At 36.1% G+C, this 144,179-nt stretch overlaps 1 protein-coding gene and 3 long non-coding RNA genes across 4 annotated transcripts; 3 read left to right on the top strand and 1 right to left on the bottom strand.

Moving 5' to 3' along the window:
• Positions 1 to 23,017: 23,017 nt before the first annotated feature.
• On the bottom strand, positions 23,018 to 120,640 carry DKK2 (dickkopf WNT signaling pathway inhibitor 2; the record flags this gene model as incomplete). Its single annotated transcript, XM_081303402.1, has 4 exons — positions 23,018 to 25,669; positions 28,013 to 28,168; positions 29,672 to 29,822; positions 120,419 to 120,640. The coding sequence occupies 4 exons, from the start codon at positions 120,638 to 120,640 to the stop codon at positions 25,419 to 25,421; spliced, it is 780 nt and encodes a 259-aa protein (XP_081159528.1). The 3' UTR covers positions 23,018 to 25,418.
• LOC308654226 lies at positions 119,111 to 120,564 on the top strand. The gene is made up of 3 exons (XR_014023199.1): positions 119,111 to 119,441; positions 119,787 to 119,880; positions 120,428 to 120,564. It is a non-coding gene; the product is annotated as an uncharacterized lncRNA (long non-coding RNA).
• Positions 120,641 to 120,881: 241 nt separating the features above from the next.
• LOC308654227 lies at positions 120,882 to 121,529 on the top strand. Its single transcript, XR_014023200.1, has 2 exons — positions 120,882 to 121,019; positions 121,102 to 121,529. It is a non-coding gene; the product is annotated as an uncharacterized lncRNA (long non-coding RNA).
• Positions 121,530 to 122,372: 843 nt separating this feature from the next.
• On the top strand, positions 122,373 to 124,085 carry LOC308654225. The gene is made up of 3 exons (XR_014023198.1): positions 122,373 to 122,743; positions 123,728 to 123,794; positions 124,036 to 124,085. It is a non-coding gene; the product is annotated as an uncharacterized lncRNA (long non-coding RNA).
• Positions 124,086 to 144,179: the final 20,094 nt, after the last annotated feature.

Here is a 144,179-nt window from a genome sequence, read left to right as displayed (position 1 = left end):
TCTGATACCTTCTTATTGATGGTCAATTTGTATTCCCAAGTCTATAAGATAAACACAAAATGTCTAACTTACTGTGTGTGTGTGTGTGTGTGTGTGTGTGTGCGCGCGCGCGCGCTTCTAGAACTGTAATGGAAACCCAATTTAAGCATTTTTGGTTTTTATTTCTTAGCAGCAGCTATTTCTGAAACAGGATTATGACTAGATCTTATTCTTTCTTCCATATGCCATGACATGAATTTATTTGTTGTTCCATTCACACCCAGGCCTCCTGGCATTTCTACCTGCTCCTTTGCACTACAGTTGCTCAGGGTAAAGAGCTCTGAATGAGGGTCACCCTGCTCTACAGTAGCTGAGTGTCAAAACTTTCTATTATTTTTCCAGATTCACACCAAGTGGAAAGTTAAGTCACATGAGTCTCTAGCACCAATAGAAACCCTCTAGCATCCAGTCCCTGAATTGATACTGGTCAAACTTGTTAAATTGGGAATTGTATTTCCCAGAATCTCCTCCCTGTGTGGTGCAGATTAGAATTGTATAAAGGAAAAACTTTAGTAGTAAGACCTAGGAAGCAGAAATCAAGCATATCTCTTTGCAATCGGGTATAGTCAGGGTCAGATTTAAATATGCGTGGTGGATCCAATTTTCCTCTCTGTCCTCTCCTCTATGTTCAGATCTTCCCCATTCTGGGTCCCACTGAGCAGCAGTGGGTTCAGCCCATCAACAGATGCTTGATTGTAAACTGGGAATGCCTGGGATCTTGTGGCAAGCTTTCAGGGCATGAACTTTCTTTAGCTGCTCGTCCTTCCAGACCTTCATTTCCCAGTTCCTCCCACAATTAACTAAAATACAATCACTATAATAAATGTTCTGCAACACTCATTGCATCTTTGCTTTCCCCATAGGAACATTAACCAATAAAATGGGAATTTGCCCATCTTGATATTTTGAAAAACTGGCTCAACTATCTTTTCACATTTTTTCTTCCATTTCTTCAGAGTTTCAGATTAGTCTTTGTTTAAACTCCTACTCAATATTTCCCAAGAGTTAATTAACTCCCTAAGACTAAAATAAACAAACAAAGCAAAACAAATTGACTTTCCTAAAGTCTACACCTGTTTTGAGAAACTTTTTTACTACACAAAGGTTAAAAGTCAGAGTTTTTAGATTCATGGATCTATATTGATGTGTTGGTTGACTGACTAGGATGAACCAATTTTTGATTGAGAAGATAGCAATCAATGAAGACACAGCCATTACTCTCATGGAATTTAAGATCTAAGGATTGATTACTGACAAATAGATGAACATGTGCAGTTTGAGCACTGTTATGATGGGACAGGTACAGAGGAAGAATAGCATCCTGGACTAGCAGAGGAGAGGGTCCAAGGTATTTCCTAAAGGAAGTGGGACCTGCCCTGACATTTAAAAGATTTGTAGACATTAGCAAGATAAGGAAAAAAGAAATACATATTTTCCATGGAGAAGAAATAGAATATGTACTAGCCCACACTGAGAGGGAAATTATAAAGTTCTTTGAGAAATTGAATATATTTAGTATACCAAGAACATGGTCTGAGGGGTGACAAATAACAAAACATTTAACTGGAGAGGTTAGCAGGGACTTTTCAAATTGCATTATTTTAAATGTAAGAAAGAACGTTAGTCAAAGAAATTAAGCAATTGTATTTGGTTGTAGAAATATCGCTGTGATAAGAAAAATGAATTAGAAGAATGGATAACTGGGGGTGAGAATAAGAACAAAGAAAAAAGTCAGGGTACTACAAAAATAATCCCCCTGATAGTCATCCAAACTAATAGGTATTCAGGATCTGTGGGACTTAACAATTCATTTGATACAGGGGATAGTAGAAATGAATGCCTTCCCAGTTGTTTTACTTGGGCAAATGTAGATTTGGTAGTGCATTAAGAAATACAAGAGGATATCTAGTATTGGCCAGGAGAAAGAAAGGAGATGAGAGCAGTTTATGTGTTAGGCTGGGAGTGTCTATGAGATAACTAAGGAGTATTATTCTCAAGACACATGGCATACAGAGATCTTCATGGGAGATAGACTTCATATTTGTGGTGGATGCATCTTATTTTGGCTCATCTAACATCCATTCTTCCCACTCTTGTAACAGAATACCCATTTCTCTTTGAGGAACCACCACTGCTCCACTCCCAATTTAACATTACTCAAATTGACTGGCCAAATTCACAGGCTTTGAAGGTGAACAGCATCTAAAACTGGCTAATCAGAGCCATAATAACTGGTTCTAAAATAGGCAAAGAACTTAACTGAACTAATGAAAGTCATCCTAGAACTTCTAATAAAACTAAAGAAAAAAAGATTTTCATTTTCCATTTGTTTGTTAATCCAGAAAGATATATGTCCCTGAAGCTAAAGCTTCAGGTGACATTTTTGTTGCTGTTGTTTTTTGCACAATATGCAGAAAGCCTACCCATAAAGAAGTCAGAGCTTGGAGATCAAATCCTGCTGAATGACGGAGAGGACAAGTTATTTCTCCTCCTGCCACCTTCTCTTTCTAGGATATTAGCAACTTCATCTTTCTGGTTACTGGAGGCAGAAACATTTGTGTGAATTTCAATGCTTCTTTCTCTCACATGCTACCTTTCATACTTCAGTAAATTCTCTTGGCTCAACCTTCAAAATATAGAAATTTATTTATTTAAAGAAAATATTGTTGTTCATTGTCCTCCCTGCATAACTTTGCAATATGACTTTGTAGCTTTTCCCATAAATTGGTAGAATGATTCCCTGTTCTTTGTTGAATTGTTGGCCAACCTAGTTACTTACTTTGGCTACCAGAATGCGGAAGTGGTGACTGTTGCAGTTGTATGGCTGGATCACAGAGGCTTTGTGCACTCTCACTCTCTCTTGAAATTCGGCCACCACCCTGTGAACCAGCTGGGGCTAGCCTGCTGTGGATGAGGAAGCACGGAGAGGAGATCTCAGTCATCCTAGCTGATGACCTTCCAGTTGGGTTTACAGTCCGTCAATCTTCCAAAATGAGGGATGGCTAAGATGAACAGAGTTCATCCAACCACAAATACACCAAGGGGCTCAGCTGAGGCCAGGAAAAGGAGACATCCAGAGGACCTGAAGATGCCTGAGTGATTGTTAATGCTTCTAGTTTTTAAGTCCTGAGTTGTGTAGTGATACATCCATTAATTAGTCTTCCTGATTCCAACTTTCCTCCCCTTATTCTAACCTCCAGAATAATCTCATCAAAATATAAGTTATGTCATGATGCTCTTTTTTTTTTCCCTCAAAACAGCAATGGTTTCAATTTCATTCAGACTAAGAACCCAGGTTCTTACAAAGGCTCACAAGGCTCCCCTCAGGCTGCCCACTAGCAACCCCACTATTTCCATCTAACACTAACTACCCCAGTCACTCCTGCCATCACCTGAGGACTCCTTGCAATCCTCTCACTCTCTAGACTTATCTGATTCTAGGGATCTGCACTTGTGTCCTCTGCCTAGAACGCTCTGCCATTGTCCACGTGGCTCGCTCCTTCAGCACCTTATGATTTTGTCTCAAATATTACCTTCTCAGTGAGATATGTGCCTATTTACAATAGTAGCACCCATCTCTCCCGGGCCTCCCTACCTCCTCTCTATGCCTTATTTTTCTTCTTAGAACTTACCAGAATCCAACCTACAACATTATTTATTTATGTGCTCTTTAAAATGTGTTTATATTTGTTGATCAATCGTATTTCTTCCTCTGTGAAGTGTCCATTTATCCATTGGGTTATTTGTTTTTTGGGTGTTAAGTTTTTTTAGTTCTTTATATATCCTAGAAATTAATGCTTTATCAGAGGTGCATGTGGTGAAGATTTTTACCCAATCTGTAGGCTCTCTCCTCACTTTATTAATTGTTTCAATTGTTGAGAAAAACCTTTCTAATTTGAATCCATCCCATTATTAATTCTTGATTTTACTTCTTGTTAAGGAAGTCAGATCCTAGGCCGACATGATAAAGATGGGCCTATTTTTTCTTCTATTAGGCGCAGGGTCTCTGTTCTAGTGCCTAAGTCTTTGATCCACTTTGAGTTGATTTTGTGCAGGGTGAGAGATAGAGGTTTAATTTCATTTTGCTACATATGGATTTCCAGTTTTGCCAGCACCATTTGTTGAATAGGCCATCTTTTCTCCAGTGAATGTTTGGGGCACCTTTGTCTAGTATGGCATAACCATGTTTATGTGGGTGTGTCTTTGTGTCCTCTATACTATTGGTCTACAAGTCCATTTTGGTGCCAATACCATGCCGTTTTTATTACTATAACTCTGGAGTACAGTTTACATTTCACAGAAGAATAAATACAATTGATCAACAAATACATGAAAAAATGTTCAACATCTCTAGCAATTAAATAAATACAAATCAAAACTACTCCAAGATTTTATCTCACTCCTGTCAGAATGGCAATCATCAAGAATACAGGCAACAATAAATGATGGCGAGGATGTGGTGAAAAAGGTACATTCATACATTGCTGGTGGGACTGCAAATTGGTACAGCCCATATGGAAAGCAGTATGGAGATTCTTCAGAAATCTGGAAATGGAACTACCTTTTGACCTAACTATCCCACTCCTTGGGATTTTAAGTCCCAAAAGACTTAAAATCAGCATACTATAGTGATGCAGCCACATCAGTGTTGATAGCAGCTCAATTCACAATAGCTAGACTATGGAACCAACCTAGGGATCCCTCAATAGATGAATGGATGAAGAAAATGTGGTATATATACTCAATGGAATATTACTCAGCTTTAAAGAAGAGTAAAATTATGGCACTTGCCAGTAAATGGTTAGAGTTGGAGAATATCATGCTAAGTGAAATAAGCCAATCCTACAAAACCAAAGGCCAAGTGTTTTCTCTAATATGCACAGGGGCACTAGGGAAGAATAGAGTTACCTTAGATTAGGTAAAGGGAAGTGATGGGAGGGAAGGGGAGGTATGTGGGGATAGGAAAGAAAGTAGAATAAAACAGATATTATTACTGTATGTGTATATATATGACTGCATGACCAATATGATTCTGCAGCATGTACACTCAGAAAAATGAGTAACTATATTCCACCTATGTATGCTATATCAAAGTGCATAAATGCATTCTACTGTCATGTATAACCAATTAAAACAAATAAAAAAATTAAAAATGTACTTATATACTTATTTATTATAAATGACATGATGACAGAGATTATTGTCTAATTGGTCCACTTCCCTATCCCTAATCTTTAAATTAGTTCTTGGTGCATAGTAGGCCTCAATTTAAAACATTAAGTGAGTGCATACATTGAGCACCTTTGTATACTTATGCCTAGAGTTTTCTTTTGTGTGAACCAGTGAGAATACATTTTTTAAAAGATTAATTCATTTGCTTTAATTTGGGTTTCTGCCACTAGTCTTTGGCAGATTCTTGATAAAGTGAGAAATTATCCCCAAGTGGATGGAATCTAAAGCCAAAAGGAAGTGCCTGGGACACTAAGGGGAAGGAAAAAGGATCTAGGTCTTTGAAGCCCAGGAAATTTTCCAGGTACAGGGGTCTCAGTGTAAAAGCCTGGATAGGAGATTGTAGTATATATAAAAGGGGAAGAGAATATTCCAAGAGAAAAGTTTGATAAACCATGTCAGATTTTACCAAAGGGTAAAATAAGACAAGTTGGAGGAGAGGAGATGACTAAATTTCCATCTTGCACCTTTTTGCTCAGCATGTGACTTTTTCTTTTTGTGAAAATTGTCCAGGGGTTCTTTCTCCTCTCTATTATACAATTAAATTTGTGATTTGTTTTCTGATTGCCTGTATCTTTTTCACATTAGGATTGAATCCCTCCAAGAACTTCTGAGCTCTGCACCATTCTATTTTAGATAATCTATTTGGGTTGGAACACCAGTGGAATGGTGCAACTATAAAGACCAGAATCACTTCACCATAATCTAGCCTTGCAATTTTTCCATATATATTTTTGGAGCTTGATTCATGAACAAGAATCATTCACCCTAGCTGCTTACAATGACTTCAGGGAAGAGTTTCTTCCTTTAGTAATTTTAGAAGCCATGGGGACCACATAAGGACTTTATAGATGAATACCATGAATTAAAAGAAAGAGGAAAGCCAATGGGGGTGCAGGATGGGGGGGGACACTTTATAATGGAAAGTGTTAGCATTTTAAAGATGAGCAGCTGGGATTTCCATATCAGGCAATCAGAGCTAAACCCCTGTGTATTAATGCACTAATGCATTCTAAAGATTTTCTAAAAGTGTTTTAGAGTCAGGCTGTACATGCTCTCTCACTCTGTCTGGGAGCCTTCATGTGCATAATTTCTAATAAAGATGGCCGCGGCTCACTTTTCCCCATACCCAAGGGAATAGTTCTGCTGAATAAAATTTCTCAGTTTATTCATCACTCTACCTTGTGGACTCTGATATGAAGGCTGCACATGCAATCATTCTATCTCTCCAAGTGATAAATTTTATGTTTCTTTATGTTCCCCAAAGATAGCATTAGGCCTTTAGAAGGAATCCTTCAAAACTGAAGTCCTCTACAACCTAGGGTCAGAGTGAGAATAGGGTCCTGGCCACCACTTCTCCAGAGGTGACCACTAGAGTCCCATCCACTCATTCAGAGATGAAGCCTGTCAGTAGGAAGGAAAAAATGTGTCCCCACGGCCCATTTCCACTCTGAGTCTTTTTTGACAGAACAAGACTGCCATTTGGACCAAAGCTGAAGTCCTTTTGTTATGTGCTGGGAACTTGAGTTCTCTGGGAATAGTGCCAAGACCACCAGACATATTGAACTCACAACTTTTTACCATCACATCATCAGAATGAGTTCCAGTCCCTCTGGTCAATATTGGATTCTGACCAATGTGAGTCAGGTGAAAGGTTACTAACTTAAAAATTACTTTGATTTTTTTCCCCTCTCCCTCCAACCCTTTCTCATTGTCCTGGTAATTAAATTGTGTTTATCACTCCTTAATACAAGTTTATATGTCATTGTACGCTGCACTCCAGGCTACTGGTTGACAAATGTTTGCTTATCTCTGGATGACCATAATGGTTGACATGAACATTTTTAGCCTTATTTAAGAGGGTTTAGTTTATAGGAAACTGTACAGATAAAAATTTAAAAGTAACTTTAAAATATGCTTCTCATGTTGTATATGTGTGTGTGCATTACATACACATACTTCTACTCCTATTTTGGTCTTGCCTTTCTAAAAATAGAAATGGACATGCAAGTTTCATTGCTTTAGCTAATTAGGGTTATACCAACAGGGAATAATTACCTGGGGTAGGAAAGTAGAGTCAAATTCAATGACACATTAAATTCAATAGTGACACCCATATCTGCATGAGTGATGATATATTTCAAAATGCCTTCTGTAGCAGATGTTATCAAATATTTGCTCAGCATTTCATGAACTACTACCCTTCTCATAATAGTCCATTTTCCCCATAAAATGAGGATGGGAAATAGTCAACCTTTGTAGGCTTGTGTTTTGACAGAATCTGTTACTGTTATAGTCAAGAAGTATTTACTGAGAACCTATTTTGAGTCAAAAATACATATGGAAAGCCAGTTGTTTTTTCTCTTAATGGAATGTTCTCCCCCCAGCACCTACCGGTGAAAGATTAACAGGCAGAGTGCAGTTGTACTGAACCTTTCAGATTCTGTGACTTGAATAAGTTCAAAATAATCAAGTTTAATAGTTCCAACCACAGTAGTTGCCCAAAATTCCTAACACAAAGAATAGCACCAAAAACATATTAATCCCTCAAAGTAAAAGGTAAGTATATTTTCTCTTGATGTTCATAGAGGTACATTTGGGGTTTTGTTGGTTTGTTTGCTTGTTTTGATTTATTTTGTAAGTCTTGAGTATATTTATTATTTTCCATACAAAGCAATGCTTCTCTTTCAGTCTTTCATACTCTTTTTTAAATATCAATATCACCTCCATATTATTATCAAACATGGAATGGAATTGTCTTTACACCCATAGAAACAGTTACTCAGCAAAGGTCACAGCTGCCTAAGAACCAACACAAAGGGTTGTATCTTAAAAGGGGCTCTCTTAGAACTGAGGAAGCTCTGACTTGTGCTCTCCTCAGCCAAATCATTGGTCTCCAAGAAAGTGCTTTCTTCACTGAAGAAAACAGGCCAAGCATTTTCAAGTTGGGACACTGTAAAGAGTTGGGGGCTTTTGGCTTCTATTCCCAGTGACACCATCAGTTTGTAGAATGACCTTCCATAAGTCAGCTTCTCCATAGAGCTGAGTACCTGGTTAACTAAATTCAGGGAAGAGATAGATGCATGTGCAATATTGGCTCCAAGCATCTTGTCTGAAAGGTGTTGCATGTACTTTGAGAGAGGAAGGTTAGCTTGTGATGTCATTGCTTCCAACATATGTTTAAATGTCAAAGAAAAACACGGGGGAGGGAGGATAACTAAAGCAATACTATTTTCTTTGAGGGTGTTGTCAGGGATTGAATAAGGGGCGCATAGATAAGTAGGTGGCAGATTGTTTTCCTACCATAAAGCACAACTTTTGTATCATGTCATTCTGACAAGTGGAATTTAAAGACTATTTCCAGCAAGGTGTGATGTACACTGGAAATGCTTGATGAAAGAACATGGGGAAGTGATTGGGGACCTGGAAATATGGACTTGATTTGAACCCTTGGATGAAAAACCCCTTTTCTGGGTTGTTTCCATGACTTGTAATATTACAGTGATGACATTTGCATTCTCCAGCCCAGGATTAGCTGGAGGGGAAGGAAGGACTCAATCCAATTGCTTTAGTGAACACATAAACCATGACATCTCCCGAAAGATAATTCTAATTAAAGGATAGCAAACCCTAAGACTATTTGCCTCTCAACATGGGTAACGAAATTATACACAATTGTGACATTTGCCTGAATATGAAGAGGAAATTTTTCTTCATTGTCATCTGCATCCTGGTTTTCAGTTGAAAGAAGTCATAATTTTCAGATGGTGATGTCAGATCCATTCCCACAACAGAGATTAGACAATACCACAAACACAGATTTATGGTTTCATGGGAGAAATCTCCTGTTTTCAAACATTTTTATCTTTAACAATAGGCTACTGGCAGGGAGTGAAAGCTACCAGTCTCACTTGAGAGGTGGGGTATCTTGTCGTCAATGATAGACAAGACACAGATCACTGGTTCCTTTCGTTGCTCCCACTTTTGTCCAAGACCAACACTTCTCTTACGTTGGCCATTATACACCAAACTAGCATAAAATAAATGGCTCATTTGCATAGAAGAATTATCAAAATGTTTATCACAGTCAAAAAAGCATGTAAAGTTACCCTGTATTTCTACCAAGGTAATTTTTTTCTTGCCATTTTTTTTTTTCAGTACTGGGGATTGAAACCAGAGACACTTAACCACTGAGCCACATCCCCAGCCCTTTTTCATATTTAGAGACAGGGTCTTGCTGAGTTGGTTAGGGCCCTGGCTAAGTTGCTGAAGAGGGCTTTGAACTTGTGATTCTCCTGCCTCAGCCTCCAGAGCTGCTAGGATTACAGGAATGTGCCTGGTTCTACCAAGGAAATTTCTATATCAAGGCCTAAAAAAAACCTTTTTAAAATCCATATTTGATAGTTGAGGAAACTAAAGCAAACTCATTGTGACTTTACCTTCCTTCTCTATGATGGCAGGATTTGGCTAAAATACTAAAACTCCAGCTAGCTTTAGAATTATCATCTTACAAGTTATTAACTTGTTATAAGTTGTATTTTCTAATAGTATGATAACACTGCACTGAGTAATTTCACAATAAACAGCTATAAAAAGTCATGTTGCCATCTCAGCATTCTATGGTGATCTAGTGCTTTTCTGTTATTGTTTCTTAAAATACTAGATTATTTTTTATTCTCAAAAGGATTCAAAGGGATCAGTAAATAGGCACAAAATAGAGTAAGATGAAATAAACTTATAATGAAAGTAAAGGGAAAAGGAAATGAAGGATGGAATTAGAAAGAGGGTAGCGTGGCTGATTAAGACTTTCATAAAGTTGGCTGTTTCCCAGACATGAATCTCATAATTGGATCTCATCTTTCCAAATGCTAGAAATTTTGAATAACACTAATTGTAAGATTCTAGTTTCTCTAAAGCAACAGTTCTCAAAACGGGACCTGAGAATACATGAGAGACCCTCAGGTCCTTTGAGGGTCTATAAAATGGAAATCATTTTTATTCAAAGCCTTGATGGCCTTTACATTCCCACTCCTTCATCATGGTGTGGAAGAGCTTCCCAGAGGACAAGTGGCATGAAGTGGCACTGTCACCCTGAGGGTCAGTGGAATGTATGCTGTATCTGCTTACCTTAAAATTTTTCTGTTTCAAAAAAAATTGTCTCAAATCCTACCTCGGTAAATATTAGTAGAGCTAACATAAACAGAAGCACTTCAGGGGACCCCCATCATTGTTGATGATGTAAGGGTCCTGAGGACAGTTTTTAAATGTATGAACCATTTCTTTTTTGTTTCCACTTTCCTGAAACATTTCCTTTGCATAGTTTGATATTAGTGATTCTATCTGATGATGAATAAAACAAACAACTGGGGTAACTTATGATGAATTGTAATCATTGGAAGTGTAATAGATCCCATTGTCCTCTGGTTTTGAGGCTCTTTGTCAAAGCGCCTTTGAGGAACTGATGAAAACTATGAACCTTCTCACTTCCACATAATGGACACACAAAATCTTCACAATGTTTTTGAACACCCTAGAGTATGTTTGTTGACACCAGAGAGTTCTAAGACTCCTGCATAAGGACAAAGGAAGTAACAGATATCCTGGTTTCCTACGACTGACTTGTTTGAGTTGCCTTAAAACACACTTTTAGAAGTTTAAAGCACCAGTGAAACTTAAGCAATAAGAAAGACTCAGTAAATGGTGGTTACTTTTCTCTTCTCTGTCCTGGGATTCTTGTTTCTCTCTACAGTATCATTCAAAGTGAAGTACATCTTTGTTAAACTCTCACTCATTATATAGCAGAAAGAAATAGTGGTCTGGTCATGTTGGTGTAAGGAAGCTTTTGGAAGTTCAGCTTTGTTTTTTATTGGATTCTGAAAATAATTATCTCAATTAAATAGCATAATTAGATACCATTTACCTGAAATACTGCAATGACCTCCAAATATTAATGCATAACTTTCACAGATCATATAAACTTGTCCCTATTCAGTGAAGTATGCTACTGTAGGACTGTAGAGATGGTCATCTAGACTGCTAAATTCCAATTACAGTTTATGAATTCATTAAGATATGTGTACTGAGTGTCTACTAGAATATAGAACTGGGCACTGTAAGGGCTGAGTATAGTTTGACATTTGGCTAAGACTCAAATAATTTATAAAGATATAATTAATAAGTGAAAATAGACATGAATGCATACAGATGCTCTTTAATTTAGGATGGAGTTACATATACTGGTAAACCCATCATAATTTGAAAATATTATAAGTCAAAAATGTATTTAGGCTGGGTGTGGTGGCACATGCCTGTAATCCCAGCAGCTTGGGAGGCTGAGGCAAACTGAGGCGCTAAGCAACTCAGTGAGACCCTGTCTCTAAATAGACTACTGAGGATGTGGCTCAGTGGTTGAGTGCCTCTGTATCAGAAAATAAAATGCATTTAATACTCCTAGTCTACTGACCATCACAGTTTAGCAACACAGTACCCCATAGAGTGTTTGTCATTTACCCTCATGATGATGCAATCCACCAGGAGTTGCCTCTCGCTACCACTGCCCAGCATTGCAAGAAAGTGTCCTACTCCATATCACCAAAGATCAAATTTCAAAACTCAAAGTCTAATTTCTGTTGAATGCATGTTGCTTTTGCACCATAGTAAAATGGAAAAGTCTTATGTCAAACCATGGCAAGTCAAGGACCATCTGTAGATGGGAAATGGTGGAATGTGATCAAGCAAAATGGCTAAGGAAAAGGTCTCCAAATTCAGAAACTTGAGTGGATTCTAGCATTTGCTGACAATGACTTGAGAAAAATACTCAAATCTGGTGTATTGAACTGGCATAAAGGCTGTATCTGATGCACAGTTATGGTGAGCATTAAACTAAATAATATATATTAAATGCAGAGAAAAGCATGTGTCATATAACAAGTGCTCAGTCTATGTTATTACAGCAAAGGACTGTGGAGTGAAGTTCAGTGAAAAATGCAATATGAATTTCGAAGGAGGAAAAGCTCACCAGGGGTCAGAGGGTCTAGGGGAAAGTTTGAGGGGGAGGCAAGTCTTCAGCTGTGGGGCTACTAAGTGAAGCGGGGAGTTATAAAGTTCTTGGTGCACCATAAATTTAAAGTCTAATGGAGGAGAGGGGATCAGCCCCAATATGTATAAGCACAAGTGTCAGAAACATGGAAAGAATGCTCAGGTCTCTAGAGATATACATAGAAGTGCTAAAACACAGGCAAGTGAAAAGGATAAAGAGTGGGTGTGAGTTATTAAAATGATTGGAGTGGAGCTAAGTATATTGCACTACTTATGGGACCAGATTGTTCCATTCATCCTTCCCAAATTAAATTTCACTTTTCTCGTAGGAATCTTTTGAGGGTAATGGTTCCAAAGGGAGGATTTGTCTTTAATTTTATTTATTTTTGAGGAAAACACACCTTATGCAAATGGAATACACACACACACACACACACACAAATGAAGCATCAAACTCTATGCTCTATGTTTATGTGCTTTTAAAGTCATTTATATTTTTTGCTCTTCATTGAAAGAACTAAAAAAATTTAAAAAAATTTTGGAAGGAATTTTGGAAAAGGCTTACAAGTACATGTTAATGGAAACATTTCTACAGAAAAATTTCAAGGATATTCTAAAGTAATGGTTTTGTGATTCTTTGTCGATTTTTTTTTAATGGTCATGATGATATATCCTGGCTTTGTTAGTGCACCTTCCCTGATTGAGAACCCCCATTTTTCTAATTAAAATAACACCATCTGGTTTTCATACTGCACAATAAGTCTTATACCCCTTAATCCCAGGGCTGAAGCAGTATTCACAATCTGGACCATACTGAGGTCATACAGTGTTAGTTCACTTGCTGCTACAATTTATGAATTCACCAGTAGATGAGTCTGGGAAGTAGTGGAACTGGAAATTTTTAAAAATGTCAAGAAGCCAGAAGAAAGAAAGATCAGGACAAAATACTGGAGTCCTGTGAATAATACTAGATTCTTCTGTCAAAATGGAAACCTTTGGGCTTTAGACCCAGGACCTTTTACAAAGGTTAACACAGGATTATCCTCAGGAAGCCAGTCATGACATTTGAGTAGAGATGTGTTTGTGGAAACTATACCAGGTTGGAAGAGCAAAGAAGAGATGAGTTTGATGAAGCAAGCCTGGTGAGTTCAAGGAACAGAGGAAAGAAAATAAACTTGTTCGGAGTGGAGCAAGAGAAAATGGGAGAGATAGGAAACAGGTCAAAGTGATGAACCAGGTCATTCCAGACTTACAGGCTATCCTAGGAGAGTGGGAGGTTGTGGAGTACTTGTAAGTGAGGAATGTATGGCAATTAATTTTTCCCCTTAATATTTAAGCAGAAAAAGCTTACACTTGAAGGAAAAAAAAGGTGGTAAGGCAGGGGAATGAATATACAAGACATCAGGGAGTGGTGGAAACTAAAAAGTAAGAGAACTCTAGCTCTCTTAGCACCAGTGGATTACCCATAAACAGAACTTCAAACCAGAATCTTCCTAGAATTTGGAGTGTTTTGTTTTGTTTTGCTTTGCTTCACTTTTCAGGAGAATCTAAAAATCCACATCTTATACAATGAACTTTCCATTTTTTAAATGTTGGCAAATAATTAAATTTTTCCTAGAGTCAGTATACAAGCCAGTCCTCTGACAACAAAAGTGAGCGTGCTTGAAAGCCAGATGAAGCCCTGACTCTGATCACTTACCATTGTTACGCTGTTACATCCCAACTCTCACCGATTGCAAATAACAGTGAGAAGGAAAATCAGATTAACAGGTCAAGTATCAGTCCAGTCTTGGGAGGACACAGGTGACAGACAGTGGCAGGGTGACTGAGGGGAGATCGATGAAGGGACTCCTTATGACGGTGTCAGCAGGGTTAGGAAAAGGCAACAGGAATGTTGCAGCCCTGGACTAGGATCTATAGGCATTACCACCTGAAGGGGCTTCTCCTGAAACCCAGAACAGCTGCTCTCCCAATCCACAGCCTGGGTGCAGAAATACAGCCTCTGCCAAAAAGCACAGAGTCAGTGCAAGAGCCAAGAGGATACATCCACTGAGCTCTGTGTCCTCATTGTGAGAGCTTCCTCAGGTGTCTCCGTTTGGACAAACCCAGTGAGGAGCTAAAGGTATAGGGAGCCCGACCACTGAAGCAGTGTACAGCAGATAATCTCCAGGGACACAGGAGGACAAACAGAGAACATCCAGCCCAATCGGGTACCTTTTTAATTTTTTAATATATTATTTGTATTTCAAACATAAATGATTTCAGATATATTACAACATTAATAATTATATCAATCCAGTAAGCAATAAAGATCTCTCCAACTTGGGCCATTTATATGGAAACAATTACAAACTGCTTAAAATCAGTAAAAAGTTACAATCATTTTCTTTAAACTTGCTTATTGCTAGTAAATTATAATCATTATGCGTTTTTTTTTATTCAAGTTGTTGATTTGTTTAAAAGAAAAAAAAATTGTTCCAGAGAACATTTCATAATTTGGTAAAAATTACTCTTCATATCCATGTTGTTTTTTAATGAAAAAATAATCAGCATCACTTTCCTCTTTAAGGACCTGAACACAATGAGTTGATGACATTAGCAAAGCCTTTGTCATATAAGTAATCGATATCTTCCAGAAGCTTATAAACTTCATTATACCACACTACACAAAGAAATAAAAAAAATAGTAATATTTTTTAAAAGTACATAAGAAAACTTGGTCAACAAACAAGCACAGGTGTGAAGTGAAAGCTTACTGGTCATGGTTTGGGCAAACCTCCACCTCTATTTCTCCGACCCCCAGTGACCTTGGCCAGTCCTTTTGTTCAGTCTATATTTATATTTCCATCCCAGGTGATTGGACATTTAAAAATAGAGATTGATGAACATTTTCATCACGTTTAGTAATTATGTATATTATTATAACAGAAATAGTGTTTTGGTAAGGGGCAAAGAATAAAGTAAAAGGTCAGAATTTTAAACTGACTTTAAAAATTTTTTTTCAAAGAAATGGTGGTTCACTTTCTACTCTGACCTCTGTTTTCACAGCAGAAAGTGAGTTGGGGTAGATTGGCATTTTGATTGCTTTCAGTGTGTTAATTATACTAAGGCTAATTCCAAACACATACTCCCCATGTCTTTTTTTGAAAAAAACCATTCCTCCTCTTATTCACTTAGTAAAATGTTGAGCTTTTATCCTTTTATATATACATAAATATGTGTGTGTGTGTGTGTGTGTGTGTGTGTGTATGTAGTTGGACACAATACCTTTATTTTATTTATTTACTTTTATGTGGTACTGAGGATCAAACCCTGCGCCTTACATGTGCTAGGCAAGCACTCTACCACTGAGCCACAAACCCCAGCCCAATTTTGAGCTTTTGAATCACCTTCAAATTGCCCACATATCAAATAATTATAACCTGCAGAATGTTACATATCCATGAAACATTCTTATTAACATCATCCAACTAATAGGGGAATGTGTCCCCTAAAAAGAAACTAACAGGGAGAAATATCTGCTGGGGGAGAAAGTGATATATTAGGCCATGATTTCAGCACTAGCTATTGTGCTTTTGGAAAAAGTTAGGGAAGTGATTTAGGAAGGAATCCAAAAAGATTGTAGTGCCTAAGTGATTACCAAAGATAGCTGTTATTCTCTGTTCTAATTCTCATAAACTCTGTGTCAGAAAAAAGCTCTAGAGTACCCCACATTATAAAGGAACAGTTAATGAAAGCAGCATATATTAATGTTTAAGAGTGCAAACGAGGGCCCCAGGCTGTCACAGCCTCAAATCCTGACTCCTTTCCTCTTGGCTATAGAGTGGCTGCCGTAAATAGTGACCCACGATGATACAGAGGTACCAGTAAGCCAGCACCTGGCACACAGTATACATTTAAAAGAGACAGGAGTTACAAGTTTATTGTAAGAAATAAAGTGCAGAAACACATTTGGTGGCACTCTGAGGCAAAGCAAAAAATCTCAATAAATAAGATTATTATCATTACTATTATGTTTGTATCCTACAGGAGAATTCTTAGGAACAATATTTCTTGGCAACAGACAAAATAAGAGCTAGATTCTCAGTAAAATGATCCGAAGAGTCCCAAAAGAATATTGGACTAGCACAGTATTGTTTGGATAGTCCCTAAATCACTGGCTTTTCTGTAATGCCTTCACTCCTAAAAGTTAAGTTTTCATTGAATCGATTCTAGGAACTTCCTTTATTTGTCTTAATTCAAGGCTAATGAAACTGTTTTTCTAAGAGGAAATTCCATGTCTCCTGCTGTATGAACTTTTTTCCATATTTTTATTGGTGCATTGAATTGTACACAATGGTGGGATTCATTGTGGAATAATATAAATTGACCAATGTCATTTCCATGAACATTTTCTTGCCTTCACCTGCCCCTTTCTTCCAGTTGGTCAATCTTTTCAACCTATCCTAAACCTAACACTGAGTAGTGCTTTCCTGGGGTGCTTCCCCCCCCCCACATGAAATAACAGATATCTATTCTCTTCTAACTTGAAATAGTATTTTGAGCAACTTCATAATTTTTTAAAGAAATAGATCCTAAGCACTATAAGTTGTCTTTACCCCTTTTATTTTTTATTTCTTCTAATTAGTTATGCATGTCAACAGAATACATTTTGACACATTTTACATAAATGGAGTATAACTTCTCATTCTTCTGGTTGCACATGGTGTAGAGTTATACTGGTCATGTAATCACATATACACATAGGGTAATAATGTCCAATTCATTCTACTATCCTTCTTACCCCCATACCCCCTCCTCCTTCTTAACTTCACTCCTCTCTGTCTAATCCAAAGTACCTCCATTTTCCCCTAGCTTCCCCCCTTATCGTATCAGAAATATGTGGTTCTTTGGGATTGGCTCATTTAACTTAGCATGATGTTCTCTAATTATATCCATTCACCTGCAAATGCCATAATTTCATTCTTCTTTAAGTTTGAGAAACCAAGTTGGTTCCATAGTTTAGCTATTGTGAATTGAGCTGCTTAAACATTGATGTGGCTGTGTCACTGTAGTATTCTGATTTTAAGTCTTTTGGGTATAAACTGAGGAGGGGAATAACTGGGTCAAATTGTGGATCCATTCCGAGTTTTCTGAGGAATATCCATACTGTTTTCCATAGTGGTTCACCAATTTGCAGTCCCACTAGCAATATATGAGTGTACCTTTTCCCCCACATCCTCATAACATTTATTGTTGCTTGTATTCTTGATAATTGCCATTCTGACTGGACTGAGATGAAATCTCAGTGTAGTTTTGATTCACATTCCTCTAATTGCTAGAGATGTTGACATATCCCCCTTATTTTTAAAGAAATATTTTGTACAACATCTCCACATTCCTCCACAGCTAACATTGATTTTCATGGTTCCAAATTGAATCCTCTGGCGTACTTGGAAGTTTATTCCCAATAGAAAATTCAAGGTTCCTTGAAATATATGCAATGGAGTTTCTCTGTGTGTTCCTCTTAGGAATTATAAAAGCCACCATCACTTGGGAAGTTATAAGGCACGGACACATGTTAAACAGCTTGAACATTACCAGGGGAGCTCCATAGATGTTACTTGGTCTTCATGTTATCTAAAGCAGCTTTAAGTATGGCATACAACTGGGCACAGAATCAGTAACTATTGGAACAGATGAGAACACAGCTGTAATGAATGATAGACAAGGTAGAAAAAGAAATGGAAGACAAAAGCATCTCTATTTCAAGGTCTGTCTGAAAAGCTTAAGTATGACTGAGAATATCTTACATGTGCTAGCTGATCCGATGTTCTCCATCTGTTATGAGGCCCTGGAGGCTGACTGGCCATTAAACACAGAATGATGATACAAGCAGGTGCAGTGAAGTAGGGAGGTGTGGAGCAAATAAAACAAGTCCATGGCATCTATAAGAAATGTTGACCCCAGGAAATTTTAAAAGGTTGTGTGCTGTGGAATCCATGACGTATGTATGAGAAGTATGATGGCAAGTGCATTTCTCATGCAAGTGCTTCCATTACATGCATACTGTTATTCCTTTAGAATTCCCAGGCCCTACCCTATATGATTACTTAATACTCAAAGAGAACCATGACTGGCTTTGACAAATAGGCCTTTAATGCATCTCATTGGCCCAATGTCAATGGGAGCTTTGCCTGAGCTACACCCTTTGCTAAAGTAATTTTCTAAACCTACTGCTGTGAGTCAACTATTCTCTTCCTGTCAGTTTTCCTTGACACCCTTTGACATCTGTATCAAATTGAAGCCTCTTATTAGCACCTTTTATGACTTCCAGCATTCCACTGATGCATCTCTTTCTAGTACTCCCTCTTGAAACTTTGCTCAGTCTCTCTGCTCCCTCGGTTCTCTTCTGCACACCATCCTGCGGTCCTCTCATTCCTACACTTCAAAACCTCTTCTCCTAGTGCAGCCAACAAACTCTTTTTGCGGATGCAATCTCTTCTTCACAGAGTTCCTTCTTAAGATCTTAAGATGGCTGGTGAAACATTGAGGGCAAACTTGTAAAAAATGTTTGGTATTCTGCTGAGGACAATTCTTCCTTTAAAATAAAAGAACACTATGCAAAAAAGAGATTTCTTTTAAACTTTTCTTGTCAGAAATTTACCTTCCTGTGCTCCTGTTGTCATGCTATACTTAGACTCCCCCTCCCCTCTTTTTTTTTTTAAATTTCACAGCCTTACAGCAAATTAAGTTGGATCTATCGCCAACATACCCAAAGTCCAGACATGTCCCAGGGTCTCTACCATCCCTCCCTACTCCAAGTCACCAGAGGCTCCTGCCCAGATGCCCAAATATCTATCCTTCACACAGCAGCATGTGTGATCATTAGAAAACATAAGTCAGTTTATGCTGCTCCCCAGATCAAAAGGCTCTGCCTACTCTATACATCTTTCAAAATAAAACAGGATTGTCAATAAGGTTCTACACAATCTGACCCAGCTCCTTCTTCAGGCCTGTCCTGTGTCTCTCTTTCCTCATTCTTGCCATTCCATTCTGCACCATCAAATTGTACCCATTGTCAGGTTTTTGCCTTTATCTTCTTCTGCCTGGGTTGCTGATTCTCTAGACATTTGCATTGCTATCCCCTTAGTTTGCTCAAGTTTCAGCTCAAATCCTGCCTTCTTTAAGACTAGACTGACTAGAGTATCTAAAATAACACTAACCATTCCTTTATTCTCCTTTATCCTGCTTCAGTCTTCTTTACAGTGCTCAACTCTGTCAACTATATTATTGATTTGTTTGCTATTTAGCCTTCTCTTTTCCATCCACTGTGCTAAAAAATAACCGAAGTGTAAAAATGAGAGCATGAATTTCGATGGTTTAATTCTCTGCTTTTACCCACTGTGTCTACAAAGTTTCTTAGCATGTAATAGGTGCTTGGTGAACATGCTAAGTGAAGAAATGTAAGTTAGGAGTTGTATTAATTAATATATTTTGCATTATTACAACAAAATGCTTGAGGTATGAACTTCACAAAGATAAAAGATTTATTTAGCCCACAGTGTGGGAGCTTCAAGGCTATGGTGCTTGCATTAGCTCAGTTCTGATAAAGACTTAATGGCAAATGGGAACTCGTCAGGCAGGACCACCTGTCACAGTGAGCACATTTCAGACCAGGAAGCTGAGAAGATGACAGGTTTCATACAACCCCTTCTGAAGGCATGCCCCCAGTGAGCTAAGGACTTCCCACTAAACTCTACCTCTTAAAGGTCCTTGCCACAGCTTGAGGACCAAGTTCCCAACCCATTTGCAGGGGACATGGAACATATTTTAAACCAGAGCATGAGTAACTTCTGGGCTTTTAGAAGTGTATCCTTTGCTAATATCAGTCGCAATCTTGGCTCAGGAATCTGTTGATGTCCTTCTACAATGAGAACAAGTGCAGGGAAGAGGGAGTAAATAATTCCACACAGCATGAAGCAATAGAAATCACACTGTGACACAGACCTACAAAATGCTAGCTTCTAAGAGACTGTGGAAGCCACATCACTGGACAGAGCCTATTCTCAATTAAGCACTAGTGGCACTTGCATATGCTAGGTATGTAAAAGAAAAATGAGGCTAATGCCATGATGAATTTCTAAACTTGACCAGTTGTACATGAAAGGAGCAAAACCCCAAATACCACTCGTCCTGTAAAAAGAGACAGAATGCACAGGTGGAGTATTCACCCACACTACCATGTTGAAATAACAGTGCCATATTTAACTTCTTGATGGGACATTTTTCCCAAGTAAGCTCAAGTTCATAGGCCACAGATTCCACATATCTGGTTTAGATTTTTCTCCATCTGTCTTGCTTCACTTGGATTCTGTGCATTTCTGCTATGGTTTTGGTAATACTAAGTCTTATGTGTGTCAATAGCAATTTGCTTAACATATCTGCTCTAAGAACAAGAGATTAAATGTGGTAGCATCTTTTGCCTAATTTTTTGTGTCCTACACATCTACTGTACTTTGTTAAAGTGAGCGATATCAGATATTGTTGTCAAACTAACAAATCTTCTGAGGCCCTATGGAACCTGTACTCAGCCCAGTAAGAGACTGTCCAGGCATTGTTGCTGAAGGAGTTCCAGCTCACAGAAGTACCAGAACTCCTCTTGTTGAGACAGAGAAGACTATGGAATAATGAAAGAATATAGTAGCCCCCAAATGGAAGCTTTTGAATTTTGATTCCTTTGGATTCATTTAAAAGAGAAAGATAACAGACTTTAATTCCTTTGGACCTCAACTTATTTTGACTTTAATGTGCAAAAAGATTTCATTTTTGTAGCTCAGTTTCTCCTTACGTAATTGTCAATAGAGGAAGAGTTATATTCAAATGAGGGACATTTCTATATTATTGGGATTTTATTCTATAAATGAATTTTTATATTATATTATCAAATACTCAACGTGTCATTTATTTTCACTGAAGAATCTTTAGCAGGATAAATTAGATAATATGACAGACATAATTGAAATGGTAAAAAGAAAGAGGAATTATTTTCCAGACCTGGTTAAAAAGAAAAAGGTCTTGGCGGTGATTTAATTAATATGCTATTTGTTTTTACCCATTTTGCAAATCATTGGGGACAAAAATCTAAATTTTGTCCCGCTGGTCCTGAGAAGATACACAAGAAGGAGTGATTGGCTGTGAGAGGATGATCTTTTGAGAGACAATCTGTGTTAGTCAGCTTGCCATTACTATAAAGAAATACTTGACACAGGATATGCATGAAGAAAAGGGACTTATTAAATTCGTGGTTCTACAAGCTGAAAGTTCCAATGGTATAAGAAGGTTATATGGTAAGGGTATAACCTACCTATTGGGTATATTACCTCATGACATGGATAGCAATCATGGGAGCAAGCAAGTGATTAGATCTCCAACCAGGAGCAGCGAGAAAGACTGGGGTCCCCCATCCCTTCTGAGTACACACCTCCAATGATCTAAGGACCTCCTGCTAATCACCACCTCTTAAAAATCTAGACCATTTTCCAATACCACCATCAGGGGGATCACATTCCCTACAAACATTTCATGGGACACAAATATTATTCAAACCATAGACTGTTCCAGTAGATAGCTGATGATATCTCATCAGCTATCTACTCATTCTAACCCAATCTTCATCATAAACAAATGGTTATATATTGACTTAAAAATTGATTCAAAAAAAAGTGATTCAAACTCAACCTTCATCATAAACAAATGGTTATATATTGACTTAAAAATTATCTGGGGAATGATGTATTTGTGTGGGAAGGACCAGTCCTTCTTTTCTAATCCTTAATGTTAGTTAAATGTGGAGTGGGATAATAATCTTGGTTGACCTGCATCCCTTCCTTGTTTCTCTTATATAATAGAAATTGTCTAGTTTGGTAGAAATTTGAACAAGGTTCTTGAATGGAGAAATACACACTTCAGCCTCTTCCCTATGACTTCTTCTTTGGTGCTAACTGCCAGAATGAAGTGTATCATTCTGTCCTGCCCATCCATATTGTAAATTTTACAGGGAAACTACCGTAGTGTAGAGCTGATGTTTTTAATTTGATAAAATAAATAACTAGGAAAGTCCTAACTGACTGTTTAAAATGATGTGGAACTTACCTCAGCAATGCTTGAGGTATCTTCAACTCTTACCTGTAGCTATGGGACTGTTTTAGCTCCACGGCTACACTTAATTTACCCCACTGTGTTACAGAATGTTTAATCTCTACATCTCCAGATCATTGGCATTTCTAATAAATCATGGTTTTTACAACTATTCTTGGTCTCATATTTGATGAGTACTGTTGGTCAAACCCTCCTGATATCTCTAGGTTCAGAAAGCAGAGGCAAGAACTATTTCCCAGGAAGTGAATTTGAATTCATCAAGGCCCTTACTTAGTCTATCACCATCCACATATAGAGACATCTTGTAGCTTCTTTGTGCTGTGTGGAAATGAACCAATCCCTAAGCATGATGGCACCTCCACTTTGGAAAATTTTAGCCCAGAGAAGATTATGAGGAAGATGCTGTCTATCTTCAAGCATTTAGGAAAAGTTTGTAGATTCCTTGCTCCAAAAAGCTCCAAAAGAAGAATAAATGAGTGGCAATCACAAGCTGGAATACTTTTATTTAAGTAAAAATTAACTTTCCTACAATTACCACTGTCTTACCATGAAATGAACTACCTCAGTAATAGTAAACTGCCTTGGATCACCTCATGGTGATATCATCCAAAGAATTCCCACTCAGGCTACAGAGTCAGACCAAATACAGTTAAACTATGAAAATTATGGATCCATGAGAATTTTCCCCATAAGCAAAACACAAGGAAATTTGAATTCAATTTTTTTTGGAGAGAAAATTTTAATATATTTATCTTATTATACATTTCCCTAAATTACAAAGTCAACAGCTGCAAATATATTCTGCTACAAAGCTTTCTGTAAGAAATATCTCTATAAGAAAATACATCTCATTAACATTTCCTGTAAATAAATTACTTCAAATAATAATTTTGAAAGGGTGAACATAAGGGAAATAATGCAGAAACCAGATTGTAAATGTAATTACTATATAGGAAATGTTTGATTGAAATGTTCCATTTTCATGCCACTAAGCTTATATAACTTGTTGACACAAAATTTGGCTCTTGGATAAATTAGCTTATAATTTTAGTTTTTGCAGACATGTGCAGAAAATGTAAGTCTTCATCATCCTAGTAAATGTGTGTGGGAAGCTGAAATTCTTAGTAGATATCCATGCTCAGATTCAATTTCTACCAGGAGAACTTAAATTTGAGATTGCAGGTGGGGTTTAAGTAAAAGAAAATTAAGGTGTGACTTGCAGTCTATAATAGTTTAAAATAACAACTATAAGATAACTTTCTTCCTTTTATGCTGTAGACATAATATTTAGAACTGGTTAAAAATAAAAGTAGCAAAGTGGTTTCGAAGAATTTAGAACTGTGGTTTCTATAGGTTAGCAATATGTAGATTTTACAGGTTATTACTTTTTTTCAAACCTCAGTGGCTGCAAAACCATATACTATATCTTTGGCAATAAAAGGCTGTTGCAGAGAGAGGTTGGTGCAGAAAAATTAGGTAGCAAAATCAGATGGTTTATCGGTTGATTGGAAGCTTAAGAGGACAAGGAACCTCATGCACTGTCTACCTCATGAGTCAATTCTGTGACATACTCATAATTAAGATTCTTTTAGTACCTCAAAAATATAAAATAAATATTTTGAGGATAGGAAGGGCAAGTGAATTCACACTGAACTCATCTGCATAGTAAGGATTCTAATGGAGAATCCCATGGAGAACTTCCATGTAGGTTTGCAGTCTCTGGTTTCAAAGATGAAACAAAGTCAGCTTGTGCTTCAGACATATGATGTATATTTATATAAATCTATGTGTTGCCCAAACCTGGAAAATTGACAAAGCTTTCCCCATTTCTTTACTGTGCTTCAGTGCAATATAGATATTACTCAAGTCCCTATTATCAGCTTCACTCTAGTCCATTGCAGAGCATGTAAAAAAAGAACCATATTTATCAATCTAATACTATCAAAACTTAGAGTGTGTCAAACTTTTCAAAATAATGATGTCTCCATTAGCTTCATTTCCCACATATTTTGGATATCTTTAAACATTTTGCAATCCGTGAAAACTCTTCTCTGTGCATTTATTGCACTAGTCACAACTAATGGATACAGTTTGGAAAACCAAATGCACTCAGGGTAGGAATCTTATACAATCAAGAGAGATGCCGTGTCATTCCTTCAGAATCAAGGAACTGTTTTTTATTTGTGCATTTAATTATACATAAAAGTGGGATTCATTATGCCATATTGCTGCAAGACAGATCATATTAAGGAACTGTTTTTTTTATTTTATATCAGTTCTTATTAATTACAAGTGAAGTTAAATTTTTGAAAACAATGTAAATAAGCAGTTTGAGGAAGAACAAGTTTGTTTTTTCCAAAGACCTTGATGAAAGATCTGGCGTTATTTTGAAATAATTTGATTTTTTTTCTTTGTCTACTAAAGGCCTTTAGTTGAGCATTCGAAGTACAGTAGCAAATTAAAAAGTGATTCTCTTGCAAATTAACTCTGCTTTATGTTTTCAATTCCTGTTTATCAATTCTTTTCGTGTTTTAGAACTTATACATCAATGTAAACTGGGAGTATTTTGTTAAACTAGAACTTTGAAAAGAAATGTGGATTTTAGGTTATTTTTATAGGCAATCACCAACCTGAAGGAACTCTCTCCTCCAGCACAACCTAAGCTCTTGGAAATTCATATGGAGTTCAGTAATTTCCACTATGTGCTTTTTTCCTTATTAATAGCATTTTCACAACTGTGTACATTATTTACATAAACAAGTTGCATAATGGAAGCCTGCTGTTTGCGCTGAGTTTGACACCCTTCCAATTAATTCAGTCCTCTTTCCTTTCTTTCTTTCTGTGGTCTATATTCTTATCACCTTCGTCATCTACACCATTCTTATGCATTCCGAACTTTATTTTCCACCATGCCATAATGCGTTAAATACATGAATTCACAGTCTGCTAGTCGTGATTTTCCTCACTGGTGATCAGATTTTCTGACACACGTGGAGTCTGGCTTTGGAAGAGTAGGTGGCATCCTTCCACACTTTGCAAGACAAGCCTTTTGCACAGTCACACCGCTGGAAAATTTCCAGCCCATGAGAACCCTTCTTTCGCTGTTTGGTACAGACTTCGCCCTGATGGAGCACTGGTTTGCAGATTTTGGTCCAGAAGTGACGAGCACAGCAGAACCCTTCAATGCAGTCTGATGATCGCAGGCAGGGGTCTCCTTCATGCCCTGCAGAGACCACCACCAAAAGATATCACTTTGCAATCTGAAGCACATAAAATACTTTACTTATAGTATCTTATACAATTTACAATGAAAAGTCTTGGATTCATACCATCTGTCTCTACCTGTGCTCATATAAATCCATTATTGTCTATTTCCATTATTTGCTATTTGGATATAAAACTTAATGATTAGCCAGGATTGTGCTTCATCTCCCCTTTACTTTATGACGGCCTACTTTTAGATAGTTCCCTGATCATTGACTATTTTTTTTCCTAGAGGGTAAGTGACAAAAATGTAAAATAACCAATCTCAAACTAACTTTGAGATCCACAAAGTAAGTTTGTTCTTCTTGACAGATCAGAACAAACTTCTGATTCAAGGAGAAGGCTGAAATGCTCAGGGACTCCTCTTAAGACTACTTATCAATTACAGTCAGGAAAACAGAAACTTTGAGTGTTCAAACCAGAAGATATTTTATAGAATTGGTCACACAGTAATGGTTGAGCTAAGAATCACCAGAAGACGGTGAGAAGCTGCTACTACCACATTTAGGCTGGTTGAACCAAAGGAGGAGGTGATGTCAGAATCCAGAGGCTGGATTCAGATGCTAGCCAAGGCTGGCATCCTAACAAGCCTACCTGTCAGGAGCTAAAGCGACAAGGAGACACAGTCCTGCCAGAAATACTACCTGAAGCAGTAAAAATGGGAGAATATGTTGGCTCAACGAGCCAGGTGAATCTGACAGAGAGCCCAGGCAATGCAGTCTATAAAGAGCTGCGACACAGAGCAGAGCAGAGAAAGGGCAGTTAATCCATCTGAGAGCAAACAGGCTCCAAGGGGCAACCAAGGACCCCTTATAAGAACATGTGGAAATACAAATCTTAGTATTGTATCCAGAAGTCAGCGAATAGCCCACCCATACATCATGGTTGAATTGATCCGTAATCCATATAAAGCAGGGGTTGGCAAACTTTTCTGTAAAGTGCCATATTGTAAATACATTAGGGTTTTGAGGCCATATGATCTCTGTCACACTCCTCAGCTCTATTGTTGCTTTGCAAAAGCAGTCACAGATAAGACCGATATGGACAGACCAATCTGTTTTCCACTGAAACAGGTAGCAGTGCAGAAGGGGATCACAGGACATAGTGAAGTCATCTCCACGTCTGAAGGGTTATCTGTTATCCAAGATGCAGCTAGTCCCACTGTGAGATCTGGGAACAACTCATTTCTATTTGCCATTCAAAAAATTTCATATATTATTAAATAAAAATGATTAATAATTTTGAACTACTGTACAGTGAAATATATATATCTGTTAGAATCAAGAAAGATTCGAATGTAACAGTAAATGGATTTGTTGGAACAGAAACAGGAAAAGAAAATAAGACCTCAATGAGTGTAGAAAAAGATAACTGAAGGGGGATTATTTGTTAATATGTTTAGCACCATCCATGTGATCATTAACAGTCTAAGTCAGACTAATGGATCAGATAGTCTCTGGGATACTAGGTCTACAAAACAGGAAAATGTTTTGTGGTCAAACTATATAAATACTGTGTTTAAAAAGTTAAAACCAGGTTTACCAGGTCTTCTCATTGCTAGATTTCTCAGAGACTTTGGTATACCCATGTTTATTATACATGTCCCAGAAGGGGGAAGATATATTATTATGAAATTCTTTTATACCTAGGGCCCTTTTGTTCAGTAACATTTTGAAAGGGGGTACTCCACAGAATACTCTTTAGAAATGCTTCATTTTATAATGAATATTGAAAGCTTAGGGATTCGAGTTTTCAAAATTTTACTATTAGTCATTCAATCTCAAGAATTTCATACTTTCCAAGCAACTAGGTTTCCAAAGTATTCTGATGCAAGGAAGGGGATCATATGGCCATATAAAATCTCAAAGTAAATCAACAATTTAGGATAAGTGGGTTTATAAATAGCATATCATATGGTTGCTTAGTGAAATGATATTCCTGAATCTGCAAAGGTGAGAAAATGACTCATAAGCTTAGTGATTTAATCATGTAGCAGCAAAGGCTTTTTCATTTATTTTTTATGTATGTTTGTATAGAATATTTCTCCTAAATTTCATATTAAAAGGAAGGCCTGCTTAGAAAATGATCTGAATCATCAGGGTACTATGATTTTCATAATATTTATTTTCAAACAATTTAAAATTGCTAAAGAAACTCTAGCATCCTCAAAAATAAGAATGAATCCATTTTAAATCTTGCTGTTACTTTTTTCTGAAATCAATGAAATTAATCACTTATAGTTTTCTTTTACTTATTTATTGAAACAAGAAAAAGTAAGCACAGAGGTACAGATAGACCCTACCTTTTATATGTGACATCTTGGTGTGTGGTCTTCCAAGATTCTGCCATCCCAAGTCATGGTTTGAATAATGACCGTGGCCTCGGTCTCTATGCCTAGTGCCATCCAGAGCTGGGATGTGAGGGGTTAAGATGCTCTCAGTGACCGGGATGCAGATGCCTGGAGATAGAATGCAGGCATTTAGAACAGCTCAATTCTATAAACTTGGCACTTACCTAGAGCTGAGGTATTAAGTCATTTATCTGTTTACTATCTGTCTCTGCATATTCACTCATTCATTCATTCATTCATTCATTCACTTATTTACTAAGATTGGGTATAGCATACTTTGGCCCTAGAGCCAGGCTTTCTTAATTTGAATGTTATCTCCTTCAAGACCCAAGTAACCTTGGACAAAAATGAGAATAAAAACAGAATTGGGGCTGAGGCTATAGCTCAGTGGCAGAGAACTTGCCTAGCACAAGTCACATACTGGGTTCAATCCTCAGCACCACATAGAAATAAACAAATAAAATAAAGGCATGTTTTCCACCTATAACTACAAAAGATTTTTTTAGAAAGAATAAAAACAGAATTAACTTCACTGAGTTACAGTAAATATATGCAAAATGCTTAAGTTATCTGCTAAAAATTAAATTAATGTTAGCTATCATGTTTTTAAAATCATCTGACTAGATGACCCCCTTGGGGATTCAGGGTTGTTTTTGTTGTTGCTGCTGTTGTTATTAACAATACAATCTCTGTCTAAACTGCAAACTTCTCTAATGGTATAAGCTCTTTCTCCACTTACTTTCTGTGCAAGGTACACAGAGTAGGTCTATGCTAGAGGTCAGAGCATGCATAGTGATATGAGCTGGACTCTGTTATTATGTATGACAAATTATATGTTTCTAACTACCTTCTGCTATTACTTAATATTTTTATGTGTTGTGATTCTTCATTTAATTATTAATGCTGAATTGTCTACTTTTAACTTCATTGAAATTGGACGAATTCAGGCTAGGGGATAGAATCTCAAGTCTATTTTTGGAGGAATTTTGTCACCATGCCACATGACATCTTCAACATAAGAACTAAAGCAGGAACTGGCATGAAGCTGGAAGAAGGACTCGCAACTGCTTTACTAAATTACAGCAGGTTACCACCTTCTTTTGCTTTTTTGCACGTATTTGCTTATGTGCTTGGCAGAACAGAATATCTATCTATCTACGTGGCAGTTCCATTTTGAAATATCCTAGATCAGCAAACAGCAGAAAATATAGATGGTGGTCAGAACCCAGAGAAACTAAGATTTCAGAGGTAATCCAGGTAATCTTATACTACCTAAAGCACAGGTATTCAGAAATCTGAGTAAAAAGTTAGACTAAGATGGGCACAGTGGCACACACCTGTCATTACAGCTGTTTGGGTGGCTGAGGCAGGAGGACTGCAAGTTCAAAACCAGCCTCAGCAATTTAGGGAGGCTCAAAGTAACTTAGAGAGAGTCTGTCTCAAAATTTAAAAAAATTAAAATAAAAGAAGGCTGGAGATGTGGCTCAGTAATTAAGAGCCCCTGGGGTTCAATACCTGGTACTCAGGGATTAAAAAAAAAAACTAACTTGTAAGACAGTATTCTTACATGAAAACCATAGAGGCCCATGAACACTCAGTGCAATCATTTACCATTATTGCAGCGGTTACCAGGGCAACACATGCCATCTCTATGACAGCGCTTCTTTTTCCTCCGACAGGCCATGCAGGCTGATGACCCTTGGTGAGGACTGTGGCAGTATCTCCCAACTTCACATTCCTTATCACTGCTACAAGGATAGGCCTGCAACACAAACAGTGGAACAACACAAAAACAAAGGATGAGGTCCTGTTACCCTTATGGTCTTATAAGTGTACCAAATCATCATGGAAACTAAATCCCAATACTTCCCTTCTGAAAAGAAATATACCATTGTAAAAATGTTTGGAACAGAGACCCTCCGTAGTGACACTTAATTGAAAACTTCATAACTATTGATGGTTGATGGTAACAAGGATGAAGGTGACACTATTTATGCATTCTCACTGACCTAATTTTGGGGTTAAGATTTATACTTTGTGCCAATTGGTGAAACTCTTAAGAGTGACTTTGAGGACTCAGAAACAGCCATAATGTTGTATTTTCATTAATTAGTACACATGAAATAGTCATCCCAGTCTCTCCAATTTTCATCTGCTAATGGAAGATGGGGAAGGTAGTGAAACAACAAAGGAATGTCCTAGAAGCTGATGTTCATCTCCTGTCCAGTTAGGGAACAAATACTTTAAGAGCAAGTCCTCACAGTCCCTGCCTGTGAAAAGCAAAAAGGAGAAGTACTTCCAGAATAGTCTGAAACAATGAACTTAGGGCTACAGATAAACCAAGGAGCAGAATCCTCATTCCTGCTGCTTCCCATGACTGGCAGTAGTGTTCTGAGTAACCAGAGAGATGCCTGACACAGGTTGCACCAGCACAATCTCAGGAAGCAAAAAAGCACCCTCTTGACCACGATAGTCTATGGGTACTACATCCTCGATTCATGCGAAAAAGACTTTCTCTGCCAAGTGGTATATTCTGAAAGCTACATAAGCAGTGTTGGATAATATCTCAATATATATATATATATATATATATATATATATATATATATATATTGTGTTTATATGTATGTATATATACATACATATATATACACACACAATATATGTATTTGTCAATATGTAACTGGTATGTGTGTGTGTGTATATGTGTGTATACCAGTTACATGCTCCTTGCCAATTGCAAATTTGGAAACATCTAAAATAACCCTATTTTCCGAGATTTTAATGTCATACCAATCAAACTTACCCATATTTTAGGACAGAGAAACTTATTTGTAAGACTGTTTATTTTAAGTGAAATTTTTTCCTGATTTTCAGAGTAATACATTACTTTTAATTGAAAAATACAAAATATTGTTTTTCAAAAGCCATGTGCCTATTTTTAAGCAAACATATATGCTATGAAAATGAAGATATGGATAATTTTTTTGTAACTCTCAAATACTTAGTGTGACCGGATGCCATAATATTAGATTTGATAGCCTAACGTGGTATTTATCGCTCATTCTGCTGTCCCTGTTTTCCCCTTGTCCTCTTTCACTCTCCATTCTTCCAGCACATTTTCTTCCCCTGTCCATCTCATGTATATATGTGGACACATTCATCCCCTACATATTTTCCTTTTGATTCTGATCATATTCAGTTAGAAAGAGGAACTAAAGATGAAGTTTATGTGTGATTCTGGGTGAAACAATATATTTGCTCATCATTACAATGACGGGTTAACCCTTAAAAGCATTACACAGAAAAAGGACAAGCTGCAAATCAAAGGGATTGTAAAGAATTGCACAGTGGCCATGTTGAATGCACACATTATAATTGAAATCAGATAGAGCTGTAAAATGAGTTCACATATTATTAGCCCGCTCTGCAAGTCCATCATTAGACTTCACACAATCTGAATAAAGTTGAATTCATAGTACAAGGCCATGTTTCAAGAATCCAAGACTGATGAAAACAAAACAAATGTCCCCCCCCCACCACACTCTTTCCCTCAAGCACTTCACCCCTTCCTATTTAAAACCAGTAATTCAAATTGAAATACAATTCACATGTTTCTGATTTATTTACATTTATTTCACCAAATTGTTTTGCAAGAAACATTTGATGTCTTACAAGTTTCTTTCCTCCCTCAAAAATAGGCCATGTTCTTTCAACGGAAATAAACACGTGCCCCCTCATACATCACGTGCTATTTACAACTCCAACAACAAATCATCAGATGATTCTGAATATAGAAGAGTACTTGGCTCCATCCCTCAACAATAGTCTAAATGGTAGAAAGAAAGTTGTTTTTGCTAAAAGTAGCAGTTTGTTTATGCAGAAAATTGTAAAGGGGCATCATCTTTTTCCCATTTTCGGTTGATGAGACATGGAAAATATTGAAGTGACAAATAATTGATGCAGATGACACTGAAAAAGTGGTATACACAGTAGTCTTACTTAAATGGGATTACAGTAAAAGTCTCAAAACCTAATTTTTGAGAGAGAATCCTATTTTGTCTAAGACAGAAAATATATTAGAGGATATGTAGTTTTATTATGTGTCAACATATTTTATTTAGGATAAAATCAAAAAGACCCAGGCAAAGACAGTACTTAGGAACTCTTTTTAAAAGTAAAATGTTATGAATGTTGTGAACTTGTACTTGGCATTGAATCCCAGAACATAAATTCTAGGGGGGATTTTTTGGAAAATTTCAAAAAGTAAATTTTAATAATTTAAATGCAAAGTTATATTACACATCTTCTAGTACGCTTAAAACTCCTGGCTCCAATAAACAGTTTTCATAGATGAATAAAAACAAAAATGAATAGAAAAAATTGATAGAAGCAAGTTTTTGGTAAAAGAAGTGATATTTGGAGGCATACTCACTTTCAAAAATCAGTGTCCCCTGGCACAAATTTGCTCAGCCACAAGGCTTTTGTTCATTTGTTTGTTTGATTTTGCATAGTCATGAGCTTAAGAAAACTATGAGAAAGTGCAGATCTAATCCATTAATAAAAATTCTCATGTTATCAGCATTAATGCATTATTTTTCAGTAAAGATTTTTAAACAGGGCATTTTCAACTCAAAAATTACAAGGGCTTGGTTTTTTGCCTGAAAATCCCCTTAATGTGTGTGGGAATGGTATCACCACAGGACAGTGAGAGAGAGACACAAGGAGCCCGGGAGGCAGGCACAGGGTTAACAGTCTTTAGGAGAGACTTGGAGGAGTCAATGAGAGTGGCAATGAATGGACCACTTGATGGGAACTATGTATGTTAATAAAGTTGGCATTTAGGAAATTCTATATGGGGGCTGGGGATGTGGCTCAAGCGGTAGCACGCTCGCCTGGCATGCATGTGGCCTGGGTTCGATCCTCAGCACCACATACAAACAAAGATGTTGTGTCTGCCAAAAACTAAAAAATAAATATTAAAAAACTCTCTCTCTCTCTCTCTCTCTCTCTCTCTCTCTTTAAAGAAAAAAGAAAATTCCATATGGAAAATCCTTATTTTCCTTTAGTTTGTCCTCCAAAGGCTGTTATGTGGTCCCATCTGATGATGGTTTTGTGACAAAAATGAGTTTGAGCCAGGTACTGTGGCAAAAACCTGTCATCTCAAAGATTTGAGAGGCAGAGGCAGGAGGATCACAAGTTCCAGGCCAGCCTCAGCAACTTAGCAAAATAAACTATCTCAAAATAAAGTAGGTTGGCAATATAGTTCAGGGTAAAGCACTCAAGGATTTTCTCCCCAGCACAAAATAAAGACAAAGTGAGTTTGAGCACTAAATTTTCACTTAACAAAATCAACCATCATGTTCATCTGGAACTTATCTTAGAAGTGAATAAAAAGGCTGATTTTTTTTCCCACTTGCTAAAAGAATTGACTTTATGGCTGTTCATTTTACTTGGACTATAGGTGAAGAGATTAGATAACTTTTCTTTTTTTTGTCTGAGGATCAGTGATGGTCTATGTGAAAGAATGAAATTTAAGTGAAAGAGTTAGGGGAAGACTTCAGAACATATGTCCCTGCTAAAACATCCCACAATTAAATCAGAAATTCTGCCTTGTGAATATCCAGAGAAATTTAGCTTCATGCAAAATAACCCATTAACCAGCCTTGATCACAGTGAGAAGAAAAATTAATTTGGGACACGTAATAATAGCAGAAGATTAGCCATAAATTAAGAATGTATGAGAGCTGCCTGTGATCAGACCAAAAAAAAACAAAGTTTGTCCAACCCCCCCTTCCAGGCTAAAAATAATGTGGTTTCCATAAATAGCAGTGCTAGTGATCATTACAACCATGACATGAACTAAAAAAAGAGAGAACACATTGGGCACAGCTTGAAAATAAAGTCTATCAGAAATTAGCATTTCTTTTCAGTAAGAAAGTATTTCTTTTAAGTCCATTTCCTCTGTGCTAGTTTGAAGTCATTATTCAAAATTTTAGCAATGAAGCAAAAGAGAATCAAGTAATGCACTCAGTGGCAGAGAACTGGGGGATTCTGAGCCCTGTCCTGGCTTTTAGGTCCCAGTGTGTCATGACAGAGCGTTTCCTAGGGAGGGCCTGACGTTCATAGAGACAAAGGTGATTGAGTGGAGTCCTATGTGCCAGATTTAGAGATTAGAGAAATAAGCTTGGCCACATCTCTTTCTAATACCAACAGCATGTCCTGCTGCAGCTGTTGGAAAGACAGAATACTGGCGGGAATCTCTGACAACGCTGTAAACAACATTTCTCGTTCCATTTCTTGACAATAGTTTTATGTCCATTTAAACTCAGTGTAAATCAGAGTTAAAAGTAGATGCTAACGATGCAAATCATGATAATTAAATGATATTCTAATAAGCAAAGTAAAATGAAATGTAGTTGATCCATTTCATTTGAAGTAATTGGTCTTTATTTCCCCAGTTATTCTCAAGACAATAGACTGAATCAAACATAACTTTCCTGTGTGCATATATGAATACATGAATAGTGAAACTCCAAATCATGTACTCCAAGAATGGGAAGTTGTACTCCACGTATGTATAATATATCAAAATACGTTCTACCGTCATGTATGTCATGTAAACCTAAAAAGAATAACAACAACAACAACAACAACAACAACAAAAACTGCAGGTAAAAAATACCTAATAATTCAAGGCTTACATTTAGGATTTAATTTATTCTTATTTTTCAGCAACTGCTTGTCCCTTAGAATTTGCACATGCAGCGAAGTAATCAGATCCCCAAGAATAATGAGATGAGGAAAATTGTTTCAGATATCTCAACAGCACTGAGCCCTGAATAGAACTTTGTCTATGGCTAGAACCTGTTTAGTTCCTAAGTTTTCAAAATAATGATATTGTTCTGTGTAATGATTAGCTGTTTAATGATGAGGAGGGACAAAAAAAGAAGAAGAGAGAAACATCACACAGTGTTCATGTGGGATGGCCACCCATCCGGATGCTTGCAAGACCGCCCTAGTTTTGTTGTTGTTGTTTTAATAGGGACAATCCTTGTCCCCGCAAGCACTGTTTGTAACAATCTCTTGGAAGTTTTCTGGAGCCAGAAAAACGTCATCAATTGGTCAGGCAGAAGAAGCCTGCAGGGGACAACCCAGTTATGGGAAAAAATAACATTTGAGTGGACAGAGAGAGGTAACAGCAAAGGGCTGAGGGTGGGAACATATTGGGGGTTCTGGGAACCCAACAAAGGTTGGCAACTACATTTGGGAAACCAGATCAGATTGTCTTGCCCCAAATCCTCAGAGAAAACATTAATTTCCCTTTATGCTATTCCACATGGTAGAAGTATATTTCCACAAACACACAAAGTACAATACCCTTAAGGTGGTCATTTCGAAATCAAACAGTAAAATTGCAACCTTGGAAGGTGCAGGGACCTAGAATTCAATCTGGCCATGTGCAGTTGTATACTGTCTGCCAAAGGCTGTGTAATCATATCTTTTCCTATATCTTCAATTACCTCTAGGGGTTAGAGGTGTATTTTATGCTTCTTTGTGCATTCATGAACATCAGGCCAAGATGCCTAAGCCACATTAAATCTGAGGGGAAAAGTTCAGACATTTCATGATGTGTTCATAAAGGTTCATGAAGGCAGCTGCTTCGGTATCAGTTCAGCTGATAAATATTGATTCAAATTTTAATTATTGAACAACAACTATGACCCAGATACTTTTAACAACTAGTTCAGTGATCTGCATATTTTCCCTATTAACCCTAAGATAAATTTGAAGAACATAATGTCATCCATTGGAGATCTAAAAAATTTTTGGCATGTGTTTAAATTTGTTTTATTTAAAAATATGATACCTAATGTTAAGCGTTTTATAAGATGAAGTTCATAGTAATATTATATGATTCAATAAAATATCTTTTAACTACTTATTATTTACTGATCCTAAAATTAATCACAAGGTATATACCCATAAGCATTTTTTCTTAAAAAATAGTGTGGAAATTATTAAGCTAAATTTTGACATATACAAATCACCACCACTATTTTGAATGTTTGCATCAGAATTTTCAATGGGGGTTAAGTGTCACTTAATAAAGATAAGCTAAGGAAAGAGAGTTTAAGACAACTCATTAATAATATATTTATTAAAATAAAAATTCAAGATTTCATTTTTGTTTGACATACAAAACAGTTCTTGTTCCTTTGGCCAATGTAAAACTTGGAATATGTTGAGGGTTTTTTTTTTTTTAATTTTTACTGACAAAATGAAAAAAAAAAAAAAAACGCTCTCACAAACTCAGGCATATTCCTGGACAATTTTAAGAACAAATAACCATGCAAATTGAGAATCTGGAAATTGACTCCATTAAAGTAGCTAAGACTGTGCACCCCATGGAAAATCTTTGAGTACATTTTCCACATATTTATTTTAAAGATAAGAAAGGTAAAAAAAAAAATCTTTGATGCACACGTTCAAAGCCAAGAGAATATCTACTGATACTCCCTGGATTACAAATGATTAGGAATGATGGATTTCTCACAATGGTTCATTAGCTTCTCTAATGTATTCAGAATCTGAAGAAACAATAATTATATGAAATAAAGACATGTGCTCTCTAACTTTGGTTGCTTCATTCTGTTTTCTGTATATTATTAAGCAGAAAGGATATTCTAGGGACTTTTTCACTTTGAATATAGACCATGTTCTCAACTGTGACATGATTGATCATGGAGTGAATGGGGCAAGCTAACCTTTTCCATATAGTGGTGATACCAAGAGAAAGCAAAAAGATGTGGTTTACCTGGCTCCTAGTTATCTTTGTTCAGCTCTCAGCCATCCCCCAATTTAAAATATATAGAACAAAACACTTTCATGCCAGGCTCACAAAGCAGTATCTCAGAACTTGCAGCAGTGGCTGGAGCCCTTTATCACTTGTATATAATTATGAAATCCTTCATAATTCTGCGACTAGTTAAGTACAACCGCCCTGGCCTAAACAGAGGAAGAAATTGCACAATTTTAAAGTCTCTCTCAAATCTGGGATTGATTGTCTATAGTATAAAATTTTCTTTATAGATTTACAAGTTTGTCTGACCTCATGATCTTCAGAGATGTAACATGGTAGGACAAATTTTGGAGTCATTCTATGTTTTAAATTATGCCTCCAAAATTAATTTGTTTTGGTATCCTTATCTAAATTACAGAGTCTCAGTTTCCTCCTGGTTAAAGTGGATGTAGCATTTCTAACTTCAGCTATATTTCCATACTTAACTAATCATAAAAAATTCCATGGAGTCTCTTTAAAAGCTTCTTATTCAGCGATTACTCTCCTAGAGATTCTGTAAGACTGGATGGGGTCCAGGAATCTGTATTTTAATTCTCTCCTGTTGACCATACAATCAGGTAAGATAAAGAAACACTGCTTTAAAGAATTGTTGCAAATATTAATGATGTCTCATGTATCATCATATAGATGGTGCTGGTCTATGTAAGATGTGGACCAAATATTATCTCCAGATAGACAAGGCTCTAATGGGGGTGGGGGGTGGGGTCCCTGACAGCACGAGTCTCAGTAAGAGATTCCCTGACAACAACCACTATTTCCAGGAAAGTTAATCTTTGCTCCTAGGGCTTAGCCACTGGGCTTAAGGGCAGGCTTGAGAATTTCTAAAGCTATATGAAAAAGTAAAATAACACATAACGAACACACCAGTGCACTTTAGGAAGAATGCAGTGTGGACTCAGAGCTGTCAACACACCCATTATGGCTGGATTGTCTCATATCCTCATGTGGTATACACCTGTGTCTTGTTGGCAGCACTTAACTTTGTGGGTTTTTTGTATCATATATCCCGTGGGTCTTTACAAAACAAATACTTTTCCTCCCCATACCAAGTATGATAAATAGATGATGTATGTTTTTATTATTTTCTATTATTTGTACATAGAATCAATCTTTCCTTTTCCAGTGGAAATTACATTCAAAATTCAAAAGGTGATATCCAAGTGTATATGAAAACATATACTTTCAAACTGTTGCTTAGAAAAGAACTTCTTTATGATAATAGAGTAGGTCAAGGTTGGCAAATATTTCTCTGCCCAAAATGTAAACACTTGCATTTTTAACATTAGATTAGTTTGATTAATTTTTGCTTGCAATATCATGGATTTAAAAGTGAGGATATGAGATTTCAATGTGTATGTGGGGGGTGTGGGAGTAGATATATGCACATATATGTGTGCATAAAATTACCTTAAGTAATCTCAGGAAATATATTCAAGAAATATGTAACAGAGTTTGCCTGTGGGAAGGTGGACAGGATTATTGAGAACGGAGGAAAGAGAAAAATTTAGTTTACATGGATGCCTTTAAAAATATTTTATTATTTCCACTATATGAATGCATTGCCAAATAAAATTAATACAATTTTTTAAAAGAACTAATATTTTAAGACTCCAAATAAATTTCTTATTTGTTGTTAATTTATGCTTTATTGTTTTATATTACAAAAGCTTGGAAGAACTTGGGCTTCCTGAAACCAGAGCTCATAAAAGCGATATTAATTTTTCATATTAGTTTTTTAAATGTCACACTATCAGCAGAATAAGGTTTTCAATGAAATTTACAAAAATATATACATAAGCACATGCAAACATACATTCACACGTGTGTGTGCGCACATACGCACACAGACACATACATAATGCGTGTTTAGCCGATTATTCAAGTGAGGTAATGTTTATTGTCTTGGCTGATTTCACTTAATATAGACCATTCAAACTGTAACACTTCTCTAATCTTTAATTTTTTTTAATTTCCTCTAGGAATTATGCCAGACTAACCGTCAAGTGACCATTGACCATATTTCTATTCTGATTTTGAGAAAACAATTTGCAGAAACAGATAAAATTTGAAAGATTGCTCTTTTAAGGTCAAGAAGATGGGAAAAGAGCATAGACAAATATAATCTGAAGTATTCATTCTTCAGTAAAAGGAATTTTTAATTTCTGTTTAGGAGATAGGCTAAGCTCGAAGCACATATTTCTCAAATATTATAAAATGTTCCCATGTGAGCTTAGAGGATTTTGTAAACAAGAAGCTAGGCAGCATTTTATCCTCCCAGGTGTGCCAGTGTGAAGATTTTTTGTGGCGGCTTGAAGAAAGGCTGACCCCCCGTGATCGCCAAAAGGTTTTCAACAAGGAGTTTACTTGTAGCAATCAGCACACAGAATAAATTACTAAGAACGTTTTGATTAAAAAAGTAGGACAAGGAGGTGGTTCAAAGTTCAAACACAGAACTCTGCCAAAGTAACCCCTCTATTTCTGCCTCTGTCATTTGGAAGAAAATAAACTGTAAGTCTGTGAAAAGTACTGGAGTGGAATTATTATAACATCTCTATATGAGAAGAGGAAGGACTTAAATTCGAATTGTAACTGCAACAGAATGAAGGACTTTAACTCCCAAACTTTGAGAGAGAAAGGAAGAAAGTTATCTCTTATGATCTGTAATTCTACCATCCTTATTCTTTGCTATTTTTGAGCCTGATTCCTTTGCTAGGTATCTCAATCCTGCACTTGTATAACCTTTAAGATAATTAGGGATCTGTGCTCTGTGCTCATATTTTATTCTCATTTGTTTGGAATGTTCAGTTGACAAGACAGACCTCCAGATAAAAATTTATGCAAGGAGCACTCCAAGTACACTTATATTGTCAATCTCATCATTTCTGGGTTCCAAAAGCCAAGATAAACCATGAGAGAGACTGAAAGCAATCTCGCAGTCTCAACATCATTTAGGTGAAAGCATCCCAGTGGAAGAGGGACTTGATGTCCTGACAGATGAAATTTTACCAATAGTTGAGGCTACTCATTTATTTCAGACATTTTTAAAGTGATTGAATCGAAAAGCTTTGGCTTGGAGAGTAGTTTTACTTTTAGTTTTTGATAATAATAGTAATATGGCCACATGTTGTTTATTAAAGTAAAATATTTTTTCCAAAAAATAATCAATATCTCAATACACATATGGATTTGCTTCTCAGCCTTCTACCCCTCCATGAACCAATTTAAATTTTTTCTGTGTGGGGAAAAAGGGAAAGAAAGGTCAGCACAAAAGGACAGAGGAAATTTGTGTCTAGAGAACAACATGGTATAAAGACATCACTCATTGTTTTTTTTTTTTTTTGCTATCAAAATATTCTATTTAAATTCTTTGCTAGAGGATCAGAAAGGAGAGAGAGATGAGCCAGAGGATGATGCTTTGTATTTGTGTGACCCTCATGTTCAAATATCAGCTTCGGAAATGTGGTGCATCTTGTGATGACATACTCAATGTGTTAGTAATCTCAAAGAGAACATATTGAAGACGTTGGTCCCCCACACCACCCACATCCCAGTCCATCTGCTTTGGTGTGGTGACCAGTACATTCTGAAGAGTGCAGGAAAGGTCAGAAGACTTGTTACCAGATGATAAAAAATGAAATCATGTCTCCGAGTTCCAGTCACTTTCCCTCCATCCCATTGACTCTTCCTGCCTGTGCAGAGTAGGCTCCTGTGGGTTTCTGCTGCTTCTCTTGTAGTCCCCTATTTGTTACTGAGAATCCCCAGACACATGGGCATTGGACACTTTTAACACTTTCGTGTCTTGCCTCCAATTTCAGCAGGCTTTGCAGCAAATATGGGGCTTGAAAATGTGCGATGGAGGGAGAGTAGGAAAGAAAAGTGGAGTGCAGCTAAGAGACCAAAGATCCCCACCAGGGACTAGGACAGACATGTCCTACCTCAATACAACCCAAGTGCTATTTTGGTTCATAGAAGTCTAGACAAACAAAGTGAACAAAATTCATTAGCCAAACGTCTAACGGAAAGTTCTAGACAAGGTCGCTAAGGTCATTCTGTAATCCTACACTTTATTCAAAATATTTTTCCTCTCTCATCAAACATTAAACTGTGTCTGGAACTGTGTATAGAATGCTATTCCGTCCAGTTTTATGTTTGGTTGTTTTAACCAAAGAAGAAATCTACATTACAAATGACCCCAAAGTGTCCTTGTTATTGACACAGTATGTGATCCCTGTAATTTCAACCTTTTCCCCCAACTTTTGCATTATATGCTCCAGCTACACAGGGTGACCTGGGCATCCCTTAGTCATCCACACCCCTTCATGACTCAATGTATTTTGCAAGCATTTTCCCTCCGCCAAGAACACTCATCCTCCATTCACTTCATCATCAGAATATTTCCAACACATCATCCAGAGATTATATCAACTGACTTCACTTTTGAGAAATCCACCAGGTTGGCTCTCTAAGCCCAGCTGAGTTAGATGCCCCATGCAACTCATACCCTGATGATGCTTATCTGTACCAGAATATAGATCACGCCTCATTGAATTCTTCATCTGCCTCCTTGAGTAAGGAAATCATTTTTTTAATCTCTGTATCCCCAATGGCTACATACTTTCTGAAATAATTTAGTATTCCACTATTTGTTCATTCATGAATCAAGGAATGAGATTTTTTTGCAACAGTAGTAGGACATTTATGGCGCTGAATTGACCAAAAAAAAAAAAAAAAAAAAAAGCACCAAGAAATGGTAAAAAGCAAAAGCTTGAAAATTGAGTGACTTTGTAGATATTTTGAAATTACTTTTAAAAAAATCAGTCACATCCTCTATGAGCCATGTATAACTGCAGCTATAGAGAAAAGAGCAGTATATGTATTTAAGAAGAGAGGAAATTGGCTGTTGAGTAATTTTCTGGCCAGCAACTTGGCTGCAAATGTTTCATGTTAAACCACTAGATTCACATTTTTTAGTGCTATCATCAGTTCCTTACCTTACATTCCTCTGCTGAACATATTTTTCATGTATAAATTATATAAAGAGAAAAGCAAGCTCTTTCATGTGTAATATAGATGATGTCTGCTGCAGCAATAATGGTCCTCTTACAGTCATCCAGAGGAGCAACTGCATTTAATCTCTTTCCTAATTGTTTTCTGGAAATGGTTTAAGCCACTTAACAGATGGGAGCTGTGACAAAGGGTACTTCCAAGGACAGGAGAGAGCTGGTAACACTGCCATGCCAAATGTTTCTTTCTTTTCTTTGCACTTGTCTATAAATACAGTTCTGTTGGTGAATTATATCTGATAGTCTTCTTTCTCCCAGTCAACCCACTCCTAAGAAGCACTATTGCAAAGCAGTAACTCACAATGGCTTCCTTTCGATATCTTGGTGGTATTAAAGGGATCCAATTTCTCATTGCACCTTGGTCACAGCAATACAGTATCCAGCACATAACTAAATGGCATGTAACAAGTTCTTGCTTCATAGAATGCCATCATCAGAATATTTATCTGATATCTGTTTATGATCCTAAAGTAATTGAATTAAACAAGGTTTTCAACCAGCCACATTAAATTAGTTAAATCTCATTCAACTGCCAATTTGCAACAAAAATGTAGATTGTGATTCTAGCTTTTGAACAAAATTTATTTCAAATATTGCCTACAATTCGTTATACAGTTATCCAACTCCCATAATTATGACCACATTTATTGAAATTTTAGAAACACCCATACGTTTTTTAGGCCTATCTCATAGGTTTAATAAAATAAAGAAATCTGCCAAAAGAACTTTTTTAGCCCATATTGGTTGCATATTTAGAATTTTTGGAAAGATGATATGAGCCTATTAATTGGGAAATGAGGTAAGAAGAAAGAAGTCTACTTCCTAAGTTAAATTCCCTAAGATCCATGTTTGCTACATGTTTTGAGTCTAGGCAGGGATGTCACTGTGCATTTGAAAAGGTTAAGACCTTGTAAAACTCCTATGCAGTCTGGCTGCACAGATAAAGGCTAGAGTGATTGGATTCCCTTGTTGTATAGGAAGAGGAAAGATACAGCCACACCTGGGCACAGCAGGTATCAGACAGGATGGATTACGATCTGACTATAACATTTCCTGGGTTTAAATGAGATCACCAGAACTTTATTCACACAAACAATTCAAGTTGTTTCCACATTAACGTTAGATGAAGTGATTTTTATTACAAAACCCAGCACTAGCCAGACTTCTGTCTGAGGGCAGATCAAAAGCACAACAGTCTGCTCATGGGCTGCTTTTCATCTGCCCTCCTGGAACATAGCACTGTCTAATACATACTGATCAAATTCCACCTGGGATTTTAAGTAGGATGGTTTGAAAAAGCCGGGAGTAGGCCCTTGAACTAAGATGGCTTATCCCATGGCAATAAGAAAGGGAGCTGTACTTTTTATCAATGGCACATTGAAAACCATTTACAACTTGTAAATGATGCTTTCAAGAAACAACAAAATGCTTTTCTTACACAGAAACATTAATAAATATCAGCAAAATTTGCTAAAAAGTCTATTCCTGCTGTCTGTGGAAACTTTCAGTAAGAATTCAGAGATCTTCAAAATACAATGTCCCAGAACGAATCAGAGCAGTAATCAGCCACTTACTGATTATATAATAATAATTAATATTAAACCCAAACTGCAATAGATCTTTGTGTTTTAAAAGTAGTGTTCTGACTCTCTCTGATGCAAACTGCCAATCCATGTTTGGAGAGCTCCAAGAACTGTATTTAACACTCATGTGTCCTGTCCTGTTCATATCTGCAATGGCATCCTTCCATGGGTAGATAAACATTCTTGGATGTACAGAGGTGGGGTAAAAACACACACCCTGCCCCAAGGTCTGACTAGATCAGCGCTAAGTTCTCAACCAATACCCAATAAAAGAGCATGCTACAGGGATACTGCCACATCGATGTTCATAGCAGCACAATTCACAATAGCTAGACTGTGGAACCAACCCAGATGCCCTTCAATAGATGAAGATAAAAAAATGTGGCATCTATACACAATGGAGTACTATGCAGCAATAAAAAATGACAAAATCATAGAATTTTCAGGGAAATGGATGGCACTAGAGCAGATTATGCTTAGTGAAGCTAGCCAATCCCTAAAAAACAAATACCAAATGTCTTCTTTGATATAATGAGAGCAACTATGAACACAGCAGGGAGGAAGAGCAGGAAGAAAAGATTAACATTAAACAGAGACATGAGATGGGAGGGAAAGGGAGAGAAAAGGGAAATTGCATGGAAATGAAGGGAGACCCTCATTGCTATACAAAATTACATATAAGAGGTTGTGAGGGGAATGGGAAAATAAACAAGGAGAGAAATGAATTACAGTAGATGGGGTAGAGAGAGAAGAAGGGAGGGGAGGGGAGGGGGGATTGTAGGGGATAGGAAAGGTAGCAGAATACAACAATTACTAATAGGGCATTATGTAAAATTGTGGTTGTGTAACCGACGTGATTCTGCAATCTGCATTTGGGGTAAAATTGGGGGTTCATAACCCACTTCAATCTAATATATGAAGTATGATATGTCAAGAGCTTTGTAATGTTGTGAACAACCAATAAAAAAAAATAAAAAAAAACAAAGACAAAAATAGGTTTTGAGTGATAGAGAGTTATGGTTTTCATTGAGGACAAATTTAGCTGAAAAAAAAAATACAGAAATTGACTGGGAATTTGGGTGCATAACCTGGGTGTGGTGAGGATGAGCTTTTCACATTTCTTACTAGAGTTCAGCAACTCTACACATAACCTCAGCCCAGCCGTGGATCCTTAAACTCACCATCCCGCCAGCCAAGAAGACTTCTCCTGCTAACAGATGCCACAGTTGCTACAGCTTCTCTACAGACTGCACATATTTCCATGAGACCCTGAAAATAACAGGCTCCTGGAAACTACAGATATTTTGCAGATGTGCCTTTTACAAAATGATTTCACAATTTGCCTAAGCATTTAATGTGTCACTTTACAGATGAATACAGACCAACCACTGATCTTTATTACAAAGTACACGTTTTAATTGCATCACACTTTCCCTTGGTGATTTCCAAACTTGTGAAAATTCAAGAACTTCCTGTACTAGATATCTAAAGATATGAAGGAATTACTGTTAATTCTTAGTTTTGATGGTAGTATTACATATTTTTCAAGTTCTTTTTTTTAAAAAAGAAACAACTGAAATATTTATAGATGGGATAATAGGATGTCTAGAATTTATTTTAAAATTGCTTCCTGGGAAGCAAGAATAAGGTAGAGTGTGGATAAAAAAAGATTAGCTATGAGTTAAAAGTTGCTAGACCTGCAGGATAAGCATGTGGGGTTTCATGAATACTATTCCCTCTCCTCATGTTCTGCTTGAAATTTCCATTTAAAAAAAAAAAAGAAAGAAAGAAAATCTGCAGTATAGGTAGAACTTCACAATTAATTTTCAAGGAGCAGCCAACTCTAGCCATGATCTCAAATCACTTGGTTTCTCCACAGAGCATGGGCAGCATCTAAAGAATGTAGAATCAAATTCTCTCCTGGTTCCACCTTGTGCTTGAAGAAGCTAAAAAGTCAACCCTTAACAGGGGGCATCAGGCTGAAAAGACCTCTGAGCTTCCACCAGATTGGTCATAATCCATTGCACAGAGGTAGCCATGAGTTAATTGGTCTGAGATACTGGTGCTCCAGCCTGTGTTCCTCAAATTCCTAAAGACCAGGTTATTCTAGGAGGAGCCAAGAGGAAACACACTCACTCCCAGCCATTGCCATCCATTGACTATTTACCAAAGACCTAATGCAGGCATCTCAGTGCAGGTAAAGATGCTTAAGACATTGTCACTGCTATGAAGAGATGATATAATATAGGGAAGAACCAAGACATTGATTTTGTGGGTAGTCACAACCCAGATGGTGATGAAGCTCTAAGCCCATCTTTTCATAGAATGCACAGGAACTCCATTCTCTTAGAGTTGGCAGGCAAGGGAAAGAGAAGAATTACTATAATTAGACTGAGTAAAAATTTTCTAGGTACATGGAGTGTTTTCATTTTTAAAATTTATTTGTTGGTCTTGGAATATCTGGGGTGTATATATGACCTGGAGGTACAGGGTGGCTTTTCTCAACACTATCCACACTAACCACATCCCTTGCCATCAGTGTCCCCTTCTGCCTACCTCAGCTTCACCCTAAGACAGATGCCTATAAGCATTATAAAGCATTCTCTTTAAAATGCTATATTGTTTGGCAACACTTGCTAAATGTCTGTATAATTGAAACAACAGCGCTCTCTGTTTAAGAAGAATGAAAGCATCTAAGTACAACTACTTTTAGAACATAGACACATCTGTATTGCACCTTCTGATTGGCAAATAGCCTTCATCCATGTTCTCTCATCTGACTAGGAAAGTGAATTGAGTAGGTTTATTTTTTTTTTTAAATATTGGGTACAAAATGCACATAACACGTAATTAACCATTTTAAAGTGAACAGTGGTATTTAATAGATTCACACACTCACAATTATGCAACCACTACCTCTATTCATTTTAAAAGACTTTCATCACTCTAAAATAAAACCCCTTGTGCATTAAGCCTGTTACAGGTGAGGAAGCCTTCTTAGAGACTTTTATGTGACATGTGGTTGGTAAGTGTGGGAGTTGCAAACAGAACCAGGGTTTTCTAAATTCATTACCAGAGCAGAGGGTTCTTAAACTTCAGTCTCCATTCGAATCCTCTGGAGGATGTGTCAAACACGGATTTCTGGATTCCATCTACCAACTCCGATTCAGTCTGTTGTGAGGCCTGAGAATCTGCATTTGAACAACTTCCCACGTGTTGCTGAGTTGGTGACCCTGACACCTGGATTTCAGAACTGCTATGCTGTACTGAGTAGTGCACTCCTTACTTTCCTAATTATAGGTTTTGTTCAATGAGTCAAGAATGGTAATATAGTCTAACAAATTAGGCTTATAGAAGGTACATGATTTCTCTACCACAGAGGGTTTTTGGCTATATCACCATTAAATAAATAAACAATATAGGTAAAAACACTTAACAGTTACCAGTGGATTAGAATCATATTTCTTGCAGAGGATCAATGATCCTTTTCCCTAAGTAGCTGAGTTTATACCTCTTCCAACATGGCTGAAGGACCTGTTAAACTCTGTGCAATCGTGGGTCAGAAACCAAGGTTAGGTCCTGGAATGAATGTGGGAACAGTGCCAGGCACACAGTAGTGTTAACTGCTTGTTGACTGAATTTGCTTACGTAACAGTGAAGGTAAGAGGGCTTCTTTGCTACTACTTGAAGAGCTTTGAAATACATGGCTGTGAAGCAAACTCTATGATTCATGTTGTGGGGAGAGGTTTGTGAATATTTAATCCTCCGGCAAGTCTGGTTCAGGCCAGAGTCCTGGTCTAAATGCACTAAGAAGCCTTCCTCAGGGCCCTTGTTACGCTGCCTGGGGCATCCCCTCTCTGTTGAATCCCTGTATAAGTTGATGCCAATATTTGAAGGTTCCCGGGTGTACATGCATGTGTATAGATGAAGTTATAAAATAGCCAACAGATATTCCAACATCTGCCCACCAGATCTGTGCGTGCCCTCCTGGTCACTCAGCTTGAAATTGGGGTAAGGTGGAGCAGGCAGGAGAAGCCACAGAGGAGCTGACAATGTCTTGTTTCTAAAGTGCTGGGATCCTTTAATCTTCCCTCTTCCTTTGATGTCTGAGATTTCCTTCTTCAGGCAGTGACACTGGGACTAAATGCAACACCAGGAAACCATTTACCAGTAAAGGGTGTGTGTTACAAACACCTGCAGAGACCGTGTTACCAGGTGACTTGAATTACTCACACATTTCTAGATCTCTGCTCTCTGGGTGGGTGGCAATTTTGACTTTTTTTTCTCCTTGGGTAAAAAGATGATAGCTCTGGTCATACTGCTATGACTTCTATTTACTTTTTTTGCCCACACATCAAATAAAGGCACAAACCATCAGGGGGAAAACCAACCTCTGTAGCGCTTATGTGTATAAAAACAGTTCCTTGCAAACACATCGAATCTTTTTACAAATGGTTTGTGGATTCAAACCAGAGAGAGAACATTTTGTGGTCAAAGTTGCTGTGCAGTGGGAGACAGAATTGGGGGTTCAGGTTCTGACCATCAATGAGCATGTAGGTTTTGCACATATCACTTAACATTTGTGGTGAAACCTGGTTTCATCTATAAAATAAAGATCAGCTTCAAAAATTTTAGCTGTTTGTTTTTGTTTTAAGCAAGCTGTCTTTTAAAATTGATTAAAAATTACCATATTCCCAGGGTCTATTTTTCATCATCTGATTTTCTTTTGCATTACAGAAATAATAGGACATGACCTCCTTTTTTTTCTTTTTGGTACTGGGAATTGAACCCAGGGGCACTTCACCACTTAGGTACATCCCCAGCCCTTTTTTGTATTTTATTTAGAGACAGGGTCTCACTGAGTTACTTAGTGCCTCACTGAGACTGGTTTTGAACTCGTGATCCGCCTGTCTCAGCCTCCAGAGCCACTGAGATTATAGGTGTGCACCAGTGCACCTGGCTTATGATCTCCTTTTTGTGTTTTTTTTTTTTCCATCTCATAAAACAAACTGGAAATCTAGGTAAACGGAGAAAAACATCAACTCTGTCCACTTAGCTGAGCACTACAAAAAATTCTAACAATTGCCAGTTTTTATTGTTTACAAGGTCTGGAATTATGCAAACTTCAAAATTTAATGTCATGTTTTAATGTCAAAAAGCTACAGGTAAATAATATGATTTGTAAAATAAAAAAATCCTTATATGTAGGAAGGACATTATAAATGCTATTTTATTTCTTATTAATAATTGCCTTCCTCATCACAGTAAATGGGAAGTTTGTAATAGCATTTGCTCAAGCCAAAAACCTTGGAGCTATTTGAATTTCTTTCACTCCTCATTTCAAGTCCATCAGCAAATCCAGTGAGCTCAGTCTTCTTTTCCCACCATGGGCCCTGCTTCCACTCCACTCCAAGACTCTCATCCTTGCCCCTCCAAGCCTGCATTCTCCAATATCATTTTATTCTCCACACAGCAGCCCAAGTGGACCTATTAAAATGAAAGTTCCACTGTGTTCATGAACTTGCTGAAAATCGTCCACCAGCTTTATGTTTTGCTCAACATTAACACCTGTGTCTCTTCTGCTTGGCATAAGCTGACCCTGTGCTGCTTTCTCACTACTCACCCCTTGGCTCACCCTCCTGCAGACACACCAGTCTCCTTGCTACACACCAGGCATCCTTGGAGTGAGGTCTGAGCACTAGCTATTCTCTTTGCTTGAAAGGCTTTTTCCCAGAGAATCACATGGCTCGTGTCCTCCTCTCCTTCATGGTTCTATACATGTTGCTCCATAAATTATTTTTCCATTCTCTTATAAAAAAAAAACTCACTACCTAAATAAATTAATTGTTTTCCTGAGTTTGAATAATGAGTTTAGTTAGAAAGAAGTAGTATATTTATTTCTCTCTACTAGCAATTTTTCTTTTCCTTGCAAAAAATTCATATTTAAAAAAAAATTTCTAAATTTACTCATTCTCTCATCCTCTCTGGAAAGAGGAGTTGACACAGAAAGGAAAATCACCACTCAGCCTCCTAATGGTTAAATTCAAAGGGTTCTCCTCTATTGTATCATCCTTTCCTCTTTCTATAGGAATTTACTTTCTGGACAACCATTTCCCCTCAGCTAGTGGTGCAAGTCTTCTGGCTTTTCACCTGTCTGAAGTGAGTCCTCCATGTTCGTTCACCTTTTCTAACAATAATTTTTAATAGGTTTGGTCTTGGATTTCTTATTCTCCTATAAAAATTTTCACTCCAGAATTCCATCCATTTATATGGTTTCAAGTGCCTTATGCGGAAAGAATTCTAAACAATAATGACTGAAACTTGTCTAAGATTCTAGACATCCCCCATTCAGGGCCTCAGGGCCTCTGGATCTCTCCTAATGTCCCAAATGCCATATGCTTACATCCATACTCATTAAGATCAGATCAAAACTCACCTCTTTTTCATGATGCTCCTATTTCTCTCTTTAGAGAGAAAATTTGGAAAGGTCTGAAAAGGTTTCAAAGGAGACCTACAAAACCAGTAGCTAAAGGTATGGGGACGAGACTGAGGTTGGTGAGGGAAGCAGTGCTCAGAGTATTCTTAATAATAAACATGTTAAGCCCTAACACTTTATTTTTTCAAGCAAAATGGAAAAACATTAGAAGTCTTACTTCTATTTGGTGGGAATCAGGGACTTAATTATTCTTTCACATATTTAGTGTTTTAAAACATCATCAAACATAGGGCTCTTAAGGAAAAATTAATCGCTATGTCTACCATTTAGGAAAACATTCATATTACATAGAAAATAAAGCAGCCAATTGCCTTATTTTTGAATGTCATTCAATGAAAACAAATATCTGGTTACCACCGCATGTTTGGTGTGGTGTCGATTAAACCACAGAGCTGAAGAATCATAGCTTCATATGTGAGCTCTGCAGTTTTTTTGACTCAACATGAATCTTTTACACAGTGTCTTATATAGGGCTTTTCCAGCCTGGGCTCCAAGGGGAAGCCATGACCTCAAGGGGCTTTCATTTCATTTTAAATATAAATTTCTGAACTCTCTTCTCTATATAAAGGAAAAGTCTAATTCCCTTTCAAGTCCTCTCTAGTTTTCCTCGTGCTTTGTAGTACATTGAGCAGAATAACTTGTATTCCTGTTGGTCCAGAGATTTCATTCAACTCTCTGAGACTTAAATCTTAAAAGTATAAGAAAATCTCCTGTTATTTTGGTTCAATTTGCTTATAGGAAAAGACTTTCTTCTATTTCAGCCATTCTTATGTGAACTCCTCTGAAAGCAGATAGTAAAGACTCTTTGAACACTAAAAAAAAAAAAAGGCAATTTAATAAGCTTTTCAAGTTAAAAGAGAGCAAGGTTAAGAATCATGCTTCACCATGCCTAACTTTTTGTATATAATCTAACCCTACTCTTTGTAAAAGGATGAGTAATATTATAGTCAATATTCTTTATTTGTATTAAGGTTTACAATGAGTGCTACTTCAATGTCAATATGTATTCAGTGATTCCATGGAGTAAAAACAACCTCCTCAAAAATAAAAATATCAGGGCTGGGGTTGTACCTCAGTAGTAGAACACTTGCCTAGCATGTGTAAGGTGCTGGGTTGGATCCTGAGCACTACATATAAATAAATAAATAAACAAACAAATAAATAAAGGCCCATTGAAAACTAAGAAAAGTATTAAAAAATACAAAAATAAAAATATCATCAAATCCTTAAAATAAAATGATAGTATGTTTAATTTTACAAATAGAAACACAAAATAAAAAGCTATATGCATTAATCACTTCTAGAGAAAGACCTGAATATTTTCTAATCTTCCAACACCTTACCACAATGATCAAGATATATAACTGAACTGGTGAACACAGTTGCCACTTCTGTTAGGGTCTGAAGAGACTCCAAAAGACAGTCTCTTTTTATTAGTCTAAATTCTCCAAAATTGGATCTTTCTCTTTCCTAACATGTGGTGGTCAATTTGCTTGTAAAAATAGTGCAAAACTTTTAAGCACAGAGTCTTCATTTTACATTTCAGGGACAACATTCTCTTTTATCTGTTTTTTTTTTTTTTTAAATCCCTGATATATTTCTTTCTGTCTTTTGCAAGTTGCATCTAATTTCCTGCCTCGGCTTAGCTATTTCTTGGTATTCCTCCTAGGTAACCACTTTTTATTTTGTGGTATTCCCATTTGTGTTTCAACTCCTTGTTCAAATTTTTCTGTAGACAGCCAGCTGTTACACTTAAGAACACCAGATGTTAGTGTAAGATTGGAGATGCTGTTACCAGGGCAACCAGCACAAAGTGCTGGCCCACCCTATCACTGTGTTCACTACTCCAAAGGGGGATTGGACTTCACCTTTCTCTATGGAAATAAAACAGACAAATAAAACATTATAGAAGGGAGATCAGAAGAGTAGACGCTGAGAACCAAGGGTGAGGCGAAGGGGAGGCAAAGGGGAAGAATTGGAGAGTAAAGTTGACCAAATTATGCTGTGTGCATGGACGAGTACATGGCAGTGCATTCCCATTTTATATATAACTATGAAGTACCAATTAAAAATAAATAAGCAAATAAATAGAAATAAGACTAATAGAGTAGAAGAAGGGAACCCGAGGAAGAAGAGGGAAGGGAATGTACAGTACTGGGGAGTGAAATGGAGAAAGTTGTGTTATATGCATTTATGAATATGTCAAAATGAGCCCCCCGATTATGTATAACTGCAATCCACTAAAAATAAAAATAATTTTAAAAATACAATTTATACCACAAACTTAGGCTAAACCTGCTCTTAGAACCCTGATCCTATTCTCTTTTATGTTCTTTACATAGAACAAAATAAGTGTTCAATAAAAGGAAGGGGCAGAGAAGGCTTTTAACCATTATCACTTGGTGAATCAATTACATTTTTATTATTTTCGAGGTTATAGATGTGGTGTCTTACTCTTTAGATGAAAGGGGAAAGCGTAGGGGCCCTCTATCTTCCCTAACCTTCCCTGAGAAAATTAGAGGACACTAAGAATTTTTTTTCTGTGTCCTTGTAAGGCAGTCTATGAGATTCAGGATGTTCCCCACAGAAAGAGCAATACTTCTGTCTCCTCCGACATTCCAGAATTATACAATCCTAGAACAAAGACTTTACAGTAATGTTGCATATTTCAAGTAATAAGATTCACTTTCTGATAACAAATATTTTAGCCTTCAAATTTCTACTCATTGACTTTATGATTCTTGTCAATGTTAAGCTCTTGCATCTAGTTTTCTTATGGTTTGAAATTCCTGCTAGGCAGAGCAGTGAGGAAAATCCAGGTTTTGGATAAAATCTAAGTATCATCTATTGCAAATTACCAGGCAAGCTTCAGTTCTCCACAAGTATACAATAAATATAATAGTATCTACTATTTACTATACCATCTAGTGACCAAATGCTGTTAAAGTACATTGTAAAATGTTATAAAAATGTTCTTATTCTCACTGGAATAGAAAATAACCTGCATGAGAGAAAGTTATTTCTTTGTCCAAATGTGGCCATTGTCACAGCTGTGCCAGCTAAAAGTTCACAGACAAGAGATTTAGAAATCACACTGTTATCAAAGGCTCCTAGGACTGTACATATGAATTTCCAAGTTTTGAGCTGCTGTTTTGTTTATTGATTCATTTTGCCTGACCTAATATTATGATCACTTGCTTATATTTCCATTTAAACTACTTGTTTGTTTTATCATTGGGAAATGAGAGAGGAAAAAGAAATGACTATTACAATTGCATTTTAGTCAAGAGCCAATGCATTCTTCAATATACCACTCATTATTTCCAATAACAGCCTAATCAGGTTTCAAAAGTGTCCATTATTATGTGACCGAGAAAAGCAGGTCATTAGCAGTTCGTGGTATACAGAAACCACCATCAATGTTAAATTGAAGGCGAAGGCCATGCCTTCAGGGACAGGAAAGGGTACAGTTCTGGACAATGAGGAGGGGTTTTCCCATTGTGTACTATGACTTCCCAAGTCCATAATTAATAACACTGCTTTCCTCAACTGGAGAGCCTTGGGAAATTCTCAGTGAGGCAACTTCAAATGTCTTCTCAATGGAAATTTGTTTTATTCATAAATCAAGTAACAAGAACAAGACACAGCGTGCTAGATTTTCATGTTAATTATCTTAAAAATAACAACTTACGGGAAATGTAATGGGGTATTTTTTTCTCTCTCTTAATGTTATACTGATGCTCTCCCAAACATTGAAGGGAAAGTAGCTATTTTATCCTACATCCATCCCCTCCTCCTCCTTCCCTGCCTCTTCTTTCCTCACTTTTTCCTCCCCTGCCCATTCTTTTTACCATATCTTCCTTCTGAAGTTATAAAGCATCTAAGAGTAAAAACTTTCTGGAAATAATATAGAGCGAACACATTTTTGAAACATGCTCTCTGCTGGTTCCATTAACTAGCCTAAAGCATGATCTGAGATGGGGAATCACGGGCAGTGTGTTTGTAGGATAATAGTTTTCCCTCTGTGGGCTCACACCTAACACAACACATCACCTGTGAATGCAACACAACTGGTCTTTTCACATAATACAAAAATCAAATTATTACTGTTTTCCAATGAGGGCCAACGAATATGGGATATGCCATAGAAATCTTTGGCAAAATTGCAGCTGAATCAAGATATACAAAATGGATTTATTTGCCATAAACAGAAACAGAGAGAGAAAATGAAACACATTTCTCAGCAGTAAACTGTTTTATAAGAATGCTGATAAAAATAGAAATCCTATATTTAAGTTACAACATAACCCAGTGAAGATTTAAGTGACTATTACCCTTCTGTGCAGTCTGCTCTTTCATGCCCTTTCTGCAACCCAGCCCCAGAAATAGAACCTGGTCCATTGAATTACTTCATGCTGATTACAACATTTATCACATTCTACTGTAGCTGTTCAGAATTTCCCTAAGGACAGCTCATCTCAATGTAAGTGCACATTATAATTTCTGGTGCATGTACAATGATTCAGGAGTAATTATTGAGTGCATACAGGAATCTGAACTCTAAAGATAATTTAACCCAAGGGTTAAGTGGAGTCCATATGTGTTCAGATGATGCTCTAATAGCATTTTGAAAGAGAACAAGAGTTTTTCTAGAAAATTTAACTAACCACATCTATTGAAGTAAAAAATTGAGAACTCAGAATTGTCTGCATTGCAAAACTACTAGTTTTACAATTCCTATGAACTATAATAGAAATGATTAATGGTATAATAACATGTATTAAAAGATATATTAGCTCAAAGTCTCAACTAAGTAATAAATATAAATCTACCAACATCAAAACTCAATATTAGTAAACATATCAACTAAGTAATAAATATAAATCTACCAACATCAAAACTCAATATTAGTAAAACATTACTTCTGGATCAGTTAAAAAAAGATACATTAGCACATATATTAAAAGATATACTAGGATACATATCATATGTAATTATGTTAAAGAATTAGGAATAAACTGTTTTACTATCACCTTCGAGAGCTTTATTAATAAAATTCTAAGGATCCCAAGTTCAAGTACAAATACTAGTCACAATCTCTTCTAAAGGGATCAGTCAAAAATAGGTGCAAACCTGGGAACTATGAGAGTATGCCTAATGTGTAAGATTTGCAGTCTTATTCAAGAAACAAGAGTGATAATGTCACAATTAAGTACCATTTCATAATAATCCTACTGTACTGAATATATAGTAAGTAATGTGAAGTAAACCCAAATTCATGGATGCAGGCCTAGAAACATTTTCAAAGAACAGTTGATAAAATCTTATTTAACTAAGAAGGACAAAATTCATGCACCTGAACACAATTACTCCTAATTCTTAGTATCCATTTCACTAATTACCCTCATTCCTAACAAGATTGTTTTCCTTGCATTCTTTCCATTCCTTAGATAAAATAAATAAAATGATAAGAAAGATCATTTTTAAGAATTTAAGAGATAAAAATATATTGAATACAGACAAGTTTAAATTTCTTAATAGCTGATCATATCAAGCAGATAAGATTTTGGAAAAACAAAAATATAAGTTCAATTAGTGTATTTGACATTTTGAAATCACAGATTTTTAAAAATATCTTTTAGTTGTCAATGAGCCTTTACTTAATTTATTTATTTATATGAGGTGCTGAGAATTGAACCCAGTGCCTCACATGTGCTAGGCAAGTGCTCTACCACTGAGCCAAAACCCCAGCCCCAACAAGATTTCTTTAAAAATATTTTTATTATCAGTATGGGAAAATATTTCCAACATATAAAAGGGTTTTCCTGGTGGTTTAGGAATGAAATATCTCAAGTCTTCACATCACAAAAACTCATTTTATCAAGCTGTTTCTATGAGTGCCTGTTTGCCTCACCTAAGTTTATGTTTTTGATTGATCTCATTCTTCCTTGTCAGGGACTCTAAAAATTGGTCTTCCATGCCATTAAAAAATAGTAGACGCTGTACACAATGCAAGGAAATTGCCCCTTTTCCTTTCATGTAAGTCTTTCCATTTGTCTGAGAAGTCTACTTGATTCCTTATGCCTATTTTTTTCAAAAGTTCCCTAAGAGGATATAGACATTAAGTGGGACCCAAATTCTCAATTAGTAAAATTCCCATAAGTAACTCCATATCAGAAAGAGAATGATAAGACTTAAATGGGAATTTCAAGTTTTTAAAAAAAATTAATATTAAATATTCTTGAAAAAGAATACAGTAAAAATCCAAAATGTGAGCAAATCCATTATAACATAATTTTGCAAAAAGTGAGAGTTATTGAAAAAATTATGGAAAACAAGGGCCCACATCTCTTTAACTTGCTCAATTATGCATTTATTCACCAGATACTTTTTGCATGTTGTAAAACCTGTGAAAATTTTTTCCCTTCCTTCCACAAGATATATGAATACTCAATTAAGTTTTTACACAATGAAGCTTAGGTAACATTTGAAATACAATTTTTGAATTCTTTTCAACATGTCAATTCATGAAACAATTTGTTCACTGATACGAAAACTCAACAGAAAGGTACCAACTTAAAAGAAGGATAAAACAAGTTAAGCAAAGAAAGAAAAACTTGGATGACTATATATCCATTACAGATTCATTTTATAAATAATTTTATAAATAAATATTTTACTAAATCAATGTTTGCCTAGCTCTTCAGACACACTGCCTGAAATTCAAGATGTTTCATATTATATCACTGTTGTTACAAAATGTGTTGACTTTCCCTTGTAGCAGTTTTAATTTGTAATTAAAAGAAATGATTATAATTAATAAAATTATCTTTTTCTTCTAAGTTGGTCTTCAATAAAAGTGTGTGACTAAACTTTAAAAAGAACAATGAAGTGGGTCAATTTATAGATTTACTATTTTCTTTTTTCATAATCATTTGTTCATTCTGTTGTGAAAGGCCTGCTCTGGATGAGGAATTAGTTTAATAATAAGGTCATTGTATATTTATTATAATTATGCATATTTAGGGAGAACCAAGCATTTGAATTTTAATTTTTCTTGTCTTAAAAGTTAATACATAAAGAGATTAACTTCTTTTAAATTATTTTTTCTATTTCTTTCAAGCTTAGCAAGCATTTTGATAAAGGAGAATGTTAAAATCAATATTAAATACTAATTTTGACTGGACAATATATATGAATCCTTTTGCCATCTCCCCTCTCCTTTCTCTGAAAAATCAAGAGTTGGCTAATTTTCCATGTGTTCTAAAATAGTATACTAAACTCATCAAATCTTTCAGAAAAAAAATGTATTTGACCATATTGAAATGAAAAAGTGGTACAAGTTGTGGGTTGTCCATTTTGAAAAATTTTCAGAGCTGAAAAGTATTTAATATTTAATTATAATAGCCATGTCTTAACACAGTGTTAATTTTCCTAAATTTTAAATCTTATTAAAACCTTTGACATTTTCATGACAAAGTGGTTCTAGAATCCCAGTAGAGTAAAACAACCATATAACAATACATTTTAAAATGTTTTAACCTTATTCAGAATTTCAAACTCTTCAGTTTGTAGCCACCAACAGCCTGTAACAGCAACAACAACAACAACAAAAAATGTCTGGTAATAGTTAAGAGTCATAGACTTTCTTTGCAAGCATAGTCATAGACTTTTCTTAGCAAAGACTTTCTTTGCAAGGTTTATGGGTTTCTCTTATGCATCTGACAGTAACAATTTAGTTAACAATCATTTGGAAGTTGGGTAGACAATAATAAACATGTTATGCAAATTTAGAGATATTCAAAATAAGTTTCATAACTTTTCCTACTAACAAAATAATCTCACATAATCCTGTTCTTCCATCATCTGCTTTACAGCTCTGGACAATACATAGAAGCCAGCAGTTAATTATGCAGTTAAAAGATCACATACTACTCGATTCCTGGCTCCACCAACCTACAAAACTCTGTGCCTTAAGGCAAGTTACTTGGCCTCTCTGTTTATCTGTAAAATCTCAGCCCCGTGGAGATTTTCCAAGAGTGATGAGATGTAACATATGTAAAGCACTTAGGAAGATGTCTGGCACTTAATAAGTGCTGTAAGTGTTAGCTACTGCTATTATTATGCTTGTCATCAGGACAAAGCTTGAGAAAATAAATCCACAGATAATTCTCAAGTCTCAGCTGGTCAAATCATCATTTCTTTCTCATCAAACATTGGTTTGATTTTTAACCAGAAGTCTCTGAGCTCGATTGGGAAATTTTGACAACTTTATATTCACTAACCTCTAACTACATGTCCTTCAATTGTGAATGTGCACGATGGATCACTGTGGTATTAGCAGTCTCTATGACATTGTCAGCAGTAGACATCACAGATATGTCCATATCACATTACGGCTATTTCTGGAGCTCAAAATATTGTTTCCACTCATCACCATTTAAAAATTGTGGTGATTATTACAACCAGATCTTGTTATTTAGTATGTAAGTAAATGCTTATCTTGCTGTATCATAAACTTGGTTAATCATATCTCATATAGATGATGCTCCTTTTTCCATTTTTATGCAAACTTTTTTTTCTTTTTATTGGCACATTGTAATTATATGTAACAGTGGGATTTGTTATAATATATTCATATGTACACACAATTAGACAGTATAATTTGATCAATTTCATTCTCCGTCTCCTCCCTCCCTCTGATCCCCTTCTTCTATGCTCCTGGTCTCCCTTCTATTTTTTTTAATTTGGTCTAACTAGTTATACATGACAGTAGAATGCATTTTGACTCATTGTACACAAATGGAGCACAACTTCTCATTCCTCTGGCTGTATGTGGCGTAGAGTCACCAGTAGTGTAATCATACATATATGTAGGATAATAATGTCTGTCTCATTCTATAGTCCTTCCCATCCCCACAGCTTCATCCCTCCCCACACTCCCCTCTGCACAATCCAAAGTTTCTTCATTCTTCTCTACACCCATCCCCACTATAGATCAGCATCTGCTCATCAGAGAAAACATTTCAGTTTTGGTTTTGGGAATTGGCTTATTTCACTTGCATGATGTTCTCTAGTTCCATCCATTTACCTGCAAAGGCCACAATTTCATTTTTCTTTAAGGCTGAGTAATATTCCATTGTGTATAAGTACCACATTTTCTTGATCCATTCATCTGCTGGAGGGCACCAATTTGGTTCCATAGTTTAGCTATTGTGAATTGAGCTGCTATAAATATTGATGTGGCTGTGCCACTGTAGTATGTTGATTTTAAAACCTTTGGGAATAAACCAAGGAGTAGGATAGCTGGCTCAAATGGGGTTCCATTCCTCCATTTCTGAGGAATCTCCATACTTCTTTCCAAAGTGGTTGCACCAATTTGCAGTCCCACCAGCAATGTATGAGTGTAACTTTCCCCCACATCCTCACCAACATTTATTATTGCTTGTATTCTTGATAATTGCCATTATGACTGGTGTGAGATGAAATCTAAGTTTTGATTTGCATTTCTGTAACTACTAGAGATGTTGAACATTTTTTCATATATTTATTGATCAACTCTATTTCTTCTGTGGAATGCCTGTTCAGTTCCTTAGCCCATTTATTGATTGGGTTATTTGGTTTCTTGGTATTAAGTTTTTGAGTTTTTTATATATTCTGGAGATTAGTACTATATCTGATGTGCATGTATGCAAACATTTTTATGGAAAATGATCATAAAAGGTCCCTAAGCTTCACAAAATTGGTTAAAAGGGGTCTTGTGTACCTGCCTATTGATCTTTATCTACTCTCTTCTTTTTGACTTTCAAATAAAGATGCAAGATACAAAAAATGATGAGAGAGTGAAAAACTAAAGGAAAAAAAGATACAGTTATTTACAGTTATATCCAGAGTTTTCTGAACAGCTACATTTTGAAGTTTGAATTAAGACTATGAATTGAAGGAACCAAAAAGGACAGATAAGAAAGTTGAAGACCAGCAAGCAACTTGGTGTTTTTGATGGTTGGTTTTTTATGTCACCTTTGGTAAGCTCTAGCCCAGATGTTGCTGTAAAGGTATTTTTTGCATATAGGTAACATTGCCAGTTGGTTAAGTTTAAGGGTAGGAGCTACACTTGATAATGGATGGGGGCCTCCTCCAATCAGTTGAAAGTCCCTAAAGGCAAAAAAAAAAGTTTCCCATGGAAAAAGCAATTCTCCCTTAGGAGTGGAATATTCTATATTTCCAGCCTACAGAGTTCAGACTTGCCAACCCCACAATCATGTCAATCTGCTATTGATTCTGTTTCTCTGGAACCCCTGACTGTTAAGAGTATTCGTTTCCACTGCACCTACTTTATTTCACAGAGTAAAGGGAAAAGAAGAAATGTGTTTTTCTTTCTCTTTCCACATTTTTTTGTACTTTTACTTTCCTTTATATCTTATAATTTTGCTTCTTGATATTTAATATTATCTATTGGAACATTTTTGAAGATACAAAAATGTTTTTTGCCTTGTGAATTATTCAGATAATTCATGTCATATTTCTTGAAAGAGCTAATATCAACCATTATGTTAAAACTTGGCCACATGCCCTTTTTGTGAAACTAATGAGTTGTATCTCAAAGTTTGTCAGGAACAGGGTTCTCAAGAGCACCAAAGTCAAGAGCCACACAGGTCTTCCTAACCTAAAAGCAATAAAAACTGCAGCATCCCTCCAAAATAATTTGAATACATGTCACCCTGCCTGGTTTGTTTTTAATCTGTCCTATAATTCTTTCACTTTTCTTCCCAAGAAAATTAATCCCTATGAAAAGAGGTTCTTGTTTGTATGTAAAGTCCAGTGGTATGTATACTAACATATAGTAGCTTAAGATTTAGAAATAATTGGGGAGAATGTAAAGGATTTTAAGTGCATGGTTTCAAGTGAACATAGGTTTGGATGTTTGTCATAAGTCATAGGCAATTAATCTTTACTCATAAGGTGATTTAAATTATAAAATAATGACTAACAAGTAATCTAACACCAGATTGTCAAACAGTAGCCAAAATACTGATTCTAGTAAAGAGCTGGCCCTTGTGATGTTATGGGAAGCTGCTTCAGAAAACTCTCTAAGTCTGAATTCAAATCAAAGAGAGCTTTATTTACCTGGCCAGGGACTGTCACCCACCTGTAGAGACTGAAGCTCTGTGGGAGAACAGCAGTTTCCTGGCCTGTGTCTTGGGAATTTAAGAATGAAAACCACAGTTCAGGGACTTTCCTTTAGCATCATGCAAGCAAGTCAGTCATAGAAGCTAAGACAACAATTAGCACAGCAACTCAAGACAATCGCATCTTGAGTTTGAGCAGGTGTTAGACAACCGTATCCTGAGTTCAAGCAGGTGGTTAGTGAATCTACTTCAAAATCTTGGGTCACCAAGACCACCAAATCCTGGGTTGAGGACATTTTCTGGGGTACAAAGTATAGAAAACAATATGATATAAGAAAACAGCTTTCATTTCAGTTTCTCAGAAACAGCTCTTGTAACAGTTTTTTTTATAGAGAGCAACAAAATGGAGTCTTAGGCCTGTCTATGACAGTTCTTGCTTTATAATTATCTTAACTCACTTATCAAAATCTTATATCTATAATCTAGATTTTTACTACTCTATAACCTATAACTTACACTCTTATTGATTGTATTTTATCAGTTCACACCACAAACAGTGATATAGTATGCAATCACCGAAAAGTCCTAATAGAAGTTTCAAGACTCTTCACTTGGAGGAAAGCAGGTAATCCATTGGTCCTTTCACATATCTTTCACCTGGTGGAGTTTTTGTTAGACTCTGGCTTAAAGACCAACATTTAATGTAACATTTAGATCTAAACTCCAGTCACAAGAGTGCAACTAAATACCAACAAAATCAATTCTGAGGGTTTTCTCATTAGCAGAACTCTGCATCCTTGCTAAATTTTTAACCATTCTACTTTTCCAAAGAATGTACTTGTGTTTTTTATTTAAATCTCATCTGTTAGGAAGCAAATGAAAGGTCTTGACCATTGTTCACAAATAGTCAATGTTTGAAAGAGAATTTGTAAGCCTCTTTCTTTCTTTAAACAATATGCATCCTAATGAAGAACCTGGAAGTTATAATTTTCTGGAGACTTCCTCACAACTACCAGCCGTTGCAGCCACAGGTTTTTGGTTTAGAGTAGAGTACAAAAAGAAGAAAGGTCACAATGTGAAATTTTATTCAAAGAATTATGTCCATTATTATAGTCTAGGTATTACAGGAGCACAATTTTTTATTTTTAAGTTTTTAATTTGAAGGGAAGAAATACTTTATTGGAAGATTTATAATTACTAACAGGAAAAAAATTAATGGCAATGATGTTCCTTGGTGGCACTACCCATTCATTACATTATGCCATCTGTCAACTAACGAATACTGAGCACTTATCATGGTTCCAGCATCCTGTCAGGCACTGGGCAAAGACGAGCATAACATTAGGTCATACAGAGCTTGCCACTTTGTGGAATAGATAGCAATGCATAGAATAAATATGATAAACTTAGAAAAGTACTCTTAATAAATGTGGAACAGTGCCATAGAAATGCAGAGCAAAATAGCCCAATCTAGATTAAAGGTCAGAGAAAGATTTCCTGAAGAAGTGATATTTGAGCTGAGATCTAAAGGATGCATGGAGTTAACCAGTTGAGAGACCCGAGCTAAGGAAAAGTTTTCAGAAAGTGGAAATGGCTTATGAGAGTCCCTGTGACTGAAGATGGCCCAGTGAAAACGAAAGTAAAGTGACCCTAGAAGGAGAGAAAGGTGGGGGCAGTGTGAGATGAGGCCTGCTCAGCCACGTGCAGAAAGGCTCTTCATCCTGGAGGAAATGGAAAGTGACAGAATTGTAAGGAGGGTGATGACATGATCCCAAGCCATAGATCTGTCTTCGCCAGTTAAATCTGATCACTAGCACACAATGCCGGACACAATAGCATTGACATAGAATTGACATTTGTCAAAGGAAAGAGGAAGGAAGGAAGGAAAGCAGGAAGAAAGAAGAGATGGGGGGGGGAAGGGAGGGGAGAAGGAAGGAAACCTCAGAATGTAAGACATAGTATATATATAATATTTTGGAGCCCCTATCTACTGCTGAGATCCTTGAACTTTATCCAGAGCTTCCCAGGTAATCTTATTTTGGTTGTTATCACTATTTTTATGAATGGGGATAATGAACCCAGGATAATTAAGAAATTTGCTTAAGGGCAACCAGTATTCACCCCTAACCCCAGCCGTCCATCTGGGGTAGCACCATATAATATGTATAAGTATACATGTATATATGATTTTATTTATTTATTTATTTATTTATTTATTTATTCTCTCTTCCCACTGGGGTGGCTTGTGGTTGAGATTTAAAATGAGAGTCAAAATGGTGAGACAATGCTTCATATCTTCTTAAAATCATTGCAACTAATATATATACTTTTAAAGAAAGTTGCTGTGAAACAGTGTGCCCAAAATTTAGCAGAAATTTTATTTAAGCATAAAATGACCTGATTAATGAAGTAATTGAGACTTCATTTTCCATATGGCTTTCTGGGTAAGTTGGGCTTTAAATGTTTTGGCAAAATTCTTGAGCTGTTGTCACATATAGGGCTTACGGAAAATTGAAGGACTGTCTCTGGTTGTAGATCCTCCAGGATAGGAAGTAAGAGAATAATATCATTGACTCCCCCACTCAAGAGATGATAAAGAGACACTCTTTCGAAATGCATGCTTATCTTCTTTCTCCTTTCTCCATGTTTCCCATTTGGATTTCACAGAAGCATAAGTGGTTAACTGAAAAACACTCCCAGAGTCAAAAGTACTCAATTGAAATATTAGCATTTGATCTAGTACAGATTCTAATTTCTTTTCTGGAATTAAGTTAAGTGCTAAGTTCCTGGAGGATAAGGCTGATTTGCGCTTCTTGTTTTGTTTTTCATTTAGCAGTCAATTGCTTCAAAGAAGCGCTTTTATGTTCTTTGCTCAGAATTGAAGCTAAACTTTCCTTACTCTGTTTGACTAAAAATGTCAGGCTCCATTTTGAGACCCTCTTGCCTTTTCCATCTCACATATCTCAGGGTACATCCCAGGTTTTCCCACTTCTTGTGATTCATAATAATTTCCCTAGGCTCCTCCACTCTCAAGATGGTTTCTCTCTTTTCTCAATCTACCACACCCATCCTTCCCAACCCTCCAAAAGGTAATTCTGCCTCATTTCCACTCCAGTACTGCACAAAATGTTTACTTTGAAAATCAATAAATAACTTTCACCTAGTATCTAAATAGGGGAGAATATGAGGTGAGCATTAAAAAGAAAAAGGAAGGATATGTTTTCAACTTCAATAGCTTTCACCTCTTTCGAATTCTTCTTGGTCTCTGATCATATAATCTTTGAAAGCTTTTCACGTTTATTTTGAGTGATTGTTTTAGGTGTGAGAAATATTCTACTGCTTTCTAAAGGGCGGGGGATTGGAAACCACTGGAAAGGAAAGAGCCTGACCAAGGGAAGACACAGAGAACCCAGAAATATTCTCAGAATTTCAATTGGTCAGAGATTCCCCTCACCCTCATAATTCCAAACTCCAAGTTCAAATCTATGGTCTTTAGACCAGGAGCACAAGATTTAGAGAACTACAGAGTAGCTGAGAAGTAAAGCAGAGAGATTCTTAATACACAGTCTCAGTGATACCGAGTTGATTAACACTTAATGAAACTCTATTGTCATCATTTTCATCAAAGCAAATATTCTGGGCTTGAATCAAACTTCAATACACTCAAGCCAGGTAGCTTGAGTGTGTTGTACCATTTATGAGATGCATGATAATTTGACAATTTATTAAAGCTCAGTTTTCCATTCATAGTTCTACTATTTAAATATGAGATGCATAATTTTACAATTTATTAAAGCTCAGTTTTCCATTTATAGAATAGGGACAATATAGCTACTTCCTTCACTAGGCTATTGTGAAGATTGAATGAATGCAGTAATATAATGAACTGAGAAGATTTTCTGACACTAAAAAGGATTGTTTAATAAAAAGATAAATACATATTTGGTGAACTTCCTGAATGTGCATAACTGCAAGGATGCAAGTTTAATCCATCTAATAGAGACTAGTGGTCATCTAGTTTGCCATTATCACCAGAAAGGTTCAGTAGGATGATGCATGTGAAATTCTCCTAAAAGTGCTTGGCGTAGAGCAGACACTCAACAATCAACAATCGTTACTAATGTCATTATCATGATAATTATGATTTTATGATCACATCCTTTCCCATGGCACAAAAAACACTCATCAATAGTAACTCCATTGTCAGTCCCTGTTGCTACTATAGAAACTCTCAAATGATGGATTCAAAAGGTGTTCACAACTTTTGGTTAAAATTCAATATTCCTGCTACTGCTGTGGCCCAGTGTGTGAGCCCCTCTCTCTGTAGAGGGTTTATTGAGTCTAGGCAATGTTAGAACTGTGGCAACATTGGCATAGCTGGTAACTGGAAAACCTTTAATCCATCCAGTATAATTCCAAAATTGAGGGTCAATACTTAAAACTCATATGGTTACTTTGTCCCAAAAGAGGAGGAAACTGGTGTTCACAATTAACATTTGATGGTATTCCTTAAGGAATCTTCCTGTTAAATTCAATCAACCTTTGAGAAGGACCAGAGAGGTGAAGTTTCTAAAATGTCAAGACGACTATTTGGAAACAGAAAAAAGGAATCAAATAACTGCTGTTGTTATGTTTTAAACTTTTCAAATATACTAAATTAGATTTTGTTTTGTTTTGCTTTACTTTGCTTTACTGAAGTAAACATTTATTTGGGTGGCCATCTTAGAATCCATCCCAGCACTGACTTTTGTCACAGTGTGCAAATATTTTCTTGTTCTGTTTTATCCCTGGGTAAACATATAGAGAATGTGATTTTCCTTATGTGCCCTGTCGTTTGCATTGCTTTGGGAATCTGATTAGCGTGAGATACACAACATCCATGAGTCAGGATAAACTCAGACACTAACTTTCTAAATGACACTGAGCTATTCCCTCTAGAAACATAAATTCTTTGTATTATGAATTTATCGCTCCTAAAAGAAAAGTATTTTATGTTCTATCTTACACTCTCTGTACCATTAAAGCAGCAGTACCCACCTAATTCAATTTCATATATCTCAAAACTAATTATTAAGCAGCTTATATCTACACTCTGCTTAGTGCTGGAGGAGGGAAGGACAATGAGATTAATGGCACACTGAAGGGACAGAGCAGAGACATTTCTACCCCCAAAACCATCAAACCAAAGACATGCACACAACTACCTATAATGCAGAGCAGACCACATAAATGCTAAGTGATGCTTTCAAGTCCTCTAAAAGAATAATGCTTTAACCAAACAAAATCAACCTACATCCAGAGTATATGAATGATGCTGTTATTACTTATGTCTACTTGTCTTCTATTTTACAGTGCTCTTTGATCCATTCTTTGCATTCTTCTTGTCTGAAAGTAATATTCTCGATACTTTTAATAAGGAGACCCCTCCTTTGTTCCTAGAAGCCTTGGCTGCTGATCAACAAAAGCCCTCGACAGACTTAATCCCCTGTGTTTGGCACCACATCAGTCTGGAAGTAGTTTACATTCAGAGCCCTTTGGAGTAAATACTCATTAGAGGTTCCGTTGGCTCATTTGGTCACCCACATTTTGCAGTGGGTGGCCCAGTTGGCATCCTCATTATTTTATTTTCCACCACTGAAAATAATCCAGATGTAGTAACCTGACACTGCTTTCTTTGCTACTCTTATTCCATTGTAAGGGAACATCCATTTATTTGTGATACTAGCTAATGAGTCTGGATAAGTAAAAGCCTCAGTCTGGTAATGCTATAACAAAATTTTTCATATACTTTTTTTTCCAGTGCAACTTATTGAAATACAATCTGATCATTCCAAGTATAATTTACTGGTAATACCTCATGTCTGAAACTTAAAATTGTTCTCCTCCCTCCTTCTCCCTCCTCTTCCCTCCTCCTCCCCCCTCCCCACAACTTTACACAAATGAACAAACCAATTCACAGAGGTAAATTACCAAAATTATTGACAAATTTCACAGCAAAACTCTTGCTACTTTGTTTATTCCTGAGATAAATCTTTACCACCAAGTTTCTTAATTAGTTCTTGTATCAAAGAAGCAAAAGTTTCTATAATGTTATTGTCTTTCTAGGTTTAGCAATGAAAGTCTCAAAATTAAACAAAATAAAACACTTTCCTGAGTACCCATTAAGTGCAAAATAAAGTATTGTTAAAATTCAAGGAGGCTAAAACATGTCTTCTTTTTACAGGGCTTATATTCTTGTTACAAAGCTAGTATGTTGATACCTTTCCCTTATGATTATGTATCTGAAAAATGCTTATAATAATATCTATTAAATAAGATACTTATTAATACAAGGATTAAAATCATAACATACATCAAGTTCTTAAAACAGAGCTGGGTTTTCCTATATTTACAGGTATTTGAGAAGTTACTGTATTCTTACCATATGAATTATCATCAGCCTTCCATAAGAAAATATGTAAATGTTTTTTTGTTTGTTTGTTTGTTTGTTTGTTAAGTTTAGAATTCCTACAACTCTGAAATGTTTTATTAGTTTCAATACAGATAACAGGGAATTGATGTGGTATTAGAAGGTGAGGGAATGTGATCACCTAATAGATGTTGGGCATGATATTAGTGTATTTGTGTCCATCAACTCAATTAATACTCAAAACAATCACCAAATGCATATATTGCTTTGTCTGTTGAATAAAAATAACTAAAGTGTACACAAACAAGGTTAAATAAGGAACCGTGATTGAAAGCAAACCCTCTAAAAAAACTCACATTCTTTCCATTCATTCCCTGAATTCTAACAAGACTACTTAATATCATTTTTTTTTTCAGACAGGAAGAGTGTAGGAAGCACCCTGTCATCTTGTGCAAAGTCATATTGTATCTTGGATTTTAACTGCTGCAAAGATTTAATAACTGTGGGAGAAAAACAGAAAGGTATCCTCCTGTGTACTATAAATAGGCCACTCAGTGGTAAATTACATACTCCCGGTTTATCCTAGAAGGAGCCCCACATCACCACTGGACAGTATTGCTGACCATGGCCAAAACCACGAGGGCTTGCACGTGTTCAGGATTGCTCTGCTAAGTGTGCAACACACATGCAGAGGCCATGCTATTCTTACTACCGACTTACTCAAACCCTCTGCACTCATGCACAGATGCAGTTTCTGTCTTTTCTCATATATCACAGTATCCAGGTGTTTGTTTGTTTATTCAACCTTAACATTTAGCCACAAGACTTTTATAAACCCTCAAATGGATCCACAGGGGAACAATTCATAATACTACTCACTTTAAATAGTTCACTACCATCAGTCTTAAGTTACTCATCCACAACCTACACGTAAAACTTCATCTTGGTGCATATGCTGTGGTTAGTGCTACACCCTCTATATCACAGAGAGCTTTTCCCATAGAGGATGCTGTAAAAACTTGGAAAAAAACTTTTAATTTTAACAAGACAATCACTGTATAGACAGATTTATTCTTATTCCAATCACTGTATAGACAGATTTATCTTATTCCAATTTGTTACCATGTTATTTGAAACAGACTATTCTGAAGCACAAATATTATTAATTTCAATTTAGAATATATAGTTTTATATTGATAATACATCTATACATTTACTTATATTTCATATACCTATAGATATGTGTATGTGTACATATTACACAGATCAAATTTTAAGCATGAAACTCATCTTTTAAGTGAAAACAAAATTTAAGCATATTATGTATTGATTATATCATGTATACTGTTTGCTTAAATACAAAGGAAAGCCAATGGAAGACATGAAATTTTGATTTTTATTCAGCATTACTTTAAATGTTTCATACCAGAAATAGAACAGATAATGATTCTATGAGGATTGTTTGTTTGTTGTGGATACAAGTAATATAACTTTTTTTCTGGTGTTGGAAATTGAATGTATAGATGCTTTATAATTGAACTACATCCCCAATCCTTTTTACTTTTATATTGAGACAAGGTCTTGCTGAGTTGTGGAGGGCCTCACTAAGTTGCTGAGGCTAACATCAAACTTATGATCTGCTTGCCTCAGCATCCCAAATCTCTGGGATTATAGGTGTGCACCACCAAACTCAACACAAGCAATATAACTTCTTAATTCTGGGTTAACTGTGGTTTACTATGATTTCACAACACATGATGGATTGTTTTAAAACTAGGGTTCATGTAAATTCACTCACTTATTAACTAACAAACTTATTAAACAGATTCCATGTATAAAGGAAAGTAAATACATATGGTATTGCTGCTATTTTCAATAATGCTACCAATAATAACTTGGTGCTATGTGACAGGTACAGAGGTGCTTGGAGAATGCAAAGATTTATAAATAAGGGCTAGTTCAAACCATCCAAAATTTATTATCTAAATCGTTAGAATAGAGTTCTATTTTTTAAAACTCACAGTACTGTTTTTTCCTTACAACAGTGTAAGTAAGTATTACTATTACCTTACACTGAAAGAGGGAAATTAATGAGCAAGAATTTAATATAGATAAGGACTCAACTTTTGAACATGCTCCCGACTTGAAAAGTCAACTGGGTGAAAAGAATTTACTCATAATTTTGTCCATGAAAAATTTACACAAGGTTCCCGACTTTTAAAGGCTTGATTTTTCATTTTTGGTGCAAAAGTGCATTTAATATAAAAATACATTCAGAATAAAGAATATTTTAAATTTTAGTTTTTTCCTAGGCTGGCAAGATTTGATAAGACACTCTCTCTCAAAGCTAGGCAGCAAATTCAAAGTGCACCTCTGGGAAGCAAGGGATACAGTATACCACGTGGCTAAGTTGTGAAGTTCTTGGTGGGTCAGGTGCAATAAATGCATTTGTAAATGCAATATTTTCAATTTGCAGTGGGTTTTTCAGGACTGTAACCCTATCATAAATACAGGAGCATCTGTAATATAGTCCTTCAAAAATAATTTAAAGTGTCAGACATGGTGGCACATACCTATAATCCCAGCAGTTCCAGAGGCTGAGGCAGGAAGACTGCAAATTCAAAGCAAGCCTCATTAATTGAGAAAGACCCTAAGCAACTTAATGAGACCCTGTCTCAAAGAAAAAATAAAAAGGACTGGGGATGTGACTCAGTAGTTAAGTGCTCCTGGGTTAAATTTGAGGAGAAGGAGAAGGAGGAAGAGTAAAAAAATGAAAAAAAAATTTAAAGTGCTGATTCTTCTGGTATTTAATTATCAGTCTATATGAGAAAAATGGATGCAATGAGAGTAAATCAAAATAATGCCTAATGGACATTTGAAAAGGTGCTCTAGATTAAAGAGTAAAAAATAATTAACAACAAAATTATTCTGATTTTGGTTGACATATTAAGCGAATAATCATCTCTAGTCTATAATTGAGAAAAATATTTTTCACATAAAAATAACACCTACTCTTGGGCTGGGGATGTAGCTCAAGCAGTAACGCGCTCACCTGGCATGCACAGGGCACTGGGTTCGATTCTCAGCACCACATAAAAATAAAATAAAGATGTTGTGTCCACCAAAAACTGAAAAATAAATATTTAAAAATTCTCTCTCTGTCTCTCTCTCTCTCTCTCTCTCTCTCTCTCTCTCTCTCCCTGTTTGAAAAAAAAAAAAAAAACAGAACCCGCTCTTTAGTCTGAGATCTTAAAAAAACAATTGCACATATCAAAACATTCCCCTAATCTATATAAATTCAGTATCCTTGTTTAAATTCATTTGGAGCTGTAGAGAGTATGGGGTCTAAGGACACTCAGGCACCTCTCCACTAGCATCCAAAAGTCCCCACCATTTACTTGTAACCCTCTGTATTTGAATCTCTCCCTTTTGAATCATTATGCCCAGCTTTTTCCTGTTCCCTGAAACAGGGCAGCCTCCTGTTCTCTCCATGCTATGCCCTTTTGACAGCAGCCAGTCATCTTATAGATTGCTGTAAGATGACTGTCTGGTCTTTGACTTTATGTCAAATCCTAGCTGCCCTGGGAAGTTCACTACAAAATTCATCTTTCTGATGTTGCTTCAAGGATGATTTCCACTCTCACTGCAGAGAGAAGGGATTTTTTTCTCATCACTGAACTAGTTTTGTTTTAACTCTATTATTTCTCCTACTTATATGATGCTGATTTAACATGTTGTGTTTATTTATAATCTCATTTCTCCAGCAAAATTATAAATTCTTGAAGATTAGAAATTATGAAATTTGGGGGTGGGGGAGATACAGGAGTGCATAGGATGCCCCTTTAGCCATTTTCCAGTGCACAATTCAGTAGCACTGAGCACATTTCACTAGGCTCTGTAGTCATCACTACCCTCCATTCCTAAAACAAAATCATCATACCAAACAGAAACTCTGTACTCAGATAACTCCCATTTCCCTCTCCACCCAGCTCCTGGCAACTTCTATTCTCTCTGTCTCTATGAATTTACCAATTCTAGGTCCCTCATATGAGTGCAATTATACAATATGTGTCCTCATAGGTCTAACTAATTTCACTTACCATGTTTTTGTGGTTTACTCATGTTGTAGCATGTATCAGAATTTCATCCTTTTTAATGCTAAATAATGTTCCAGTGTGTGTGTGTGTGTGTGTGTGTGTGTGTGTGTGTGTGTGTTCTGTGTCTGTCTCCACCTTTTGACTAATGTGAACAATGAATACTGATGTCCAGATATCTAGAGCTGCTGCTTTATTCTGGAGCTGCTTTATTCTTAATAGCCAAACACTGAAAATGAACTTAGATGTCATTCAACAGAGGAATGGTACATCCATACCACAGAAAACGATTTTTAAATAAAAGGACATAAATCATCAACACACATCAGCACAGCCTACAATCCCCAGAAAAAGTGTTGAATGAGAGAAGTCAATCCCAAAAGACTATATACTATGTGATCCCATTTAGATAACATTCCTGAAATGACAGAATTGGGACAGGAGAAAAGTATAAATAACTGTGAAGGCAACTTGAGACATCCTACTGGTGATGGAAATATTCTGTCTATGACTCTATCCATGGTGGTATCCTAGTTGGGATGTTGTTCTATAGTTTTACACGATGTGATCACTGAGGGAAAGTGGGTAGAGGGTCTATCTTATCTCTCTGTGTTATTTATTACAACTTCATGTGAATGTACTATTATCTCAGAACAAGAAAAAAGGGAAGGACAAGCAGAGAAGAAGGGAGGAATGAATCTCATCAAGAAACTAGATTCCAGTCAGGCAGGTGTCCTTCATATCACCTCCTAATTGTGGCCCAGGCACAGTCTGAATACTAAATCATTTCTAGAATGGAAAGGGTGGTAACTCCAATGGATTTGAATATCTACAGTGTCCTGTCCAGAGTGAAATTATAGACTGACAAAATTTTCATTTCCTTCCACTCTTATTTATTTATAGAATTCCCTGCAAAGTTTTGCCAGGCACTATATTTTCATGCCAAATGGCCACCATCAATGCACTAGGAGCTTCTCTGAGTTGAGATGTGTCATGGAAGCAAAGGGTATACTCTGATTCTTCTTCATATTGTATGAATATTTGGCCTTTTACTAAAGATTTCCAAAGAGGAAAATAACTTTCAGTCTTACTTTAATTGTTTGAGGCCTTGCTTTGAAAGGGATAATTATTTAGTTTTAATGAAAGACATTGTTGTGAAGTGAAAGCAGAAGTGTAAAAAAAAAATTGAGAGTTGGTTCCTTTTAAGTTCCTGGGGTTGTCATGCAACTCTCTCTTGATGTTCTTTTAAAAAGTCACAAATTTCAATGTAGATAGGGAATCTTAGTGGAGAACAGCAGTTTACCACAGAAAATATTTCTCTGTAAAGTAATATTTCAGGGAATTATTCTAGATTTTTCTGATTACACACAACTGAAGTGACATTCATATACATCATCCTCATCATCATCAATGAACTCATGTCAGAAGAGTCTACAATCTCCCTAATTTGAAGCAGCTGTTACATTCTAAATACGGATAGCCCAGTCTTCTTAAACTATCACTAAGAGTCAGAATCCTCAATTTAAAGGTTCTTTATTATTCTCTCTGTAGGGGGATTTATATCACATTGCTGTTGGCTCTCTCCCTATTGTTCTCAGACTGTCATACATAAGATGTCAACAAGGGTATATTTCATTCATACTCTAAAATTAAATTCTTTATCCCACAATTAGACATAATCATGATCACATACGACTATGATTACCATAACTAAAATAGATGGTGTAAGATTTATTGTTGGCTTGTGTTTGAAATAACGAAGGCAGATTTTTGAATTTCATGCTAACTATTTGGGACAAAATTCCTACTCATTTTGTTTCCATATATCTCCACCTAGTTCGATAGCACATTGCTAAAATGCCCCTGTAGTAAACTTTTAAGTGAAATCCAAGAAAATGCTGATAAAAATAAATATTTTTCAGATATATTCACATATGTGTCTGTATAAAATAAGCTATTTGAGAATCTGATCACTCTTAGTAAGAAAAAAAAGCTGGGTTATGAGCTCTTTCTTCTTTCTAATAATAACTTTAAAAATTATGTCAATTGCCAGGCACAGTGGTGTATGCCTGTAATCCCAGCAGCTCGGGTGGGAGGCTGAGACAGGAGGATCGAGAGTTCAAAGCCAGCCTCAGCAAAAGCAAGGCACTAAGCAACTCAGTGACACCCTGTTTCTAATAAAATACAAAATTGGGCTTGGGCTGGGGCTGGGACTCAGTGGTTGAGTGCCCCTGGATTTAATCCCTAATACCCCCCGCAAAAAAATTATCCTAATTGTGTCCATGTCAATTATCTCATTTGAACATCATAATGACTCTGTAAGCCAGAAGTCTGTAAAACACTTCTGTTTCTTTTACTTGTCCTGAATCCATGCAATGTTCCTACATTACACCACCCAATGTTTTATTTAAATACTTAGCCTCCAGACTCAACTGGAGTTTGATGGGGCTGTGCCTTGGAATAGTCTGCTTCTCCTGCCCTCCTCTGACCAAGGAGAAGAGACATGCAGGACCCCGACTAACCACCCAAATGTTAACTTGAATGTGCATCTTGAATAGAAAGATGGGATGCAATCTGGAGAGCTCTTTAACTTTCTTTTTTTGTGTGTGTGGTGCCCTAATAATGCCAATGCACCTTATTCCCTGCAAGCCCAGAGCCCTTTGGATTCATATCCTTCCATGGCTAGTTCTGTCCTTTATTTGGTTCCATTGGCTAACACGTATCCTTAAGAGCTGACTTCCATTGCTGATACCTGAAAAACCCTTAAGGGCTATGATGTTTCCCTCTTCTTGATGATGAGGAAATTGAGGTATAGAGAGGTAAAGAAATTAGTCCACTTAGTTAACACAACTGAATACAGGCCTGATCCCAACCTTTGCTTTTAAACTCCATGTTGCCTGTTTCCAGTTTCTGAAGGGTTCCAATGAGAGCATGTCTAGGGTCATCACACCATGATACTAAGTTAGATGGAAAATATAAAATGGATATGGTAGGAAGCATCCCTTCCTTTGTTACACTGAATTGGTCAGTATTTATTATATACCAAAGGATTCCTTGTACTAAATTTGGAGTAAGAAACCAGGACCAACTTTGCAGTGATCCTGGAGGTTCCTGTAACTTTCTTTTTAGTGGTTAATGTCACACAGCTATGCACCATTCCAGACTTAGCATGGGTTCAAGAACAGGACCTACCTGCGTCTAAAAAAAATAAATTCATTTCACACTTATTTAGCAAAGAAGGATACACAAAGTCTAGTGCAAAGAGTGCTAATGTGTGTAAATATCATTCCAAACCTTCCACAAAGAACTACACCAGTCAGTCAGAGTCAAATGCAGGAGGATCAAACCATGATTAGATTGAAAATGAGAATGGGCCGCAACATGTGAAGTCTTCAGCCCCAAGGTCAAGGTCCTTCATCCCATTTGTGACCTGGGTACAGTTTATATCTTTGAGACTCTGTTTGCCTATGCTTTTAAAGCATTCTATAAAGGAAGCAAGACTATCTCATGGTCCACTTAGCAGTGAAATTAAGGATCAAGGTGAGGTGGAACAAAACCTCAACTGGGGTTAGGGAGAGCTCAGGTGAATGCCAGATGCCCACATTGGCTGGACTGATTCCACCAAACCCCTGGCTGTCCCTTCATGTTTGTGACCTGAAAAGTCACCCCTAGAAACCACATGTCATGGAAGTGTTAACCCATGGTCTTTCTAGGACTACTTCAAAGTGGTTACCCCTGGAGCCAAGAAAGAAATAGAATTTGGTCTGAGGCATTGGTGGAAGAGATAGAAGGCACACTGAAGACCCACTTATATTTTGAGAAGAATCTTAAAATCAATATCTAATAAATCAACAAATTTCCTCCATGACTTTTGTTTCAAATTCATTGGAATAAGAAATCTTTATTGTATGGTGGGCTGGGAAAATCCTGGATAGTAAAGTCAAGCAAACCTGATCTTGATTCTGGCCTCTATGTTTACCAGGTGTGACATGAGCAAGAAATTTCTTTGTGCCCTGGTTTTCTGATCTATAAAATAAGGTATCTCAAAACACTCCTATCTCTCAGGATGACTGAGTTGAATTGAATATTCAAAAATTATTGATAGATACTTAACAATAGGATTATTTCCTTCCATTCAGGAAATGTTTTTAGAGGATAATCCACTTTAGCACATTACACTACAAAAATCCTATCAATTGTTAGGAAACATCATTAAAAGTTAGTGCCCACTGAATGTATCCCACATTTGGGATACATTTGGGCATAGTTTAGAGTGGAACTTTCTAACAATAGGAGCCATACAGTGATTAAACATTGTCTTATTTAAAGAAATGAGTTCAAGTAGGGCATGGTCGCTGAGGCAGGAGGATCTCGAGTTCAAAGCCAGCCTCAGCAAAAGTAAGACACTAAGCAACTCAGTGAGACCCTGTCTTTAAATAAAATACAAAATAGGGCTGGGGATGTGGTCAAGTGCCCCTGAGTTCAACCCTCGACACCCCCCCAAAAAAGAAATGAGTTCAATTGACATTATTAATTTATTTAGTTCAATCCAACATATTTTAACTGTTATTTTAATAGAAAATGAATATTAAAAAATTATTAGTAAGATTTTTTTCATTGTTTTCATAGTAAGTCTTTAAAATCTAGTATATATCTTATATTTACAGCCCATCTCTGTTCAAATAATAAATCCTGAAGTAAAATGAAGGCCTATCAATACAAAAAAAAATTTATTTAATGAAAAAAAAGTTGTTTAATGAAAAACATTTAAGATATTTTTGCTTCTGAATTTTAATATTAATTAAATAAATTTTAATATTAATCTTAACTAAATAAAGTACAGAATTCCGTTCCTCAATTACACCACTATGATAGTCACAATATCAAGCGGTCAATAGGTAACTAGTAGCCATAATACAGGATGGTTCAGGTTTAGAGAAGATGTAGTAACCTGAGAGGGTCAAGTCAGATAACTATTATCTTCTTAAAGCTGTGAAGAGTAAGAAGAAAAAAAATGGAGAAATTGATGAGAGTTACTTATATGGAGAGAACCCCATCTATGTACCTTCAGTTGAGATTCTCAGCCAACCTGAGAGCAATCTGCAGATGGAGCCAAAGAAAGAAGTACCTAGACCCAAATCCCCAGTGGCATGCTGATAATGTGACTTTCCAAATATGAAAATCCCAATTTGTAGCACTTGCTCATTTTCACAATATAAATTCTCCCACTATGACTGATTATAAGCTAAACATCTGTCACTGAAGTCAAAGTTGGGGGAAGGTATGCTGAGAATTGGCTTTCTTCAAAACATTACCACATTGCCTCCTGCCATTCAATCTCCTGGTAGAATCTCTCTCTCTTTGTTTTTTTTTGTTTTTTTTTTTTTGTTTTTTTTTTTTTTTTTTGTTGGCCAAAGTCAACCGGTAACCAGCGGCAAGGGAGCCTTGAAATGTATTTCCTACAGGCAACCCTCCTAGGGTGCTGAATAAGATGGTGTAGGATCAGAAAGGGCGAGTGGAAAACAAACTCAGTGTTCAGAATAAAGAAGAACAGTCAGCTTTTTCTCTTGTCTTCTGGACACAAAGCAGACAACAGCCATAAAGAAGCTGAGAGTGACAGCACAGACTTTGAAAACAGAATGCTAACTAGAGCAGACATCAGGTTGTTTATTTCTCAGATGATTTTTTTCCCTGTGAGTATAGAATTTGTGCAAAGGAAGATATCCCTTCCAAGTTTTTTGAAAAGAATTTTAGCAATTATTAAAACATGATATTTTAATATGAATCAATGAGTTTATATCAACACTGTAATTATTCAATATATTGACAGAACTGATGATAAAATTTTATTTCAGTTAATTATTTTAGACTTCGGTTTTAGGAGCCTGCATTCTTCAACAGCTGTCTTCCCCCTTACACCCAGTAGCCCCTCAAACATTTCCCTATAGTTCCATTCCACTGCAGTAAGCATGCAGGTTTTCACCATATGACCCTCCATACCACCTGCTCTACCTTTTCTCTCTTTCCAGATCTCCCCACATGGCACCACTAAGAGATTCTTTCTATAACACCATTTTTTATGTGATCCCACTTCCCAAGAACCTTCGAGGACTCCCTATGGATTACCAAAACTAGTTGGCATTCTTGATCTCGCCTTCAAAGAACTCCATAATTTGAATGTAACTTAAATTTCAGAATGTTCACATGAGCACTACCATGAAAGTGAGATCATGTTATGGCTGTCTACAGAACACAGGCCACATGTGCCACAAGGTTTTGTTGCATGCTGACTCCTTTTGCCCAACTTCAAACACATGCATACAACAATACTACTTTAATATATCCGTATTTTTGCAAATCCCACCCAGCACTAAGGCTCAACCTTGAAAACTGAAGATTTTCTAAGCATTCAGGCTACAGCATCTGCTCCATACTCTGAACTCCAGTGGCATCTGATCTTTTGACATGTTTCACCACTGGGATTTGCATTAGGGTATTGCAGAAATGTTTAAAGGTTTGGTTTAAGTACACCCTGTAATTAAGTGAAAAAATTGTTTCTATATTGGCCAACAACTTTCTGATTGGCACATGGAATGTAGCCTAGCTCACCTGAGCCCAGTGTCTCCAGTGTCTCTCTGGAATTTCTGGAGTAACACCCCTCCATGCCTGCTGCCTACTGGCCATTGAAAGTTTGCTTCTGAATTTAGGATATTTACTGAAGGCCCAGAGAAGGAGATTTCAGTTTTTGCTTTATGAGATATCAACAGTGAAGATGGACAATCTGTATTAATGCTAATTTGGAAGATACAGGCTAGAACAAAGATAAGTTTCTTTGCTGCAGAAATTCTCTGTCTTTACTTAGCTAATTAGATATGTGAATCATTAAGAAAAAACATAGTAGATAGAATTGCACACAAATATCTGAATATAGAAATTTCTCTTCACAATACCCTGGCCCTAAAACAGGCTGACCCCACAGTGTTACTTGAGTTAGTTTATTTGAGTTAGTGTGTGGAAAGCACTTAGAACAGTACCTGGAAGAAGAAGAAGAAAGTTCTTTGAGCTTTGTTGATGGTGGTATTGACACATAGAGGTCTAAATAGTACCTACTGTGTGTCTCAGGGAAGAAGCAGAGTTGCATGTGGATTGAATCTTTCCTAGCAGATTTAAGGATGCCACGTGGATACTGCACAGCATCAGAACAGACCTTTCTCTGGGGTCCTATGAGTCAGACACTAGTTCAAGTGCAGAGAAGAAGTTTATTCATTTCCACTCTTCCCAAAGCCTAGCTAACGAGGCCTTTAGCAAGGGCTTAATTAAGTACTGCACAGCAATAGATCAGAGTACAACCTGAGTCTTGCTTAAATCTTGGTTTTTCCATTAGTGACCATATAAACTTGTGAAGATTATTTAAAGGATCTAAGTCTATAAATCTACAAAATTTGAATAATTTTATTTACCTCTCTGGATTATTATCAGGAATTCAAGAAAAAATGTCTGTAAAATACTTAGCTTTGAATCTGTGGTAAAATGATAAATTTATTTTTCTGGTTTGTTTATTTGTTTGTGAAATACCAACAGGTTCACTAGTGAAGTCATTGCTACACTATCCATGAGGACTTCATACCTAGTAGACATCTAGTGAATGTGTTGGCTGCTTGGATGGCTAAAGTGGGTCTAATGGGGTAACTTTCCACCATTAGGAACTATAGAAGCCATACAAGCTCTCAGAGGCCAAAACAGAAATTAAACTTCCCAAGATCCAAAAGTAATTTCTGAAGTAACTCTGGGACTCCTTTATTATGTAAAACCTTTAAATAGTTTCTAATATTATGCATAAAGATTTGGTTCCTAGTTAAAATAAAAAAAATCTTCCCATGTTCATTGCTTTGATTGTGAACACTGTGAGTAATACTTTAGTTATTCACAATCCAGTGGTCGGAAGCTATGGGAAAACTAATTTTAATTTTAGATGTTTCATGCAACACTGCTAATGTTATCTATCCTGTTTGGGCAGGGAGAAAACTGGCAGGAGCCGTGAGATGGGGAATTTATGTGAGTTAATGGAAATGTTGTGGCTGACCAACAAAGGAACTTCCCCAGCCAAAATCAAAACAAAGATATTAACTTGGAGGGAGGAGAAAGCCTGCGGCATAATAATATCATGCATTGTAACCTTATCTAGTGGTTGAAGTAATTGGGTTTGAAGAACTTAAAGAGCATTTTGTGGTTTATGTCAACTGCCAGCAGACACTGTATTTAGCAGCCTCTCCACTATTAAATTCACATACCATCCCCTCCTCTCACCAAGAAGGGCCATTTAGCTCTATCTCTGGCTTATTAACAATGTGCTGGAGACCTCCTGAAGACAAAAGCTAAGCTTTCAGAGCCTGCACTAATGCCCATGCATTGCTGGCTACTTGTGAGGAGCAAAGTAGCTGCAACACATGTAAAGATTTGCTTATATTCACTTGAGATATTTTTTCAGAATATATTTATATAACATCTAAGATTAAGACATAATCATCCCTCTTTCCACCAGAAAGATCTTTCGAAGCAATCTCTCTCTCTCTCTCTCTCTCTCTCTCTCTCTCTCTCTCTCTCTCTCACTCACACACACACACACACACACACTCTCACACACACACACACACTCTCACACACACATACCCAGAAATGACCCTCAGAATAAGTTTATAATGTAAGTTTATAACAATTGCAAGTTAAAGAATTCAAAGAGTGAATTATACTGAGTGAATTTCTTAAGGAAAAAAATAATAATTTGGAGAGCAGAGAATTTTTTTCTCTTTTATAATCCAATATTATGACTTTTTTTGTGTAAATAACAGGACAATAACAAGCAAGAACAAGAGGACCTTACTAAGAAACTTACCAATTAACCTTTCCATGCTACCTCTGGTCCACCTGTCCTCAAGTGGCTCTTCTGGAGTCCAGATGCTCTTGTGAGGAAAGTTCTAGGCACTCAACACTAGAGAAGCACTGGTGGGGTTCCTGTTGGACCAGAGTCTGGGCATTCTCAGTTAACTCTGCTCCAACACTTTTAGGGATATGGCAAATCTCATTTCCTCATTTTTTTCTGGTAAAATAAACTCATGTTCTACCATGGAAAATTTCTTAAGACTGGAATATTGTTTCATAAAAATATGATTTCAGAGGTTACAGATAATATTTTTAATACTATTAATTGTATATAATACTAGAATCACTACCTTAAATATTAATTTGCTATGGCCCAATTTATTTCCTTTTTAATAATTACTAGAATTTAATATTATGAAATATGATATTAAGATTAATAACATCCTTTATGTCATTTCCTAGGGCAGCTCCTTGGAGCACTGAGTCAGGAATTAATATGTATAGTATGTTTGTTAATCCTTTTATGTCATTTCTCTTCAGCTGTGGACATTATTGGAAATGTGTTGATTAGAGCTCTAGAGTTCTTTTTCCTATGTGAATTACATTTTATAAGAGTTTATAAGTTAGAATTAAAGCCTTATCTCAGACTTCAACATGTCCTATTTGGGTTATGCTTTTAGATTATATTTTAAATGGCTATTCTGTTGCTTGTCAGGAAATAAGAAAACAAAAACTAAATTTGCCAATATAATTTACATAGTCTTTCATTAGGGTAAGCAAGAAAATTAATCATTCTCATGTCCAGAAAGTTTTACTGAGAGACAGGACCATACATACTTTTCTCAATGAGGAATCTAGGAGAAACTTTGCTTCCATATTTTACATATTCAGCCTTGTGAATATCTGTCTCGAACTTTTAATTACATAATATTGAGAGATTTCAAAGGGTAAAAAACTGCCCTGAAAAAATTTTTTTTGAAGACCACCTTTTTTTTTGTAATGAAAATCAAAGAGAATATGTATGGGCAATGTCTATTTGTTATTCTGAATCTTCAGAGTCACAGAATCTCTTAAATGACAACAGTGTCCAGATATAAAGCTGTACACACATATAATATTTCTAGATCAATTCAGTTTATGGAAGACATAGTATATACAACTCAAAGGAAAAAGTACAAACTTGGAGATTTCTTATTTCAAAATTTTCTCATCAGGAATCCATCTTATTTCCAGGAAACGTCATTAAACACCTCTCATAGACAGCAGATTGTGAGGTTAGTATGCTATCAAGAAAGTTTTCAAATGGAATTCTTTTGAGCTAAGGTAACCTCTATGAAGGTGAGAGGTCTTGGAGGACACAGCTACTCTTGTGCCCCATGACATCAAAGAAAGAGCAGTAATGTCAAGTGATTAACCTCATGCACAAAATTACAGGGTCGTAGGGGGAGGACAGGTTTTCACAGTTCCCTTGGTGACCTGTTCTGCTAGTCCAAAACTTAACAGGACAAGGAAAAACAGCTGCATAAGATTGGCTCTCTCTTTTCTAAGGCAGTTGTGACAGAAATACAACCAGTGAGTTTATTTCCTCCTTTTCTGACACCTAGTTTAGCCTTGCTCTGTAAGCCAAGGTGAACTCTGAAAATATAATCTTAGTTATAATACAAATAAATTACATTCTATATTTTAAAAATCACTAAGATGAGAAGCAATTTAGGAATATTTAACAACTAGCATAGACTAAGGATTCTCTACAAATTAGCACTCTCCTAAAAATTTCTATAACTCAGCATAGCCCATTTATTTTTATAAAATCTGTGATGTCTACAAATTTTTTACCTCATGCAAAACTTAGGTTTGAATTACTCTAATGTTTACTCATTAGTCACAGTTCTTCCAGTTACAAAGAATAGCTATTCCCATCATACTAAGAAGCAGAACAGGAACAAAATACTCTTAATAAATATTATTCAATTAATAAGTGGATGAATGAATAATAAATTATCTTTTCATATCAATACTTAAAATGTTGCTACATGTTCTTTTCTGATTAAAAAGTTTCGATTTTTTTATTTGCTCTTCATGTTCGAAATGTCTTCCAAACATTTACCATCCACGTGTTGTGTGTGTTTGTAGCATATACAGATCATTCTTATGCCTGTTATGTCAATATGAAAATTGATTAAATTCCTCCCAAAATACAGGAGATCACCAAGAATATCAGCAAAATAATCTAGAGGCAATCAGGTATGCAGGTACCCAAGAGATAGATTTCCAAATTTTCTTAACATTCGACTCTTTTCATGCCAATTTAAAAAAAAAAAAAAAAGCTTTCTTGCCAATTCATCCCCAAAATGTTAATCGGAGAAAGAAACGTGGTCCTCAAACCAAAATATCCAGGCTATTCTGGTAATTTATAAATTAAATTTTCTTCTCAAGAATATCCAAGACTTCAGGTGTATTGAAAACAAATTCAGGTTTACAATTATGTATGTATGGGTAATCAGTGATTCTGGAACTATAATAAGTTTACACTGGCTTTTCTCATTTTAAATAGCTGCTTCTTTTTCTCTTTTATGATCCACCAAATTACAACTGACTAAATGTACCTATTTAGTGAAAATGGATTCCATTAGAGTGTAATCTTACCCAACCATTGTTTTCTGCTGGAGGAAATAATGGAGAACATGTGTAGATGCTTAACATCAGGCTCCTGTTTCTAGAATTACAGTCTTAAAGCTGTCAGAACTGTTCAAGAATAAGGATGATCCGGACCTCATTGGGCATATGAAACACCCTTTTTGTGAACATTTAAATAGGTGAGGCAAGAAAATGCTAAAAAACTGGCATGGAGAACTTCAAATATCCAAGCAAAGGGATTTTTTTTTCTTTTCTTCTCATTTGCCAAGACATCCCATTTTTCCACAAAAATAAATGAATCATATTTTTCTAATCTACTTTGAATGCACTGGGTTTTTTTCTAGTCCATGCTGTTTTAGTCTCAAAATATGGTAGCCCTAAATCTGGCCCCGAAACAAGATTATTGCTTAAATTTCTCTTGGAAGAAGAGTGCATAAGTGTATTCACATTCCTCATCAAATTGCTGTTATCACTTTGGTTACACAGGGCCATAAGGATTTATTTGAACACCATCCTTTACTCCAATAAAGATAACCAGTCAATGTTCCTTCCAAAAGCAATAACTGATAAAGACAGCAAAAAGCAGTTTATGATGAGCTCACTTAATTCAATAGCTCAAGTCAAAAAAGAGTAGTGGTTTAAAAATATAATAACTTCAAATGAAAATCTCCAGTGGATTCTCAAGAGAATAATTCTATAAAGTATCAATAATCCTTCTTTAAAGTATGTGTTTAAAAATTGCTATGTCAGATTTTCTTAAGATGAGCCATATCAAAATAGTGAGAGCTATTGAGGGAAAAAAAAAAGATTCTATGTAATGTTCTGTGTAAAGAAAATGTTCTAAGAAAATCTCTTTGAGCTAATTCCAGAAAATACAGATTACTACTTCTTATTGAAGACCTTAATAGAGAGCCTACGTTTGAGGCAATAAATTCCCAGGTAATTTCATGCTATCTCATAAAGCAATCATATTGTATGTATATGATTTTACAACTGATCAAAATAGGTTTCTGATTACCATGTGGCAATTTCCAGAGAGACAACTAAGACATCAGAAATGGACAATAACTAACTTAACTAGTAAGCTCATGTAACTTCTTAAGTTCTGCTGAACTTCCTTTAGGAAAAAGAAAAAGAATTGGATTCAACAAAAGAACACAAACCTTAGTTTTGTGTTCTTTGGACAAAAATCCGGATTAATATCTTACCCCTGCCCATTAGTCTTACTGTCCCTAGAGAAGGGTCTCTACTTTCCTGATGATAATTCTATGCTTATCTTCTAGGATTGCTCTATCTCCACTGAAGTATGTAAACCACCCAGCAGGAGGTCTGGGTTATTATGGATTGCAGAGTTCTAGAATGTATTAGTAGTGACCCTATTTTATAAAGAAAATTTATATGTATATGTATATGGTTTTAAGTGAACATTTTTTTCTAATTCAAGTTGTATTTCCTTGATTAGAAAGGATAAGTCTACATAACAAGAAAACAATTTTAAAAATCTGTATTTCCTTGATTAGAAAGGATAAGTCTACATAACAAGAAAACAATTTTAAAAATCTGGTCAAGTTTTTGTATATTTTAATTTTTTTGGACTTTTTATTCTACAGTCATATTAGTAACACAAATAAATGTTAAGTACAAAGTAAAATATTTAAAGTATCTTGAGGTTTAAACTTTTCACATAATTATGGCAGAAAGAACAGTGCCTGTGAAAGGAAGGAGATTGTTTTGAAATCTTATCACTAAGAAAATGAATAAATGTGATAATGAAATATGTACTGTGAAAAGAAATATAGAAAGAAGTGATAAGAGCGTATGTAATTGAAGGAAAGTGTGTAAATGGGTGATAAAATAGAAGTATAAACAGCCACAGGCCAAAATGTTTAAAACAATGCCTAGTTTTATGAATAATCCAAGATAAAAATCCACTAAAAGCATTTACTGGACCTAAGATTTGCTCTAACCTTAATACATTTTTCAATTTCATAAGCTTCCTCCTTGATAAATAGCAGTTTTTGCTTTTAGCATGGATTCTTCTTTGCTGGTAATGCCGACTGAAAAACACAGTTAATAGCTTTAAAATGATGTTAATGATGAGAGATTAAATTAGTGTTTCTGTTTAATTCATCAACAACATAGCACTTATTTCAATTAGGATAAAGAATGTTTACAACATTTGGACAAAATGATTATGGGTTTTCAAGCTAAGCAAAATTTATACCATCCATATAAACACTAGATGCTGAGCTGCTGTTAAGCACCTGAAGACTCCTAATGGAGTTGAACTCAGGGAGCAAAGGGGCCTGCTTGCCTCAGTTTGTTAGAAGCACTGGGTAATGATTCAGTATCTTTCTGGTCTGTGCAATGGTAATCTTTTTCCATTTTACTGTTTCTCCTGTTCTATATGTAAATCAAAGTTTTTTTTTTTATTTTTTATTTTTTTTGGTACTGGGGATTGAACTCGGGGCACTTGACCACTGAGCCACATCATCAACCCTGTTTTGATTTTATTTAGAAACAGGGTCTCACTGAGTTGCTTAGCTCCTTGCTGTTGCTGAGGCTGGCTTTGAATTTGCAATCTGCCTGCCTCAGCCTCCCGGCTCAAGATCCTTAAATATGACCCCATTGAAGCCTTATAAGCCAGAGGACAAAGAAGGGGAACAAACTGCTCTGGTCCATTGTGTGTCAGGGATGATGTCAGACTGTGTACCTCATCTCATAAAATCATTGTGCAAGCTTTACTGGAACCATTTCACAGATAAAGAAACCAAAATGTGAATTTTCTTCTTGTGCACTGTCATACAGCTGGGAAGTTCAGATTTCAGTAACTTCAAATATTCTCAATTCCACAGCTCTTGAACTAGTTATAACTTAATCTAAGTCATAGTCTTTATGCTTTCTGGGAGGAGAAAATGAAGAGTTGACCATTTTTACCTCTCACCGTGTCGTAAGGATAGGATTCTTCTCTCTGCTGAATGAAAACACATACCCTATACCCTTACCCTGGATGAGAAACATCAAGCCCAAGAAGATCAGGCCTTAAAACTTTCCAGCATTATACACTGATGCCATATACAAAGGAACACCCAAAGCCAAGAATTGTGGACAACTATTAGAAGCTAGGAAGAGGCAAACGAGTATGCTCCCCCACAGCCTTCAGAGAGAACCTGGTTTCACTGACTCCTGGATTTCAAAATTCTCCCCTCCAGCCCTGTTGTTTGAAGCCACCTAATTTGTGGATTTTGTTATAATAATCCAAAGAAATTGATAGGAAATTTGGTAATTCTAAACCCTTCTTCTCTTCTAAGAATTTTCTAAGCAAACAATGGAACCCTCAGATGATAATAGTCCTACTTTGTGATTAAATTAAGGAGATAGGTTTTTGAGGCAACTGACCTGAAGTTGAAATCAAATAAGTACTATTGTTGCATTGAATAATATGCTTCAGGCCCTTATCCCAAAACAAGGGACAGGTCTGGAGCTCAATAAAGAAAAGTACATTGTCTTTCCATTTCTCCCCTTTTCTCCCTGATTATTTGCAGGGGTATTTATTTATTTATTTATTGTGGCACTGGGGATTGAACACAGGGCGCTCTACCACTGGGATACATCCCCAGCATTTCCTTCCTTCCTTCCCTCCCTCCTTCCTTCCTTCCTTCCTTCCTTCCTTCCTTCCTTCCTTCCTTCTTTCTTTCTTTTTTTAGATAGGGTCTCCAAGGCTGGCTTTGAACTTGTGATCCTCCTGCCTCAGCCTCCTGAGTTGCTAGGATTACAGGCATGCACCAAAATCCCTGGCTTCATTTGCAGATTTTAAAGTCCTAGAGTACAAACAGCAATGGCTTACCATCTCTCACTCCATTCAGCACATTATCTTGTTCATACTTTGTATGTACAAAAGGATGAAGTATTATAGAATTACATTTTAACTTAAAAGAATAAAAGACTAATTGTTTTCCATAAGAAAAGGCATGTAGCAATGCATTTAAGACTATTACTGGAATAATTAGGAAGAAACCAAAATTTAAATTTCACAACAGAAATAAGTCATTATCCTTTGAAACACGAAAGTCTTACCATGACATGATCCCATTGACTATTACACACCTCGGCCTGGAAAACTCACTTGTCTTTCCTGACAAGAAATACACTCGCCCAATCAAAGTTAAATAGGAAGTGAAATGTTACATTCCATGAAAAGCTTACTCCAAACTTAATTTTTTGCACTTGGTACATAATGACTTTTCCATCTTTCTTCAAAGAAAAGAAATCTTTGATTTCAAAACCATGTGTTAGAGAAATTAAAAAAAAATATCTGTCCTGAATTATCTCATTCTGAACTAGCTACAAGACTCTTTCTTCACAATGTCTGATTTCCCAGAGCACAGATATGCAAACAAATTGTTCAAATCTTTTAAGTGTACATTTTAGTACTGCTGAACTCTTAAGTATCATCCTGTGGCTCTAGAGTTAGCAGACCTACTGGTTGTCTCTGCCTTTTACTTGCTTTTTCCATGAGCAGAAGCTGGATCTAATTTCCAAATAAAAGACCTCTTCACCAAAAATTTATTTTTACGAAGGAATGGCTTTACAGTGTTTGCCATTTGGGTTCTTTTATTTGGCTTTTTTATTCTCTTCAAAATGTGAATGGAAAATGTTTATCTGCTGGAGGGCTTCACATGCTTCTGCTTTGCGGGCTCCATGAATTCTACTTCCAAAAAGAAAAAAAACTACTAGTCACAGAACAAATGTTGAGTCAAAAGCAAATTCAGTGCAGCCTAAGAGTGTTATAAAAAAATTTAAAATTGATCTCATTCTAACATTCTGTCTGCTGGGCCTAGAGATCTAGGTTTTCTCCCCATTAAAAGAGTTGACATAGTACAGTGTTGACATAGTACAGTGATTAAGAGTGCAGGTCCTTGAGTACTGTAGATGAACTGTGCCACTTCAGAATCATGTGAACTCAAGCTGGGTGCGACAGTTGATGTCTGCAATCCCAGCGACTTGGGAGGCTGAGGCAGGGAATCACAAGTTTCAACCTGGGCAACTGAAGACCCATCTCAAAATAAAAATCAAAAAAGGACTTGGAATACAGCTCAGTAATAGAGTACTCCTGGATTCGATCCCAATACAGAGCAAGGATCAGGGGGATCATGTGACCCTAGACAACTATTTGACTTTTCTTACCCTCACTTCCTTTTGTGTAAAATGGGGATAATGTTCATCTGTAGGTACTATTATGGGGATTAAATAGGATAACATATACAAAATGCTGAGCATAGCATCCAATAAGTAATCACATTTCTTCAATGGATAATAGTACCTAGCTCATGGTACCTACTACAAGATTATGGGTATAGAGACTCTAAACTCAAGTGCAGTAGACTCTTGCTAATTAAAAGTGTCAGGAAAGGTTCCTTTTGAGGAAGTGGGAGTTGGGAGAGAATCTGTCCCATGCCTCTTCCCAAGTTGGTGGTAGTTTACTAAGCAATCTTTGGTGGCACTTGGCTTGTAGATCTCTGTCTTCATTATCACATGGCATCTTCCCTGTGTATGCCAGCTATCTTGTGTGACACGTATAAGGAAACAGCTACAAGAAGGTTCAGTTTTTCTTTGCATACCTAGGTCAAACTTCTAATCTGCACACCAGGACCAATAAAGCCCTCCATGAGAGTTTATTCCGGTTTCACCCTACTCAAGCATAGTTCACCATCTTTTGGGCCCTAATATTGTGTCCATTCTATTGTCCTTGGAACTATGGAAAATATTTTTCTCCCAAATGCACCCCTAGCTGATCAGAAAGATCTGAGTATCTCAGCAGGTGGCCCCACCAGCTTACACCTTAACTGCATCATGAGCTCTGAGTCTTAACTTAGAGCCACTGCCCTAAAGTTCTGCTTTGAAGGGATTCTGACATAAGGGTGTTCATGCTCCAGCTTTGGCTCACCAGTTCCTCAGCCAAGTACATATACCAAATGCCTGAACCTACAGGTTCCATTCTTATGGAACAGAATTACTATGGCAACAACATATCATCTATAGAATAAAACGAATTTTCTCATGACTGGGTCTGGCATCATCATATCATCTGGGAACTCATTAAGTTATAAAATAGTAGACTCTACCCAGACATGCAAAATTGCAATAATATCTCCAGGTAATTTATATGCACATTAAAATTTGGGGAAGCACTGTTCTGAAGTTATATAAATTCTGTATCCCAAGCTGAACTATGAGATGGGCAAAAAGTCATCAATATGGAATTCATATTCCTTATTTGTTTATTTACAACTTGTCACAAGGGATAGTAAAATATTAGAATTTAATGAAGTAATTTGGCTCAATATGACTTATATTTATAATTCTGTGTGGAAAGAAATTGAGGGAAAGGTTTAAGGATAGGGAGACAGGGAGGAAGACAGAGACAGGAGATACAGTAGAATGTAAGAGGAAGAACAATTTAAATTGAGTTCATCATGTCTGACTATTTAATCAGTCATTTCTGGAGTTCTTCTCATGCTGTAGGCATTTTACTTCACTGTAATTCCAGTGCTTAGAGAGAGGCATTTTTAATCTCTAACTACCATAGCACAAGGTGCTTAGCCAGATCACAATTCTAGTGATCTATTCCAGTACTAAAAGAAGAAAATAATCATTGTGTTGAATATTATTGATAGACCTATGCTGGAATTTTCAATAATGTCTTTCTAAGAAATGTTTCAGAGTTATTTAGAATTCCAATTATGAATCTATAACATCTGTTCTACCACAAGTTATCTTGATACTCTATTGTTTACTGTTTTTGCTATTGCCAAGAAATACTAATAATAAAATTTTAAAATTTACCTCATTAAATAATTTATAATCTGTAAAATTATACAAACTGTGGCAAAACAAAATAAAGGTCACCTATATTATAGAAAGCAGAATAATGGGCCATAAAGATGTTCACAGCCTAATTTCTGAATCCTGCAAATGTGTTACCTTACATGGCAAAAGGGATTTTGCAGATGTGATTAAGTTAAAGACTTTAGAATGTGTTGATTGTTCTGGAATATCTGAGTAGGCCCAACCTAATCACATGAGACTTTAAAACTGGAGAAGTTTTCCAGGCTACAGTCAAAGGAGATCTGCTAAGGAAGGAGGGTTGGAGAGATGGAACTTAAAGAAGAGTCGATCTTTTGTTGCTGGCTTTGAATGAGCAGGAAAGAGGCCTTGGGGCCTAGGACTAGGGGCACCCTCTAGAAATAGGAAAAGGCAAGGAAATAGATTATCAGTGAGCACCCCCAGCAAGGAGCTCAACCCTGCAACACCTCCATGTTAGCCCAGTGAGTCCAGTTCAAAGTTCTGACCTCTAAAACTGTGAGATAATTTGTTTGGCTTAAGCCCCTAGGTTGATAATTCATTACAGCAGCAATAGAAAAAACATAGGAAATGAAAAAATGTGAAAAAGCAAAAAGCCTACATCTGATTCTACCTTATGGATGCCTTTTGGGCACAGTTCAACCCAAATGGCTGGAGATTTTCTGAAGGTGCTCTGACATCCTTCTCTTCTTTCTTCCCTGAGTGTATTTGGTGTGGATCATTTTCTTAATTCAGTTATGTACCTTGCGTGTCCCATCTGCATTACTGGTCTGAAATTGCAATTAAAGAGATGGATAATATTTTTCAAGATTTAAGCAAGGCGATAAAATGAGATTTTTTTTATCTTGTTATTTTTAGTTTCTACTGGACTTATATTATTAAACTATATTATGATCATTCAATTATCAGAAAAACTCCATGAAGTACTTTCCCTGATTAAGTTATCCTTATTAAAAGTTATTCAAGCTCATCAAATAAACATTTTGTCTCTAGAATAGCAAATTCCCAAATCTAACAGGAGCATATCAGAAACACTGGAGAAAATTCTCAGAGAAGTCTACTGTCCCTGTTTTAAAACAGCTTAATTAAACAAAAACTAGAATTGTAATATCATTGGAAATATAAAATACATAGCACCCTTGTGGGTGTAAACCTGTCATGGCTTCAGATACCAATCCCAACATTTAAGAAATTGTTAAAAATACAAACGACAGTGCTAGCAAGTAATCAGGAGCACAGAATGTAGTTAAGGAGCTAGAAGGTAAATGTTGGGAATCAAATTCAAGAAATGAGTAGTTTCCTTGTGTTACGAACGACAATCGTGTTTTAATGTATAATTTAGGTAAGGGGAGTAGATTGTTTCAGCATGATTCAGAAGGAATTATTTCAACACCTCAAGAATGAGTTCAAAGCATTTAGTCTTTCTGTGTCTTTCCAACCCCTAGGCAGGAAGTCCTCCTTGGTCTCACATCCTCTTTCCATTCTTAGCAACACCTGGCTGTGGGGAAAAGAATACCTTTAGCAAACAATCTTTTGGTAACCAACAAAGTTTGTTTGTCAGGGTCGAATTTCTAGAATCTGGTTGAAATCTTTAGTGACTCCAAGATCATGTTAACTGCGCATATTTGTCAAGTGTTAAATTCTATATGATTCATTTGATGGCTGAATTGAGTGCAGATGGTTTTCTTTTTACTTTCTGCTCCCCCTTCCCCACACCCACACTGCATACCTCTTGGTTGGACTCAAGTGAAAGACAAGTGAAAGGACAGCTGAGAATATTTGGCTTATGTCCTGAAAATTTGCAAAACAAATAAAAGTTAAAGAAATGTGTAACTGTTAAGTAAGAACCAAAATGTCATTCTCCAATTTTGGTTGGGAGATGCATCATTATGAGAGCTAACTGAAATAAACGTTAGCCTAACTTTAAAATAAAATGCATCTATTTTGGAGGGGATACTGCAGGTAAGTTAGCAGTGTTTATATGAGAATCATGTCAAACATTGATAGACTGAGCAAACTTTTCAAAGGAATGGGAATGGAGAGTAATGCTGATCATAAATATTCAGAATAGCAATAATTATAATGAAACCAAATGCAAAGTGCTACTGGAACACCTAGAAGGGAATCTCATTTTGTTTTGAGAACTTTAAGAAAGGCTTTCTGGAAAAAGTGACAATAGGATCCTAGACTGTACAATGGGAAAGAGTTATCCAAGTAAAACTGTAAAGGGAAAATTTTAAACACCACGGTGCTAGCCAAAGATAAGTAGTCTTGTAAATCATAAGTATGTAACTCATATTAGGGCAGTTAAACTTTTATCTTAAAGCAGAAAGACACAATCAAATTTGCAATTTTGAAAGCAAAATACCAAAGATCAAAGGGAGGGGGTTAAGTTTTCCTTCAGCGTCTCCAATGCACAAAACACACACACACACACACACACACACACACACACACTTTCAAATTAAACTTCTCTAGATTTCAAGTAATTTATTCAGTGTCTAATTAGACTTACAGTTGTTTCTAAGTTTTCAATTTTTAATAGTATGAAAATTATGAAATCAAATAAACATACTTTAATAATGGTAATAAAATAGAGGAGTGTCCTAAATTTGCTCTTATATGAAGCAGAAATTCTCAAGAATAGATAGAAATGAGTAATGAATATAATCAAAACTGGATTATTTAACAAAAATATAAAGTCCTTACTCTATAACCAGGAATATTTGGTCATCTATAATACCTTTTAATAAGCTGTCAAATAACAAGAACTTTTCTGTTTGCAAATTTGATAGATAAATGGAAACAAGCTTGGAAATTAAGGGCTAATTATAATGTTCTCAGCACCTGCAATGTTTTCATACTAACATTTTTAAAGGAAGGGATTATAGATTACCACAGGATCAATTTGAAAGGTAGACAGTCCTACCATCTTTGAAAATAGGAAAAAAAAATCCCTTTTATTTCAACACTAGAAAATTGTAACATAAACTTCTTTGGCTAATGCTCATTTTGTAGAGTTTTGAGGTTCAAATGATTGAAAAATAAAATAACTATAGTGGAATTCAAAAGTAACATTGCAACTGAGGAGGGCCCTGGACTAATCGCCACTGGCTGTTACCAGAACAGAACCACTGTGCGTTGGCGCAGCAGTATCAGGCTTGGAAAGAGAGAATCTGAACTTTTGTGGTGTTTTTGAAATATTATTGCAAACAAAAATATTAAAAAATTTAAAAAGACAAACATAAAAGGCTAGACCTCTACAGCTGGGAGGGGAGAGGGGAGAAGATGAATTCTCATTTTATACATATTTATTAATTATTGCACATATCTGGGTAGGAGTTTGCAGCTGGAAGAGGTAGAGCAGAGGAAAAATGAAATTTTGTTTCAGGATAAATTTATGAAATACTTCAACAGAGGAACTTTCAGCTGAGGGAGGGCAAAGGGACAGCAATATTTTTCAAGCAAGTCACTCTAATAAAATACACAAGCCCTCACTTTGACACAGCATTGGAAGGGACATTGTTGAATCAGTATCAAAGTGGAATCAGGCATTTTTTGTTAGGCGAAAAAGCACTTTTAGGCTTCTTGGCTAGCAGAGATTTTTCTTTAAATGAGTATTTGCTAACCAGTTTCTAAATCTCTATAATTCTATGGGAATTCTCCTCAAATTACAGGGAATAGGAATTTGGCCCCAGGTGACTGGTCCTCAATTCCTCAAATTTGTACTTCAAAAGAATTTATTTTCCTCTAGGGATCCCAAAGCATTTTGCCATCTGTGAAGTTTGCCATTCTTTTATGTCCTTAAATTATCTGCTTTGCACGATTTTTAAAAATAACCAAAAAATAATAGAACAAAAAAACTGTGGGCGTTTTCCTTTCGTTTCAATGATTTGATTTACCTATGCGTAGACTGATTTCCTGAAAGGTAGAAAACAAGTAATGACATAATGTCCACTCTCATGGAGTGCGATTTTAGTTAAATCACAACCATGATTCTTGATTAAAGCTCCTGTCAACTTAACAACTGTAAAAATCCAAGGGTTCCCTTTTAACATCTCAGTTAACATTTATTAAAACAGCCAGCTATGAAAGTCATTAGGCTTCAGAATAAATAATACGTTTATTCCTATTTTCTAAATTGAAACGGTCTACTAAGCAGACACCAATGTTTTCACACAATCCTTTCACTATTATAAACTTAGGCTAAATATTTAACTATCCCCTTTAAGAGAAGACAGGAACATTTGACGGCTTTCTGTATTCCCAGTTCTAGGACAATACTTGTTACACAGGAGGTTCTCTTTAAATATTGATTACAATAATGTAGAGTCCAGCCATAGTATGAGGTGTTAAATCTCAGAAACTGGAACATCCAATTAAGAAGAATTGATCAAGTTGCTTTTCTTATCCTTACGTTAAATTCTAAAATTCCTAAAAGTTTCTATTTACTTGAATTCTAATCACGGAAAAAAGAACAAGAATTTATCTTCCTTAAAATTGTTCTCAAATTATTGAGTCCTAAGACCTTGGTATAATCTTAAACTATTGAAGACCTCAAATTATTTTTGTTTACCTTATTTTTATCAATCCAAAATTACTATATTAAAAGAAAAACCTGAAAATTATAATTATGAAATTCACTTAAAATAATAACCATATTATCATTTTTAATGAAAAGGACTATTTTTGATAAGCAAAATTGTCTTGAGAACCATGGCATTATTTTAGAATTTAAAAAATCTCTTTAACATCTGAGTTAATAGAAGATAGCTGTGTACTGTTACCTGCTTCTGCATTCAATCTCTGGTAATATGTTGTTTTGTTTGAAGTAAATAAAATCTGACCTCATGCATATACAAAGTTTGAATTTTAATTGCTCTTCTATATAATTGTGAATATTCTTTGATAACTACACCAAAACTACTGAAGATAGTTCCTTAAACGTTAGCGGCTATATAGAATCCAAAATCTTAACAGTGAACATTTCGTACTCTGTGACAATAAAATCCTTTGGTCTACTTTGCACTATGATTTTGCAACATCACCCATTAATTATTAGAAGATGTTGGTTCGTATTATTATGTAGACCTTGAAAGCTCAGATCTTACCATGGCAACAAATATTGTGAGTTGTTCTCTTTGAAGCAATAAATTCGATTTGTTCATTTCTGAGATAATACTTGCTAAACATTCAAATCTGGATAACCACAGTTTATTTGTCATTCAGGTAAAAAGAATTGTATTACTGAAAAAAAGCAGCTAGTTTAACTCACTGCCCAAGTATGTACAATCACATTTTGGTATGCAGCAAAAGCAAAAGTGCTTTATACACAGTTCTCACCCATGACACAGAATATTTAAAAGATGTGCACTCAAGGGTTAAAATGTAATAAAATTAACTTTTCTCTCCGGTGTGGTGGTGCTCCCCTGTAATCCCAGCAACTCAGGATACAGAGGCAGGAGGAGCCCAAGTTCTAAGCCAGCCTTAGCAATTTAGCAAGGTCCTAAGCAACTAATCAAGACCTTATCTTAAAATAAAAAATAAAAAAGGACTGGAGATGTAGCTCAGTAGTACAGCATCCCTGAGTACAATTTCCAGGGGGCAAAAAAATAAAATTAACTTTTTCTGCTTCATCAAGGATATACAGGAACTGTTTTTTGTTGTTGTTGTTGTTATTGTTGTTATTGTTGGGTTTTTTGTTGTTGTTATTGTTTTGTTTTATTTTGTGTGTGTGTGTGTGTGTGTGTGTGTGTATAAAATTTCATTATGAAGCCAGGCATGGTGGTACATGCCTGTAATCCCAGCAGCTTGGGAGGCTAAGGCAAGAGGATTCCAAGTTCAAAGCCATCTTCAGCAACTTAGTGTGGCCCTAAACAACTTGGTGAGATCCTGTCTCAAAATATTAAAAAGTGCTAGGGATGTGGCTCGGTGGTTAAGTGCATCTGGGTTCAATCCCTAGTACAAAAAAAAAAATTCATTATTAGTGTGTTGACGAAAAATACAATGTACAGAAAGTACAACTGGGTGACACTGACTTGATTCCTGCCAAGACATCAGCAGTTTTATGCACCATTGTTTAGCACCATCAACACAAATGTCAACACAGTGAAAAAAATACATGACATCTGAGTTTTATTAGTGAAAGAGTTTTGACCTTTTAGACTCCTTGAAAGAATCCTGGACACACCCAAGAGTCTGAAGACCAATTTTGAGAACCACTGTCATAGGCAATTTTTTTATCTCAATAAAACAGAAATGGTAATTTTCTACCTTGCTTTTAAAAGTGTAATAGCAGTTTTCCCCATCATCTTTTCAATAGGAAGTTTTTTTGCTAGATAGAATCTATCACTTAAGTAACACAAATCATTTTAACCACACACTTCAGGTTCAGCAAGAAAAATGGATCCAAAGCTAAACTGCTAAAAGATTTCACATGCCGTGTGTATAATGTTACTAAAGGTCAAATTTATACACAGATTTTAAAGAGATCTCAGTCTGTATTACTACAATTTAAGAATTACCACACATTTTATAAATAAAGAACCCAGGGAGTAAATAATGATTTTTGCAATAGAACAATTCAGCAACAATTTTTGTAAATACGATGAAAATAAATTTCGCCAGTGTGTGTGTGTCAGTTTCAGTGTTGAAAACCTAGAATTCATTGTTCCCCTCATTTATCACAAGCTATTTCATGTTTATACAGTTTCCCAGGAAGTTGCAGCAGCAGGGTAGAGACATGCTTTTGCAGAAGGGGTTGTTTCCAGGAGCCATGAATGCTTTTGTAAAAGAAAACTGTTTCCAGGATAAGGTATAAAATATTCAAAACATGATGTTTTCAGAGATGGTGATGAGGCTGAGTGATAGAAGGTCCATCTGTCAGGGGAATGTTTCTGTGGGTGGGGATGTGTGAATGGGAAAGGGGCTCCTCACTGGTCAGGGAGGAAACTAATAAAAGCTTTACTGCCTTCTCTGAGGTCCAAGTTCTTTTACACAGCCTTCTCTAATACGTTAATCATGCTATTGTCAACATATGGCCTCTAAAAAATTACTTGTAAAATGATGACACTTTTTAAAGGATGTGCCTTCCAACTCTCATGTGCAGTTATACCGCCAGAATAGAAGATCCCCAGGCTATCAAGAGGTTCCCAGGCCCTCCTTTGTATAACCTTTTAAGTTTATACTTTTTAAAATATACTAAAATGTATTTGACATGTGCAAAATATATTTAAATATATTAAATTTAGGTTAACAAATAAAACCTAAACATAGCTTTCAACCCAAGAATTAGAAAAGTACAAGTAACCTGCCTCTATTTCATATATCTCCCTTATCCTAACTCTTTTGCCTCCCTCCTAAATTAACACTATCCTCAATATTATTTATCTTTTCCTAGCTTAATTTTTTTAAAAAAATTATGATACACACACATACCCAAACACACACAAATACAAATACACACAACCTCCCATCACTAATCATTGTATTTCAAATCTTCAACACTTCTAGCTCTAGTTCATTTATTTATCCTCATTCCCCCATAACACTCCATGGTGTTAATCTAGCATAATACATACAGACATTCTCTTGTCAGTGAATATTTGGGTTGTTTTCTGTCTTGATATTATTAGTAGTGCTGCATGGATCCTTCTCGTAAATATTCTCGTGCACATGCTCAAACATTTCTCTGGGTTATATTCTTACAAGAATTGCTAGGTCATAGTGTGTATGAATGTTCAGAGACACAAACATTGCCCAATGTTTTAGTGATTTCATTCCCCTAAACAATATGCTAAAGTTCTACACATGCACCTGTATACTTAGTATTGTCAATGTTTTTAATTTTTTGATAATCTAATGTTATGAAATAGAGGATCAACATCTTAATTTGCATTCTCTACTAATAATAAGATTGAGACTCTACTCAAATATTTATTGGCTACTGATTTCTCTCAAATTCATATGTTTTGTCCATTTTTACTGGAGTGCACATCTTTTAAATATTCTGTGTCATGGGTGGGAAGAGTGTATAAAGCACTTTTGCTTTTGCTGCATACCAAAATGTGATTGTATATACTTGGGCAGTTGAGTTGAACTAGCTGCTTTTTTATCTCCCTGATAACTCTTTATTGCTTTACAGATATTTTTTGTATATTCTGGACATAACCTTTAGTCATACAAGATTTGGGTTTGTATATGTGCTGAATGCACCTCCCAGTTAGTAGCCTGTTTTCTGCTTCTTTTATGGTGTACTGAATAAATCAGTCCTCCTTCTTTTAAAATACTAATCTATTGTATTGATTTTGTACATAGTAAGGTACTGTTCCAACAAAAATTTTTCCCACATGGTTAAAAAATCATTTTCATCATGCCAATACCAGATAAGGACACATCAAGGAAAGAAAAAATACAGACTAATATCCTTGATGGACTTAAATACAAAAATACTGTTATCAAATTGTGTTTAACGACATATTAAGAAGATTGTACACCATGACCAAGTTGGTTTTATTCCATAGATGCAAGGATAGTTTAATATATACAAATCAATAAATGTAATTTATCATATTAACATAATTAAGGAAGAAAATTACCTAGTAATCTCAATAGGGAAGGCCTTTGACAAAAATCAGCATCCATTCATGATAACAACAATAACTGGGGATAGAAGGAATTTATTTCAACATCATAAAGGCTGTATATGAAAAACTCAGAGCCAACCTCACAGTAAATGAGAAAAAAATTAGAGCATTTCCTTTAAAATGTGGGACCAGACAAGGATGTCCACTCTTAACACTCCTATTTAATATAATGCTAGAAATTCTAGTTAGAGCAATTAGGCAAAAGGAGAAAATAAAGGGATTAAAAATTAGAAAGGAAGAAGTCAAATGATCACTGTTTTTGAATGATCCTATAATTAGAAGATTCAAAAAACTTTACCAAAAGACTGCTAGAGCTAATAAACCAATTTGACAAAGTAGCAGGTTACAAAATCAACGTACAAAAATCAATAGCTTTCCTATATACCAACAACAGATCTGCTGAGAAAGTAATCAGAAAATAATTCCATTCACAATGGTCTAAAAAGAGAAAGAAAAAAAGAAAACCTTGGGAATAAATCTAACCAATGAGGTCAAAGATCTCTACAGTGAAAATAGAACATTGTAGAAAGAAATTGAAGAAAACCTCAGGCGATGGAAAGACCTCCCATGTTCATTGATAAGCAGATTTAATATTGTTAAAATGGCCATACCACGAAAAGCCATACACAGATTCAATGGAATCCCCATTAAAATACCAATGACATTCTTCACAGAATCAGAAAAAACAGTCCTAAAATTCATTTGGAAGAATTAAAGACCCAGAATAGTCAAAGCAATGTTAAGCCAAATAATGCTAGAGGCATCACAATACCAGACTTCAAATTATACTACACAGGTATAGTTACAAAAACTTCATGGCACTGCCACAAAAACAGAAACATAGATGGATGGTACAGACTACAAAACACAGAGACAAACCCACACGTGTATCGTCATCTGATCCTTGACAAAGGAGCTCAAAATGCACTTTGGAGAAAAGGCAGCCTTTTTAACAAATGGTGCTAAGTGGTTATCCATATGGGATAGCATCAAATTAAAAAGCTTCTGAACAGCAAAGAAAACAATTAGGAATGTGAAAAGAGAACCTACAGGATGGGGAGAAAATCTTTGCTAGCTACTCTTCTTGACAGAAAATTGATGTCTAGAATTATAAAGAGCTCAAATAAAGTTTCACCCCCAAATGGAATAACCTGATTAATAAATGGACAAGTGAATTAAACAGACACTTCTCAAAAGAATAAATACAAATGGTCAAAAAGACATGGAAAAAAATTTCATCATAAGCAATTAGGGAAATGCCAGTCAAAACTACACTGAGATTTCATCACACATCAGCCAGAATGGCAGTCATCAAGAATACAAATAATAAATGCTCCATTCATCTGATCAGCTTTCCCATCCTGCCCCAGCTTTTGAAACTACTTTCTGTGTTCTGCAGTTTTTTCACATTTTATTTCTCTTAGCTTTTATTTCTCAGCCAGCCCATTCCACCAAGGGGAACCCTATTCCCATCACCCACACAGGACATGGGTGGAATTTTAGTACAGTGACATATGCGCACCCATGTTTATAGCAGCATAATTCACAAAGCCAATATGGATTAAGAAAATGTGCTATATATACACAATAGAGTTTTATTCAGCGATAAAGAAAAATAAAATTATGGCATTTGCAGAAAAAAATGGATTGAACTAGATTCCATTATATTAAGAAAAATAAGTCAAACTCAGAAGATTAAGGGTTGTATGTTTTCTCTCATATACAGAAGCTAGAGAGGAAAAAGGAAAAAATAGGTAGGGGTGGATCTTGTGAAAATCAAAGGGGAATCAGTAGAGGAAAGGGACCAAGGGTTGGAAAGCTGGGAGGGAGGGATCAGAAATGTGAGGGGGAGTGGTACTGGTCAAATCGTGTCACTATATTGTGTACCTGTATAAATATGTAGCAACAAGCCCCATCAATATGTGCAAGTATAATTTACCAATAAAAAATATGGGAAAAGAAATTCCCAGCATCAGTTTTGAAACAGTGCCTTCTTCCCTCAGTGATCTATGTCTCAATCAGTATCTAGGTTCTCTAGTCTGTTCTATTGGTTAATATGTTAATACATAACATCAATTAATAAGCTTTGAGTTTTTCATCTCTCTTAAGATACAAATACTGATTTCTGTAAATCATACTTAGCATGATATACATTGGAGCACAAGAAGATGTTCTTAGTTATTAGAAAAGAAGTATAATTTTCCTCAAATATCTATGTACCAGCATGGTACATAAGTCATCATATTGATGATATGAGTGAAAATTAAAGGAGAGAAATTCAATAGTCATGATAAAAATTGGGACCTATGATAAACGGCATGATAACAATATCCTAGCACTTCTTGTGTGACATCATTTCCCTTATCCCTAAGCAAAGAATAAAGTCTACCCTTCCAATAAGTCAATACAGCAAAGACATTTGAAAAAAAATGGTTTGGGGAGCTGAGTCACATCTCATTGTAAGACCTTCAGAGAACATCATAGAATATCTAAGAACTCATTCTCATTGTCTCTTTAGCTTACATTACTAGCTGTATGTATAGCTACCATACTTAGAAACCAAAAAACTGAAAACCTTTTAAAAAAATGGAAAGTATCAAGAAAATGACTAATACAGATGTTTTAATGTTGCCTTGTCTCTACAAAAGTATTTGAGGAATCCCACTATTAGTGAGAAAGGACAAGATTCACAGCTTTTTATTTTTCTTTTATAGGTATGATGTAAAAAAAATGTTATTTAAGTACTTTTTCCAGTCTTAGTCATGGCACACTTGGTGATTTAATTGGTTTCTAGAATGCCATTTTTGAATGTTCTAAATGTATGCAGATGAAATAGATCCTAGTCTATAAAGATATTTCTCATGTTTGTATGAAGTTGTTTTCTTAGGAAGGTCTGCTTTGCCTTGTGTGTATCCTTTTCAAGCCAATTTAAGTTTCTTTTATTTTCTGTAATCTACTATGAAATCACACCTTGCTAAGAATGACCTTTTGGATCTAAGGATTTACTTTAAAGATAGATCAAAAGGAGTTAATTAGGTCTCTCCCAAGAGCTTTCCTGATGGACTGAATGAGAACATGATGGAAAGGGAAAAGCTACAGATAAATCCAAGGTTTTGGGAAGAACAATTTGAAAATCAGCCTTACTATCAATTGAGATAGAGAAAACCATGCAGAGAAAGCAGATTTGGAAAAAGGAAAAGATGGGGTTTGGATATGGAAATGCTAAATAGTCCCTTGAATTTATTGTTAAGTAGTCACTGAAGCTCAAGAGAAGTTTTGCCTAGAGATATAGACATGGTGGCTGTTGGTATATAGTGGTATTTAAAGCCACAAAAACATTAACTCATGAAAGCAGCACCTACATGCATCAAGGACTAAACATCACACTGTTACCAGTCCCCCTGTTCAAGAAATAATACAATTAGTTTGTCCTGGTTTGTTGTGAGTAAACCTATATTGTTTCTTAGGCACCTCTATTTCCTAAGTATTTAACTTGATAATCGTCTCTGTAATGTGGCCTGAAATCAGTATTGAGTTCATCATTTTGTAAAAATAAACTTCATTTTTTTGAAATCAGCATCTCTCTTCAACTTTATATGATTCCTTTTAGAGTAATGGCAAAGGGAATATAATTATTTCAAAGTAGTAAACTTTCAACTTCCTACTAGGCTGAATAATCGCTTCTGTTTCTCCCAGGGGAGAGCCAGTTGATTTTGTAGGGCATACTTGAGTGGAGATGAGTAGTTTTTTAATAAATGAGACATAATTTTCAAAATTATGTTCTTGTGAAGGAGAGAATCAGAGACAGGGAAAGAACACTGTCTTTAGACGTGTCTCAAATGTGGTAGGATCTCCTTCCCTCATCCATTTCCACTTTCCCTACTTGGCCATCCTCCTCAGAAGCAGTTAGAAGCAGCTGTTGCTAAGATGGAAAGGAATGGGAAAGTTCTTAAATATTGCTTTCTTTAAAAAGAAAGAAAGAAAGAAAAAGAAAAAAAACAAACTTCAAAACATCTGGGCTCTGCACTGGGAAATATTTTTGGTGAGACTGAAATGATTATGTAAAAGATTATGCAGAAGGAACAGCAACTAACTCTCTTCTTTATTGCCTACATTTTTGAAATCTTCTAGTTCCACAGTAGTTTTTGTCAAATGCTATGAAAATTTAATGAATTTATCTTCTTTTCCTCATTTAAAAATGAACCATATTTTAAACCCTTGAAGACTCCTAAACTTTGGCACATGGTTGCTCAATATTTACCAATAATTAGGAAACCCACCCATTCCAGGACCATTTTTAGCTTTGTCTGTCTGTTTGATAACTGCAACTTTTTCCCCCCTCAACTGGATATTCCCACCTTTCTGAGAAGTACCCCAAATTCTGAGAGGTGAAGGGAGGACTCATGAATGACAATATGCAATATAAAAGAGGAAATCAAAACCAAAAAGTTGGCCCAGACTCTCAGAACAAACCATCCAGCCACAGTCCCAGCTCAATCTGAGACAAAGGGTTATGTTATCACCTTACTTAGAGCTGTTATTGTTAGGAGGTATATCTGTTGTCACTGGGAAAATAGCAAAGCCAAGTTGTGCTTCCCAGTGGAGGAGAGTGTGGTGTCAGAATTTCAAGAAGGTCCAAATCAGGACACCTGCGTGCCAGATCGGCCCAGCTGCACAGGAGGGCTGGCCAGTGCTGCAGAGTTCCATCTGCTCAGCACATGAAATGCCAGTTTCTTTGCTGAAGATGGGTTTGAAGGATGGGATTCTTTAAAGAGAAGGCTCACAGCTCGGCTGTGACATCCTTAAACTTTCTCACATTTTAAAATAAACAATTTTAGGAAGAGGGGATTAAAGGCTTATGTCTGAGAGATGACAAGTAGGGTATATTGCAAGCTCCAGAAGAATTGCCTCAGAAGTCCTTCTTCAGATCGGCATTTGGCTTTTCACTCGGGTGACTGATGAAGTATGACTGTAACTCTCAGAAAATTCCAGGTGTTAAGCATGTGCACATTCCAAAAATGCTCTATGTTCCTGTTGCTGGGTGTGTAACAATTGGACCAGCAAGGGGATCTCTCTTTTCCCTAGCTCTTCTAAAACATAATGAGACATTTGGCCCACACCTTCACTTCCTGATCAATGAAAATACTGTCAGAGACAACATGGTGGGCAATCCAGACTCTATTAAAATATTAGTATTTAACTGCTTATTTCCCCCCTCACAAAAACTGAAAGTATAGGAAAAGTATAAGCTAACTAACACTCCTATAAATTTTTTTTGGTGGGGGAGGCTGGATTTCCCACAAACTATCCTCAAATTCTTGTTTAGCAATCTATATCTTTCAGTAATTATCAATGAGTATCAGATATTTAACATGTTGGTTTGGATTGATGGTATTTTGGGAAGGAGGTTGTCTGCTTTGTTGTTTTACAGATTTACAATCTGTAGATTTACAATCTGTACCCCTTTTAGATTCCTCTGCAGAGATGAGAACTTCAACAATGTTGCCCAAGTGTACAGGTACAGTTCTATAAAGTTTTTAACCTCCAAAAAGTAATCAAAATAAAATTCCAATATGGTGGAAATAATCTCATCCACTTTTACAAAAAGAAAAAAAAATAAAATTTAAATGATCTTCTTACTGAACTCAGCAAGGCAAAACATTAAAAACTGAAAACAAATAACCCTGGGTGTGAGGCTTAGTCATTATGGGACAATAGATCCCAAACACTGAGCTTGTTCATAATATGGTCATGCTTTTAGCATCTTCCTGCCTGCCTGAGTACTCTGCACATGACAGAAGCTCTTACAGTACTGAGTGATTGAGATTAAAATTTTAAAAATTCCTAGCAAAAAGTAAGTGTTCAACAAATGTTCACTGTCCCTATCTTCTAGAAGTAAACATGGTTCCAACCATCTACCTTCCAACCCACAAATGCTAGATGTAGGATATTGCTAAGAATATACAGGAGAGGTATAGTGAAGACATATTGAATATCAGACTGTACTTTCCACAGATAAATAATGACTAGGATTTGTATATTCTACTTTATTTTGTGTGTGATTCAGTCACAAGTAGCTATCAGCGGTACTCTTCCTTCCCTCCCCATGCAACTTAACTGCAGAATATCACACTTTCATGTCCTTGCATTAAATCTCACAGTGATGATTACTCTTACATTAAGTGTGTAATTCTTAAATCTGATGGCACATATTTGAAGTAAATCACTTGCTCATTGCTTTGGCCACTTTCCCTCTGTTTCCTAAGATATTTTAATAGCTTTTGAAAATCCAGAACACCTTGGTCACACCATCAGAGAATCCTGTGTCTGTCTCTGACTCCCCCAGAATTGGACTTAAAATTTTAAAAAAATTACTGGTGTGGTTGGGTTGCACTCTTCTTTATTGATGTTTACTAAGAACCAGTGTTATAGTTTTAGGTCTTCATTTTGTAAGCTCTGGGCCATCAAATATAGTTGTTCTTTTGTGTTGAAAGCTTGTATTTTCTAACAAGAAAATTCACAGTGCACACTCCAATCCAATTTGTAATCAATCTCTGGGGTGGCTGTGGCATAAGACCTGAGCATTGGTCATTTGTGCTTTTAACAGTAACCAAAAGAGGCTAAAATTCAGTTACAATGCCTTGCAGCTGCTGTGGCTAGGACCCCCTTGGAAATGTAATTTCAAGGGGATTTTTCTTATTAAAAAGTCATTTCCTCCTGAAGAGTGTTGGGAAGATAGCAGCAGGACACATAGGCAAGCAAGAGAATTTACAAGGATTTCCAAAGAGCATTTTGGAAGCATTGTGTTAATCTGAACAATTGTAAAAGTGTTTTTACTGAGTTAAAAAGTTTAAAAGCCTTTTCTCTGAAAATTTAATAGGATATGTTTGCATTTTTAAAAGTAACTTTTGGCAGACTTTTTTTTTTTTTTTGGTTTCAGTGCATGCATTTTAACAAACAAGTCACACATGAAGTAATGTGTGTCACCAGATTGGACTCCAGGGAATTGCACTGGGCATGATTTGTTCCTGCCTCTTCTTTCAGGAAAAGAGTGGGCTTGGGGTAGAGAATGTACTGCTGGCCTACACTCATCAACTACTTCCGGAACAGTGTGATTCTCTCAGAAACAGGAACCATCTTACATAAATGCTGACCAGGTTCTTCCAATGGTGAAGATCTGATTGCAAGATAATACTAGACATTTGCTTTTTCAATGTTAAGATTTATAAAAACAAATAAGGGTTTCTATCTTAAAGTCAATGAGATTGAAAGACTTACAATTATATTCATATTACTGTCTTGGCTCAGAATGTTCTTTGGAGCTCTTTGGAATTTTTTTGAAAAATTACATCATATTTCTTTGATCTTCACCTTCTGTGAGGTAGTAGGTATATGAAAAATCAAAAAAACACTCAGAACCAAGAATTTTGGATGCAACATGTTAATCAATATGCACAACATTGTTTATGGTCATACACTATGATCTAAAAGAAATAAATATATAAATTACTTTTGAAGTTAGCTTCCAAAAATGGTCTACATGACAATAACAAAGGAATGAGTTTTTTTGCAGTGACTAATTTTGAAAAATAATATTGGCATATGCCCATCTTAAAACTCTGTGACAATGTTTTGAATGTGTATTTTTATCAAATTTCATTTTTCAATATATTTCAGCATGCATTCTGTTTCTGTGCCCTCCCTGTAGCAAGATCTCATCTGCTTGACTTGACATTCCTCCCACCAATCCATGGTGAGGTCACCGCTGACTTCAACACACCATCTTTGTTATTTCTTCCCATACTTCTAATTCCTTGTAAGCCTGCCTTTTCCCACTAATGTTTCTTTAGTCCTTTCTAAATTATAAAATTAGAATCAGACTTCCTCAGGGAGCTGTGAGGTATTTACAAAGGAAAAAAAATCTCAAACTTTAATTCCTTCTAAAATACTTGGAAAATAAAATTTTGACCTCATTTCTTTACATTATTGCCATAATATCCAACACCGTCAGCCCCTTGCATGACTTTTTATGGAGATAATCACCCATACAGGCCATCCTGACTTCCTGTCAATGCATGTAGAGTGTAATTGGTGAAGAATAGCTTCGTTATATTTTCTGTTAATGAGGAAGTGATTTTGTGTAAAGATTGATGTGAAGCTTTATGTTATTCATGAGTTATTAATCTACAATAGAAAGCAGAATGCTCTTGATTTAAACATAAACAGATTACTGAGAGGCAATATAAGTGTCCATCCTTAGAAACTTTTGTGAAAAAGGAAATTTCATTAAGTCGTCCAGTACTAACACTGAATTAGAAACAGAAGCGTGAACTGGATGATTTTTTGGAGCCTTTTTTAACCTTAAAAGTTCAACTGAATTCCTCAAGTACATAGTGTCACTACTACATAAGGCCCAGGACCCAACATAACATATATGCCTTCTAAATATTTGTTGACCATAATTATAGGTGTCTAATACACCTAAAAAGTAAGCAATTAACTAGCTGATTCAGGTAAGTTAACTTACCTGCAAAAGTTTAGTCACATCTAAATTCTGCAAGGTACAAATAAAAGTTCTCTAGCTTATTTCTCTGGCCTCTGACTTATATGAGTGGCATGGCACAGTAACTGATTATACAGAATCAAGTATAATGCTTGGTTTTAATCCTCAGATCTGCTACACATGAACTATGTAGCTTGGGGGACAAAGTCGAGAAAGAAACAAGATAATTGATGATGTTGAGTGGCATGTTGAAAAGTTGAGACTTCATGTGGGAGAAGTGGGCATAGATGCAAAATGGTCTGATCAGATTTTTACCTTAGGAAGTTTTCTTCAGAAGAAGTGTGGAGGACATTTTGCAGAAGTGCAAAACTTTTATAACATTGTATTGGTCTATTGAGAGATAGTAATGCTACTGTATGAATCAAGACAATGGCAATCAGGATGACAATAAAGGAGCAAAAGAGATCAATATTAAGGAAAAGGTATAAATAAGAGAATAATTGCCTTAATGGAAAGACAGAAAGCGGGAAATCTAAACTTCTGAAACTGGACAAATAGTTGAGGGCTGATCCCAGACTTCCTCAGGGAGCTGTGAGTTATTATAAATGACTTGTAAGGAATATAAAGGGGAAGCAAGTTTTAGAAAAATAAAGTTGTTTAGTTTTGAGAATGTTTAATTGAGTTGTCTGCCAGATGTCCAAATGGATTTAACCCATGGGAAGATTGACATATGGATCATTCCCTGGGAATCTAATCATATTATTAAAAATCTCTAAGCTTTTGCCTCACTTTTGTTACTATAGTCTCTCATTTTGCAGTTTTTCTGGAAATCGCAATCAAATTTTCTTCGTTTTATTAAAGAACAATAATCATGTATATAAAATTCATTACTTTTGCTCATTTACCAAGGAAACTAGAAGTTAACAATTATACCCAGAGTTGGCTAAATTAGGACTATTCATTTATATTGGAAAGTAATTTAGAGTAAAAAAAAAAAAAGAATCACCATGAAAACATATGGAAAACCCTGTATTATGTAGGTAATTCTAACTATGTGATATCCTGGGGGAAAAAAAGACAGTAAAAACTTGTTACCAGGGAAGGAAGCAGCAAGAGAAGAATAGGTGAAGCACAAAGGATATTTTAGGGCAATTCAACTATTCTGTGTGAATACAATGGTGAATACATGTTCTTATACATTTGTCTAAACTCATAAAATGCATAACACAGAGACTGAAACCTAGGGTAAATTATAGTTTAGTTCATAATAATGCATCTACTCATCAATTGTAACAAATATACTATCCTACTGCAACTTGTAAATAACAGGGGAAATGGGAAAGGGGGAGGAAAAGGAGCTCTTTAGAGCTCAACTCAATTTTTCTTTAAACCTAAAACACTTCTAAAAATAAAGTGTATTAATAATAATTTAAAGAAAATCACACTGGTTCTCTGAACACAGTTTTTTGCCCTAATATTCTAACATGCATTTTTACTGTATTTACTAAACTGAGATCCCTACACATGTAAAACAAATAATCAGTTATTGCATTGCTTGATAGGAAATGCTGCTTAGCAATATATTAATGTGTTTTTAGCAGCTTTGAAAAATATCTGCTTTCCTGTTTGATAAGTTCTTGACAAAAGATATTTCCTCTGTCCCAGTCTATGTGGTTCCAAAGCAATATGACTTGTCTTTACTATTACTAATGTCTCTAAACATTATCCATTATGAATCCTAACCCTATAGGTCCAAACTATGGTCCTCAAGTAGTTTCAGAAGCTTAACAATACATTGATTTCTATTACTGAGTCCCTTACCACACTTTTCCAAGAGGTTTAAAAAATACACACACACAAACACACACAAACTGCACACAACACACACACACACACACACACACCCTGATGATGATAGGAAAAAAAGGCCTGAGGCTCTTCTTGAATGCCATGGGCAAGGTATTCTAATAGCATTTCAAAAAAAAAAATGAAAAAAACCCTAACTATTCATTAGAAACATGAAAACATTACTACAATACTGAAATTTTTGAAGAAATCTAAGAAAATCAAAACAAATAGACCAAAAAAGGGGAAAACAAACCAAAAATAGAAGAAAGAAAACTACTTTCCACTTTCAATCTCTCTGCTTTTATTTTTTTAAAAAAGGCAAATCAATCAAAATGGAAATTATTTATGGCTTTAGAATAACAAATTATTCCTGGGTTGATGCAAACCAGTTCATAGTTTGCTTTCATAAATTCAGGGTGAAAAGGTCTCAAATTTGCTTTGGGTAAACAAATGTTAATGATGTTGGCACAAAGAAGCAATGTTTTACGGTTTCCAAAGTGACAGGAAAAGATACTACTATTATGACAATCATTATACCGATGAGAAAATTACAGCTTCAAGGTGTTAAGAGATTTCTTCAATATCCAGCATATTAAACAGTAGGCTAACCAGGTCTGCTGAATCTATATCCAGTGCACTCTCAGGCTCACTGCTGTCCTAGGCAGAAATTATAATCATCTTCAACAACAAATTCTTAGAAACTAAGTTATGTGGTATATGTGGCATTTACCCAGAGGGAACAATAATCATGTTTAGTAACAGATGCAGATTAAATATGCCATAAACATTAAATGTCACATAGTTATTGTTTGCATACTGCTGAAAGTGGAGAGACAGGAGAAGAGGTTAGGCCACCTGCACAGGTGAAGAGATCCACCACATCCCTTCCAGAGCTAACCTGAAGTTACAGAAGAGAAAGTGGAAGGGGCCTGAGAAGGTGGACACTTCTCTCTACGAAGGCCTGCTTGCCTCTAACATCCCTACCTGGCAGACTGAGCATCTCCTAAAATAATGCTGATCTCCAAGCAAGATATCCCAAGATCCTGCCTAGAAAGGGCTATAGTCTAATGGGCCAGTAGTATTTAAACTGCAGATTTCGATCAATCAATTCAAGGAGTCACCAGCATAAAGAAGAAAAAATAAACAAACAAATAAAAACCCAAAACAATAGAAGATCACAGAGCAGAATGGAATGAAAGAACTAAAATGTAAAAATGTCAAATTGCATTACCTATCATAAGAGTATTTACATTTGAAACTGTTTTCAGGAGTGTGGGGGTGGGGTAATACTGATCACCATGTAAAATATATTTATTTCTCTGGCAGAAAGTTTTAAAGCCTTTGGCCTCCATCTCATGATGCTTGGACCAATGCCAAGCAATCTGCATTTACAGCAGGCTGCTATGGCTTGTCTTCCTTTGTGCCTCCTGCCATTCCAGAGCAGCCCTTCAGCCAGGATTCTTGCTAATCACATCATTAAAGTATCAGAGCTGAGAAAGAGAGCAAGGACAGCACAATCAAAGCCACTTCCCATCGTTAATTTTGTTTAAAACCTACTGACATAGTTGTCAATATGGCATTGTAATCTTTGATAGTATATTTGAACATGCACAAATGTGCAGCTAAAAGAGTTCTATATACAATTTATTACCCATCGTCCTTTAAATCAACTCAAGACAACTGAATTGAATTCTTGCACAGAGCTTTGCTGATGTAGATTTCACAAAAAGCCTTGCTTTTGGATATTTGAAAGGCTTGCTTTAGGAGTCACAGGATTCAAGTTCCAGCAAGAATTCCTTTGTCATGGAACCAACTATCTTAGTACACTGGTCAGATCAATAAACATCTCCAGGCCTCATTCCCTCAAGTATAAAATGAGTAAGTTAAACTAGATGACTTCCATTGCGCTTGCAGGTCTAACCATATCCTATTTAAGTCTGTCATACAAGTTTTTGAAATATTTAGATAACAAAAGATTCCCTTGGTCCCTTTTACAACTCTCTCCATATTGAATAACAATGATTAAAAATATCTGAAGAATTTTCTTATTTGGTTATTAAATATTCAAGAATTTTTAAAAGTCCATCAGTTTAAAGTAAATAGTAAGGGACTTTTTCACACTGAAGGTAAAAATCATCATTTATATATAGCAATTAGCACATAGCAAAAAAAAAATACTCTTCAATACATAGTCCAAGCAATAGAAATAAATATTGCACACTCTTTGAAATATGTATGCATATTTTATACTATGTAACATTTTATGAACATAAAGTATAGTTACTTGCATAATCCAGCCAGGCCCAAGTCCTTTAACCACAGATTTATCAGAGCAAAAATATGGTCATTTAAACTCCAAGCATTCAAATAAATAGGGTTAGAAAACAAAAGTCTTGATGGGGATACAGTGTTCTTTTATAACCAGAAAGTGCTGAACTAGAACATAACATGGGAAGAACTGTGGACTTGATTCTTATAGTCTGCATTAATCTGCAGGTTTAAAAAATAGACATAAAAACTCGATTACCTGGATTCTGAGTTTAGACATAAAAGATTGATCTTTTGTTTTAGAGGGTTTTTGTTGCTGCTGCTTTTGCTATAGCTGTTATTTCTTGAATGTTTTCTAAAATTTTTGAGCAAGAAATTGGACTCAGGAGTTTGTTAGGCTAAAGGCAAGTATCTATGTCTATGACCAATGATTTTTTAAAAAGGAGAACAATATCCGAAAAGGAAAAAAAATGCGTCACCAAAAGAAAAAGAAGCTGTGAGAAAATGTCCATGTTTATGAATAGATGATTGCAAAGGAATTAGTGTGTGGAATAAAGAGGAATGAGACAGAGAAGAAAACAAGTTAACATAATAGCATAAAGTAAATGAATCAGGTATAAAGAACAGATGACAGGCTGGGCACAGTGGCCCGTGACTATAATCTCAGCGGTTCAGGAGGCTGAGGCAGGAGGATCACAAGTTCAAAGCCAGCCTTAGCAATTTAGCAAAGCCCTAAACAACTCATTGAGACCCTGTCTCTAAATAAAATACAAAATAGGGCTGGGGATGTGGCTCAGTGGGAAAGTGCCCCTGAGTTCAATCCCTGGTATCCAAAAAAAAAAAAAAAAAAAAAAAAGAACAGATGACAGGTGAGAAAGTACAGAGTACAGAGATGATTATTGGGGGGAAAAAAAGTTGTGGATTTCAAGACACTAACACAAAGCCAGAGCCAAATGTCCACGGGTTCAGATTAAGTTAGGATGAACAGGTGAAAACTGTTATTGGAAAGTGACTATAATTTCAGGTCGTTGTAAGCAGTAACCTTCCCCTCTGCCCTCCCATTTGGATGAAGTTTTCTTGTCCAGACAGAAACATTTACTGGAAGTTTGTTTCTAATGTTAAAAGAAACTTACTCCACACTTTCATGAGATGAATTTCACTCTCAAACATTCTTACAATATCCCAATTTACCTGAATCATGAAAAATGTAACTCAAAATTTAAAAAAGTAAAGGAGGTGAAGGGATAGGATAGAAATGAGTCTCCAGTTTTTGAGTCCTTCCAGAACAGATGGCTGACACTCAACTAGGATTGTCAACCTTCCAAATTCCCTGCAAACTCTGTGGGCCCAGACACTCTGCAGGGCCTATCTTACCGTGGACAATATCAAATTAATGCTGTTGAGAGAAGATGCTCCCACGTTATTTAATTGGTTCCTGTGTTTAGAAAACTAATATTGCCTGGGTTCTTTGAACCTCCAATTTACTGTGATTGTATTTTTAATGTCTGGGGTACCTTTGCCTCTATGCTTGTTCTGCATTTTCATCAATTATTCAATTATGTGCTCCTTTGCTTATTTTCTACAAGACAACACTGATTTAGCATCCCCCTTAATATTAACACTCAATATGAGGAATGTGACAGCAAGTGAGTAGTGTGTGTGGTTATTTTGTCTTATTTTGTTTTACAGTTCTTAGTCTTGGTGTAATTGAGTTCATTTGTTTCCTTCATGAACATCATATGCACTAGTTTAGTCAGCCCTGCCTTACTTTCTAGGGAGAATAAGCAGCTACGTTTTATTTGGTGCATGAGCACTTACTTGTGTAACAGTGCTAGGGATAAATGATATCAGTACATTAACTAAGTGTGCTTTCCTCTTAAATTTTTTTTTTAAAAATTATCTTGTGTGATTCTCACTATTGCCCAGCAAGCTAAATATTATTAGGACTATAGTTGCTGTTATTATTGTTATCATGTGTTCCCTATTTTGCAGATTTGATGGAAAAAAATACGCTAGGGATATTAAGTGACTTTTCCAACACCATTAATCTAGTTGGTGGTGAGCTAAAATTTGGAACCTGTTAGGAAACTGTAGTGCTATAATGTCTGCACAGACCATCTGATTTTTCTGAAAGTAGTTAGGAGGGGACAAAGCCAAGGAAAAAGCAAAAGCAATAGCAAGCTCTAAAACATGACAATCTCCCCCCTCCCCTCCCCCGTATCTGATGAGGGTGAAAGAAATGCAGCTTGATCCTGGTAAAGAAGCCATCAGGAAGGCCTGTGTGCATGGCGGTGCTCAAGTTCAGGGAGATGGGCATAGGGAAGTGTGCTGTTGGCATGAACATAGAAGAGTTCATCCAATAGCATCCTCCCCTTCTTCTAAGGGAGATGCCATCCTTCAATCAGAAAGAGATGTTTTGGGGTGGGGTAGGGTGGGTTTTCCTTGACAACAGTGAAGTACTCTGACAGGGTGATAAGTGGAGGCTGAGATGAAAATCATGTACTGCTTTGTATCCATGGAATTCTAACATTCTTTAGGCTACCCAGAGTAGCTTTTGGCAGAAATAGTGGGTTTGGGTTTCATTGTGGCTTTCAATAAACCTGGGGTTATACCCATGTCATTAGGAAGTAAAAGAAAAGCCCAATGTTCCTTCTTAAACCAAGAGTAAGTTTACTATGTTGCAGCAACATAGCCAGGTAATTGAGTATACAGGTTAAAACACTGAATTGCTTAGGTTTAAGCTTTAGCTTTATTACCGTATTTCTATGTGAAGTAAACAAGTGGCATAATCTTTCTCTGTCTCTTGAAAATTAATGTTTCCATAATTTATCAAATATTTCATTTATTAAAAGAAGAGTGAGATTAGGATTAGCCTCAAAAGGCTGTTTACAGGATCAAAAGAGTTAATGCAACCTAAGCATCTGGAGTTGTACCTGGCACAGAGTAAATGATCAATCCATGGTACGTCTTACTATAATTTAATGTGTGCCATAACCACTTGCAAGTCAGTTTAAGGAATAAAACATCTTAAGATCACTCAATTCATCCATTCCCCAGAAGAATTAACATGTGCTTTATCTTATTCCACAAGATAAAGTATTATATGGAAAGCAAGCCTCTCTTAGGATAGGTTTGGGGCAGGGGTGTTAACCACATTTAGAAGCCACTTCCCCTGATTGTAATGCTTTGATTTGTTTTGCCATTTAAAGTGCTTACTTATTCATTAATTTTTAAATTCATTTTAGACAGGGTAAGGACAGTTAAAAGTATCATTATGACACATTTAATCTATTCTGTGTACCAAATTATAAATACATCAGTGAATCAACTAATAAAACTAGATACTGAAAAACATGTTTAAATATATCTGATATACATTGTTCCATTTCAGTGAGAAAAGTAAAAATATTTTTAAAATTTACTACTTTTTGGTATTTTCTGATTTCATTTCTGCATTTCTGTTTTTGGAGTAAGTAGATAGATATAAATTAGCATTAAGAACCCACAAAAGTAACCTGTTGTACAGATTCAATCATTGTAGAATATGTGCTAGAATTGCAATTCTGTTTTTAGTGCTGCACAAATTAATTACTTGAGTTAAAATATAACAATTTAGATACAATATTGAAATTCCTAGTCTTAAAAGTTTATCTGATTTGATTTACTATCTCTCAGAAAAGAATTTATGAGATAAACTCTCCAAAGGACATCTGATTAGATATTGGTGTTATTCATGGCCTTCCCATCATTGGTTTGAACCCAAAGTGGGCAGTGACCCAAGTCAGCATGAGACACTCATTAGGAAGCCACTCTTTAAATATTTCGATGGTGACTTTTCTTCCTGTGGACAGATGTTCCTATCAAAAAAAAAAAAAACTCCCAAATTTTATATCAATTGACCTCTTTGTTTGAATGGTTTATATTTAGCCTAACAAAACAATTAGAGAAAAAATATGATGTTTTGCTCTAATTCCTGGCAAAAGTAAGAGAAAGAGAAAAGAAAGACAAAATTGACCTCCACTCACCTTATATGTAATATTAAATGTTTGATATGCATTCCATATTTAATCTTTCCAGGTCATCTTAAAGCAATGTCACAAAATGCAAATATCTATCCACTAATTATTATTAATCTTATTTTCTTTTGGCTTTTGCTTCAGATTTTAAAAATGACTCAGTACAAGGCTCACACAGATACAAATGTCATAGAAATCTTTTCAATAATTAGATAAATAGCTACAAGCAGTTTATCTTTTTTTTAATAGATGAGCAACTAGAAATATAATGAACTAAAACAACTTTAACAGATTGTCAGGGAGTGACAAGCAGAAATAAGACAGTAATTCATTTTGATGTTGCTTCAATATCAAAAAACGTGTAGCCGTGACTAAAAAAAGTAAATATATTAAGGGTATTTCTTCTAAAACTTCACAAATGACTTTATTATACATTTAAATTGATTATGGAGAAAAAAGAAAAGTACCACTATTCCCCTTAAATAAAATGAACCCGTTACCCTTCATGTTATTGCCTTATCTTTATAAAACTATAGATTTGAAACATTCTGGGAATGAGGACAGGGGGCAGAAGTTTGTTCAGAATGAAAACTAAAGAAGACTATAGAAGGGTCAGTGTCACAGCTGGAGTGAGTTAATGCACCTTGTCCTCTTGCTCTCTTGAGTCTAGCACAAAAATAAATTAATGGATACTTAGATTATTATTAAAATTCCTTTCTTTCTATTTGTGAGGTAACCTTCCACTTGTATCGACTATCAATCTCCATGATTTAGAATGAAAGAAAAGGAATCATAATGTAGACTGTTACCAAATATTTCAAGTTCTTTTGAAAATTTTAACCTTAAAAATATTTGTTTTTAATGTCAGTGAATATCCAGAAAGAATAAGTAGATTATTTACTCTTTAGCAGGGGAAAGTTGACTGTGGCTTAAAAAAAAATGTCACAAATAATTTCAGAAAGTGAAGAGATCACTTACCAAATTAGACTGCTTAGGGTATTTCAATAGCATTTTATCTTATAGATGCAATCTACAAACAACAATTATTTCTAATAACTCCCTCAAGTTCTGTTTCAATATATTTTAAGAATTTATTCTAACACATAACTCCTTCTAATCCATTGTTCTTCAAGTGTACAAGTTATATTAGAAAATCATGAAATCTGAATTTACTTTAAACAGTTTCAGATTCTCTTTAAAGATACAGGCCAAGATGTTTGCCTACATTTAAAATAAAGTTGTTTTGTCATTGTTCTACTCATCCCTTTTAAAATAATTTCAAAATACTACATTGTATTCAAATTAAATTCAGCTACTAGTCTCAATAAAACGAAGCAATGAGTAAAGAATAAGAAGTTATTAGAAAAACAACTCTAGAAAGTTTTACAGTCACATAAAAAGTGTGAATCATAAAAGCAAAATGATTTTTTTCATTGCTTGGACATTTTTAATAATTAGTTTCAAAGGTTGCCTAAAAATTCAACACCTCAAACTCCAGAGGTGATGTTAAACAATGGTATACTTAATCAAATATATTTATCCATGTGATATTGAAAATTTTGTTTAAAACTAGTTTTGATTTTGAACATTTGAAATACTTTCTTTAGGTGTTAAATATATAAATATATACACACACACACACACACACACACACACACACACACATATATATATGCAACAGTCGTGCAAATTAATTTATCCCAAGATATATATACCTACATGCACTACCTTTAAAAACCCATTAGCAGTAGCTGCAAATGAAAAATCAAATTAAAAATTAATGTAAATTATGCAATAAAATATTTTTTGCTAATTCTGTGTCAACCATTTGAATGCTACCACTCTCAATTTTCTATGTCGGTTTCTGTTGTAACTCAAAACTGTGTCTGTAAAAGAAAATCTAAGAATGAGAATTTTAATGCCTTTGGAGAACAATATGGCTTATCTCTGGGCCCTATAAATCTTTCTTAAAATTTAAGGACACATTTTCTAGGAGTAATTTACAAATAATCCACCATGACCATAGAACAAACAGAAACCCTATAAATAAGAATGTTTCTCTTCATACGAAATCAGTCTAGAGTGAATCAAATGAATTGTGGATACCATTTATTCTCATTTTCACATTTGAGATTAGGGAATTTTAAAATTTCTTCAAAAAATTTCTTCAGCAACGGCAGTAAAATTTTTATTTTAATTTTCTATCCCGAAAAATTAAATTAAATATTTGTTAAATTTCCATTTAAGACAAAAATGATGAAAGGCAAATCTTTTAACCTGCCAACTTGAAGTTGCATCCTAAAGTTTCTTATTCCTGTATCTCTGAATGGCATATATTTCAACATCATCAATCATGGACAAAGGGGTTGGGAAAATCAAACTCATTAGGCCTCAGGATGACAGCATATAATTAGATACTTTGATTATTTGACACTTGGCTTCCAATCTTCTCTACCATATTTTGTTGTTATGAAAGATAAAAATTCAGAGCATTTTAATTTCAAGTCAAGAGATTTCCGTATAAATGGAAGTGCCTTCTTCCCTCTTTCAGTGTGTTTATCACTTACATGCTGTTTTTGAAAACAAGAATACTAAGATTTGGGTGACTACATAACTAGGTGGAATAAAAAAAAAATAGCAAGACTAACCAGTATACAAATAATTCCTCTTTCTGCTCCAAAGAGAAAATCTATTTGGTTCTTCACAATAGTATGTTTTAGACCATCTGTTAGACAAGGTGGGGAGGTAGAGTATACAAAATGTAGTCCATCTATCCTCCTTCTATTGGATCCAACATTTTGTTTTGCTTTACTGTTAACTGCAATATGTTACAATCTTCTCAAAAACATAATGTCAAATTTTAAGGACCTGCTACATAAGTACATATAATGAAACCCATTTCATAGAACTGCCAACTTATGGAGGACATATCAGAAATTCAACTCATTTGTAAAATAAATAAATAAAACTTCCATTTGAGGAGAGCAAGTAGAGTTAGAAATCAGAAGCCCTCTGCTTTAGATTAAACTCTAAGCAACATAATCAAGTAAATCCTTGGAGGAATACCAAAATAATTATACATAGTGTGTAACTATTTACAAGCAGGTATACTACAAAACGTAAAAGAGGATGCGGCATTCTGAGATGTGTTCATCAGTCTACTCTGTAAGGCCATGGCTAGTGACAATGCTAACATAACTCATCATTTGACAGAGGAACATCAGGTATGGGGGTCCAACTGCATGATAGAAACAAAATGAGCTTTATATGAACTCCCGGAATATACATGGAGTAGAATTGAAAGCAACCTCAAAAGATAATCGGGTCCCTATCTCTTTGTAGGACTATACATACCGCTAGGTTAAACTGATAATGTGGAGTTAGAAGTCAGTAGCGTTAAAAAAAAAAAAAAAAAGTCCTCTGGTTTAGATTAAGAGTATACATTCTTTCTAACCCTTATTCCATTTCATGATGGACTTCCAAGAGTCCATTAGGTTCATTGCTGTTGAAAGTGTCAGGGTGTTTCCCAGGAAGAGGAAAAGGGTATGAGTGCTGTCATACAAGAGCTGAGGCATATGAATGTGTGTTAGGATGCGCAAAGGTTTCATAAGTATACGCCAAGGTTTCCTAGTAAGTGCATAAGTACATACGTGCATAGCTTATTTTCTTTAAGTCCCTAAACGAAATAAGAGAGAAAGGAAGGAAGAAAGGAAGGTGGAAGGCAGGGAGGGAGGGAGGGAAGGAAGGAAGAGAGAAAGACTGTGATTACAGACCTTGCAATCCTTTGAGAAAATAGCCGAAATGTTTGACATTTTCAAACCTGGGAAACATTCTCAAACTGCAAAACTAGCAAAACTGTCCCGTGAGAGGGCAGTAGGGGGCCAAGCTACTATTTGAGTTTCCCTGGCTGACCAACCAGCACCAGGCTGGCTGTCATCCTTCACCCTGCCGCCTGGGCTGTAAGCAGAGGCGATGGAGGACTTTCTGCACTCGGAACCACATCTGCAGACGCCTCTGAGGAAGCAAGAAAACAAAGATCTACCGGGCATGGGTCGCCACTGGGGCTGACACGTGCTGTGCGAGGTGCGTGTGCTGTTTGCCAAACTGGCTTTTGGTTTTGGCCTGCCACAAAAGGAGCAGAAGGTGGAGCTGTTGTGGTTCTCAGTACCCACAGAGCCCCCTCTCCTGGCCGCTGTGCGCTGGCCACAGTTGGTGCCCACAGTGCGCGCTTGCGGCTCTGTAGGTATCTATTTGTGCAACTGTTTGTCAATGTAATTGTCTGTGTGACACAGAGACGCAATCGCCCACAGGATGTTCCCTCTCACAAAAACGTCTCTGGTGTCCTTGTTCTATCGCCGGCGCTTAGGACGCTGTCATTGCACCTCATCATTTTGCTTCTTCATGGTTGATTTATTTACAATTCTACAGGAGTGAGAAAAGTGCATCAATCGAGCTGTTTTCTACCAGTGACTTTACTTCTTTGAAGGAAGAAAGTTGTTGGGAGAGGAGAACCTGAAAAGAGGTAAATCCCTTAAAACTGTAACATGTAATGGGGGCCCAGGATCTGGACTCTGCCCAGTCTGAAATTCTGCTCTGCCACTTACACCAGCTGTGCGCCTGGGGCAAATCACTAATCTCTCAGTGACTCAATTACTCCATTGTGGAATAGAAGAGCAACAGCGCCTGTCGTATTGAGTTGTGAACACTGAACTTGTGAACATGTAAAGCGCCTAAAATAGTGCCTAGCAAGTAATAGTTGCTATAGGACAGATAATATCTTCATCAGCTGCATCCTCTTGGAATGCACTAGGTTTTAATAGGTGCCCACATCCCGAAGCAAATGTGAGGCAGAACCGTAACCCTCCCACTCCATGCAAGCAACAAACACCCAGACACCCGCGCCAGTGCAGACTCAACTTTGGGGACACCCTCCCCAGCGGTGGGCGCGCCACATCTGAAGTCGCGCTCTGATTATTAACAGGCTTAAAGGCAAAGGGAGCGCGCGCAAAAGCGCTGGTCCCTATCTCCCCTGGCTCAAGAGTGTGTTTACATTTTCCTACCTGCCCCAGGTTTTTGCCCTTCTTACTGCCGCCGAAAGCCAGTCCTTGGTATATGCCCGCAGATCGATTGGCGGCCTGGGCAGGCGTCTCCCCGCCCAGAGAGGACTTGATAGAGTTGAGTTTGGTCCGCGAGCTGCTGAGCTGTGAGCTCTCCACCATCAGCACCGCGGCCAGTAGGAGTAGGCAGCGGGACGAATCCTTGCCCCGCACCGACGCGGCCATCTCCCGGCGAGGTGTTCCGGGGAGGCGCAAAGCCCGGAGGGATGCGAATGAAGGGGTAAGAAGGAGCCCAACACCGGACCCGTCCCGTGGGGCGCAGAGGGCTCGCAGACACTGTTCCCTCAACCCTTCCTGGTTCGGGGACCAAAGACCCAATGAACTCAGTCTCACGCCTTAAGCCTGGAGCGAGCACCCGCTTCTCCACCAGGGCAGGAAGTTTCTGCAGTAACTGCAAGCGATCAAAGGCGAGGCGCCTTCTCGCCAAGGAGGCGTGACCCAAGGTGCTAGAAGACCCAGCACCGCTGGGGTTGGTCCGTGCTTTGCACCTCAGAGTTCACTGCGAAATCTCCACGGTTCAGTCCTTCTCTTAACTGATCAGCAGGTCTGCAACAGTTTCTTCGCCTTTGGTCTCGGTTGGGTTTCTCTTCTCTTTTTTCCTATTCTTAATGTCTCAAACTTTGCAGGTTATCAGGCTGTATAACGGGGAATCAGAATCGCCTCCAGACCGGACCCTGGAGATCCGAGAGGAGCTGATGTCCCCCACGCTCGATCTCACAGTCACTCTGAGGCGCTTGCTTCTGATTCACACAGGGTAACCACCCCTGTGAGCAGCGACACTGCGATGCCCTGGGAGCCCACTTGCGCTCCGCGCGGACTAGTAGTACTCTGGCACTCGTGCGCTCCCTCTCTCTCCCTCTCTCTCTCTCTCTCTCACTCTCCCTTCCCCTCTCCTTCTCTCTCCTCTCCTCTCCTTCCCTCTCCTTCCCTCTCCTCTCCTCTCCTCTCCTCTCCTCTCCTCTCCTCTCCCCCCGCCCTCTTTGCTTTTTATAGCTTTCCACAGTGGGCTTTTCCTCCGCCCCCAATTCAAGAGTGACAAAGAGTGAAAACGTTTCTCTCACCCCCGCCCGCTCCCCGCCCTCCTTACACCCTGCTGCTGCAGCTCCTTTCTCGGCTTCCTCTACTTTTTCTCCCGCTGCTCAACCTCCCATTCCTCTTCCACAGTTGGGGGGAAAAAAATGAGATTTACCCCTAGAAGAACATGAGGCTCCCAATTACTGACCACAGCTCCAAGGAGTAGATGGACCTTTGGAAACAGGCGGAGGGCAAATGTGTTAAAGGAGAGGGGCAAGCTGTCCCCACGTGTCATGACCGCCACTTTCCTTCCTTAATATACTCCCACACATCCTCAGTCTCTGACTAGGCGAGGAGCGCTAGAAAAGCAGTATAGAGACTTTAAAGAAGCAAACTTATGGGCGTTAATATTGTGTTCTGTGTGCGCTCAAATTTGATTTTAACCTGTCCCTCCCAAAGAGTGCATAGGGCTGGCGCCATATAGGTGCGCTAGCAGGTGCCGGAGGGATCCAGAGGGAGATTTGGGGATGGGGAAGGAGAGAACCAGAAGGGGAAAGATAATTCTCCTGCTCCAAAGGGTTTGGTCTTTTCAGTTTCCTCCTTATCCATGCCTAACCCCACCACACTTAGTGTATCTGTGTATCTGAGGGACTGTGAGGAAGAGATGTCCCGGGGATATGTTCCAAGAGATTGGACCTCGCAGCTTGAATGGGCATCTTCACAGTGCTTGGCAACTGCCTTCTTTGCAAAGAGGAAACCCCAGGCAGGAATGGACGCGGTGGGGGTTCTGACTTCCTCTGTTTTCTATCCCCTGCCCCCTGGGAAATTCTAAGGGAAGTCTTTGAGGTCCATCCTTAAGGCTCCCCAGTTGCAGTTCCCTTCTTCCAAGGTGGAAGGTAGTAAACGCAGGCGCCAGGCGCTTGGGGGCGCCAGTGGCAGCGGCGAGACGGACGGGGGAACACTATGAGACTAGCTGTCCTGGAAACTGCTGGTGAGCTTTGATTAGCAATTGTCAAGGTTTCCAAAGTGATGCAGGGGGTTGTTCAAAAGTTGTTGCATTTCTCCTTTGCAGAATGTCCTGGAGCAGAAAAAATCGAGGGATTGAGTCACCACTTGGTGTTAGTGATGGCTACCAGGGAGGACAGGATTCTAACAACTTTCCCTTTAGAATTTTCAGACTTAACTTTGACAACTGATTCTGGCAAACACCAGCGTATTTAGGAACACGAATTTAACAAGTCACTCAGTGAAAAGGTAAGTGACTCCTTTATTTTTCACCAAACACTGCTAAAAACCTAAAGTGAGCTTTTTAGTGTTGATCTGTCCCAGACAGCTCCGATTATACATGTTTCTCTTCCTGACCTGCCACCAAACCCTGTAATCAATTGTTCATTTACAGCAAGTTGTGAGGTTTTTGGTTTGTTTTGTTTTGTTTTAAGTACACAACTAAACAGGGATTAAAACTTGTTGAAGAAAAATTCAAATGAATGAAGAGAATGTTTGAAGATACTTTGTCTATTTCTGTCACTTCCCACTTTCTTTACCTCCAACCAAAATAATATTCCAGGTACACATAGGACTAACTTCTTGAATATACTGCTAAACAAAAATTAATATCAAGTACAGCATTGACTCAAGAACTTCTCAGTATAAAAAGATTTTCTCAAGACACCTATGCAACACTCTACAAGCTTCCGAAGCCAACTTTTACAAATACAGTTAAAATCAAAGTTTGCATGAAATGTAGTTGCTCAAATATTCTCCCATGTGAAACAAAACTACACATATGGAATCAATTGTTAAAACATATACAACTACACCTTAGACTAAAAAAGAGGTAATGACTAATTTTGTTCATGACCCAAATGCTTTCTGTAAAATTATTTGACAGACAGACACAAACACACATAACCCATGTAGACAAGTAGATATGCATACACAAAATCAACTAACTGCAAATAAACCTAATCCTTTAGATTACTGTCATAATCCCATGCATTCCTCCCACCCTTGTGTGTTCCCCTGAGTAGGAAGACACAAGTTTTATATTTTATTTGGAGAAAAATTAAATTTTATGTCATTGGTAATAACATAGAGAGTAAATATATAAAAACAAGATGTATACAAGTAAAAACAGCATTATCCTGGGCAGAAGGAAACTGCTGCGTGGGTATTTGGTCTTTGACTGAACATTTCCTCTTCTTTCTGTTTCTCTGTGGGGTCAATCTGGTTCCAAAGAAAAGCCACAACTTTCTCAGTGGGTGTTTCAAAAGCCTAGTTTCATTCTGAATAACCAACTCCAAAGGTAAGTTAAATGCACATTTTGTCATTTTAATCTTGTTTACTACTTCTTACTATTTTTCTTCCTACCATCTCTCTCCCTGAATCAGTACTTCCTACAATGGTCTATTTAGCAGTTGTTCATGCATTCACTTCACATTTTATTAAGCTTGGGGTTCTGAGATGCAGGTGTGGGGTGGAGGCCTTAGTTCTGGCCAGGCATAAGCTCCTGGTCAAGGCCTTAACTCACTGATATTTGCCTCTAGGATCTCTCAGAACTTGTTGTTCAGATCCTTCCTCTATTCTCATCCAGTACTGAATTTTGACACTGAGTTCAATCTTTTCTTGATAATTGCAACTTTCCAAGTAGCTCAAATTCTTGAGACTATGGAAATGAAAAGATTAAAGATGTTCCTAGAAGCATATTTCAGAATTTATATGTACATTTTGATAGTGTACATAGATACAATGCTTCTACTTTGGAGATCAAACCAAAGAAATGACCCATGCATGGTCACTTAGGTCAGTAAGAACAGAAGTGTTATACTGGGGCAAACTTAGGAAGAGAAACTACTATCTGATAAGTTCTATAGGACCCCAAATCAATTTGCACACACAGAATCCTCCATGATGTGGATAGATCTATGGATGGATCTTGATAGTAAAGGATCTGGAAAATAAGGTTATGTGAGTTCCCCCTATCTGTAGCAAACCAAACTGCCTGGTCCCATAGTCTAGTAGTATTCACACTGTGGATCTTATCTCACAGGAGTTCTGTGTTTCTCCTCCTGCCTAAAGAGAACCAGTAGCCTGTGTTGCTTTCAATTACATTTTTTTTTATTTTAATAGAGGCACACTATTACTGTTACCTTATAAATCTTTTGTGTTTCTTGATGGAAATAATTTCCATATCAGATATGAAAAATTACATCTCATATTTGCTCCCTGTCTTAGTTCCTGTTAACTGTCTCCTGTCTATCTTATGGACAACAGGACCAGCTGAAGAGAAAAATTCTCATTGCTTATATTTGGGTCACCAGGTGTGCTTGACACAAACATTAAAAAGTGAAATGTTTCATGGGATTTCATAGTAAATTAATCAGAAACACAATAATTGCTCAGTAAATTATTTTTGAACCTTGAAAAATTAGTCATTTTCCCATTACTTTACCTGAAACCCAAATGAAAGAAACTTATTAGAAAAGATCTTTCATCTATAGCCTGAACTGAATTAACAAAAATGTAAAATATATAAACTGAAACAGACATTGATGAACTTTTCATGATTCTTGTGCATGTATGTAAGTGACTGCATTCAACACCAAAACCTTCCTTTAATGAGACATGATTTCTATGGGTTCTATGTATTGTATCTCTTTCTCTGTGATCCATTTATTTTCCCTGTTGAGTTCTGGCAGGTTCACCTTTGGAAATAATACTCAAGTACCGAATAACACTTAGACATGAAAAGGAAGTATGTTTATTTCTTAAGTTTCAGTTACAAGATGAGATCTCCTGGATTTTTGAGAATTCACACAAAAATGCTGAAAGCCATAGTCTTTGATAAGACCTTAGAGGAGAGGGATACAGAAACATTAACTTTTTTTTAATGTTCTTTTTAAATTTTAAGTTTTAAATGCCTATTTTTGTTACTGTTGTTATTTGGGGAGGGGAATCATGTTGGTTGATCAGTTGGTTTTAATCAACGATTAACTGCTCGGATTTGGAAACCACAGTGAGTTGAGTATGATACTCTAAACCCTCAACCTGCCAACAACAGGATGGATTGATTGATTTTTTACCCTGTTGTTGTTATTACAAATATTTCCAAAACAAACATTACTCAAAAGGGGAAACTATTCAAAATCTGGCAATTTAATTCAGTCAGAAATGATTGGGCTAATTTGAAGTGAGGAATATCTAAAAATATTTAAAAATAGGAAGACTTAGGGTAGCTAATCCAATCATGGTACAATGATTGTTATTGATTGGCTATCTGAATCCATGACTAATGAATATGGAAAAAACTATACTCACACCACAAATAAAATAAATTGTTGTACAGATGGAAAAACTATTTTAAAAAAATAAGAAAATAGACTCTCAAATGGTGACTCAAAAATCTGTGTGAAAACATAACTGGGCTTGGTAACAGAAAATATAAAATGTGATTAATTTATCTTTGGAAGATTATTTATAATGGATTTTACTTTTTGATACTTTAGCAATAGGAGTTATAATACCTAAACTCAAAACAGTTTGGGATGTGAAAAAATCAAGATATGAAACTTCATTCAACCTAAGGAATTTTATAAGTAACTGGTTTGTAATACATAGCAATAATAAAAATAATGGCAATAACCAAATATCTTGAATGTTTACTATTGTACTGCCAGGATTGTTAAATAGTTTACCTGTGTTATTTCTTATTTGTACCCTATATCTCATACCTTTAAAATGATACATACACAATCCAATGTTAAAATACTACTGAGCAAAGAGTAGCTTTCAACATGGTAAGTCCTCATTTATGGCAAAAGAAACCTGGTATGGACACGTGTAAAACGCACAGGAGGGAAGGGAGCCATCAGAAGATACTGAGGTGTCTTTGATCCCACCCCAGGAACCAAAGCTGGTTCTTCTGAAGAAACTAAGAAAAGTGACTTGGTAATGGGCTGCAAATAACATACAATAATATGATAAATAAATACATGTACTGCAGCTTTTCCTAGTGTGGTGACCTCAGAGAACTAAATGATCACTTAGCAAAGAATCTAAGGAGGTCATTTGCTCTAAGAATGCTCTGTTCAATTTCTACAGCTTCCATGACAAAGTACTACCACCACTGACTTAGTGGTTTAAACAATAGGATTTTATTTTCCCACCATTACACAGGTTAGCAGTCCACAATAAGATTAGCAGCTTTCCTCTGAGGACTCTCTCCTTGGTTTAGGTTGCTGCCTCATCACTACATTCTCACATGGTCGTCCCTCAGTCTGTGTCTAAATTTCTTCTTCTTATAAGGACACCAGTCACAATGGATTTTGCCAGGTTTAATGGTGCACACTTGTGGTCCCAGGGCTTGGGAGGTTGAGGTGATGGGATCTCTTAAGTTCAGGAGTTGGAGACCAGCCTGGGCAGCATACTGAGAGCCCATCTGGTAGTGAAGGGAACCTCATTTTAACTTAATTACTTCTTAAAAAGTTTATGTCCAAATATGATTACATTCTGAAGTACTGGGAGTTAGTGCTTCACATATAAGTTTGGGAGGTGGGAGATGCGATTTAGCCTCTACTAGATGGACTTATAGACAGCATACATATTAAAACATTTGGGGGGTAAGTAATATTTCCATACAAAAGACATTTCCATATGGCAGTTTACCAGTTCCCAAACTTAACAAGGGAACTATGTTATGCATCTACCTAAATTAATTATTTAAATTTTTCCTATTACCATTTAGCTTCTGGGTGAATGTTAATGATATTAACTGTCTCACCGCTGCATGGTCCCTCTCTTATCCAGCAAGGAGGTCCACAGAACAGGGTAGAGGAGAGTGTGGCTGTGGAGTAGCTAATCAAGACCTCCAGAGACCAAGCCGGAAGCAATTACCATGTCTACATACTCACCAATACAATTTCTTGCTAGCTGTCCTTGCAGCGACCAGTCGAGGAGTGGGCCCTGGAGCAAATGCAGGGACTATAACATGTGGCCTCATGCCCAGGGATGTGCCTATGGGTAAGTGGATTGCAGCTCACCGGCCTAGCAGGAGGAGGGTGGTTTACCACTCAGGCGCCCTTCACATATGCCACATATGCAGTACTCCATGCACTTATCCCCACATACCTTCCCTCTGTATGGGACTTATGGCTAAATTTGAACTCAGCTAATAGAGACTGAATGTGGCTGTCAGAATTCCACTGGGGCCCTGAAAAAGAACAAATAATAAGTGATATTTGCCAACGAGATAAGGTCATTTCTACATTTTTTAAAAAGTACCTAGTTAATGAAAGATGGAAACAATAAACCACAAGAGTCCATGATACAAAAATAAAATTACTGTAGATCAAAGGAAAAAGAAGCAGCAACCAAAAATGGAGTGATGGAGCAATCAGCAAGTTGTTCTGTTACTAACTTAATTTGTCCATTTATTTAATTTGATTTGTTCAATTTACTCAGTAAATTAATAGTCACTTGGAATCACAGTACCTTTAATTAATTCAAGACAGTGCTAAATGTATGAAACCAGTGGGAATATCTAATTTCACTGAAACTGCTCATGAAATCATTTTTTAATATATGTACTCTTGACCACTTAGTCTTTAAATTATCAAGAAATCTGTGTTGGAATAAGATCAAGTTTCATTTTTTTTTATTGTTGTTCATCCTGAAATCCATAAAATGCATTTTGGTTATTAGTGTTGAGAATATATGTGCAGGTTTGTATATGTCATAAATCAAAAATCTTCTAGAAAATTACCACTGTTTACATGTTACAGCTAAAATTGTGTTAGCCTTGTTCTTCAATACTAATGTTGTATTTTTTCATTAATAAGAAACTGATATTGTTAAATCTGGTCAATTTGCATTTCATATTTCAAACTGTATAAATAATGATCTTAGCATATAATAAAATTATTCAGTTTGATAACTACATTTTGTTTCATAATCTTGGATATATTTTTTTCACTCCTCAAGTGCTAGGTAGAATTGGACCAGGGATATGTAAAGTGGGAACCTTTCTAGAATCAAAGGGTGAAATGCAGTTAGGATCTTCTAAGTACTAGTTTGAAAATCACTGAATTACCTAATTTTCCTGTTACATGTCAACATAATTTAGGAGGTTATTCATTTAAGAAGGCCACAGAAGGAAGGTCCAAACAAAAGTTATATTTGTTACACTCCAACACTCTTTATTCTCTTAAGCCAAGTATAAACACAGCTTAAGACTGCTAATTTTAATTTATACAATATCTGTCACTTACTTATAAATAGGGCATGGTCATCTGATTTTCTGCTTCAGTGGCCATTTACTGCTAGAATGCCTCTAAGGAACCCAGTCTCAGTAATGCCTCTAAATCCATGTATGTGGGACATGCAACAAAATCCAAGGACCTTCAGTACTTCTGCCCATTAGAACTATCTACCACCCTAAAGTGTTTGCATCTTTTTGTTCTAGTTCTTTCAAAATCTACTTCAGTGAGCTGTTTCTATCCGGACTCACTTCATCCTGACTTTACCTCTTTATGAAGAACCATCAATTAAAGCAGCCCAACCCTGAGTAAGCAAGCAGGCAGGAGCTGCTGGTTTTAAAAATATTGTATCAATAAAAATCTGAAGGTAGAAGCTGGAAACTCATGATGGTGTAGTTTTTCTAATTCCTATGGTGCCACATAAATTCAGAATAAAAGACCTGAAGACAACAAAACCCAAAACAACAACACAGAGAGACATCCTGATAAGATTAGGTAAGAAGATGAAGGAACGAAATCACTCACCTTGAGACCTACTTAATGTCCATTTCTGTGAAAGAAGGAGTTTGAAGGAAAGTCATGGGACTCTTAAGAAGAGATTCCTCAGCTCTCTAACAGGTCCACAGTGGAAATCATACTACTAAGAGGGGAAGAGTAGAATGAGAAAGGAAATGTTTCCTGTGGGCCCTAAATCAAGGAGCAAAGCCCCTCAGTGTGGAGAGATTGTTGGGAATAGAATCCAAATGAGCAGATGAGGGACAACAGGGGAAAAGAGAAACAAACTCTGCATAAAATTGAGCAGGGGGAGGAAGCAGAGCTCAAAAATAAGAGACCTTGTTAAAGACCAATTCATAAGAACAATAGAAGAGGAAATGCCAAGAGACATAGAGCTAGAAAAGTAGTTCTGTCCCAACCCTCTTTGCCTTTTATGGCAAAGAGCAAAGAAAACTTATTTGACTTAAAAGTAGGAAATCAGAGAGCACTGTGGCCCAATCCTGTATAAATTTAATATGAGCAAAAGCAGAATAAGGACTAGAATGGCATCACTAGAGGCAAGACAGACCAAATGCCCAGAAAACACTCCAAACCAGCAACTTAATGTTTCAGAATACTCCAAAAAAAAAAAAAAATAAGAAAAATATTAGAGCTATGAACAAGCATCATAAATCAAACTTAGAAAAGTTCTAATGGTATGTTTCTAAAAAACAAAGATTTGAAAGGGGATGTCACACAAAAAGCTTTTACCAAAAAATGAAGATTAAACTGGAAAAAACAAAAAAGCAACATAGAATGCTTTCTGAGAACTATAAGATGCAAACAGATAAAATTAGAAAAGTTGTAAATAAAAAAGGAAAAGGAAGAGTTTTTTTTAAGCTTAAGAAAAATAATAAGTATGAAAGAAAAGGAAGATACAACACAGTTATAATAGCTTTGCCCAAATAAGATAACCCAAGGAATAGAACAAAACAAACTAAAAACAAGAATTTAAAAGTTTTTCCTAAAATGACAAAAACAGAAAGAGTTGAAATTACATATTATAAACTTTCACACGTTAAAATAAATCCAATGTCATAACATACTGTAGTTAAAATATTGAATTAATAAAGAAAATCCTCTGGGTAGGGGGGAGAAAGATTCAACCACCTACAAGTGATATTTCAATATCTATTTTTTTTATCAGAAGACAAGTAACATTTAATATATTCAAAGAAAGGAAGTGCGAACCAAGGGTTTTGAATTCAGCTAAACTGATCTTCATGTACAAGTTTCCAAATAAGATGGTTTTTGAATGTATGACAAAGAATACTACCACATAAGCCCTTCATTAGAAATTCACCAGAAAACATGATTAAGACAATCACAGTGACTGGAGAAACATTGAAATAGGATTGGTATTTAATATGCAATTACCTGTAGGACAAAGACTACATGATGGTCTTCAGAGAGAAACATGGTATTACATAATGACTATATGAAATAATAAATTGTGTGAGAAAGAGAGAGTAAAGAGACCAGTTTTCTTGTGAATATTGATGTGATGCAATCGTAAGGAAAATAGTAATAAAGTAAATCCAATAGCCCTCTTAAATAGTACACCATGACTAAAGAGATTTATTTAGAAATGTAAATTTAGGAAATCCATAAGTGTGTGCCACTAGTATAATAGAAGTAAGAAGAAAAGTTACATGAACATTTCCATAGGTGCTGAGAAAGTGTTCAGAAACATTCAACGATACCACTCATATTAAAAATTACTCAATAAATTGAGGATTTATGGATTTGTGTGCATGGATATATGCCTCATTATAAAAGTTACAATTGTTACTTAATAGAGATTCATTTGATGTTTAAATGAGAAAGTTAGAAGTACGTCAAGGAGGCCTGCCATCTCCACTGATGTGAGAACTTCTAACTAATGTTAGAGGTAACATTGAATTAAGCTAGAAAACTTAATTATGGCCATAAGAATTAGTAAGTATAAATAAAATTACTTTTATTTGTAGATGACATACGTACATATCTAGAAAACACCAAAAACAAACTTACTAAAGAAATAGTTTTGAATACTAAATATTTAATATTAATAGTCCTTTCATAAAAGAAAAAAAAACATTTAGAAGTTACAATAGAAGACTTCCTGTCAATCGCCAAAAACTAATAACATAATAAAGATAACCTGAAGTATAAAAAAATTAACACAAAATAACTGTACTACTTATGAATGATGAAAACTATAAAAATAAACAAATAGAAAGTTGTGTTCTTGGAGTAGAAGAGTTAACATCACAAAGATGTCCATTATTCCTGAGTTAATATATCAATTTGATACAGTTTCACAAAATGCAACAGGTTTCTTTTTCCTGAAGTTCCTGGGAAATTTTATTTATAAAATGTATTATATTGCATCAAAAATCTTTTGGGAGAGTAACAAAGTACAATCAAGGAAATTCTAAATGAGAAGAATACAATTTGGAAGGATAGAGGCATACCTACCAGAAATTCAAGCCTCTGAGAAAGAGGTTTATTTTTTATTGGCCCATAAACACACACAGACTGTATCAGCCAGATTCCTGTACTATAACAAATACACGACATAATTAACTGATAAAAGCAAAGGCTTATTTAGTTCACAATTTTTGTATGTTTCAGTCTATGATCTAGGGGACTTGTTCCTTTGGGCCCTAGGTAGAGTGCTGGATAGTTTTGGTAGGGAGCATGTGGTGGAGCAAAACTGCTTACATCATGAACCAAAAAGCAACAGAGAGAAAGAGGGAGGGCTGGATCCTACAGTTCCCTTCAAGGGATGTCCCCAATTACATAAAGTCCTCCCACAAGGCCCCACCTTTGACAGGTTTCACCACTTCTCAATACCACCACCCTGGGGACCCATCCTTTAATACATAGAACTTTGGGGATGTTCAACCTCCAATCTATAACACAAACATTATACAATAGAAAACTCCAAAATAGAGTCAATTGCATATAATCTTTTAATATATGTGATAGAAGCAACTGATAGACATATCTGTGGAGGAAGGATGAGTTTTTAATAAGAAGCATTAATTTATATGAGCAAAGTTACAATTGGATCCATTTCTTCACACTCCAAATAATATATTCTAAAAGCATAAAAATTTAAATATAGCAGAAATGAAACAGTGTAAAAGGTAAAAAGAAAACATAGATGAATTTCTTTATAATGTGAATTCCTTCTTAACAGGGCATTCTTACTTTTGACTTAAGATTCAGGAGAAGTAAAGGAAAAGATTAGAATATTTGATTTTATAAAAATGACTTTTTCCCCATGGCAAAAATCACCAGAAGTCAAGTTAAAAGGTTAATGAAAAACAGAAAAAATATTTTCATTTTATATCAGGTACAAGTGGTGAATATCCCTAATATATAAAGAGATTCTAAAAAGGAAAAAGGAAAAGTCCAACAAAAATAAAAAAATAGCCTAGATATATTAACTGCAAGTCTAGACAAAAAATTTAGATTTTTAAAAAACATATTTTAAAATGTCATATAAAATTAATGAAATTTGAAATTATACCAGAGTACCATTTCTTACCTATCGATTGTAAAAATCCAACTGCTTGACAATATCTCTGCAGCAAGTTACAAAAACAAGTGCCCTCACACATGTTGGCAATATACAATGGCATCATTTCACATGGAGGGGAATTTGGTTATCTAGCTATATTGCTCATGCATTTGCTCTTTAAGTCAGTGTAATCACACTTTCAAGAATCTATTCCAAGATATACTAGTAAAAATAAGAAAAGACATAGACACATGGGTATTCATTGTAACATTTTGTAATATCTAAGGACTGTAAACAATACAAATGTTGATGGTGGAAGAAACTCAGGACATATTCATAGTACATAATGGAATACTTTACATCTATAAAAATAAATGAGCAATATCTTTATCTATTACTATTATATGACTTTCAAAACATATCACCAAGTAAAAATAAAAATAAAAACAATGGCACATGCCTGTAATCCCAGCGACTCAGCAGACTGGGGCAGGAGAATCCCAAGTTTCAGGTCAGCCTCAGCAATTTAGCAAGATCCTTTCTCGAAAAAAAAAAAATAGGCTGATGATGTAGTTCAGTAGCAAAACATTCCTGGGTTCAATCCTTAATACAAAAAAGAAGAGAAAAGAAAAGATGGGCTGGGGATGTGGCTCAAGTGGTAGCGTGCTCGCCTGGCATGCATGCGGCCCGGGTTCGATCCTCAGCACCACATACAAACAAAGATGTTGTGTCCACCAAAAACTGAAAAATAAATATTAAAAAAATTCTCTCTCTCTCTCTCTCTCTCTCTCTTTAAAAAAGAAAAGGAAGGAAGAAAACACACATGTATAAAACAAACATATATGCTATCATGTATCTAGGAAAGAGTATGTTGGAATATATATTAATATAGCTATATATGTCTTTGCTATAAACCACAAAACTCAAAGGTGAACAGAAACAGTTTAAAGGTGTCCATGGATATAAACTAGACTTATATCCTAAGAGTTGTCTTTGTAGTCATATTAATATTATGTAATTATGAAATAATTTTTCATTATTAAACAATTTTCAATAATCATATTCTAAGAGGTAGGGTTGTGATGAGGGCCACAACCAAGTTAAGATGGTGCCTGGCAGTATGCCAAGAGGAGTGGCTTGTGAAGTAACGCCAGCAAGCCATTAAGATGATGAGGATTCCTTAATTACTGACTGCTGTGTCAAGATTATGTCAATTAAGTTAAGCTGTGTGTAATTAGTTGGATATATCTACCTCTGCAGTCCGGCAGAGAGGCGGCTCCTGCTACCCTGGGTGCCCGCTACTTTGAGTTCTCAGTTCCTGCTGAGTTCACTGTCAATAAAGTAGTTCCTGCTTCAACCTTCAAGTTGCTTGTCACCTCTCTGTTATTTTGCCTAGCCGGACTTGGGCAGCCTAGCTGGACTACTGCAGGGTTGCATTGTTCTGTGGCTTCTATGGGATAGTAATTACATTTATGCAGTCTGAGACTGGAATTTGGGGTACTGGAAAAAGAAGGGACACATGTAAGCTTTAGGAGGCTAAATAAAAACAAACCATGTATACCAGAATTTACATTTTTTATTACTCTAAACTTCCTGCTAAAAATTCCAGGGCTTTTTTTGAGAAAAGGCTTACTGCAAGTCTGAGATGAGAAATGTACAAAATTGATCTATCATCTTGATAAGATTGAGAGCAAGGAAATTATAAAAGACAACTGAAATCATGTCAAGGATCTAGGAGCCAACATAGAGTCTACACTGAGAAATTAAGCAGTAATTGGGTGATAACTGCAATGTATTAAAACTGATAAAATGTAGTTGGACCATCATTCATCATAATATTTTAAAGATCATCCATCACCTCTGGAGAATACAAAGTAACCAGATAATTATTTTTAAGACTGATAAAGGGTGAAAAGTAAGCATCTGTCCTCTCTTTTTGAAAAGTAAGTATCTATTTATCTCTTCTATTTTCACGATTCCTCAGAATAACCAAATAAATTGTTGAGAAGTTTTCCTTCTCTAGGAAATTCTTTGCTCAAATTTCAGGTATTTCCATACATGAAAATAAATGATAGACTATTATCACATTGCAATCCCTAAGGATTGGTGGAATCTAGGTCATCATCACATCACCAGTGTTTGATAATGCTACCGAAACTGTGAAACCCAACTGTTATGGGTTGCTTCATTTAAGTAGGTCACATAACCACCTTTCATACAGTCTTGTCATAGAATTTAACTTAAATCTCATCAATCCTCCAGATTGAAGTACCCAATTTCAGATATATAGGTGAATGTGATTGATGTGTTTCACTATGGGGATGGAAGCAGTCAAATCTTATAGTGAGAAACTATATAGCAAATGACCCAGTTTTTATGAACAGCAGCAGCAATAACAATAACAAGCCACAAGGAAAAAGGGTGTTCAGAGGAGGAAACTTGTAAATTCAAAGACAGGAGATGTATTAAATGATTGTATTGCATGAATCTTAAATAAATGAGTTCAGTTCAGGGGAGGAATAAGTGAATTAGAGCATAGGTCAACCGGGTAGGTCATGAGTTGGTAACTGTTGAAGCTGGGTCATGTGGACATTTCCAGTTCATCACTAGTTAGGTATTTTAATTGCTTCAGATCACAAGGCAGTACTCTATATAGAGGATAATGGATAATGATAATATGGGCCCAGAAGCTAGAGACCATCTTTGAGAGGTAGGTTTTATCCCTAAATTGAGTCTTTGAAAGAGGAGGTTTACTAATAAGTAGACACTTAACTGAACTGAATGCCCAAGAAGTGCATATCCTTATCTCTATCCCAGAGAAACTATTTCTTTGAGAACTGCCTGTCATCTGTTTCTTATGACTGCAGGACAAGGATTTGGTTGGTCATTTTCATACAATGCCATCTGTCTTCCTGAGCACAGTAGATGAATTTGGTGTCCCATTTGATCCAATACAGCAAGGCCCATGAGTTCTTGCATTCCTTGTGAAACAAAGTGCGTCTTGGGAGTTCTTGATAGAAGAAGATACAAACTCAGACTGTAAGAGCGATATTTTCTGTCTTGTGAACTGAGAGAAAAATTTATCTTTGATTAGACAATATGCAAATAAGCAGAAAGAGATGGAGATGAATGATGGATAGAAGGAACTTACTAGATAAGGTGAGGCAGACAGATATATTATACATGGATAGGCAAGTATGTTAGTAAAAAAATAGAGAGATGGGGCAATATGAATAAATAAAATCATTTGCAACTCTTTCCCAGTTAACTATACAGTTACGTAAGAATAAAAAACCAAAACATAGTCTGTGTTGGTATACATGGGCACAGCATTCAACATTTGAATGAAAGTCAGACTCCTGGGAAGGGAGGTTGGATTGAGGGAAATGGGGTTGGCAAAGGGAAACTTTTAGTTTTTTATTGTTTACGTTTTAATATTATTTAATTTTTTGTAGCTCATTTTCTCTTTCTGTTTTATTCATATGTATTTTAAGATATACTTTTATTTCAGTATTATTTGAGTAGATAAGAGCATAACTTAAAAATACCCAGAAACACTGAGTAATAACTCAAGGCCTATTGGGGGAAAAGCTTGACTTTAAAACCAGTTAGTAAAATAATTTTTATAAAACCCGAAAGTCGATCAATCAAAAAAATTCTATCAATTCTCAATTTACTTCTAAGAGAAACAAATAATGGCATACGATCCATTTTGGAATGCAGTATTTTATTTTCAGCCACACACTTGTTTTCTTGTGTTTCACCTAAGTGAACATGAAATAAATTACTGTCCCCTAGGCATTCGCATTTCCTGAGAGAAGAAAGCAATAATTGTGTCACTTGGTGTAGGGGAAGGCCTATGAATAAATTATCAGGAGAGAAAATCCAAACTATATCAAAGTAAGCAAAAAAAAACCTTTGATTTTCTGTTTTCATAATATTTTTTTCAAAACACTTTGTCTCTATCCAGACTTTGATAGTGACAAATGTTATGAAATAAAGTATACATAGAATCTTAAGTACAAATTGACAAGCACACATAGTACACTGATCTTAGATAAACTTCAGCATCTAGTAAGTTATGTCACAATGATGGAATCAAACCTCTTCCCTTATTGAAAATTCTGATTAATAATGGGATCCCCATTGCAAAAAATTTCAGTGGTAAGTCCCAAAATGAACTCCAGCCCGGGACTACTTCCAACACATTCCACTTCAATAAAAGTCGCACATTTTCCTTCTTGGACACTAGAGGGAGATTGTTTGCAGGTATCCACTCTCTTAGACGTAATTTGCAACAAGGCTATGCCCTCATTATTGTCCAGTGTTGTGGCTGCCCAGTGACATACAGCACGTCTGCATCCTTGTATCCTAAAGAAAACAGACTTTCTCAAGCATTGCTCTAAAATGCAAGAAAGCAACATCAATTTAGGAAATGGTTTACATCTACTTATAAGATGAGGTTCAAAATCAAGGAGGTTTAAAATGGCTAAAAATATCTAACCAAAGAAGATCATAGCTCAGATTTTGTTGATCTAGTTGTATTTACTAAGCAAAACACACTTTAAAAAATGTAGTAGCTAAACTTTTAGAACCTCAGAGGACATGATGATCATCTTCTCATAAAGTATTTTGGTATAAAATGTGTAATGATATCCATTCTGTTCTCTTCTCCCCCACTCTCTTTGTTCATTCCATCCAAACATCCCAACCCCCTTTCCATTTCTTAACCCTCCTGATACATCCTTACCTGGCACCTTGGCACTGGCTTTTCATGTGGCTCTGCCTTCCATGTGGCTCACCCCCTCGCCAGTTTCAAGTCTTTGCCCAAATGTCATCTTCCCAATCAAATCTACTTTATTTTATATTGCACCATTATTTCTATAACGTACTCTATCCTTTTTTCCCATGTCATTTGAAAGTTTATATTTTTCTATGTATTTTAATGGTTTATTACATTGATTATGATATATGTCCTCTACTATAAGCTCAGGGAAAGTAAAGTTTTTAGTTTATTTTATGTATCAATCTATCTTAACAGTCAGATCAGTGCCAAGCATGGAGAAGGTATCATTACGACTTAATTAAATCCTCTTCAATCTTAAGCAATAAATCATCTCTGCTTTGTGCTTTTATTTCATAATATTTTTATGATCTCAACATCTGCTATTTTAAAATAAGTTTTTTATAAGAAAAATGCATAAAGATAATAACATTGTCTTTCTCTGACGTGGAGTCCTGATCCTACAAACACTTACGGTAGCCACTATATCTTGTCTTTGTCTTCTTGTGGTTTGGCACTTGAAATGCTTTTATTTTTCTCAGCTCTTATGAATAAGAAATCTTTTTTTTAGTTTGTTTCTTGTCTCTTATATCCAACATAATTTGTCTGTGTTTTTTTATTGAAATTGAAGAATCGTACAAGATGTCTTTTTTTTTCGCAATAATTTTATTTTATTCATTTATTTTTATGTGGTGCTGAGGATTGAACCCAGGGTCTAACAAAGCAAGCGTTCCACCACTAAGCCACAACCCCAGCTTCACAAGATGTCTTAATGCAGGAATAATTATAGGAAAATTGTAGAGTTAAATCAAGTAATATTTGATACTGTAACAATAAAAATTATCTAGTATTCTGCATTCCTTAGTCACTTCCCTTCAGAAAACTGTTTTATTACTAGCTGTTTTAGTCAGCATTTTCACTACTGTGACTAAAAGACCCAACAAGAATAATTGTAGAGGAGGAAAAGTTTACTTGGGGGCTCACCATTATACAGGTCTCAGTCCTTCGACAGCTGCCTTCAATCCTCAGGGCTCAAGGTGAGGCTGAACATCATTGCAGAAGAATGTGGCAGAGAGAAGCAGCTTATATGATGATCAGAGAGCAGAGAGACTAAGCTCAGCTCACCAAACATATACCCCAAAGGCACACCCACAATGACCCTCTAGCCACCCCCCTAACCACCTTCAGTTACCACTCAGTTAATCCCTATAGGGGATTAATTCACTGAATTCAGACTCTCACAACCCAATCATTTCTTCTCTGAACCTTCTTGCATTGTCTGACACTTGAGTTTTTTGGGGACACCTCACTCCAAAGCACAACACTAGTGATCAATTGATCTCTGGTAGGGCATAAGCTCAGTGGCTTACAGGATGACTTCCCTAAGAATACATTTGTGTTTAAATAAAACTGGAAAACTGCAAGACCCCTAAGACCAAAAAAAGTGCATCTCTGTGTCAGGTAAGGGGAGGAAACATTTGATAAAAGAAAGAAATCTGCAGGTTTTCTTTGAATCATATCACAGGAAAGGTCTCAGCTCATAAGACTGGATAAATGATGTTTGAATAGCTGGATCACCTTTGAAAGATAAAGCTCTATCAGCAAATAAGAATGAGTAGGCCAATAGCCACTGCCGAAACAATAAGAAAAAAAAAAAAAACTGAGTTGGGCAAGGTGGCTCATGCCCAGCAGCTCAGGAGGCTGAGGCAGGAGGATCACCAGTTCAAAGTCAGCCTCAGCAAATTTGGAGGAACTAAGCAACTCAGTGAGACCCTTTCTCTAAATAAAATACAAAAAAAGTGCTGGGGCTAGGGATCAATGATTAAGTACCCCTGGGTTCTGGGTTCAATCTGTGATATTAAAACAAAAACAAATCAAAACAAACAAACTAACTAACAAAAAGCTGTGAGAGCTGAGATGGACACAGAAGACTGAAATGGATGACATTTTGGGTGGACACAGGGGCTGTCTCTGCATAAGCCTCCCAGCCAACCTCCATTGCCCTGTTCTTACTTCCCATATCTCTGACAGCACACACAGGATCCGGACCTAGCAACATGGAACATTCTATCCCTGTCTACAAAATGGTTCTTAGCAACAGAGTGGAGCATTTGCTGGAAACTTTGGGAATAAGGAGGTCTCCTTTTGTCAAAATATCTTAATTGGTAAGATATAAGGTAGGAGAGAGGCAAAGTTAAGAGATTATGAAAGGCAATACGTTTCTCATTCTGCCCCCTCCCCTTTTTCTTCTTGCTTAAACCATTTCAAGTTTTCCTTCCAATCAAGAGTTCAAGTATATAAAGAAACACTGAATTTGGAACAAATAAAAATACAGAAAAATTCCAAACAAGGAACAAATAAGGCAAATTAATCCAGAAGTTCTTGAGCAAATAAGTATATTTCCTTTAAGTTCAAGTTAACCACATACATGCATTCAGGTTTGATTGGGAAAAAAAGATGTTGGAGAATTAATTAGTGACCATTTGACATGATCTGGTCCTGTGATGGATATCATGTGAAGACAGTTGCTTAGGGTTTCTCAATTGGATGTCTACATCAAGATTGAGAAGTTCTTTATAAAATTGAAGTGTTTTTATTATTATTATTCATACACTTTGGTTCTGGTGATTTTATATGAAATGAAACTGTAAGAAAAAAATATATATATATGTACTATAATTCCACTTTGGGGATTATTAGGTTGCAATTAATAAAAATTTACTCAATCTTGCATAAAATAATTCAAGAGAGTAGTGGGGAAAAAAATCTGACAGTAAGAGCACAAAAGGAAGCTCCCAAGCATCCGCAGATGAAACAAAGCACAGCTAGTCTCACAGATTCAAGACCTGGGAGCTAAGCACGAGACCAGCCCTCTGCATTTCATAGGACTGTGCATCCTCTGTTCTTGTCTCCTTTCTGCTTCTGTTTCATCTTGATGCTTCTTTCTGAAAACCACCTTTCTTTGCTGCTTGTAGGGTTCTTCTCAACATTGATCTTCAACGGAATTTGACTTTTTAAAGAGCTTGCTTCAGTCGCATCACTTTCTGATTTCAGGAGCCAGTGTTTCTCAGCTTAATGATTCAGTTCAATCATTCTAAAGTCCAGATTCCTGGCTGAGAGAAACTATTTAGGTTACTTTAGAATCAGGTTAGCCTGGTACAGAGACTACCTAGGGCTACCACCCCCCTATAGCTTCCAGTGAGAAGGGTTGTTAGCAGGGAGACAATGATGTTGTTTGCTTTTGGATCCAGAGAGTAATGTAAAAACTATTCTGTTTACCACAGGAATACTTACACATTCTTTCTTACTGGGATACAAGATAAAAATATAAAAGATAGAATTAAGAAACAAATCATAATTTTTGTCATTAATTCAACCTTTAGTGCTAGTGAATGATTGTTTTATTCAGAGGATTTTGGTTTTTATTAAAGAGTTAACTAAACTATAAATATCTCAAAAGTTTCAGGAGACATTTGAAAGTATTCTGTGCAAAGTTTAAAATCCACAGTATCACCTCTGTAGCATTCATATTTATGTAGTACATGTATATACTTCAGGGTTAAATAAAGCTTGTAGAAACAAACCAGACATTACATTCACTCTGATAATTGTTTAGAGATGTTGGTTTTACTGGATAGTTCAGAAAGAGGGGGACAAAAAGGGAAATGGAATAACATCAACGACTAACCCATAAGATCAATTGAAAAATTCAAAATTGTTTCTGATGTTACAATGGATATAATTTTTCAAGACATCATAAAATAATTTAAAACATATTTCTATTGCTATAGATAATATTTATCTAAAACAAGGAAACGATAACCATACAAAATTGAATATGGCTGACTTAACTTTAGGAAATCTTTATGACCTAATATACAAAGCAATTTTGGAGGAAAGTAACTAAAGCAAAAAAAAAAAAAATCAAACTTTCTGAGATCTGATATTTTTTTTCTGAAGTATGACATATTGAAATAATCTCTCCTAAAAAGAGTACTGATGAAGCCATTGAGTAAGTGGTATTAGTTCAAAAGATGAAAGAGGCAAATGACGTATTAGAGTCAATAAATGAACAAGGTAAAATAGCATATAATACACGATATAACTCTTTGGAGTTCCTGTATTGCTTGGCATTTCCAATGCATAAGGTGATTATGACAACATTTTATTAAAACCGATTTGTCAATTTGATTTGAAGAAATATATTTTTCTTATATTTAAAGATATTTTAAAATTTAAGAAATAAAAGAACTTCAAACACTTCATCCCTTGAGGGATGCGATCTGTTTTTTACCTGCTGTTCTTGGTTTGTTAAATCTCAGTGGTGAAAAGATCAAAGTTTTCAGAGCCCACGCTGCGAAATGGAAATTGACTTACCTCTATAATGTCAGAAAAAATTTAAAAATTCAGAAAGAAATTTTATTGACCCATCTCTCCATTCTGTGGGGTGAATATTATTAAGATAATCACTATGGGAAGTAATCCTGAATGTATTTTAGTTATAACACTCCAGTTTCTAAGGAAAGGAACATATTCTTCCTAATGGGAGTCAGGAATCACTTATAGGTCTGGAAGATGTTAGGAGTCATTCTTATTTAAATTAATTCATACAGTAAAAAATCACAATAAAACAAGGTTATGTATGTTCAGATATGTGATAAGAGTGTTATCTTTGACAAGGCAACAAGGTTATAGCAGTTTAAATCACTGAATAATAAATTCAGCTTTTGGAATGCTAAGAAATGCTTCCAAAAAGAGAATATACTTGAACCAAGGTTTTAGGAATGAATATGTACTAAGAAACTGGAGGCAGGTCACTGAGGCCATGGGAATGAACTACAAAGTCGTTGAGAGATAAATGTGCATTGTAGGAGTTTAGAAATAACAAGTAGTCCTGAAAGGATGGAGCATAGAATATACTGGATACAACGAGAAAAGGCTTCAAAGAGTTAATTCCAGGAAAATAGGTTTTCAGTCATATTTAGGAGAACCGATGATTTTATTTCAGTTTCTGATATGTCCAGTATGTTCCTCTAAAAGTGCTATCTTCAAAACCTGGACAACTCCAAGAATATCTTCTGTCCTCACACAAATTAATACTTCGTCAAACATTTGAAAAGACTCTGATGCTGAGACTATGTGTTCACACAGCCAGCTGCCCTACAGATGAAAGGCCTTCCCCGGGGGAATTGGGTATGTCATCTGCTGGGGTGTCCTCAATGCAAAGCAACATGTACCATATCATAGGTGCTAAATAAATGTGTATTCAATAATGAAGGAAAGAAAGTTTATGGAGTAAATTTCTGTATATTTAAAGGAAGACTGGCATTGATAATTAATACAAATGTGTCACCAATGCATAAAGCCCATTATGTAAAAGTTTCATGGTTAACAAGAGAACTGAAATGCATGGATAATTTATGATTTCATGTGTCTTCCTGATGTTTTTGTCGGGAAATAATAATCCCTTGCCCTCAAGTTAAGAAAACTCTACTACTGACTAAGCGTGTGACCCTGGACATGTAACTTGATCTCTAAAATAGCAACTTATTTTCCTTTAAATTTTATATTATGATTTTTTTAATATTTATTTTTTAGCTTTTAGGTGGACACAATATCTTTATTTTATTTTTAAGTGGTGCTGAGGATCGATAGAACCCAATGCCTCACGCATGCCAGGCAAGTGTGCTACTACTTGAGCCATATGCCCAGCCCCCTATATTATGATTTTATAAAATAATGTAAAAGATCATGTCATTTAAGCAGCACAGAATTAATGAGAAATCATTTTTCTTTAAATATAATTTTAAATATTTTAAAACTTAAAATATTTATGTCTTTTAACTTCTTTCTATTCATCAGAAAAAAAATTGTTTCTGTATCATGAAGATAATTTTGGCCCTAACTTTACACAGGAAGTATTTTTTTCTGTTGTTATGAATATGTGGACACATCATTAATCATTTTGATGTGAAATATCCATTTATCTACCAATCTGGATTTATCTCTCTTGTGAGTATAAGAAAAATTTAATATTAACATTATAGTGAAGTTATATTTGGAAGTTTGAAAAATGTTAAGTTGAAAATAAAGAAGAGAGATAAATAGAATTCACTTACTAATTTTTATGTTCTCACCTAGATTCCCCTCTCCCAAATTGAGGTAGTTGAATAAAAACATAGTATATAGTAATCCATAGAACATCATTTTTGTATTTGCTAAACTTATTTATCAAAGAGGCAACAGGGAGAACATGAATCTTTTTAAATATCAGAGTAGTTCCTTGGGGGCAATTAAATCTAGGATATTTATATAACAGCTTAGATAGAAGCCACTATATAGCTGGACAGAATGTGTCATTACAGGGAATGTAAATAACTTATACCTACCCAACAGGAAAACATTAATCAGAAAAGGCTGAACAGGCAGGAAATTTTTCACCAACAGCTTCAAGCTGCATGTGAAGCAGAAGTAATTCATTGCCAAGAGTCTAGAGATTTAAAAACATCACAACAACAACAACCTTTAAAAGTAGGAAATGTGAACTCACTACAAAGACAGTTTTTCAAAAATATTGCTTAGCCAACCTTGAAATTCATTGATCACTTG

This window comes from Spermophilus citellus, assembly GCF_964194105.1.
Source record: "Spermophilus citellus genome assembly, chromosome: 8".
NCBI classification, from domain to species: domain Eukaryota; kingdom Metazoa; phylum Chordata; class Mammalia; order Rodentia; family Sciuridae; genus Spermophilus; species Spermophilus citellus.
This window is presented reverse-complemented; position numbering and strand designations above follow the sequence as displayed.